This window comes from Plecotus auritus (genome assembly GCF_963455305.1).
Source record: "Plecotus auritus genome assembly, chromosome: 6".
In the NCBI taxonomy this organism is placed as follows: Eukaryota; Metazoa; Chordata; class Mammalia; order Chiroptera; family Vespertilionidae; genus Plecotus; species Plecotus auritus.
Window position 1 is genome coordinate 22,816,079 of NC_137773.1, and position 141,239 is coordinate 22,957,317.

General features: G+C 46.6%; 1 protein-coding gene across 6 annotated transcripts; it reads right to left on the bottom strand.

Moving 5' to 3' along the window:
* Positions 1 to 5,901: 5,901 nt before the first annotated feature.
* Positions 5,902 to 104,970, bottom strand: ABLIM3 (actin binding LIM protein family member 3). Of its 6 annotated transcripts, none has more exons than XR_013960970.1 (23): positions 104,764 to 104,970; positions 104,266 to 104,365; positions 67,903 to 68,040; positions 60,857 to 61,040; positions 58,599 to 58,711; positions 52,749 to 52,875; positions 48,505 to 48,598; positions 42,682 to 42,769; positions 31,062 to 31,120; positions 28,838 to 28,909; positions 24,784 to 24,939; positions 23,225 to 23,254; positions 22,550 to 22,679; positions 21,743 to 21,841; positions 20,341 to 20,388; positions 18,129 to 18,263; positions 16,603 to 16,667; positions 15,343 to 15,490; positions 14,258 to 14,287; positions 13,592 to 13,650; positions 11,825 to 11,885; positions 10,510 to 10,590; positions 5,902 to 8,034 (listed from the first exon to the last, which is right to left on the bottom strand). XR_013960970.1 is itself a non-coding variant. In XM_080675927.1 (23 exons), the coding sequence occupies exons 1-23, from the start codon at positions 104,885 to 104,887 to the stop codon at positions 7,921 to 7,923; spliced, it is 2,163 nt and encodes a 720-aa protein (XP_080532053.1). In that variant the 5' UTR covers positions 104,888 to 104,901; the 3' UTR covers positions 5,904 to 7,920. The 6 variants fall into 6 exon arrangements, 4 of the variants coding, with proteins under 4 accessions (XP_080532053.1, XP_080532052.1, XP_080532050.1 ...); XM_080675927.1 differs by lacking the exon at positions 104,266 to 104,365 and adding an exon at positions 11,128 to 11,135 and having other exon boundaries at positions 5,904 to 8,034; positions 104,764 to 104,901; XM_080675926.1 differs by lacking the exons at positions 5,902 to 8,034; positions 10,510 to 10,590 and adding an exon at positions 10,834 to 11,135 and having other exon boundaries at positions 13,592 to 13,675; positions 104,764 to 104,915.
* Positions 104,971 to 141,239: the final 36,269 nt, after the last annotated feature.

Sequence of the window (141,239 nt, forward strand, 5' to 3'; positions counted from 1 at the left end):
CACTGCAAAAGCCAGTTAAAACACACCTGTGGCTTAATTTGGCCTACAGCCCCCCTGCCCCCCGCCCCCCAATATGGAACTCTGAGGAAAACTGTGGACCCAGGAAGACTTCTGGGAGTCTGTCCAGCTGGGTGCCTCCACCCTGAGGGACGAGATGATGTCCAACAATACAGCACAGACTAGCTCTCCCCCAAAAGGCTGGGCTGCATGCCCATCTTCACCTCTAGGCATCGGGCTGACGCCAGGATGCAGGTCCAAAGTGAATTTCTTAAACCTGAAACTAGAAAAACTTTCGAGCCAAGAGGAGCCTGAGCGATTAGCGAGTCTGGAGCCTTCCTTTGAGGAAATTGAGGCAAGAGAGGAAGAAGTCTTGCCTGAGGTCACATAAGACCTTAGGGGCAGAACCAGAACCAGCAGTGGTACCCAGAGCTCCAGACTCGATGACACCAGAACCACACTCCTCCTGCCCCCACAGTGTCACTCTCTTCAGTCTGTGGGACACAAAGAGCTTGACTTTGCAACGAGGTGGATCTGAGTTTGGTACCCAGTTCAGAGCATGATCTTCAACCTCTCTGAACCCCAGATGCCTCAGCTAAAAATTGGGGCTATTGACACCTCCCCCACAGCGTGGTTGTGGGGCTTAAATCGACCATGTATGTATGTAAAGTGCTTGGTGCCTCACCTGGCATGAAGGAAGTGCTCTCCAAATACCTCTGTTTAGGGAGGACTTGTGCAGTGGCCACGTGCATGGGCTGTGGGGTGAGACATCCCTGAGTTCAAGTTCAGGCTGTGCCACCTACAGCTCTGAAACCTTGGATGAACTTATCAAAGGCTCACTTTCCTCATCTGTGAAATGAGGATAAAAGTAGTGCCTGGAGGATTAAATGAGGCATCTTAAGCACTTAGTGCAGGGCCTGACCCACCGGCGGAAGTGTGAGTTATTACTGTAATCAAGGTGGGTTTCCTCTGACGATGCTTCTGGAAATTGTAAGGATGACTGAAGTCCCAGCCACACACCCAGGCTGCCCCCTGCAGGGTACTTTTTGTAAATCACACCATTAGATTCTGCCAGGTTCCCCCTTCTCTGCAGGAACACCTGATAGTGCTATCATTTTGTCAGAAGGACACATTACTTGGGACAATTTCTCCTGATCCAGGTGGGCAAGACTGTGTGTTAGAGAGGCAGTCACACTTCTTTTGTATCCACACCAGGGTGTTGGGAACAAAAGGGCCCTTGGGTCCAGGTCCTACATGCATCTTTCAGTGACTGACCGAGGAAGATTTCGACCCCTTCATATGTATTCACTTGGCTGCCCTGGCAAGTCTTCCCTCCCATCCCATGATCCCTTGGGGCAGCTGCCTGCACTATTTAAATTGTCATCACTCTCCCTCACACGGACAGTAAAGGCACGCATGCCAGACTCCACTGTCAGTGCTGATTCACTCTGGAAACCAGTGTGTCTTTCAGGACTCCTTTGGTGGCAAGGGATGGAATCACAACTCAAAGCAGCGTAAACAAAAAGGGAACTTATTTGCTCCGAGGGTAACGGGGGAGTTAAAGGGGTGAAGTTGGCTTGAAGGCAAGCTCAGATCCCCAGGAATGCAAACAGAGTAGCTGCTACTTTCTCTCAATCTCCCGCCTTCCTCTCTTCAGTCTTCATCTTTACTTGGTCCCTTCCAACCTGGCTAAGGCCTCACCTCTCCAGGCCCGCACACCTTGGTAGCAGAGGTTCCAGGGGACAAAGGCATGCCCCTCTCCCTGAAGTCCAGCACTGGCCCAGAGGGGGCACTGACAGTCTGGCTAAACAACTTGATCTAAGAACGAGGGAGATGCTGTGGGGTCAGAGGCGCACCTCTCCTGCAGCCAGGTACTGTCCCCGAAGCACATCATTCTGTCCTTACCACCCTATGAAATAAGTGCTCTGATTCCTATTTTGCAGGTCTAATTGCATGTGTTGTATTGATGTGCTAGGGTTGTCATAACAAACTACCACAGACTGGGTGTCTTAAACAATTGAAATTTGTCTTCCGACAGTTCTGGAGGCTGGAAGTACAAGAGCAGGTGTTAGCAGGGTTGGTTTCCTCCAGGACTCTCTCCCTGGCTTGCAGATGGCTGCCCTCTGGGTGCCTCTTCACGTGGTCTTTCCTCGGTGCATGCAACCCTGGTGTCTCTCCCTGTGCCCTGATCTGCTTTTATAGGGACCCCAGTCAGATTGGATTAAGGCCCACCCTAACAGCCTCATTTTTACTTAATCATGTCTTTAAAGGCCCTATTTTCAAATACAGCCACATTCTGAGGTGGGGGTGGGGGAGGAGGGATGGGGCTTCAACATATGGATTATTTTTGGGAGCGGGCACAATTCAGCCTATATAACCTGTGCCTGGTGGTGAGGCTGAGTCCAGTTGCCGTGCTATAATGTCCCTGCCGAAGCTCACGGAGGTGCCCATGGAGGCAAAGGCTTTACCCCCCCGCCCAGAGCAGCAGGGAAGGGCAGTGTATCCAGGGAAAGCCTTAGCAAGGGCCAGGGACTTCCTGTTGGCATGATCCCCCCGACCAACCGGTGGTACATGATGGTCTTGGCTCCCTGAGGTGGGCGGGGTTAACCCAGGCCCTGCGATTGTCAGAATAGCTTGTGTTTTCTTCTCTCTGTGGCACCTTCTGCTAGTTTTCCCTTTGGCTCCCCAAAGACCAGTCGTCATGAGGAATTGAGGGAATACACGTCCTCTCTTCCCAAAGGGTGGAATTCAGACGACTGGTGAAGAAGTGAGATAAACTCAGATGTTACACAGGCCAACATATTTAAAGATTCGATGAAGTTGTCTAAATTTGTATTTAAAACATATAACCAGTCCTTACAAACCCATAATCTCAATGACATTGCTTAAAACCGAAACATCGGGTATGAATTAATTGAAATGAAAACATTACATAAGCAGCACGGACTAAATAAATAATCCTATGAACAGTGTGAAGGTGATGTGTGAGTGACTGCAGTTTGGGAAACACTGGGATAGTTCCCCCTGAGAAGGGAATGCTTTCTGTCATGCGCATAGTTGTCACTTGACTTTTGTGCCCTGATTCATCTGCACATCTGGCCCTCATTTGCCGAGAGGACTAGCCCTGGGGCTGACTGCAGGCCTGGGGTCCCCCTGCCTGTGTCCCTCCCTCTACCGACTGGACCAGGCTCAGTGAAGAAGCCAATGGGCCCTTGGGTGGTAACGAGAGGCTGGCTTCTGGGTTTTATTTATTTAAAAGAGCCTCGCTCCAGGGCTTCCGCACGGTTTGGCAGCGGCTCAGAGCTGTGTATATAAAAGCAGGTGTTTATCACTGTGTAGTCAAGGTTTTTAGCAGCTCAAGGTCTGATGAGGAATGAAGCATGTAAAACTTAGTTCCCCAGGGGCATTAACAGAGCTGGCATCATTTTGCCATGTTAATTGCTATGAACTTCAGTAGTGCTTTGTTCTCTTTAAATGTCAAGCCCGTCTGCTCCACATTCGGCTCTGCTCAGTGGCTAGTGTAGCTGCTGACACCTTCCACAGTCGGTCCCCATGTTTCCATGCCAGGTGCCCAGTGAGGACAGCGGCGCTGGAGGCAGTGGAGCTGCTTAGTCCTGATCTGCTCACTCAGTGTGCCTGTTTCCTTGGCTGCAAAATGTGGACATGACGCTCTAACCTCCTGTCACTTCTGTGCTCTCCTCCCCTCCCCACCCCCACCCCCGCAATTGTGTTCTGGTTTATTAATGTATGAGTGCCCCCCAGTGTCCAAAAAGGTTATATGCATGCAGAAAGGGCTCCTTTCTAGAACTTCATTAAGCCTAGACACAAAATGGTGTTGCGTTTGTCCTAAAAGGATGGTGGTTTAGAATAGTGCTTCTCAAACAGCACTGTGTGTGTGGATCATTAAATTATTAATGATTATTATCTTATTAAAACACAGAGGCGGATTGACTAGGGACACGAGATACAGCATTTCTTACAAACTCCCAAGTGACCCCAATGCTGCTGGTTGGGGAGCACACTTCAATAGCAAGGCTTAGAGCGATTCTCCCTGCATCGGGTATATTAACAACCACCATGCAAGCCAGACAATCTCCACAAAGTTTGAATGAATGAGAGATGTCCTTCTAGACCCTATGCACGTTCTGGTCCCTGCTTGCCTTCCCACCTCTTCTAATCTCACTCCCTCTTCATCTACCTCACTTGCTCTACTCTGTCCTCAGTGGCACTTTTAGTTTCTCAAATATATCAAGCTCTTCACCACCCCAGTGCCTTTGCATATGCTCTTCTTTAAGCCTAGAGTGCCCCCCCCCGCACTTTTCCCTTTTCATCCTTCAGTAAATATGTGAACTGAGTTCCTTTCTGCTTCTCTCTCCAGCGCCCTATTAGTTGTTTCTGTGGCAGTTATCTTCATGCACCATCTCTTTTTTGTTTGTTTGCTTACAGTCTGTTTTCTCCTCTAGACCAGAGCTACACGAGAGCTCACACCTGCCTCGCACATTGCTGGATGCTCAGTGCTCCTGCCTGGCAGCACATGCTCAATGAGTGAATGTTGGTTGGGTGCACGTGTAGGCAGGGAGCAAAGGAACATTCCTGACTATCTTTTTGCACATTTGAGCCACCTGTCTGGAGGGCTGTGGTGGGGATGGTACTTAGAAGAATTACAGAATGAGAGGTCAGGAAAGGAGCCTCTTTTGAGTCACATCTCATCTTCAGAGATGTCAAAACATGAAAAATGTGTGTATCTTAGGATAGATGAAATACAGGAAGTCTAACATCTCTTAATCAGAGTTTCGTCAAAGTAGTTTATGAATTATTGGATTAAACAAAGTTACTATAGTACTTTGCAGACTTTTGCCAATGAGCATTGTGAGTGTCTAAGCAGGGGCGGGCAGTGGCTGTGACTGAGACACTGATTCATTTATCCTGAGGCTATTCCTTGTCTGCCCTGCTTCTCTCCTTTGTCAGCAGGATGCCTGCCTCCCACTATAGAGGCTGAAAATGCCAAATGCTCAGTTTCTGAGCCTTCTTTGCAGCAAGGTCATGGGTCTATTCCCTAGTTCTGGCCAGTGGGACCTGCGGAGCAGTCTCCTGAGGATTTCTGGGAAGGTCTTTTTGATTAGAAGGGACACACAAAGGGAAGTTTCTTTCCTGCTTTTGATGTGGTTGTGTGAGGACATGATGGCTGGAGTCACAGCAGCCTTTCGTAAACATGAGGAGGTCACACCTGAGGACACAAGCCAGTGTGCTGATGGTGAAGAGATGCAAAAACACCTGGGCTTCTGATGGAATCACTGAGCTGCTTAATTGACTAGCCCTGCACCTTGGACGTCCGGTTGTGCAAGACAATGTGTGTTCTCATTGTTCAAGCCATTTCTAAGAAGGCACTCTTTTCTTGGAGCTGAACACATCCTGACTGATAAGAGCGGATAGATAAGCCCATCTCTCCAGTTGGGCAGCTTGGAATTGGTCTCTGACTCTACCAGGGTAATTATGTACCTTCTTCAAAACTGTTTCCTCATCTGTGAGACAGAGATAAGAATAATGGCCACCTCTTGGGTTGTGACAGAGGCTTAAATGAGATGGTAGATGTAAATTCCTCAGCATAGAACCTGGCTCATTGTTGGTACTTAATAATGAGGAACTATTACTATTATAATTATTTGATCACAGAATCTTATTTGTCCTTGGAACATCCTCTACCATCTTGCAGGACCCGTGTTCTGCAGGACCCAACCTGGGTGATGCTTACTTCATCAAATTTTCTTATTTTACAGAAGGAGAAACTAAGGCCAAGGGAGATCTGCTCTCTAGACTCTTATTTTGAAAAAAAATGTGTGTGGTTCAGTCTCTTCCCATGTCACTCATTTCCACTCCCACTACGAACGACAGAAGGACACAGCTCTGGGTTGAAATCATGTGCCTTTATGGGAAACAAAAATATCCAACAACAATAACAAAAGCCCTTCAAATCTTGCCAAGTTCTCAACCAGTGACAATGAGGCAGTTTCAATGATTGCGTCTGGCTGGGGACATTTCTAAGGGGTCAGGACATTTGAAAGATATTGGCCATAAAGAGAAGTAACCGAGAGGGTTGATGTTTTAAATGAGAGCATAATAGACCTCCCTTCCGGTCCCTCATCCTTTCACCCTTTCAAGTTACAGTCTCCTCCCAGTTTACAAAGATGCTTCCCGAACTTTGCTCAAATGCAGTCTCCTCTAGAACGGTCTCCTTCGTCTGTACCAACTGCCATCTGCCTTTTCAGTAATGTCACAAACACTTCCTCATGCCATCTCCCATCACTTTCCGCCTTACACCCATCACATTTGAGTCCATGCCTTGTTAGTAGGCACGTCCCCCAGACCAGGCCCATGCTGATCGTCCCAGCGTCCCACCTCCCTCTCCCGTTCAGTGCTCAGTATACAGCGAGTGCTCAGCATCAGCAGGTGCTCAGTGAGGGTGTGTTGAATTGAAGTCAGTTCTACAGTTGCCATGTCACATCACCAGCCTCTTGAGAGTCAAAATTGTCATTTCCATGCATTCGTCCTTCCTCACAAGACCTCAAAATTGCCTGACTCAAGGCATCTCCAGGAAGGAACAGGCCCCACCAGACATCACCAACTCAGGGTAGAAGGTCTGGAAAGGGAAGGGGAGAAGGCTAAGCATTCACCCCGTTCCAGAAGGCAAGGAGGCAGGAAAAGCAGCCACTTGGGAAATCCAGGAGGATCGTGAATGGTGTGGGCCATTGCTTCATTCTGGAATCTCATGAGCAGCCATTCTTCAGAAAGTTTCCCCTATGATACTTGGCCCACTTTGTAGTGGGATTCAGGTCCTGATTGGGTTGCCCTGCCAGCCCTGGGACCAGCAGGCATAGACCAGGAACCTTTCTTGGGAACATGGCCTTTATTACCTTGAGAGGGGTGATAGAGGTTTTCTGTCTAGTTGGTCAGTTAGAGCTATGGTGGGAACCTTAGCCCTGTGGTGTGTTGAGTTGTCAGGCACATAGATTGTAGTAAGGCTGAAGAATACAGGCTGCAATAATGGGCCTCTCCTCCAAAGGGGGAAGGGGTCAGGAGGTGCTGGGAGCAGTGAGAGGGGGAAGAGGCCCCAAGGGGTCCTGCAGCTCCAGTTCTAACAGGTGCCCTTCTCTATCTCCCACTCCTGCTCCCAGCTCTCAATCCCTCTCTCTGGTTCTCACGGTAGGGGCCAGGTAGAGGGGCCAGTTGGAAGTGGTGGAAGAAAAGGAAGTGCCTTTTCCTTTACCATGAGTCGTAGATTTGAACCAGGGAGAGGTTAGGATCAAGTACAGAAGGAGGAGGATTGAAGAGCCGAGGAGAGGCCAAGTCCCTGGCCACCTCTGTTTACTGCTGTGAGGAGCAGTCCTGAGGCCCACACTTCTAACTGCATCACCCCCAGAGAGCACCGAACTCCTCATTGTGGGTGATGAGAAAATTCTGCAAGGGCTCTCAAAGGTGCTCAGTGACTTTGGGAGATGGCTGTGGATCCACCCATGGGAAGGCCCCTCTGGGGCCAATAAGATGTGAAACAGCATGGTCAGCATCCACACTCAAGACTGGAGAAAAGAGCTAAGAAGCAGAGAGAAGAGACCTCAGGCACCTCCTTTAGGAAGGAGGGTTGGACCTTGGGGGACTCAAGTTAGAACAGATGTTTCAGTATAAAAAGGATCCCTAGTAAAAGGATGGGCGTCCCCTCAAATTCATTCCCTAACCCCATTACATTTAGAAAAGAGAAAGTAAGGAGCATAAAAATATTTTGATGACGTGGGCTTGCCTGACAGCACAGAAAAGCAAGTCTCCTGGCAGGCAGCGTGTCCCATTACACAAGAGGATTATACTGAGCTCCAGTATAGAGACTTTACATATATCTTTATATAAGTGCATATATATTTATAGAGCCTCTGTCTAGAACAGCCGGGCTTGCTTCTTCAGTTCATTCCTCTTCCAGAGGGCCAGCCGGTCAAACTCAGAGATAGTCATGCCGAAGACTTGGTAGAACTCTTCCTGGGACAGGTGGCGCTAAAAGGAAGTGGGAGGGGACAGAGAGGAAACAGCTTGAGGATGTGAGGTGTAGGCTGGAGGTTGGTAGAGGCAGGAGCGGTCACTATATGTTTCCTCTGGGTGCATTGTGCCCAGCATGGTGTCTGACCCACAGAAGGTGTGTGATGAATATGTGTTGAATGGATAAATGTGTGAGTGAATGTTTCATCGGAGGGACCGCGGGGGCTGGTCTGATTGAAGAGGCTGCCCCCACTCAGGATTCAGGTGGGACTCACGCTTCACCTAAGTGCCTCTAGATGCATCCAGGTTAACCTCACCTTTCTACATCCTGCTACACACATTCATTCTGTGTTTAGGAGTGTGTATGGATTAATGCTACTCCTCTGTCCTTTGGGGGAAGATGGGGGCATAGCCAAGATTTAGGGTGTATTTCCTCTTATTAATATTTTTACAAATGATCTAGATGGCTGATCCTCAGGCTAGTCAATGAAAAACACAACTGTTCATATTCATCCACCCACTGAAATGTCCTTTCATCTCATTCTTATATGAAAATAATACGTTGTAAAATAAAACATTGCTTTGCATTCCATGGCAGGACCTCCACCTACCCCTGCTTCCCACCTTCTGACTGCTCTCCCTCCCTCACAAACAGTCTTGAAACTTAATACCTTGCCAAAAGCTTTTAGATTTAGAAATATATGACACTTAAAATGTGGCAAAATATCAATAATTGGTGCATTTAAGTGAAGGGTAGATGGATGTTGATTTTGCTATTCTTGCAACTTTTTGAGTTCTGAAATTTTTCAAAATAAAATTTTAAATTGTGTGTTAAGTGAGAAATATATGGCATATATCCTGCCTGAAAACTTACTGGGATCACCGAGATGACTTGTTGGCAGCAATTATAGTAGTTAATTGACTTAGTTCAGTCCACTTCCTGAACTGGTTCAGGGGGCTAGGGCAGTGTTTATAGCCCAGTGGTCTCAGCTCAGGCAACACGTTAGACATGCCCGTGAGTCTCTGAACACTGAAGCCGGAGTTCCTTCCTGACGGCAGTTTAACTGTTGGAGCCCTGTATTGGTACTTTTAAAAAGCTCCCTGGGTGGTTCTGGTGCTCAGGGAAGGCTGTGCTTCCCTGGTCTGAGCTTCTGGGTGTCCTGGAGGGTGTAGAGGAGCAATTGGTTTTCAGGATGAACATTTCCGTCCCTTAATGCTGGTGCTCACAGAACTGCCCTGGGAGCTGTCCCCTTCAGCACTGGAAGACACTCTCACTGCCAGACAGTGAAAGGAGGCCCTTGGCTGAATCACCTGCTTCTTCGCTGCTACCCCAACATGCTAGGGCTGGAAGGACTCACTCGCATTCCCCTCCGACTGCCCCAGCCCTCTCTCTATTCTGGGTGAATTCCTCGCTGTCAGGTCAAGGTGGTTGATATGCATCTCCTCCCAGTCTAGACCATGTGGTAGACAGCACGCGATCTTGGCAGGCAGAGGAAATGGATCTATATGCTAGACACAGGGCTGGGGGAGACTGGAGGAAGAGGTGGGTGACACATTCTGGGGGAGGCTTGGGGAGATTTGGGGTACAGGCATCACTACAATGCAGCCTTGAGGAGTGAGAAGGCTAGTGAGATGGGAGGGGCAGTCCAGGGAGAGGCAGGAAGAGGGTGGAAAGGACAGAGGGTGCTCCTGCATCAGAAGTGACCAGGGACTGGAACTCCAAGCCCAATGTACTGGGTGGCTCGAAAGCCCAACGCCATGCTCAGGTCACATCAGTGCCTTTATCTATGCTATTTCTATTGCATGATGTTCTCCTCCCTCTCTCTACCCATCCAAACCTGCCCACTTTCAAAGTCCAGCCAAATCCTTCCTCTTGCTGGAAGCCTGGTCCTCCAGCCAAGCCTTAGTGGTCTCTGAATAAGAGCAATCCCACACTGGCGAAGTGCTTGCTTTGCAGGACACTGCCTGACTCAACGCCAAAGGCTTTGTGTATTGTTTCATTGTGTCACTTGGCAACTGGAGGGAAGTATGACAATCACCCTGCCTTACAGAGGAGAGCTAAGGTTTAGAGACATTGTCACTTGGCCAAGCTGCCCACCTAGGGATGGCAAGATCAGGGTTGGAACCTAGGGAGTCTGACTTGAGGCTTCCTTAGGCTTTTACTGTCACAACACTGGTTTTCTCTACAATCCTGCATAAAACCAGGCTGACTTTCTTATCTACCGGACTCTGAGAGCAGGGACCAAATCTAGCTGCTTCTTTCATCTGCAGAATCATCAACTGCAGGTGAGACATGCTGTGCCTGTGTTGCACAGATGCTGAGTGAATTGAGGAGGCAGCACAGAACATCATGGAACAGAGCCTCTACTTTTTCAACAAGCTGTGTGACCTTGAAGCCATTCATTTCCCTGGGCCCTCCTGAGCTGGGTGAGACCAGGCAACTACTAGAATCCCTTTGAACTCAAAGGCTCCTGCTCAGTTTTCTACACTTACCTCTAAACGTGTCCGGTCCACGTCCTTGGGCAGTCGGTTTCTTCCTCTTGTGGTCACCAGCAGCAGTTCATAAGGGTAGATCTAAGGAGAAAGGATGGGGGTAGGAGTTTGCAGATTGGGTGAGGGGGGTGGGCTTGTCCCTTCAGCCACATTTTGTGTCTGGGCTCCCTCCTCTACCCAGAAAGAGCCAGCAGTTAAAGTCTGGAGGGAGGGCTGGGTCTGCCTTCTCTGGGGTTGCCTGGCAGCCTCAAGCCACCCTTTCCCAAAAGGCAAGTGTCCGGAGTCCCCTGATCTACTAGGGATAAGCTTGGTGGCATTTGACATTAATGTGGGCACAAGGCCTCCTGAATGTAAATGGTGATATCTGGTGATTTGGAAGCTTCCAGGCAGTCTCTGAGGTCCACTGGGAGTGGTCTGATTTCAGGAGGCAAGAGTCATAGGGAAGGATTTAGGGAAAGTGGGCCAAGGAACTGGAAATGTTGGTCTTAAGGGTACCCTTGGGGTTATTTATCGAGGCCCCTGCTTTCTGCATAGATAGCACTGTCATTCTCCTGTTGGTCCCCAGTGTAGCAGGTCCTAGTGTCTCAGAGACCTCCCGGGTGTGTGCATCTTCTTTACCTTGTACTCTGTAGAGAGAAAAGACACACAAAATGGAAACACATGGGTCTTTGCTGTGCATACTATACTGGCCTCTGTCTTAGAGGCCTTGTCCTTACTGAATTCATCCCAAATCAAGGCCGGTAGGAGTACCATGGATGGCTGGAGATAAGGGTTGGGCTGATCCAGAGATATGGTTTTAGGGGAAAAATGACTTTTGAGAGATTTAGAAGAGAAATAAGACAAGTCTGAAGCACAGGGAAAGACAACCCCCCCTCCATCGTCTGGGGGCCCTCCAAGTTTTTATATGAGCTGCCCTCCTGCCTGAGCCTGCTTGAGGAGCTGGTGAGGCTGGCGGGAGAGCCTCTGGCAGACTGCCCACAGCTCATGGAAGTTTTGCTGGGAACAGTGTGCATTTGGCTCCGAGTGTTTCCCTACACCCAGTGCTGGCAGCAACTCTAGCTCAGCCGTGTCGGGATAGCAGTGCTCTGGGATGGCTCCGGGAACCCAGATGTGACAGATGGCCTGGAGGTCACCCAAGGCCAGGGATTTGAGAGGATGAGGGGTGAGGAGTGGGAAGGGGAGGGACTGGGAAGTGAAAGGGAGTGGAAACTTGGGGTTTGGACAGAGCCCAGCATGGGGCCCGAGTCTGTAGCAGTCATTTACTAAGGGTCATGTCACAGCTATGAGCAGTGCATCCGAAGTCCCCGTGACTCACCTCGCATGCCCCAGTTGACGGCATTCATGCTGTCGTAGTGGAAGAGGTCCGCACTGGGTGTCTGCAGGGGAGACAGAGCCAGGGCCGGCCTGAGGCAAGCTCACCTTGCCTCCCTGAAGTACTCACCTATTTCCAGAAAATGGACCAGGGCGTGTGGGACATGGGGCTCTCGCAGAAGCCTCAGTCTCCAGTTGGGGTAATTTAACTCACTGCCATATCTCTAGTGCCCAGGCCCAGCACATAATAAGCACTCAGGAAATACTCATTTATTGGTGAATTATATCCCATGCTTTCTTTCATGAGATCTACCCTGGCAACCCTATTTAAAAATGCTTTTGCCCTCTCCCCAAGTCCGTGTTCTCCCTTATCTTGCTCAACATTTCCCCCTTCCCCCCGATAGCACTTACTACCTTCTACATTCCATATAATTTGACTTGTTTACTATTTACTACTTGCTTTCTGTTTGTCCCTACAAGAATGGAAGCTCAGAGGGCAGGGGTTTTTGTCTTGCTTGGTCACTGATGTATTCCAGGCACCCGGAGTGGTGCCTGATGTACATGAAATACTTTAAATAAATAACTGTTGTGTGAGCAAATGTCCAAGCTCTGAGTGCACAGAGGACAGGGCCTGTGTTTCCTTCAGCAGGACAGCTTGATTAACACCAGCCACCATGCTCCAGTGGAGCTCGGATCCCTTTCTTATGCTCGTCCCTAAAGTAGTCTAACAGGTGTACAGCCTCCACTTCTGTCCTTCTGTAGTCTCTAGTCCATACAGCAGGAAGTCATGTCACACAGCACAGTTACTGAAAACCCTCCCAAGTCCTTACCAGCATGCAGGGCCCTACTGACACCCTGTCGGGCTTCATCTCCCGGGTCGGGCTTCATGCTCACTCCATGCCAGCCTTCCCCTCCCCGGGCCTTTGGACACTGTGCGTCCCTCTATCTGGATGGGTCTTGCTGGTCTTCGAGCAGCAAGAACCTTTGTGGCCTCAGGCCTGGCTTAAATCCATCCCTCTCTGACCGCCTTCTCTCCTTACCCCCATGCTTTGAGCTCCATCTTAGCAATTAGGACCACCTGACTGCAGATCCCACCTTTCCTTGCTGGTTGTCTGTCTCCCCAACTAGAACTCAAGCTCCCCGGAAGCAGCCACTTTATTCACTGCGGTACCTCCAGCACCTAGAACAGTGCCTGGCACTTAGTAGGTGCTCAGTTAATAAACATCTATCTCAATGTCCCTGCTTTCCCTATCACCTGTCCATGCACACAGCCTCTCCTCTTGCTAACAAGGCATATTTTTTATTCTCTTTAGGTCCTTAAACCAACTCACCATTTCTGGGAAGGTTTTATGTTGCAGGCCATCAAAGAGCTCAGAGGGCTCCAAGCCATGCCAGGCAAATGGAGCAGGCAGTCGGGTGTGGGCTGTGGGCTTGAGTCCTGGCTCTGCACTTACTGGGTGTGAGAGCCTGAGCAGGTCACCCCCGCCCCTCTGTGCCTCCATAGTAACTACCTCACAGGGTAAAGGAGTTAGTGCTTGTAAAGTGCTTAGCACAGTGCCAGGCATTCGCCAGCCTCTCCCGGGGGGCTCCTTTTCACACACAGTGTGAAAGCAAGCACAGGGAGGAGAGCAAGCATTACCTTTAGGTTCCTTCAGTTGACCCACCTCTAGCCCCAAGGCCTTTGTCCAGGTTCCACCCCTAAGTGATCACCATAAGCTAATGCTGGAATCGCAAACATCGCAGAGGCAATGTCCCCGCATAGCCTTCTTACCCTGTGCAACCCGTTTCTTCTGTAGGCAGGCAGGGAGGCGGACTTGGAGATGAGGGGATCTGAAAAGAAGAAGCAAAACAATTGCTAGGGGGCCAAGCTGGGGGCCCCTCTCCCTGAGCTCATCTGGCTGCAAGTGGCCAATATTACTCCCCAACCCCAATATTACTCTGAAGGGGCCATAGCGGAGGCCAACAGCTCCTCCGACTGCTCTCCAGGCTTGCAGCTGACTAATCTTAGGGGTGCCTCAGTCTGACAGAATTCTAGGCCCACCCAAAGCACCCACTAACACAGTCTTCTGGCCTTGTCCTGCACACATCTAGCTTCTTATGATGGACTCCTGTCCTGGCCACGGAGTGGCTCTGGACAAAGGCCCTGGGATTGGAGGTGAGCTCGGAACCCAGACAGGTAAGCTCTCACATGGGTGGAAGAGGCGCATACTCTTTCTGTCCCTCTGGGAGCTACTGGGCACATCAACCCTCGTTCTAAAACCAAAAATTGAGGCCCACCAGCTGACAAACACAATGGGGTAGAGTAGACTGTTGGAGAGAAGGACTGTGCTGGGACATCCATGTTATATACTCATCACAGCTATGGGGGACCTGCAGCTGACTCAGCTCTGGCCCTCACAGGACACCATGGGCTGAAGGTAGGGCAGGCAGAACATACCACTGTCAGCCAGGTAGTGGGACCTAGGGGCTGCAAGAGAGAAAAGCCACAGGTCAGTGTTCATAGGGACAGACACACAGGAGCTGGAGGGAGAAGAGGTCTCTTTTACTACCTCCTTTCCCACTGGTCAGTTTCCAATTGTTGTACCGCATCCTACCTTCCCTCCCAGCTCCTAGACCAGCACCTGGGGCATAGCAGGTGCTGTGTTTTATTTGCTGCACAGATGCCATTGAATGTGTTGAATTTTGAGCAGCATTGGCGGCATACTGCACAGAGCCCAGAGGCAGAGGGTAAAATTAGTGCCTCTCAGTGGTCAGAGAACTATCCTGGCTCTGCCATTAGTAGATACTTAACTTCTTCAAGTTACTTAATCATGCTTCAATTTTCTCATCTCTTAAATGGGGAGCGAGTGTCTCCTTTACAGGGTGATTGTAAAGAATATATGACATAATACAGAAAGGAACTAGCATAGTGCCTGACACATGCAAAACACTGAATGAAACTGGCTTTATCATCATTACCACCACCATCTCCTTTAATCTCACCTAAAGTCAGGGTGATTATCCTTCATTAGGTTACTACTCATCTAGTATTGACTTGTATCCATCAAGTATTGATATGATGTCAAGATGATTAATCTTGACAAGGTTATTACCCATCAAGTATTGACTTGAGATAGGATTTCCTGGCAGGACTGACTCCCACAGGGGTAAGTAAGAGAGGAGGCAGACAGAGCATGTGTGTGTCCAGGAACAGGGATGGGATTACAGTGACTCTTAGGGCAAACTGCTTGAATCAATTCTCTGCTTTGTGTACCTCCAGTGATAGGAGGCTCACTACTTCAAGAGGGGCTCCTTATATCTTTGAGCCATTCAGACGATTAGAAGATGTTTTTGTTTACATTGAACCTGATTGGAAGTCACTGCTTCAGATGCCCCAAGAAGCGGAGTGACTGCTCACCGCAGCACATGGTCTTACTCAGTGCCCTGCAGAGCCCCTTGCCAAGTTTGTATTCTAGAACCAGTGAGACCATAACAGTGTGGAGGAGAGAGCCCCCACCAGGCAGGCCCCAGAACAGTGCTTACAGCCATTGAGGGACATGTCATAGCCAGCTGTGTGCAGGGCCTCCCTGCTGCTGGTGGAGCTCCTGGGCGGGGTCCAGGGATCTGCATAGGAGCTGGACCGGGCCTTCATCTCCTCTTTCAGAATCAGCCGGCCAATTCCGCTCTGGAGCTGGGGGTGGGGGAGAAACAAGATGGAGTTAGATTCTAACTGTTAGAAGGAAGCAAAGAGCCCTGACATGGAACAGGTTTGGGAGAGGCTGAGTGCCTGGACTCTCTATAGTGAACCTCTGTTATTTTTGCCTTCCCAGTGTCCCTCCCTCCTTGCAGCCCATATTTTCTTCTGGGACTTCATCTCTCCTTCACAAGTGGTCCTGTGGTCTGGGTGAAATTCACATAATATAAATTTAACCATTTTAAAATGAACAATTTAGTGGCATTTAGTACAACCACAACCTCTATCTAGTTTCAAACATTTTTATCACCCCTTAAAAGGACCCTGTACCCATTAGGCAGTCACTCCCTATTACCCTCTCCTCCCAGTCCAGTCCCTGGTAATCACCAATCTATGTTCTGTCTTTATGGATTTCCCTATTCTGGATATTTCATGTAAGTGAGATCGTATAATATATGGGCTTTTGTGTCTGGCTTCTTTCACTAAGCTTAATGTTTTTGAGGTTTATCCACATTGTGGCATGTATCAGTACTTCATTCCTTTTCATGGCTGAATAATATTCCATTGTATGGATATACCACATTTTTAAAATCCATTTGTGAGCTGATGGACATTTGGGTTGCTTCCACCTTTTGGCTACTGTGAATAGTGCTGTTATGAGCACGTGTGTACATATATTTGAGTACCAGTTTTCAGTCCTTCTGGGTATATATCTAGAGGTGAAATTGCTGGGTCACATGGTAGTTCTACACTTAACTTTCTGAGGAACCACCAGTGTCTGCAGTAGTGGCACCACTTTCCATTCCCACCGGCAATGCATGAGAGTTGCTGGCACTCACGTGCCACTACACGAGAAGAACCTGCCTGAGCATGAGGCCAATGCAGAGGCAGTGGCACCAGAGCAGGGGGAGATGACTTCCCTATGACAGTTTTTTGAGCAGCTGCATCTAGTTATACTTGAAGCTAATCCTGCCATTTGACTTTTCAGTTATGCTATTTCTTTTTCCCATCAACAAATGACTTTGAATTTGGTTTCTGTCACTCGCAAGTGAAAACATCCTCAGTAACATACCGTCTAAGCATCTCATTCAGCGGGGTGGCCAGCTCACCTTGTGCATGCTGCGGTCAAAATCGTCCTCCTCTCCTCCAGACGAGAACCTCCTGGCTCGGGGCACTGCCAAAAGACAGCGAGGATCAGCTTCTGCGTGTGCTGCCCACTCAGCCTGCTCTGGGGAGAGGGCGCAGGGGCAGTAGAGCCTAGACAGGTGGGCGTTTCCCTTACGTGCCACCACTTTCAAGCCAAGGGACCCTGCCCAAGTGCACTTGGTGAGCTGCTACTCCACCATGGCCTCCTGTACAGAGATGTCCAGCATCCCTTTCCATTCTTGGGCTCTGAGGTGGGCGTGAAGCTGACTGCCCAAACAGAGCTAGTAAGCCGCTGTGTTGGGACTTTGCTTGGTGGGAGAGAGAAGCCCTTTTTCTGCCCAGAGTAGGAGGTAAGCCTGGACCTGCCGGAGCTCCCGCCGCTATGAAGAGGGCAGAGTCAGCCTGAGAATGGAGCCACCCAACTCGGGGGACAGGATAAGTCCCGATGATGTTCATTCACCTCTAGATCCAGCCGTGCCACAAAACTTTCAGTCATTTGATCCAGGAAATCCCTAATTTGGCCTAAGCCATTTCGAGTTGTTTTTTTTGTTTGTATTTTTGTGATTGAAGCAGTTTCATCTAAGACCCCCCCTCTCCCCGACACCTGCTGGCTGTGCAGCCTCTGAACACTTCTCTCTTATGGACACTGGTCACTGTCCACTTTGGGTCATAGTTGTGCTGGTGTCTTAGCTCCTTTCTAAATGGAGACTTCTTTGAGGGCGAGGAAGGGGTCCTCTCAGCTCCTCAGAAGGTTTGCTTAGAATGGACATTCAGTTAGCCAAGGTGTGTATTGAATCAAAATGGCATGTGATGAGAATTCCTTCCCATACTTGAAGGAAACACTTGGGATGCCAGATTGGTTGGGGTTGCACCTGAGGACCACTAAGACTCTTTGCCAGGTAACTACAAAAGCCGTCCATCCATCCTCCAAACTGTTATCCACCCTACAGCCAAAGTGGTCTCTCACAATATAGATCTGATCATGTCACTCTTAACGGCTTCCTACTGTTTAGGATAAAGACGAAAACCCACAAGGCCGGTGGGATCTGGCTCCTCATCACCTCCCCTCCCCGCTCTGAACTCTGGTTAAGCTGATGGCTGTTTCTTTCCCCCCAACTGCCCTCCCATCTTGGGCTTTGCAGATGAGCTTCTACAAAGCTTCCTCCTCACCCTTCCTGTAGCAGCAGTCTCTGCATCTGAGACGCTTTGTCATCTCCTAGGCTGAACAGCATGCCCCTGTCATCAACTCTCTTACCTCCTGTGTCTCACCTCCGGTATATCACCTCCTGCTCTAGTTAGGTCCACAAGGCCAAGGACATGGTCTGGTTTGCTCCCCAGTATTTCCCTAGGGCCCATGGCTGGTCCTCAATACATGTTTGCCGAATGAATAAGTGAATGGTCATGTGAAGGAGCAGGTGACTATCCTGGCCCTGTGCCCCTGGTGTAGGTGACAGGGCTCTGGCCTTGGTTCCCCTGCGGGGCACACTACCTTTGGGGGAGCCATGGTAGGTCCAGTACTCAGACTCTGAAGCATAGTAGGGGTCTGGAGAGTAGGCTGGACTGTACTTGGAGGCCTGGCTGATGTCTTCACTTGTTTTGCTCTTGGTTGTTGTCGACAAATCACCTGCAAAGGACCCAAAGAGAGAGCTTTAGGGAGGCAGAGTATTCTAGACCAGTGTCATGTACACTGTTTGTCATGTCTCAGCCAGGCTCCAGCCCAGGGGAGTAAGGCCACAATATGGAGCATTGGAGCTGGAAAAGCACTGAGGCCAAGGCCTGCATTTGGGAATCTGAACACCAGAGAGGGGAAGGTGTTTGCTCAGAACCACATAGCAAGTTAGACCAGAACAGGATCACACCTCGCTTAGGGCTCCTTCTACCACATTCCACAGACTCCCAGGTGTGCTCCTGAGTGAACACTAAGGCCGTGGCTCCTCCAGGTGAGATTGGACATGTCCCAGGTGAGCCCTTGCCCTTACCTTCCTTACCTTCTAGCAGTTGACCTTGTTGTGGATTTGAGCCACATTTAGGGTGGGAATTGGCAAGCAAGCCCTGCTGCATGTTGAGTCAGGTCAACCTGCTCAACCTGCGATGCCACGTCCTTCTTGGGGAGACTATATGACCCAAAGGAAGGAGCTCTGGACAGGGAGGGAGTCAGCAATGCTGGGTTCTTCGCCCAGCTCTGCCATTTAACTCAGTTGTAACACTGGGAAAGTCCTTCCCCTCTCTGCCTCAGTTTCCTCATCTGTGGGCATCAGAATTAGTCTTTTGGCTCAGATGCCATCCACATGAATTCCACAGCATGGAGTGACCATCAAAACTATCGCAGCCACAAAACCTTCTGGGGCAGTGACTTTAGCATATCTCAAAGACTGGCAAGAGGCTGGCTAGGGCAGAGAGAAGGCTGGCTTTAGGACAGTTCCTCAGGAGAGAAGCTATAGGGACAAAGTCTACACTCCTGGCAGCCAGGGCAGCAGAAGGTCCTGGGATGGCCCTCAGCCAGCTCCAGGCTGTGCCCCCTCCCCCAGCAGCACTTGCTCCCAAAGCTTCCCAGTTCTCTTTGATGTGGTTCAGTCAGTCCCCAGCCCCTCTCCTTCAGCCCTTTCATCCACCCTCTTATCCACTCAGCCACCTCCACCCCACACTCCCTGCTTTGGTGCTGCCTCCCAGAGCCATCTGCAAAATCCCACAGTCCTGAGGGCTTTGAGATCTGGGGGCCTTTTCCAGATGTAAAGTCAAACTAATTTTGTCAGGGTTGGTGACTTTTTGTGGCCACTTGGGGCACATGGTATGGCCTCTGCAGCCACACACAGACGTGCACATGCTCACAGACTCCCCTCGGCCCCAGCCCAGCCCCTTCCAAAATCCAGGATGTTTGTCTAAATCATCAGGTTGTAAGTACCCAGAGCCACTATTTATACTTGTACTGCCCCTTCCACTAGCTCAGTGAGATCAGAACCTGGCTCAGGGCTGCTTCTGCTGGCTCCATGCTCCACCATCTCTGTTATCCACCTAGACCTGTAGGCATGCGAGGGTGACAGGGTGGCAGCTGTGCCTCCGTATCCTTGGCTAAGAGATGTGCTTACTGCACTGAGGTTCAGTAAGTGCTCCTGCAGGAACCGCCAGGCCTCAGTGATGAATGACTGAGCGTCAGTGCCCTGGGAGTGCCCCTCCCAGAGGTACGCTGACAAGGGTTACTCTGACCATGGAATTTAGGACACCAGACAGTAGGGAAGGGGGATTGGGGAGATGGCGGCAAAGGATGGAGGGGATATGAAGCCTTCCTTGCTCTTTTAAAATGTCACCACAGCCGAAACCGGTTTGGCTCAGTGGATAGAGCGTCAGCCTGCGGACTGAAGGGTCCCGGGTTCGATTCCGGTCAAGGGCATGTACCTTCGTTGCGGGCACATCCCCAGTGGGGGGTGTGCAGGAGGCAGCTGATCGATGTTTCTCTCTCATCGATGTTTCTAGCTCTCTATCCCTCTCCCTTCCTCTCTGTAAAATATCAATAAAATATATTAAAAAAAAATTAAAAAAAATAAAATGTCACCACACTCTTCTCCAGTGTCCCCTGGAGTCAGTAAGGACCGAGGTGCAACCTTGCAGGTGTCCCTCCTGGTGACCTGTGCAGCGCCATTGGCACATGTGTTAACTGCCCCACATCCCTTGCCTGGCCATGTCCGCTCTGCCTCAGACCGTACCATGCCGTTTGTAGATCGGGGGTTTCCGGTAGATGTTACTTTCTCCAGCTGCCAGACAGACCCAGAAGGGACAGTAGGGAGGGAGAGGGAGAGAGGGAGAGGGAAAGGGAGAGGGAGAAGGAGAGGGAGAGGGAGAGAGAGGAGAAAAGGAGAAAACAGTTGGTCAGTTGATCTCAGAAGAGAGAGATGGTCCATAAGTTTTCCCAAGGGTCCACCATCTTTTCCCAGGTGGACTTCTTCTTCCAAAGCTGAGCTTCCAACCTGTACCACTAGGTTCCAGGAAAGGTGAGGGGAGAGGAATGGATGGATTCAGATGGTGCAGAGGAAGGGACTTGGGGCTTGAATGGTAGGCATGCAGGCAAAGGGTGAGCATGTGCTCAGCAGGCCCCATGCAGGACAGGCCCCACTGCCTCCACCCAGCAGCCACGCCTCATTCCATGAGAAAGTGCCCTGAATGCTGCAGCCACGGTTCAGCGTCATCTCCTCCCACTTCCTCAAAACAGACAGGATGGGAAAGGTGTAGATGAAACAGCAGGACAAGCTCCCGGGAAAAGTGAGTGGGGAGTGAGAACCTGCGCTCAGAGTTGGGAGAATAGTCTAGGCTATAACTCAGGGTGAGATCTTGTCTAGATCATACCTACAAGCTCACCTATCGCTATCCCTCAGGCTCGCCACCTCTGGCCACACTGGCCTGTGTCAGGGCCTTTGTACTCGCTCTGCCAGGGTGTTTTCCCCTGGGATCTTCATAAGGATGACTCCTTCTCATCTTTTGGCTTCAATGTTGTCACCACCTCCAAGAAGCCCTTTCTGACCACCTCATCTAGCCCAGCCTCCCGCACCCCATTCATTCTATCTGTTTTATTATATCTACAGCACCTACTGTCACCCGAAATTATCCTTTTACTTATTTGTTTACTCATTTATGATATCTCTCCCCACATTAGAGCATAAACACAATGAAGGCAGGATCTGGGCTAGTTTAAGTTGCAGCCTCAGGGTCCAGAATAGTGCCTGGCTGTACAGAAGGAATAACAGAGGCTCAGAGAAACTAAGTAACTGGTCTGAGGTCACCAGCTTATATATAAGCAGCAGGATCAAGATTTAATCCCCAGTTTTGATGCAAAAGCCCCTGACTTTCAGCCTGATTACTGCTGTGTCTCATCACAGCCTCTCGACATTCGAGGCACTTCCCTGGGCTACTTCCTGGCGGTCCTGACCAAGGTTGATTCTGTCAAGAGAGTAAAAGACTGTGGGTGTATCAGGGCTGGAGGGCAGGTTAGTTCCGGTGATGGTTAGGGAGGGTCCCCAGGAACTGGCTTCTCCTCGGTGCCGGTGCAGGGTGTCCGGCAACCCCATGAAGCATGCATCCGTCCATGCCGGGAGTTCCGGGCTGGCAGCCTACCTGGGATGTGAAAGTGCTTGGGAGCCTGGTAAGAGGTTGGAGTGGAGGACCTCACATCTAACTGGCTATGGTATGGAGAGCTCCGGCCACTCTCGGGCCCTGGAGCACGCAGGCAGTGGTCCCCAGAGAGAACAGAGGCAGAGAAAACAGGCATTAACGCGGTGGCAGTCAAGGCAGCAGTGAAGTGTGGGGAGTAGGGACAGTGGGGAATCAGCTGTGCGCTCATGCACTGTGTCTGCAGAAACAGGCCTGACCCTGTTTTCTTGCTTCACCCCAAAGTCAGGTTTTGTGGGTTGGAAGAATCCACTCCACTAAGCTCAGGAAGGCATTTTTACCCCGCCCTCCCATCCTCCTTCCCCCTCCCTTAATCGCTTTGCTGGCTTCACCCTTAATCTCAGGGCTGGCTGTCAACGACCTGACTGGCCTGGGTGGGGCTGGACTGTGGGTGAAGGCCAGGCCACAGCCCCATTTCGGGTCCTTTGGTTCTATCCTCTGGACCAGGCAGGCGTAAGGCTGAGGACTGAAGTGTCTTCTTCCAGCTAGGGCCTTTGGGCTGCCTGCCACTCCCCTCTCCTAGCCGCTCACCACCCATTCCCCACAGCTGCTCTTCCTCTCCCCTGCCAAGGGCATCTGCAGGGACTCAGTGAGGCCCAGCTGGTCACCTGGGTGGCCACAGGCCTACAGAGGCCATGCTGTAAAACGGAGATCTCAGGAAAGCCCTGTTCTGTCTCCACAGCTGGGAACATCAAACCACTGTGTTGTCCCCCTGGCTCTTCCTGTCCCTTTGGGGGCTTCCCCCTTCCTTACCAGAGCGGTAGTAGTGGTGAGGTGAGCGGGAGAAGGTAGGGGACATGCCCTGCCGGCTGTAGGTGGGGGAATCGATGTATCCCGGGCTGGAGGCCCGTCTCTGCCGGAGGTCCAGGTTTTCATAGATGTCCTGGGGGAGGAAATGGGGCTGTGAGCAAGGCCAGCAACTAGGTGGGCCTATGGCCCAAGGTTCTGGTAGGCATTTGGGGGAGTGACAGAGAATCTGGGATTCTAGGGGCTGAAGCATGGTGCTGCCCTTCTGAATAGAGACCCCTCCGTAGGTTACATGCACAACCCAGGGAAGGGTGCAGAGAATTTCCAGGGCCTTCACCCATCACTCACAGGCCCTTGAATGGAACCTGAGGGTCAGGTCCCTGGAATCCTGGCCAAGGATCACAGAAGCATTGGGGAGGTCTTCTCTGGGTAGAAAGGGTACATCAGGTTTGCCCCCAATCATTTCTACCCTTTATGCCACCACCCCTTCCTCCAGGTCATGCTCCTGTCTCCCTATCACTGCCCTGGTTGGGTCAAGGGCTCGGGCCCCTTGGGAATTCCGGGAGGACCTCACATCTAACTGACTATGGAGGAGTAGAGGACCTCACATCTATCGGGCCTGTTTGCTCAGCATCAAGGGACACAATTATATAAAAGGTCTCCCCAAACCAGATCAATTACCTGGGAATAGGGAGATAACGTTCCCAGCGACTTAGAAGCGAAGAGTTTGAAGGCAGTCATGGAAGGAGAGAAGGGGGTGAGAGAGAGGGACAGAGAGCAGTTAAATGGTTCAGCAAAGAGAGGGCCTCTATTGACCTCGGCCTTCCTGTCCGAATAACCCTCACTTAGAGCTGCAGGATAGCAGTGCTGACAGGTGGTAGACAACCTTGAGGTTATGCCCTCCTTTTTCAAATGGGAAAGCCAAGGCCCAGAGAGAGAACGGGAAGGCTCGGGACCTCTCAGGGAGGAGGCGGCAGGGTCTTCACCTGGACCCAGGCTTCTCCACTGCAAGCTCAGAGTCATTTCATGACCCATCCTTGTCTCTTTACCCATTCACAACCTCTCTGTAGTTCATGAGGACAATGCCTGGGTAGGGGATCCAGAGGTAGGGCCAAGCAAGGGCCAGGCTGGTGCCATCAACACGGGAGTTGGCCAGTGGATGGTGTGGGAAGCTGGAGATGGAACGTCCCCTCCACCGAGGGCTGCTCAGCCCTAGAACATCAGGGCCAGGTTGGGATGTCTGTCCAATGTTAACACAGCTTCTAAAGTTTCTAAGACAAGTCAGAAAGGCAAATTCTTAGTTGAAATCTCCCAATGTTTAAATGTTGAAAACTAATTTACATTTTTAAAAGATATTTTGTGAGTGAAACGAAACAAATTTCAGGGGTGGGTGTGGCTTGTGGGCCATCTCTGCCCTTAGGAAAATCAGCTTCTACCAAACACTTGGTCCCCTTTTCCTGGTCCATTTCAGGGGCCAGAACACAGAGAGTCTCAGCACCAGGCTCTCAAACCAAAACGGAAGCCAGTCCCTCTAGAGAGGAAGGGGACAGTGGTGGAACAGGGACAAGAACCTCAGTCTGTGCCCCCCCTACGCCAGGGGTCCTTCTGCTCCAAATGCTCTCAGCTCAGGAGTCTGGGATGGAGTTAGAAATCTCCTGGGATATCGATGGCCAGGACCTCCCGGGTAGTGGCCACCCTGCCTTCTCCAGAGAACACTTTCTCTTGTCCAGGAACTATTTATTTCAAAAGCCATCTGGTGCTGAGTGTTTATAAGAGTTTCTCTCTTGCTTTGAGTTCAGGGATTTAAGGTCAAGTGCAAAAACCAGAGAACCTACTAACTCAGGATTATAAACCCAAATGGCCATTAATTGTGGCAGGGGATAAGAGCCATGGGCTGTGTATAAAATTTCTCCACTGTAAGAAAACCAGTATTTTAAGTGATAAGTAGTTACAGGTTCTCAGCTTCAATGTTGGGGTTCTCAGGAAGTGGTGGGGACCCAGGAAACCTGCTCCCCATCTCTAAAAGGTGGAAATACTGGTGTAGTGTCAGCTCTAATTTTTCAAGTAAGTCAGATTTTTGGATGAAATCACCTGATTTTAAAATGCTAATTGTAAATTCAATTTTAAAAGAGTCTTTGGGTCAACACTGTGGAGGGCAGTGTCTGTGATGGAGGGGACTGGGGACCCCATGGACCCTCCTCTCTTCCAGCAGCCCCAGAGAGAGGGGCAAGATGCCATACCTCTCCATAGCCACATCTCTCCAGCATCTCATCAGACGTGTATCTGGAATGAGGCTCGTAGGAAATGAGGTCGGGGCGTTGTACCTCGTAGATGGACTTAACCTTGGGGAGAGCTGCCAGGTCTTTGTAATTAAGGATCTCATTATCCACTTTAGCCTGGGGAAGAAGGAAATGGACAGGAAAGAAGCAGAAAGATAAGAGGGAAAGGAGAGAGGCATAGGGAGAATAAGCTTCTCCAGTTTCCACTAGAAACAAAACTTTAGGATGGAAGACTTGCAGAATGTGAGAATAAGACAGGTCTTTGAGGCCATCCATTCCAACGGGGCCAACACTGATTGTGCACATATGATGTGTGAGGCCCTGTGCTTTACAGGACTTATCTCCTCCACATGTCAAGACATCTCTGTGAAGTGTCAGGGTGTTGACTGCATTCTGACCCCACAGAATGAAGATACCCCATTCACAGCATTCTTGAGGATGATGAAGAAGGCAAAGACAGAAATAATCATGGTAGAGATTACTAGCTGACATTTAGTGAGCACTTATTATGAGGCAGACTCTGTTCTGAGTCTCTTATATGGATTAACTCCACAACTCACAACTCTAATAGTAGGTACTAATATTATCCACACCTTTAAATAAGGAAACAGGCACAGAGAAATCAATTGACTTGCCCAAGGTCACATAGCTAATAAGCAGCAAAACCAGAATTCAAAGCCAGCTAGCCTAACCTGAGAGCCTGCCCTCTCCAGTGGCCTCTCCTCGTTCCCTAGGGTGGGGCGTTCACTGGCTTACAGCTGTCAAAGGGCTGCATCAGAAAGCTGCTCCTCACATCGAACTGAACTGAGCCTCTACTACCTGACTTTGCCTAAGTTCAGTTTTCTAGAAATGCATGGATGAGGAGAGAGCTTCCCCTTGCAGGGGACAGCCCATGTCTCGTGGTTTCTGAAGCCATGTTCTTTCCATGTCTGCATCCTCCTTCTGTGACCCGGTTTATGCTCTGGTTAACAGGTTCTGTCCCCTCATAATTACTGTGCTCTCAAGGTGCTGAAGTGAGGTAAATTAAGAGAGTCACTAGATAGGGCATCCAAGGAGACTGTATTATCCTCATAACATCTCCCAGTGCTTTGGGGGCCAGGTAATTCTCAGGGCCACGACTAGTATAAAGAGAACAGCTTTCATAAAGACCTTAAAAGCATTGGTATTTCAAACACTTCCCATGGCCCTTCCACTGTTCCATCCTGTCCCATCCCAGTGCTCTCTGGGCACTGTGCTATTCATCCCCCTTTTCTCCTAGACCCACTGTCCACTCTCCTTGCCCTGACCTAGGCTCCAAGGCCCCATGGACTCTATCATAGGCTCCCTGTCTTTCAGTTGGGTTGGCCAAAGTGGGGGAGGCACCTGCAGAGTGGGAGGAGAGTGAAGAGGCTGTGTACTTGTCCCCGTAGCACCTGTCTTGCCTGGCTGTGGTTGGGCATGGCTCCTGCCTGGGACTGCTCTTCCATAGCTCCAGCTCTTACCATCCTTTCCCTTTAGGCTGAGGGTGGTGACAACTTCCCATTCTTGTAGTCCTGGGATGCTGCACTAAGTGGGTCCCCTAACCCTGCCCACATCTCTGCAAATGCTCTCTTCACAAAACCTGTCTCACTTAAACCCTTTGAGGTATGCCATCTCATTTCTGCCAGACCCTGCCAGGGTCAGACATCCACATCTGTACCAATTTGGCGGTGTGTGGGTAAAGGGTCCTCATTTGGAGAGTCCACTTACTGAAGTAACTGCTGCCTTTCATCCTGGGATATTAGATCTTGACCTTGAGAACTCTTGGCATCTTGCAAACTTGTTTCAACCCATCAATAATCATCTCAGCATTTTTCTCCAAACCTCCGAAACAGTAAATTTATGTTTCTTCCTATCGCTGCCTTGTTCCAGGTTATAAATGAGTTTATAGTGATTGGACAGAGGCATCCTAACATATTTAGCCAGGAAAGAAGGAAGAGACCATGAGGAGCTGATCCAAGTCAAGTCACCTGGAGATGACTGTAGCAGTCAGTGGGGGGATGGAGCAAAGTTTGAAAGGACCTATCATCTCCAGGCACACTAATAATTCTATTTTAATACCAAACCTCAGTATTTATGAAAACTAAACCAATACTCTTTCCTTCCACCTGTTATTGCCTGTCCCAAATGTGGTTGGATGGATTCTTCCCTGACTTTGGAAGCCATATTTGGAACATCTGACTTAAAACATGACTCACAACACGTGTGCCGTCATTCCCCTGAGCAGCTGAAAGTGAGGCGTCATTAAGGGGAGAGTAGGAGGATACAGAAGGGAACACACATGCCTATGCGAGGATGTGGGGGTAACTGATCTCAATGTATAGGGATCAGCTGGAGGGCACAGTGGCATGTATCCCCAGTTGCTGTTGTTCATCTGTAGTCGAGCTGCATCTCACAGGGGCAACTCTACGAGCTGCCTCCAGGGTGAACATCATCAGGGCCTAGCTTATTTCACCAAGGTTAGCAAGGCTCCTCAGAAGCACAGAGGAGGCCAGCCAGGCATTAAGGGCTCTACAGTGCAGCTCTATATATCCTGAGTTCATACACCGTGGTAACACCTTGGAGACAGGCCCACTTTGGTCGATAACCTTCTCACGGTATAGGCCCCGAAACTAAGCTCATTAATCCTGCCGTGGTCTGGCCCCATTCCTTGTTCTGACAGGAATCTTCAGTACGTACAGCCTGTGATCAAAGTCGCTTGTCTTTTGTGGGAGCCGCATGGCAGTATTAACCCATATTGAAGATGCAGTCAATGGTTACTGTTACATCTTTTAAAAATTTAAACAGAGGAAGAAAGGAAAGGAGATAGTCCCATCAATAGGCATAATCCAGCAATCAAGGAGGAAACTGGATGTGGATTTGGAGTAAAATAATGATCAGGCATGATGGGCAGGGCCCACCCAGGGCTGGCAGATTTGAGGACTGTCTCTAGAACTTCTTATTAGGGTTTCCTGCTCTAGACATTACCTCTAGCCCCCATTTCTGGTCTTTTGGGCTCATTTGACTTGAGGAAGGCTGAAATAGTCTGTTCATTGTGGTCCTCTCAGGCTGTGCTTCCCCCACCTCCTTTATCTTACTTCTATTTCTCTCTTAGGTTTGAGCTTAAATGTTTCTTCCTAGGATTCTACTACCAATTGTCCCTAGACCGTCAGGTTAATTTGCAGCATCATCAGAGCACCCTGCACTTTTTCTTCCTAGCACCTATCAGAATTATGTGCTGATTACCCATGGAATTATGTGCTCAACATTATGGATCAGGTTGGTGAGGCACCACCATCTCCCCAGTGCAGAGGACAGCATGTAGTGGAGTAGACATTCAGTATGCATTTGTTGAATGCATGAATAAATTACACATCCAAGGTCATCTATCTCAACTCTTGTCCCTTTTGCCACATCCCTGGCAATGATGAATATCTGTATTTGAATGCCTCTAGGGGTGGGAGCTCAGACACATGCCCAAGGTTTACTCCATCCCTGGACTTCTCACACAGTTAGGAAGCTCTTTTATGTGTTTGCAAATCCTTTATGGCCATGTTTCCACATTCATATGGCTTCTTCCTCCTTTCTGCCTCTTTACCTCACCCACTGTCGCCCCTTTGACATCCCGTTCAATACCCACCCTGAATAGGACTCTAATCCCCAATTTTTCTCTTGCCCTTGTCTCAGTTAAGTAATGGGAAGGGTGGGCATTGCACTGTTTCAGAGCTCGTCCAGGGCTCTTGCTCTTGCTGCACTTTCTTTCTCATGCTCCTCCTGATCGCGATATTATCCCTATAACTGTTTCTAAGCTGTGTGCTCCCCAAGGGCAGGGGCTATGTCCTCCCTGTCCCCACTGTATCCTCAGGACCCAGCACAGCGCCTAGCACATGTTGGCACACTGGACAACAGTGGACACCAGCTGGATGAAAACCTGACAGGTGTCTCTATCCTAAGAACCTCTTTAGATTCCAGGCTCAGGGATAAGAAAGTCCTCTCTGTGCGGAGAAGCGATACATACGCAGATGACTCGGTTGGGTGACCCGATGCTGGATCCAGGGGGTGAGATGGAAGTTTCAGACGTTCGCCTGTGCTGTGCAAGAGACAAAGACAGAAGGGGTGAGAAGCTCACCCCAACTTGGTGGGAAGGGGGAGACGGGGTATAAGAACCCAGCTCTTCAGGGAACATTAGCAATACTATTAAAAGCACTCTCTGGCTATTCTGTACCTACTCTTTACTGCCTTTTAAATCAATGTCTGAGTGTGAATGAAATCTGAAATGTACGGGACTTCAGGCTGTTGGACTAAATATGGATTTGTTTTTACATATTTGTAATTGGCCTTTTAGATAGGAAGTTACTCTTAAAACTTCTTATTTGAGGTAATCCCAGCCAATAATGTATTTACTTTAAATGAATAAAATTGGTTAGCACTATTCCAAATGTAGTTTGCTTATACAAAATATAAAAGTAGGTTAAACTTCACATAATTGCACAATATACCTAGTGTTTATAGTATATCCATTGCAAATTGACATCAACCTAAATGATAAACTTAAAAAAAATCTTTCTCTAAATAATGGCAGTGATGGACTAACGGCTTCCTTAGCAGAACAACACTGTGTCAGTCTCAGTGCATCAGAGAGTGGCAGCATGGTGTGGTTAAAAAGTAAACAGAGTGAGCATTAAGGACCACTAATGAACTATGTGATTTTAGGGATCTTGAATTTCTGATCTGTAGAATGAAGGGGTTGGTTTTAGGGATTGCTAAATTCCCTTTCAGATCTCTCATCCTACAACTTAAAGCATTCTGAGTGGGGCTGTATAGCAGTGTTTTGTGAACAAGTATGGCTCTAGTGGAGATGAATTTAGGTGGAACATTTGGTAATACAGAATCCTAGAATGAGAGAGTAAAATGTTAAGTTCTATTTCAGTCCTCTCAGATCAAGGAGCAAGTCTTAATTTTGTGCTAATACATTTCAACAACTGTCTTGACAATTGCTAATTCCCCAACACCCTCTCCCCTGCCTTTTTAACAAAGAGTGAAGGCAACATGATCCAGCTAGAATTTCCAAGAATTATTCTTGAGAATTGTATTCTTAAGAATTATTTCATGTTCATCTAATTTATTTTACGGTTACCTTCTATTTATAGCAAGTAATACTGGTTTTCCAGATGGTGCTATAACATTTTATTTTAAAATAAGTTTAGTTAAGTAAAAAGTAGTGAGTTTATGTAAAGAAAAAGAAAAATGTTAATTATGTAGTGATACAGGTAGCACACAGATATGGCAAAAAGCATCAGGGTTGTAGGGTGACTGAAATTTGAGAAATGCCACCAAAGAGGCGGACATTGAGGAAGAAAAGGATGATTAGGTCTTCTTACACCTTAAAAGAAAGAGAGAGGCCTTGGAAGAAACAGGAAAAAACCCCCACTCCTGGGTCAAAAAAATTATACATCAATAAACCATCTCTTTCCCCAAACTTACATTAGATGGATGAGATGGCAAAGGACAACATTTCACCAGCTGGTCAGAAATCGTACACATGTGTTTTTACCTGAGACTCTAGCAGGTAACTTTTAACACGGTCCCAAGGGACCAAGTTGATCTGAGGGCCAGAGTGTAGGGGCACTTTGGAGATCATCAAGTGCCCCCAACACACATTCCAGGTATCTCCTGCACAGCATCAAGGACTGAGGAACAGGGCCCCTCTCTGCAGTTCTTGGATCAAGAACCCAGAATCACAGTAATTCAGAGGGACACTGGTCCAGCATGTGCCTGGAGACTGGCTATGCTTCTGCCTGGCTGCATCACTGTGGGCAAATTCCCGCCCTCTTTAGACCTTGGTCTTCTCACAAGCAAAGCAAAGATAAAATTCCTTCCCTACCTGCCCCATAGTTAAATAAATCAAATCAGACCGTGGCTGTGAAGATCTTTTGCAAACTCGCAATCCCTGTGACAATATTAACTATTATTATTAATAAATGACCTTAGATTGGGGCATCTCAGAGAGGTTGCCATCTTGGTAAGCAATGGTTAGGGTATAGCCTCACCCCAGAAACGCTTACAAATTCATATTAAGACGCTGCTGGACAGTTTTTAAAGTGCTCTCACATCCAATGTCTTAATCCCGCCCCGTGAGGTGGGTGTTAGGCACACATTTGGGAGCATGCACACTAAGGAATTACTTTCTATTAAAGCACAATGCTCCCAGCCTGTGGCAAAAAGTAGCTGGGCTTGCTTACCTTTAACTTCTTCTCTGCTCGGGCTGCCTGTTTGCAGATTGGGTGCCAAACCTCAGAACCTGGGGGCCAGGAAAATAACAGAGGCTTAGACCTTTCACACCTACCAGCATTCAAGTCTCTCCCCACCCTCTCCCATCTCCATTTACTCCCTCAACAGCATATGAACCCTACACAGCAGCCAGGAGGACCCTTGCTTTTCCTGGCTCTCTGCTGCTACAGGGATTCAACCAGCCATGCACTCTTTCTGCCTGTCCAAATCCTACCCGTTCCTCAAGGTTAATGCCTGACATGACATCTTCTTGCAAACTTTCTTACCTGCCAGCTGAGAGTGACTTCTTGCTCCTCTGTGATCCATAGTTCTTTGTTTTTCTCTTAGCACATATGGCCTTAAATCATAGTAGCTTGTAGATTTATCACCCCAACTAAATTAAGAGCTCCTTCTGGGCAGGAGCTGGGCTTTATTCATTGCTGGACCTCCCGCAGCATCCAGCATGGGACTTTGCTCTCAGTGGAGTCTCCGTACATGTTTGTGGGGGTGAATAGATGAGTGGACGATTGGCAGTGAGTGACACATAGCAGGTGGTCAATAAACGTATGTTGAATGAATGAATGGCAGTGGAGGTGAAATAAACTGACAGACTGTGGTGAACTCCAGCCTTCCATTCTCTTCAAAGATTGGTGACAGTCTACCAGAGCTATGACATTTAAGGGCAAGAAGTGTCATGATGTATATTCTACTCAAGAGCTTTGACTTGACCTGCTAATTCCTGAAAGACGCCAGACTCTTCAAATTTAGAATATTGCATTTCATTGTGGATGTGAAGCCAGTTGGCCAGCCCCAAACTGAGAGGCCAATTTGGAAAGGCATGAGCAACAGGTGGCTGGTCACATGTTGAGGAGCCCCAAATATTACACATTCCCCAAAGAAGGGACAGATGTCCTGGATTAGAAGAAAAAAATAGGAACATGTTATCCCACTGGTGCCATTCCTCTTGTAACCAGCCCTAAAAGGAAAGGAGCCAGCAAATGGCTGGATTCCTGAGCACCCAGATGGCATTTGTTTGTCTGGCTTTGTTTTTGGGATATACTCGCCATTATGGTTTGTTGCCTGAACTCCGGGACTGGAATACTGGCTAAGTGACAGGAGGTTGATTTAAGGTTGAACAATTAGACCCAAAAGAGTGGTGAAGAGAGGATGGGCCTGGAATAAGGAGCCCTGGGTTCTTGTGTTTGCTCAGCCTCTAACACCTCCTCTTTAAGGCCCCAATTTCCTCATCTGAATAACAAGGAGATGAGGTGTGGGTGGTCTTGGAGATTATTTTTATCTCCAAAATTCTAATTCTAGAGCCATTTTGTCATTTGTGGGATAGATTAGATTCTTGTTTGCTGACAGTCTTGGGTGTTCCTAATGATTCGACACATGTTTAATTCCTTCTCTGTCAAGTGCAATGGCTCTCAGAGCCCAGTAGAGGGACTCTGGGTCTGCAGCTTGATCCAGAAACCTCAGGGTGTGTCTACTGCCAAGTGGTGGGTGGGGATCCTTGCTTGGGGGAGTTAGAGAGAGCATTTCCGGGTCCTCTTTGAGTTGCTGCCCAAGCCACCAGGAGTTGTTTACCACTCTGGCTCTGGAGGAAGCACATGGATGATCACTGTAGGAAATGGATGAGGTGGACACAGATGTCTAAGGTCACGAGATTAAGCAAAAGAGGCACAGGAAAGGTAAAAAGTCAGGCAGAAGTTCTCATGGGGGAAATCATGTGTAAGGGGAGGGTGTCAGATGAGATGGTCTCTCCATGCCACTGACATATCTGTTCTGAAATAAAGCTGAGCCACAGATGGCTTCAGCACTCCGGACACAGGAAAGCAGGTTTATACGATGTGAGGATTGAGAATCAAGGGGAGAAAGAAAATATAACAAAATGAAAAAAACAGTTTGGGAGTTGGCAGAATATTATTCCAATTAAAGAGGGGAGGCATTTGTTGGTAGATAGCAATAAACTTAGATAAGTGAAGGTAAGAAAAGATGATTTGTTCATGAAGACCTCTATGAAATTATGGTCTGGCAAGCTTCTGCTGTGAGTTAATAGCTCTACAATGTGACATTAATAGAACGATAGCATCCAGAGTGAGGAGGGGGGGTTATTGTCTTCTGTGAGCTTTATCCCCAGAGTCTTAAACAGTGCCTGGCTCATGCGAGTTTAATAAAGAAACAGATGAATGACTGGTTGGCTTTCACCTTTGTATTTTTAAAAAAAGACACAGTGATACGCATCCAGAGGGTGATGGTAACCATAACAGAAGGGTGAAAAGGCTTTTTTTAAAATATTTTCATGCTTCTATGTGGGAAGAGGGATAACCTCATTCATCATGTCTTATAAAGGAGAACAAGGACCAAAGGCAAAAGTTTCAGGGAAGGAAAATTTAATGTCTGAAGTTTGAATGGGCTAATTCTGCAAGTAAGTTTCCCGTCCCTGCAAGTATTTAAGCAAACACTGGGTGCGTAGATGCCAAGCAGGGATATTGTTGAGGAGATACGTCATGTGGTAGTGACACTCATGAACATTTACTATCCCGCCCAACCATGGAGATTTTATGTTTCTATCTTAACAGGCTTCTCTGTATGGAAAAATAATTATTTACTCCATCAAATATAAATTCTATAAGAAGCGGGATTCATTTCTGTCCTTTCTACAGATATACCTGCAGGGACAGCAGATCCTTAATTAATACTCACTAAATGAATGAATAAACAAAATAAACATGAAATTCTATTTTAGGCCAGTAAAATTCTCTAAGCAGGCCCAGAGATTTGGACAAGAGGTAGAATCTAGACTCGGATTCAACAGCTATAATTTCAGATTGTCTACAAGAATATTCACTAGATTGGGGTTTGTTGGAGTGTGACTTGTGGGCCACCTGTCCAGCAGCCTAGTAAAACACAGACTCCTGGCCCCCCAGAAGAGCCCCTGAAGTCCGTTTCCTGGAGGTGGGGCCTGGGAATCTGTGATTTTAATAAGCTCCCCAGGTGATTTATGACTAAATTGGAGAACCGCAGGGCTAAATACTGTTTAACACTCCAAATTTGTTCCCCTGGAATGCCATTGGGATAAAGAAATCAATTTTACAAGACGGGACTCTTTAACTTGTAAAAATTCAACGTGTTTTTGCTTGTTACAAGACTCCTGGTTCCACAAGTCACACTTTCATCCTCCGTGACTGTCACCCACAATTCCAAGTTCTGCAGTTAAAACCTCCTGTAAAGGTTATGGAAGTGAAGGATTAGCCATTTCTGTGTCAGCTAAATCAGATAGAGATCTAATTCTCTAAGACTGTCCCTGGGCCAGGTATTAAGGCTGTTTTTAGTCTGTAGCAGAGTCAGCATTCAGTCTTATCTGACTGGTTACAGCACCTGTAACATTTTGGACTTATTTAATGTTTGGGAACCCACTCACCTCTCTGTTGGACCTTGACATTCAATTTGCCAACTCATTTACTTTTTTTGTATTAGTGGATATTTATGCCAAAACTGGAACTGGTGCCACAGTTTTCCGGAATGCCCAGCTGGGGTTACAAATGGAGCAGTGACCGAAGCTGGCCGAGGGAAGGTTCCATTTAGGCAGCACAGTGTTTTCTTAAGTATTTTTGAATATGAATGTGCTAAGGCCCGGCAGGTGGCCCGTGACCCTCCCTGCTGTCTGCCTCCCAGCCCTTCTCACTCATCTAAGCAATTTGAACAGGCGATTGAGTTTTCAACCCTGATCCTAGCCAGCCTGTTCTTCCTCAGCAGGTTTCTTGTTTGGATTTCTCTTGACCATAATAGGGTGGAATTTCTAAGTTTTGCCTTTATGTCGGCAGCACTACCTTTGTGACATAGACTTGCTAGGGCCTTGGAATGGCTCCTTTAAAGTCCCTGCCCAGATAAACAAGTGTGGTGAATCCATAGAATGGAATATTATTCAGCCATAAAAAGGAATGAAGCATTGATACATGCTACAACATGGATGAACGTAGAAAACACTATGCTAAGTGAAAGAAGCCAGACACAAAAGGCCACATATTAGACGATTCCAGCTAAATGAAATATCCAGAATAGGTAAATCTATAGAAACAGAAAGCAGATTGGTGGTTGCCAGGGGTTAGGGGGAAAGGATATGAAGAGCAACTGCTTAAAGGGTACGGTTTCCTTTTGGGGTGACGGCATTTAGTTGCAGAGCATTGTGAATGTACTAAATGCCACTGAATTGTACACTTTAAAGTGGTTAATTTAATGTTATGTGAATTTTACATGGTGGGTATGTATAGGAAAAAAGTTGGCGTACATAGGTTTCGGTACTCTCCGTGGTTTCAGTCATCCACAGGGCATCTTGGAACGTATCCCCTGCAGATAGTGGTGGACCGCTGAACATGCACTTAGAACAGCATCTGCCTTGGAGTAGGCACTATGTAAGCATTAGTTGTTTTTGTTCTTCTTATTATTTTCCCTGCCCTACCAAATAAAAGCTGTCTGCCAGGATCCAGTTTGGGGAAGGGAAAGCAGTAAGGAAACACTTGCAGGGAGTGGGTGGTGTTTACTCCCCCGGGTGAGCAGGTGAGCAAGGGGCTTGCAGCAAGCAGACAACTGGCGGTGCAGGTGGAGTCACTAAGAGAAGCCTGACTTGGCTGCCAGTGTGCCCTTCTGGGAGGTTGGGCTTGTGCCCAGGGACGAGGGCACCTCGGGAGCAGTGGAAAAGACCAGCTTGCCTGGAGCTGACATGATCAAGTGGGCTTGAAGCTTAATGAAGATTGAGGGGCAAACCTGCTTAGCTGCCATGGAGCTGGTTACCATGGAGGACATGAAGTGGGATGAGGAAAGGAGAACGGCAGTACCGAGTAATTCACGGGAAATAATAACTGCTGAAAAGAACAGTTAGGACAGTAATTAAAACGTGCTGAGTGCTTAGTGTGTGTCAGGCACTAAGTATTTTTATTCTTCTTCTTATATTTAGAGAGTGCCTGTGTCAGCTCTTATGCTGTACACTTTATAACAATAGTACTCAACTGAAAGATAATAATGATAACTAATATAATAATGATAATAGAAAATAATCAAGATAAATAATAATGATAACATTTATGAGCCCATATGCTGAGCCTTGTGCTAAGTGTTATTAACAATGATGATACTATTGACAAAAGCCAAAATTATTGGTGCATGGCATCATGGGGAATGGTTATTTCTACATTACTGGGTGTTTATTATGAGCTCACACCGGCAGAGCTGGTGGTGCCGGGCTCTGTACTAAGCCTTTATCATGTATTCACTCCTTTAATCCTCACAGCAGCTTGGTGAGGTGGGGCCTATGGTTATCCCTGTTCTCAGATGGGCAAATTAGGGTTTAGGGAGCTTAGGTGTTTTGTCGACCTGCCAATCACTGTCTCCCCACCCTGGCTAGGTGTGGGCATGTGACCAAAGCCAGGCTTCTGGGAGTCTCTCAGGAACTCCTCTGTTGAACCTTGAAAAGAACTCTGCCCTTCTGCACCCATGGTGTCCAGGGGCTGGCCATGCCACCCCACCCCTCATGGAGGCAGCCAATCTGCAGCAGGAGAGCCGAGGACACACACACACACAAAGCAGCAGGGAGAAGAACAACCTGCTGACACCCAGGGGCCTCTCACCCCAGCTGTGCTGCTCTTCCGTGCTTCTCAGTTATGTGAGCTGTTCAATCCTCTTGTGCCTAATGTCATTTGAGTTGGGTTTCTGCCACCTAAAAAGTCTAGACTAATAAAACATCTCATTGAGCTAAAACGTGAGTATCTGACAAGTTCTTGACTTGCCTGGCAGGCAATTTTGTTTCCCAGAAAATAGAGGAAGCAACCAGGGAAATTGCTACTCTGGACCTAATTTCGACCAACATGGACAGATTGGCTGGTGAAGTGGATGTGACATGTAACTGGTGAGAAAATGGCCACATTGTCCCGAGTCGATGGCACCTGAGAGGAGCAAGTTGGAAACAAACTTTAAAATACAAACTTAAAACAACCACACTATAGGATTTGAGATGTTTGGTAACCCTAAAAATAATAAAATTGCAGCTCCTCAAAAATTAAAATGTACTCTATTTAAAATGAAATATACTTAGTAGAGTCAGACTTTAGGAAATATCAATTTAGCACAGTAGCAGGATATGTTTGAAGAGTCTAAAATTATGTAGCAGGATTGGGAAAACATAAGATTTAAAGTTTTTAAGCATAACTCCTACAACCTAAGCTGTCAGGAGAGAGATCCAATTTAAAATAACAATGCTAAACTACTAAGTTATAGCAGCCACTATTACGTTAGTGCCCTTTAAAGTGTGGTTTGATGAGATGTGTAGGTTAGTCTGAGGGCTGGCATTCCATAAGCCGTAACAACAGACAACACTCTCCTAGACATCTATTGCTCAGCAAACTACTTCTAGGGTACTTGTCAGAGGACAATGAGGCCTCCACTCAATATCAATCCAGCTGTGCAGACAGACACACTTCCTGGTACCAGGCCCTGGTATTATCTGAACTAAAAAAAAAAAAGAAAAGTGATTTGAAATAGACTCAGTTATATAAGAGAAGGGTATGGTGTGATTATCAAAGAAAACTTCCAGGGCACTGATTTGGATTTGCATTACCACAGAACCCAGGCTCTTCACTTTATTTTGGGCCATGGATACCTGGCAATTTGATGAAAGCTACAGACCCTTTCCTTAAAGAAACACCTACATGCAACTTTGGCAAGTGATTTCAGGGGATTCACTGAATTCAGGAGGCCAACTATGAACCACAGGTTAAGAATTCTAATAATAAATGAAAGAAAATGGACTTAAACCCTAGCAAAAGACACTAGCTAACCTTGGCCCAGGGACATAACCTCTCTAAACTTTTTTATTCTCTAAAATGCAGATATTAATGGCTTTTGGTTCATAGGGTTGTAATGATAAAATGGTATATTGCAGTTAAAACAGTGTTTGGCACATACTAGGTACTCAACAAATATAAGGCATTTTATTTATCTATTATTACTATTATTATTATCAGGACGTATAATTTGTTATAATATATTCCTCAGCAGAGCAGAGTTTGTCCTAGGATTTCATAAATGACTTCCTACCTGGTGGGTTTAATTAAATATACAAATGATAACAGGGACGTGTTTAAAAATGTGCAGCTGAACTCCTGTTTCCAATGTTATTCTGAGAACATGGGGGTATTTAGTGTAGACAGAGGCAGAGAGAAAAGTCTATCTTTCCTTTTTCCGAGGTATAGGCACATTTAGAACAAGAACAGTATTTATCTCATGAGCCACATTTTGGGTTTAGGAAAACTCCCACTGGCGTAGCAACTGTAGCCTTTGTGATTTCAGTGTAAGTTTTGCCCTGACCCTGCAGCATTTTGGCTATTATTTTTGCTGCAAAAAATCAGTGATCTAATTCTCTGGTGAAGCCCAAATGAAGGGTTTAGACACAAACAGATGAGAAATTTGGCATCTTTACAAAAACAGTTGCAAGACTGAATGCACAGCAGAATTTAAATAAAAGAAAACTTACTCTTGTCTCCTGGGACCTTAGAAGTTCTCACCCAGACAGATGTCAGACTTCCCCCAATTAGAGCCCATCAGAAAGCCATCACACAGCAATTATAACACAAATAAACTGCCCAAAAGAACCTCCCCGCCCCGTTGCCAGCACCGTGCATTCTTTGTCTGGCTATGGAACGGACAAGGCTGGGTGTATGCACTTCGCAGGCTCCCAAACACTGTCTCCCCTGTATGCTGCTTTGTGGGGCACTTTGCAGCCTCACATCCATCTCCTGAATATTCATGAGGACTTTGTGGAGTGTGCTTGTTCTCAGAGCACTGGCCATGTGGGCTTGCCTCAGTTTCTCCACTATGCAATGCTTCCTCCCAGCGTGGGCCTTTGTACCTGCTGTTCTCTCTGCCTCCACAATCTTCTTTCCCCTCTTCAACTTCCCACCTCCTACTCACTTTCAAGATCTTGACTAGATCAGGAGCCTTAAAACATCTCCATTGTTCCCAAATTCCCCCTTCACAGCACTTATCACACAGCTTGTCATTGAATATTTGCACTTCTGTTTGAGTAAAGTCTGTCTTCCCTTCCTAATAGTGTACACTCCACTCGGAGCAGGTACACCTGCCTCGTTCATCTCTGAGCAGCCAGCACTTCACAGAGAGCCTGCCGCATAGCATGACCTCAGTAGGAATGAAAGACAGTGTAATTATCTTCATTTTATAGGTGAAGGAAGAGACCCAGAGAAAGAAGTAATTTCTTAAGGTCACAGCCCATTAATGGAAGTGCTGACCTTTGAACCCAGGAATCCCTGCTCTAAGCCAATTCTCACCACTCCTGTGCTGCCTGGGAGGAAGTTTTCTTGCTATTTCAGGGGAATATCATCCCACCCAGGGAGGATGTCCAAGGCAATCACAGGCCAAGCTCTCAGTAGTAGCAGAACCTCCCTCCAGCCCCCACTCCCCCATGGCTGACATCCTCCCCAAACGCCCACAGCCCAAGTCAGCGTGACTCTAGCATTGGATGGCCTGGTCCCCCTCATTCCAGGATCACTCAGCATCTCTCAAGGCAGGTCCTTGAAGGCCCTGCAATTACTCCCACTCTCTCAAGAGCCAGGAGGGTGGGGAAGGGGATAATTAAGGAGGAGGGTAACAGGCCCTTCTTCATCACCAAGAATATCTCCTACCTCCTGGAGGCACTTGCACCCTAGGTTTGATTGTACATTCTCTCTCATGATCACAAAGCTGTTCACTTCATCACTTAACTCTTTCAGCATTCTGTGGAGTTCTGGTCAGAAGCAGAGCTTAGAAGGTAGTGATACATGAGGATGGGCGCTCCATGAGTGCAGGGAACTTGTCTGACTTGCTCACTGCCATGTCTCCAGTTGTTAGGGCAGTCCCGGGCACTCAGATGATGCTCAATAGATATTTGTTAAATGAATGAGCTAAGAGGTTACCACGTGTCAGGAACCTAGCATACTTCTATATATAGGGACTGTTAAAAGCTGATTTGACAGGCTAGGCAACTGAGGTTCAGAGTGTTAAGAGACTCACTCAAGGTAAAATCTTAGGAAGCAGTGGAGCCAGGATTGAAAGCACCACATGGGGAAAGATTAGGATTGAGAATTCAGGCAGAAAGGTAAAGGTGTTGATTGCTCTACTGATGTGAATGTGGGGGCAGTTTTAATGCTAGGAAATGTGTTAGCCAGGGAATAGGGTGGGGAATACCATGCAACAAATTTTTAAACCAAGTGCAAAGTCCAGATTCCCAAGGCAGTCAGGGTCCATAAAGACATCGTGCAGGTTCTGCTGCTACTCAGGTGGGCTTTATAGCATGTAGCACATGGACCTAGGCCCTGAAGGGGCAGTTTAGTCCTTGCAGGGACCTGAGTAAGCAGGCAGGACCTGGGTCCCCGGTCCTGGATCCCAGGAGGTGAGGTGCAGAGAGTCCTGGAGTGGGAGTTACAAGGCCAGTCCTGTTCTGCCCCCTTCACATTCTGGTTCACATGAAAGTCTCTGCCTCTCTCTGGGTCTCACTATTCCCATCTATATAATGGGGGTTGTTACTTTAAAGTCTCCAGTGACCTCTGGGATCCTCCCACCTCTAACACCTGTGTGACTGTACATACAAGCAAGTAGTTGTGGAGTCACAGCATCCAACCCAGGAATTTCTGCTCCAACATTCGAGCAGATGATAAGAGATTTTGTTGAATAGCTCTAGGTTTATAGTTCTTCATCAAGGACGATTTTGCCTCTAAGAGAAACTTAGCAATGCCTGAGATATTTTTGGTTGTCACAGTAGGAAGAGGGTATGTTATTGGCATCTTGTTGGTAGGGGCCAGGGATGCTAGTAAATACCTTGCAATATGAAGGACAGTTCCTGTTCCAAAGACTTATCTGGCCCCACATGTCAGCAGTGCCATGGTTGAGAAAACCTGCTCTAGGCAGAGACTCATTTGATCTTGCAGGAACTCCTGGACCTGGGCATTTGTGGCTATGACAGGTTCACAGGAAGTCACATTCTGTGTAACTGCCACCCTGGCCTTAGATCTGCACTGTAGGGAAACTGTAGGGAAACCCACAACTTAACACACTCACTACTCCCTAAGAGATATGAACACATCTGGGGATGGCTAATCACAGCAGTTCAGCCAACAGTGATCACTTGTAGAGTGAGTACTTGTGGGGCTCTCAGGAAGCTGGCCCAGACTCTAATGCAAACTGGAGGGGACCAAGTGTAGACAAAGGGATATAGGGTCTCAGGGAGAAGGGTGTGTGTTAAATTGTGGGTGGGGTCAGGGGCATCTGGGGGGTTTATGAAGTGGGTAGTGACTAAACTGGGCCCAGAATGATAGGATTTTCAAAGGAGGGCAGGGGAAGACAAGTGTCTTTGTTGAGGACACGGCATGCAAACAAAACCAGAGGCATGGGGGCCATGTTCATTTGAGGGGCTGAACACCATCCTAGCCACAAAGACAGGCCTGGCCCATCTCTGCCAACCTACCTCTGTACCTCGGCCACACAGGCTCCCCTAGGTTTCCAACACTTGCCATTTCTTTACTCACCTCAGAGCCTGGCAGATTCTGTCCCCTCAGGTTGGTGCACCCCCCCCTCTCCCCTCTTTGCCAAGCTAACACCCACCTATCCTCTTTCTCTGGGAATCTTCCCTGATGCCTCTCGCCACCCTGTTATGTGCTCTCATAGTCCCATACGTCTCCTCTTCACAGAACTTATCCTGGTTGACAGTTATTTGTGTGATTATGGACTACTATCTATCTCCCCCACTGGACTGTAGGGAAATGGGTGTAGGGCTGTGGTTGGGACTCATGGACCCCGGTGGAAAGCCTTGCACATAGTAGGAGCTCAAAAAATAGTTGTTGAATGGATGAAGAAACAATTGAAATTTGGCAGCTTAAGTGTTGGGTTGGTTCAAGGATAGACAGGCAGTTTGAGACCTCTTGAGAGGGTTCTAAATGCTAGGTCAAACTGGTGGGTAAGGAGGGGCCCCACAGACCTCTTCACAGGGCTGTGCCAAGAACACCGTGATGCCCTCGAATGATGGACTGAGAAGAGGATGGAGGATTGAACCTGCTGGACCCTGGGAAGCAGGCCTGATTTGCTTCTAAGAGAGTGCTGATTCCATCCCCTTCCTTTTTGTGCCTCCCGAAAGTCCATTGGAAGACCCAAGAAGCAGCCTGGTGTGATACTCTGAGATGTGGGGAGAAAGGAGGAGAGATGCTGCAGATACTCTGCAACTCAGGCATCCCTCTGAGGTTTTCTGACCCCGTGGCCTTGTTCAGCTCCACTTCCCACCCCCAGGCAGAGCCAGGGGAGTCTGCTCAGAGCACTGCCAGGGAAGCAGGCCAGCCAAGCAGCCGGTGGAGGCGTAAAGGGATGGAAGGCAGATTACATGTCACTTCATATTAGCCACACCGGCAACTTTCCCAAACCACCCAGAGAGGGGCGAGTTAATTACAAACCTGAAGATAAGCCAAAAGCAAGATAACACTGAAATAAAAGGCAATTTTATCTCCTTTCCAGTCATGAGTGGATTGGAATGCCTTACAGGGGGTCTGATTTGCTTACCTGTGAGGTACATCTCCTCCCCTTCAGTGAACATCTGGTGGCAGCGTACACATCTGGCACATGTTGGGTGGTAGTGCTTCCCTCCTGCCTATGGAAATAAAAAGGAGAAATAGGAGACAACAGACCTGGGGCTGTTGTCGTGGGGGTGGGGGGGGCGCATGTTGGGTTTGAACATTTCCTGGGTGTGTTAGTTTTGCTGGCATCTTCGTGGCCCTGAGGTTGGATGGGAGTCTACACAGGAGAGTCCAGAACTATCTAAAAGTCTGTCTAGGAAGCTCAGTAATTACACTGCATGGGTCCCTGATGGCAGTTTGGGGGATTTCTCCGGACACCCACACTTCTGTTCTTGCAGTAGAAGGGCCACCAGTACCACCTCATTTCCAGATGAGGAACCAGGCTTGTTTTGAGGACATCCCAGCATGTCCCCGAGGATGGGGCCCTCACCACTGATAGAGCAGCAGATGCTTTTATAGGGTACGTGGGCGCAGGAGGTAATAACATTGGATCAGTGGGGGAAAAAATGTTCTCCTTTTCAATCCTCTATCAATTCTTCTGATTTATTTTCAATGAGAAAGTGCCAGTTTGGTGCAGTATGCCTTTAACATCTATCCCAAACTTACTAACCTACCTTTTTAAGAATAAGAGCAGGAGCCTCCACAAGCAGTAAAATCTAGCTAGAACTATACTTATTTTTTGGTTATGAGCAATAGCGCAAGTGATCCTGGCTTTCCTGTTATCTATATATATAAAAGCCTAAGCGACCATTATGACCAAATGACCAAACGACCTGTCAACTAGTTGCTATGATGTGCACTGACCACCAGGGGGCAGACTCTCAATGCAGGAGCTGCCCCCTGGTGGTCAGTGTGCTCCCACAGCCACCCTCCTACAGTGGACCAACCTCCTGTGGTTCCCCTGCTCCCCGCAACTGGGCGAGACTGCCCTGATCGGCCCGGATCGCCGGCCAGGCTGAGGGACCCCATCCGTGCACGAATTCGTGCACCGGACCTCTAGTTATATATACTTTCTTATATGTAAGCAAGCCAACTTAAAGACAATTTAAAGTATTAGTTAAGAAAGAGTACACGAGGTTCACAGACATGGCAAATATTGTGAGAGTGGCAATGGAAGGACAGACTCTTAGTACACAGGAGACAAACAAAGGGATCCATAAAACCAGAACCTGTTGTCAAGCCTCTGATCCCCAGGCCACTCCTGTGATTGTTGTATCTCGGTGCCTCCACCCCTATCTCCAGCTCACCCCAGTCTGGTGAGCCCCCTTCCCTACTCCCACTTTCCTTCCCTATCATTATTTTAAGGAAAAATGAAAATGACTTGCAGCTGCAAATTTTTTGAGCTTCAGAGAAGGTCTGACTCAGGTCTCCCTGAAGCCAGGAGCAATGCTGGAGCTGGACTCCTGAGGGCTCGTCACCAGCCCCTCACTCTCCTCCACGCTGACCACTCTGGTACTATAATCCCAGCCAAGAGGACTTGGTGTGCGGAGCCCTTCAGTGGCAACTCCGGGATTCCCACATGGGAGGAGCTTGGTGCACTGGTTGGGCTAGAACAGCCTTGGGCAAACTACGGCCCGCGGCCGGATCCGGCTGTTCTATCCGGTTCTCTTGCTCTCCCCCCTGCTCCTTTACTTTGAATTTATATTAGTTCACACAAACACTCCATCCATGCTTTTGTTCCAGCCCTCCGGTCCAGTTTAAGAACCCATTGTGGCCCTCGAGTCAAAAAGTTTGTTCACCCCTGGGCTAGAAGGTGGGGCTTATTTTGAAGGTGCATTTTGCATGTTAGGGCAAAGTTTTTTGGGGGATATGTCTGGAGGAAGTTGATGGATATTGGGAGGGGTTGTTAAAGCACCTCCCTAATCCCCAAGCCATCACTTGGTCTGATGCTAACAAGTTCCATCCAATTCAAAAATTATCATTGTGTAACACTGAAGGCCCGTTTCCAAATAATTTATTTTGGGTGCTCGGTATAGGCTTGCTTATTCCAGAAATACTTGATTTAGTCTAAAAACTTAGCAAAAATGTGAAAAGGACAGATTTTTTTAAAAAGGAAAATAAAACAACCCCGTCACTATTCCTTGTTTTACTCTGCATTGTTTGCGTGGTTCTCACCAATGATAAAATGTCCTTATTGTCATCAAAGCAGTTCAAACTCTGGAAGAAGCTTGCTGTTTTCCCAAGCTGAGATGTCATGGCACTGATTCCCCCACACCATGGCAGGGATAATTGGTTTAATTAGTAGCCTCTTCCAACTTTGTGTCTCTTTTTTATTTGAATTATAGACCTGTTTTTCCAGGGTGGCAATAGCATGTTGGCAAAACGAAAGCTTGGCATCTTCCTAAATGTCATGCCCCACCACACAGCCTCAGCCGAAAGAGGCTACATGCCCGCTTCAGCACCCTGGCCATGGATGGCGTGGAAAATAACTTGAGGGAGGGAAGAAAAAAGGGAGGGAGGCTGCCAGAGCAGCTGGCACCAGCATAAGGGAAACCAAGTCAGTGAGATAAGATGAGATATTCTGTTTGGTAACAAAGTGAAGTCATGAAAATAGTGAATAAATATGGTGAAGATCTATTACCTGAAAAAGGGGGCCATATTGGAGAGCACCACACACAAGGGTAGGAAAAGCACATGGGCAATAGGTTGTGGTTCTCCTTGGCCAGGACACGGACTAGGAAGGAAGGAGTATGGCTGGTGCTCAGCATACTCAGCTCTGTCACTGAGGAAAGGATTGTGGGGTGGCCTGGGGAGGGGATGGGAAGGGGAAACGGAATCTAATTAAGTGCCTATTGTGTACCTGGCAATGTGCTGAGCCCTGTAGTGGGCAACTGTTGTTTTTGCCTGGCCAACATCCTTCCTCCTTCTTCCAGAAATAGCATCAAGTCTTTCCTGGGTGGGACTTCCCATTCCCCACGTCAGTCCATGTGGTTAAGTTAAGTAGGGCTGACACCACCAATAAGTGTATTCCAGCTCTGGTCCAGATACTGGTTCAGAGATGAGCCCGAGATTGTCTAGTGAGAGGCTGTCCCAGGATATTTGTTGAGTTATCAGAAAAGAGAAATTCTCCTTCCATTGGGAATGCTGGGTGATAGGACGAATAAGCTTGGAGTCACTGGGGTCCAATTTCCCCATCCTGAAGGAGAGCCTTCCTGAGAATAAAGTCAACAGAAGAAAGTGGAACCAAGATGGCGAGGTATTCCAGATGCATTTGTTTGAGCACTTGATCCAGTTGTGCCTGAAGCCAGAACTACTCCCGGGCTCTTTATTATTAGTGTGAAATAATGGAAAAATATATGTTTCCTTTAGGAGTGAAATAACAGTAGTATTCTCCATTGGTAGATAAAGACTCTAAGACTCAGGGAAAGTGACTTGCTTAAGGTTTCATGGCTAGATGTGGTAAAATTGGGATCCAAGTCTGTTTTACTCCAGCCATGTATTTTTCATGACATAACCTTACTTCAGAAACCCCTGAGTGCTGAGAGCTGTGGGCAGCAGTGTGGGATAAAGGGGCCTGGCTCTCTCTCTGCCAGAAATATTGTGTGTGACCTTGGAAAAGCATCACATGTGTTGGGGCTCACTATTCTCATCTGTAAAGTGAGGAGGGTGAACTAGTTGACTCCTAAAAGTGTCTTCCAGCTCTAAGAAAAAAATCAATATGTCCAAGATGCTAATGGAGCCTTGTACGAATGGAATCAATTGAAATGCAGTCACAACAGCTTCCCTAGGAAAGGAGGCTCCCAGGACGCGAAAAGAGAGTAACAGGCAGGGAAAGTCAGCCACCACTGGCAATTTCAGAGCAGCCTGGAAAGGCTGGGACAGTTCCCATTTGCAGCCCTGCGTGTAATCCAAGTTCTTTCCCTTCTTGAAGGAAAAGTCTGCTTTTATGATCTCCCATCCCACCGACCTTTTATCCCACTACACTCTGGATGCTCCTCCCATACAATCCTGCAAATCCAGCAAATGGCTCCCTGCAGGTGACTTGCTCCACACTCCAGTCTTTTCTCAGCCCTTAACTGCCCTGCAGAATCTGACCACCACTTTGACTGACCTCGCCATCTTTCTGAAGGTCTGGCCTCTCACTGCCCCTCCCCTGTTCACCACCTCCCCGGACTGCTCTTCCTCTTTCTCTGATAACTCCTCAGCCTCCACCTGCCACCTGTAAGCTGCTAACCCCCAAGGTTGCCTTCAGTGCGCGCTCTCTACCTCTCACTTTCTCAAATCCCGACGACTCCCATGGTGCTATTATTCAAATCCTAGCACTTTTTAGGTCCCTCCAGGACCGACCGTTGTCTCTGGGCTCTGATCCACATTTGACTGCCCTCTTGAAACCACCCTGGAATTTCAGTGACAACCTGTCCCAGAGGAACTCACTGTGTGTCTGCCCAGCTCTGCAGAAGGCAACACCAGCCTTCCTCTCACCCAGGCTTGACACTTTGGTTCAACTATTGGCCGCTTCTCTTTCAGTCTTCGTGTCCACTAGTTGCCTCACAGTTGCAAAACTATTGGAATTCCACTTCCATGATCTCGGAGACAGGGTGGTTGCTGTTCCCACAGCCACTGTACCTCCTGAGTCCTTCCTGTGGGGTCATGGCCTCCTCGCTGGTCTCCCACTTCCAGTTTCTTTCCTTCAAATCTGGCCCATGTACATCCGGCTATCCTCTCTAAGGTGCGGCTCTAAGCAGGTCACTTCTGCTAGGTCCTTCCACAAGCCCCCGCTGCCCAGTGAATTACATACAAACTCTTCACCCTGGTAATCAGGCCCTTGGAAACCTGGGCCTAATACCCTCCCTGCCTGTGCTCCTGTTTTAGGCCCTATCTTCCACATTGCACGCCTATGCTCCCTGGAAATGCTTAATAGTTTATCAACTCTGCACTTGCTTAGCGTATTCTCTCTGACTCCCTACAATTTCTTAAAAAAATCTTTCTGGGTCCGTTCTCCTGCTGAGCCTAGATGTAGCTGCAGAATCCTTCTTAACATAGTGCTGACTCCAGAGAACCACAACCAACTGACCAGATTTGTTAGAATGAGTGATTCTGCTCCAGCCATCCTCAGCCACTGTCAGATAGGAAAACAGGGGTCTAGAAAGGCAAAGATACTCGCCTCCAATCTGAGCATGAGTTAGCAGTTGAGTGAATATTAGAACCCAATTGTTCCTGCTCTTAGGCTATTGTTTTTCCTTCACACCAAACTCTTTCCTGTTCCTAATATTTCAAGGTAGGGGGTCCCAAAGCTATGATGGTTTTCTGGGCTCACAGGTGTGGGGAGGAAGGCCAGGAAGGCAAGTGGATGGAGGCTCAGGCAGGGGCTCAGCAAGGGTGCTGCAGGTTGTCTCTCACTGGCAGAGCAAGCTGTGCACTGGAGGCGGAGGAAAGCTGTTGCCATGGTGATGGACCAGCCAGAGAAGGGCTTAGGGAGCAGGCTGCTAGACAAGCTGGTTCTTAAATCAGCACATTTACCAAATGCTTAAAAAATAAAAAAACAGTTTCCATTCTTTAGTAGGGTTGGGAAAGAAATCATAATTGTTACTCACTAGCAATCTACCTGGGTCTGTTAGGTTACTGATATTCCCATCACAGCATTTTTGAACCAGAAATAATTTTGTTCAGCTTCTCATTTTGAGGGTACCCAGAGAGGCAAGGTTATCTGCTCAAGGTCAATTAGTAAGCTAAGCTGTAGCAGAGGAAGTGGGGGAGGGGAAGGCTGTGGAAGAAGGGCGTAGGGTGACTTCTCTATCTTCAGTGATGACTTTTGGGAGTCACAGGCCTTCCTGCTTAAACATCTTCACAGTTACCTGTACCCACTCACCTCCAAGACCCTGCCGCTGATGTATCGGTCACAGGTCTCGCACTTAATGCCAAACTGGGAGTGGTAGTCAGATTCGCAGTACGGAACGCCATCCCTGCAAGAGGAAATCCACACAGGAAGAGGAAGTTGGAGGTTCTGTGGTGGGGGGTGAGGGGGGATGGGATGGTGGTGGTGGTGTCTGTGGAAGTTCCAGGACCTGCAGTTGATGGGGACTGGGCCAAGATTAGGAGCACTGGGGGAGCTCATTGAAAATCCAAACTCCCCAGACACCCCTCAGATCTATGGACTCAGAGAACCCCTGGGGGCCTGGGAATCTGTGTCTTGACAAACTCCCTAAGCATGTCTGGGAACCACTGGTCTGCTGCTGGTCCGGTGTTCCTTTTTCACTCCCCTTCTTCCCCCTCCCCACACATTCTCCAGTCCCATGCTCTGAAGACCCTTTACCCCAAAGGGCTCTTTTAAAAAATATTTAAACTTTATTAGGAGTTATTGTATTGAGCATAGATAATATTTGCCCTTGGCACATTACAAAGGCATAAAGGGAAAAGTCTTTACCCTCCTACCAGCCCCTCCCAGTTTCTCTTCCAGGAAAACCAGGAGGTAATCAATCTGATCAATTTTTTGTGTATCCTTAAGGGCTCCTCTTCTAATTAAAAATTTCACCTGTGGTGAAAGAGTCTCCTGACGGTGCTCCTGGATAACCAGATACCAGGAACCTATCCCGACTACCTCCTCTGTGCTCCATTCTTGCCCAGTGCTTATAACTTACCAAGCAGTAATAAGATAGTTGTTAATTATTCTTATACTACCCCCTACTACTAATAGCCAATGACATTTATTGCTTGTTGTGCGGCAGGGCCTTTGATGGTGTTTTACATAGATTATTCCATTTAATCCTTAAGGCAGACATATGAAGTCGGAACTGTGTGGATGAGAAAAGCCAACTTGTTGGGCCTAGAGTTAGATTTATACCCAGTCAGTCTGGTTTCTCACCCAGATTTTCGTGAGGATTGAAGGACGTGTGCCGGCCTCTAGTGAGCACCTGGCAAGTGGCAGACAGAGGAACCCCCGTGATTGATGAGAAGGGTATTCAAGGAGGATATGTGGGGCTCAGCTATCAAGGATCAATTGGAGACAGTTGGGAACTTCAGAGCGTTTAGTTCAGTTCTGGGCCCTGCGTAGCTCTAAGGACTGGATCTGGTGACATCTCACTGAGTGCTGATGTTGTTTGTGAGAAGAGAGGAACATTTCCCCCACTTTTGGGTGTGACAGAACTGGCTCACACACAGAAGGACTAAGGGACAGGCATGTCATTGTTTCATCTCCAAGTTGTTGCCATGCTGGGATTGCTGGGAGCCCACCCTGGGCAGCAGGGCAGTCACTGTTTTCCTGAAGGAGAGGCAGCAGTGAGGACCGATGCCCAGCAAAGTCTGGAGGTGAGACTGTTGTCTGTGGGTCCATGAGACAAGCCCCCCTCCCTCTACGGGTGTGGGAGGGTGACTCAGCAGGGGATAAAGTCATTTGTCAGGACGTAGGGACAACGAGCCAGCAAAATTTGGGTATAAATGCTAACACCACTGCATTTGGACCCATGGGTTGGTAAGGCCTTGGGGAATTTAAAATATATATGATTAAAAAGAGAAGAGAGCCCTAGTTGGTTTGGCTCAGTGGATAGAGCGTCAGCCTGCGTACTGAAAGGTCCCAGGTTTGATTCTGGTAAAGGGCACCTGCCTGGGTTGCGGGCTTGATCCCCAGTAGGGGGCGTGCAGGAAGCAGCTGATCAATGATTCTCATCATTGATATTTCTATCTTTCTCTCCCTCTCCCTTCCTCCCTGAAATCAATAAAAATATATATTTTTTAAAAAAGAAGCAAAAGTAAAATTAATACTAGCTAGGTACTTATTAGGTACGAAGCACAGATCTCTGAGCCTTTACACAACACAACCCTATGAGGTAGGTCAATTTCTTATCCCCATTTTTATAAAAGGAAACTTAAACTCAAAGAAATGAAGTGTCTTGCCAAGGTCATGTGGGCTGGGTTTCTAACCTAGGCATCAATGCCAGAGCCAGTGCCTCTGAGCACCTGCCATTCTGCTGCCAGACAGAGGAAGAGCCCAGAGCCAGGCTGCAGAGGCCCAAGGTGTGGTGGGCAGTCTAGGGTGGGCCTCCTTGAGAGGAGCTCTGAGCAAACCCTTACTCCCCAGAGAACTCTGACTTAGGCTCCCAGACTCACTAAGGGCACTCCTTCTTTGGCAAGCACAGAGGAGAATGCTAAGTCCCACAAACATGGCACTCAGTATGGTCTCAGTGATGCGAACTCAGTTCGCCTCTGCAGCCTTGGACCCTGCTGCACCTGTGCACACGTCGGAGCTCCAGGCAACAGACGGATGTGCCCCACACCTCCCTACCCTTGCCCAGGGTGGGCATTCTGCCTAGAAGCTTTCCTTCATTGTATTTTCAAATTTCATCCCTTTCTAAGGTTCAGCTCAAATACCACCATCTTTCATGAAGCTCTCACAGATTCCAGATTCCACTTCCTGCTGGTTAGAAGAGATCCCTCCTCTCCCCAAATATTCCAAGCCCTCGCTTGGGCCTCTGACACAGACCAGTGCTGCCTGGCCAGCATCTGTCTCCCCTTTTGCCAGTATCAGTGCCTCATCACACCTCCCCATTGCAGTTACTGTGGGCCACAGAGGGCCGCTCTCTGTCTCTAGGGGTCACATCCTCCTGGCCAGTGATTGGTCAGAAATGGGCATGAGACCCAAGGGTGGCCAAATCAGAGCAGCCATGGGATTTTTACTGGAGTTCTTGGGAAAGAGGCCTCGCTCTCTGCTGTGCTAAGCTGACAGAAAGAAAGCTTAGAGTTGCTGATGCTCATCTTACCACTTGGGGAGGGTGTACTTGAGAATGAATTCAATACAGTGTAAAGCAGAGGGGAGAGGGAGATAGAGATAGAGATAGAGATAGAGATAGAGATAGAGATAGAGATAGAGATAGAGATAGATAGATAAAGAGAGAGAGAGAGAGAGAGAGAGAGAGAGAGAGAGAGACTTCTAAAGTGCTAGACATCTCAGTAAGCCCCTGGATTCACCACGCTGGAAGCTAGTATGCCTCTGGCCTTCCTGTTCCTATGAGTCAGTGAACTTCCATTTTTTGCTTTTAAGTGAGCTTGAGTTTGGTTTTCTGTCACTTATGATAAAAACAGGTTTTAAGGAATAAAACTTCTCCTGAGCTCCCTATCACATATTCCCTGGGGTTATAATTCTTTATGTATATAGCTTCTCTCCCTTATTAGGCTATAACTTTCCTGACAGCAGAAACTATGTATGCTGTACTTTACATGCTCACTAGGTCCCAGTGTCGGGCCAGAGAGTGGTACTAGGACGTGTTCAGGTCACAAAGTGTCAAAGCTGTGAGCGTCTGTGGCCATAATTTCTTTTAGGTACTCGAGTATAAATGTGTCACTAGGTGGCTTGTCAGGTGCTGTAGTGTGAGGCCCCTAGAAGCTGGGCCCTCTCTCCTGACGGCTTTGTGTGCCCATCAATCATCTCCTCTCATCTCAATTGAACTCATTCAACAAGTAGATTATTGACTGTGGGTTGGGCACTGTGCTGAAGGCAGCAGTGGATAAAAAGTCCCCACCCTGGTGAGGACAGACATGAAATATTACTGCTAGAGCAAGTTACTCACTCCCCTGAGCCTCAGTTTCCACAGTTTTTAAAATGGGGATAAATACCTCATGATGGTAGTTATGGGGTTTAATGGAATAATCCATATACAGCAGTTAATATGTTCCTTGTACATAATAAAAACTCAATTAATGATAGCAAGTATAACTACCATTACTGAAAAGTTAACAACATGGATAAGTATATAATGGCAAATGGTGTTAGCCTGGGTGAAGGAAACAAACAGGGCACTATGAGGGCCAGTAGGGGAGGACCAGGGGTGGTAAGAGATGGTATGAGGACAGGGTGGCACCTGTGACCAGAGGGAAGGGAAGGAGCATGTGAAGAAGGGAGAAGAGTATCTCAGGCAAAGGAAACACAGTGGAGGCCCAAGGTGGGTGAGATGCTGTTTGAGGCTGTAATGTGGTAGAAATGAAGGGAGATGATGCAAGAGATGCAGGCCAGGGCCGATGGAAATGAAGGGAGATGATGCTAGAGATGCAGGCCAGGGCCGATGGGGCAGCCTGGTAGGATGCCCAGGCCCAGGAAGCCAGTGGGAAGGGAGAGAGACCCACTTGCTAATGTACTCCCCGGTGAGGATGACGCTGCAGGTCTGGCACTTGAAACAGCTGACGTGCCACTGCTTGTCCAGTGCCAGGAGTGACTGGCCATGCTTGATCTCCTCCTTGCATCCGGCACAGTCTGCAAACACAAGAGGACGTTGCTGAGGAAAGCATCCCGGGCCCCTTGAGCACTGCCATCATCTCAGCCCAGGCCAAGGACACCTCTGTGAACACGTTTTCCCACAACAGCTCCCATCCTGGCCCTGGCACCGTCCAGAGCTCCACTCGGGGAGAGAAAAGGCCACTGGAGCCCTGGCTTCTCGACACTAGTGTGAGCAAGAAAGAAAGACTTCCCAGGGTTCCTCCAGAAAGTTTCTGCTTGTCGTCCTGACCACAGTTCATCCAGAGCGGACCCTGTGCTGCTTCTGGCCTGCTCTCAGGTAGCTAGCAAGCCCATGCTACTCTCTATGACCTGGACCTGCAGCATCAGCACCACTGGGAGCGGCACACAGGCAGCAGCGAAGGCCCCACCCAGACTACTGCATTTTATCAAGATCTCGGCTCACAGTGAAGTCTGAGAGGCACTGCTCCAGGGGATAAGCTTAGAACCTATTTTTTCTCACCCTTAGGCTGTACGCTCAATGGCAATGTTTTGTGGTTAAATCTCTTCTCTCGCCTAGCACCATGCTCAGCATGAATATGAATGAGCGGGCCTTAAAGCATCCAGGCAAGGATAGCATTTACCATGCCTGGCCCCTCCCCAGTGTGCTTCTGTACCAAACGTATGCCTCCCCAAGCGGCAAGGATCACAAAGTCTAATGAGACTGTCCCAAACCAGAAAGGTGCCCTCACTCTCCATTCCTGTCACCCTGAAACGTGCACTGGGGCCACAGAATATGGGCGGCCGGGCAGCTGCCTATTGCTCAACCAATGTCTGGGGAGGGGCAGGAAATGGAGCCAGTGTCCAAGGTACTTGGGAGATGCTGGGAACTGGGGCCTAGCCAACCGGATGGCCCACTCTGGAGGAGGAAAGGGTCATGAGGCAAAGTTTACTAGAGGACAAGCCTCCCTTTTGGCTCCATAAGACAAATGCACCTCGGAGTAGTGGGGAGAAAGACACTGCACACCACGTTGGGAGAGCCTGGCTGGAGGCCCGCACATCCAGCTGGGAGCCAGTCCTGGGAGAGAAGATGATGAGTCTGCAAGTCCAGGAAGGGGGTGAGCCCCTGCAAGCTGTGGGAGGTCGGGGCCCTGATGAAGTGTTGTAGGAGGCGGTTCCCATAGTACCCGCCTCACGGCTATCAGCATCTTTCTAACATCACTTAGCACAGGCTAGGGGCAGGAACATTTCTGATTGCAAGATGCTTGAAGACACAGGCTTTCAGATGGGGTCTGGGAAAATATCCTGGGGTTTATTTTTTTTCCTTCTTGTTCTCCTGGGATAAACTATCCCCAAACCCCCATTACAGTAACCCCATGTTTAGAACGTAATAGTTTAGAGAGGCTAGGCACCCCCTCCCCTTTTACAGACAGACAGGAGTCTGAAGTGATTTGCCCATGCTTGGCATAGAAGAACCTGAAGGTCCAGGTGTCTGGTCTAGCTTTCTAGGCCACAAAGACTGCACCTGTGTCTCCAGGAGGGTAAAAAATTCCAGAGGGGCTCAGAGATCACAGAGCATTTGGTTCCAGTTTCACCCAATACAGGAATCTACAGCATTCTTGACAGTTGGGCACCATTCTCTGCTTAACCACCTCTAGGGGTGGGCAGCTCACCCCTTTTGAGGAAGTCGACTTTCCTTTGGACAAGCAAGATGGTCAGTACTGCCTTCTTTATATGGAGCCAAGACCCAACTCCTGTGACAGCCCTATTTTATGAAACCAGGAATAATCTACCTCTCTCCCCATATGACACTGCCTTCAAATATTTAAAGGCAACTACAGTTTTTGTCTTATTCTTCATTTCTTACACTTCACTTTTTCTTGCTTGAAATGGTCACCCACTGGTCAAATTCACTTGTGGATTCCATGGACCCAGGCATGTTATTGGCCAACAACACAATTCTCTACCTCTCCAGTAAGCTTATTTGAAGAGCTGCATTCTTTCATGGACACTTTCTAGTAATGAGTCCCATCTCTCTAAGTTGTAGTGATCTACCTGGGATGAACTGAGCACCTTGTGTTAAAATTTAGGAGGTGGTAGTATAGTGGTTAGAGGTTGGGTTGAGAGTTTAGAGTGAGGAGTAAGAGGCTGGTGGAGGGGAGAATCCCAGCTCTCCCACTTAATAGTTGTGTGACTGCTAGGCCCCAGCTTCTTCATCTCAATATTTTCCTTATAACTTTGGTGTGAAGATGAACTGAAACCAGGCCTATGAGGACTTAGCACAATGCTTAGCACCTATGTGCCCAATATGTGATTGCTGATTATTATTTCACATTCTCATGTTTTTAACCTATATTCTCTGCATTCTCCAATCTCTGATCTGAGGCCAGAAGCAATATCCCTATTGTAGGGAAGGCCTATTGACCCTGAGAACTCTAGGATACCTTTTCCACGTGGTTTTTATTTTCATGTTAAACTGCTGGTCCTCCATTGTTCTGGCTTCATATTTATCAGAACGGTTTTTGCCTTTCTCCTTTCATTCAGGCACCCAATCCAGGAGCCCACAAGTCTCATTTCGTAACCACACCCTGTTCCTAGTTGGTTTCTGCAAGCCAGCTGTCCACTGCTCATATGTTCCTCTCTATTCCAAAATTACAACCTTCAGCTGGCAGAAGGTATGATGCCTCCACCTGTTCCTCCCAGATTCCTCAGTTTATTGAGGTTTCAAAAGACCCCCAGATAGCCATTTTTTTAACTGCTCCATTCATTTCACTTAGATCAGCAAAAATGAGTGGGTTTTGTGAGTCATAGCAAGCTCCCCACCTTGTTTTAGGTAACTAATCCAGGCACAGACCCCCTTCCTAATTAGCAAATCATGTCTAGGCTCCAGGGCCAGACTCACATCTCTGGGCTCACATCCCAGTTCCATTACTTACTATCTGTGTGATTTTGGGCAAGTTATTTATGCTCTTTGAGTCTCATTTTTGTCATCAATTACTCTTATCTCCCTCACAGAGTTGTAATGATTAAATGAAATATTATATATAGAAACCTTAGTGTAGCCTAGCTGGTGTGGCTCAGTGGTTGAGCATCGATGGTGAACCAGGAGGTCACGGGTTTGATTCCTGGTCAGGGCACATACCAGGGTTGCGGGCCCGATCCCCAGTAGGGGACGTGCAGGAGGCAGTCGATCAATGATTCTCTCTCATCATTGGTGTTTCTATCTTTCTTCCCTTCTCCCTTTCTCTCTCTGAAATCAATAAAAACATTAAAAAAATAAAGAAATCTTAGTGTATTGCTGGACAATAGTAACAATCAATGTTAGCAGTGGTGATGGATGGTGGTGGTGATGGTGTTGATAGTTATAGTGGTGATGATTGTGGTAGATAATGATGGCTGTGATGGTGATGGTGGGGGTGAAGGTGATGGTGGTAGTGATGGTGTTGGTAGTTATGGTGGTGATGGTTGTGCTGGTGATGTGGTGATGATGGTAATGCCACTACTGCTGCTGATTCCTGTCAGTGAATTCTGTGAGGGAACATTGCTTCTTCCTTTGGAAAGTTACATGATTTTTTTTCCTCTTAACAGTTCCTGAGTATCCTTCTTGACCTATTTTGATTAGATATAACTCCTGCTTTTCCAGAAAGTCTTTATTCACCCTCCAGATAAAACTCACATTCCTTTAGATAAAAAAGACACCACATTTTTTTCTCCTTTTTCTTTTTCCATGATACCTTCCTCATCTTAGCGCTCTCTAGAATTTGGTTTTGGTTCCCTCTTTCTTTGGGAACTCAGCAGAACTTCCAACATTCCCTCTAGTCATTTGCAGCAGTGACAGGGACGACCTTCGGGCAGAAAACATTTTTATGACACGTGTTCTGTCGATGCACAGATTGATGTCTTTGTAAGTAATAAGATGAGCCATAGTCCTGGGTATTCCCCCCGGAGTTCTGCCCATATGCTCACTTGCTTCCCATTATCCATTCTTCCTCTACCTCCTGATCTGCAGAATTATGGTGGAGACATTGAGTAGCCTCTCCTTGAGGACGCATTCACATGCAAGAATCCCACACTCAGCTGAGGAGCCTCCCACCTGTCCGAGATCCGATGCACGCAGTAACACACAACACAAGCTGAGAGAAATAACGATAGATTCAGGAATCTTCTTCTCCATTCACCTTTGACGTGCTTTCTAGATTAAACCTCCAAGTGGACAACATACTTCGCATTATATTAGAGAGCACTTTACGCACTATGATGCATGTTAGTCTGATTCCTGTACATTAATACATTTGCATTCTACAAAGCTGGGTAAACTAAGCACCAGGGAGGCTACATAACTGCTTTGCATCACGCAGAAGGCTGGCAGGAGGCATTTGATCAATGACTCCCAGCTCCCTTCTCTCTACTGCCTCACAAGTGGTTCCACTGGCCTCCAGGTGCTTCAGCAGCATCAGTCACAGGGTCATGGTCCTGCATCCCAGCATCTTGGCCTTGCTGCTATTCTGCATGATGCTTTCAAAGAGTTATGAAAGATCACAGTGTGTGCACTCAGCCACCTTGAGATGGTAGAAACCTGCTCAGAGCAGCAAACTGTTCTTGGGAAGGGCTGTTCATCCTACAAACAGATCCAATTTGACTGAAAGGAAGGAAAGGTGAGGGAGGGAGCCTTCCCATGGTCTTTCTCTCCAGCTCACTACCTTGGGAGGACTCTAATGGAGCCCCTGGGAGCCGACCCTGCTGACTCGGTGTTGTGTGCTAACCCACCTCAGCAGGATGTAGCCCTAGCATGCTGACTCTGCTGCTGCCATGGTTGACAGACCCCCGCACCAGCACAGTGATGCAGCACAGGAAGCTAATGGGTTTTCATTGATTCTGCCGACAAGGCCAGTGAGTGTCACGTAGCATGAAGGAATACTGGAGCCTGGTGTGGTTTACTGAGACCCAGGGGGCCGGGTCCCTGTGTATATGTCAGCAGCCTGACAAGGGTGTCTGGGAACAGTGAGTTAGACATCTTACTGCCAGACACACTTGAGTGGAATGGACATTCCACAAATTAGAATGACTGTTCTAAGGTATACTCTTGATCCTTAGTTCCCCTCCCCCCAATCTGTGGGTTAGTGATAAAATATGATGTTTGCTATAGCATGGCAAATGTCCTCCTCATCCCTAGATGGTGATCCTTAATCTTATAAACAGAGAATGAATCACCCAGGATGCTTATTAAGAATGAAGATTTCTAAGTTCCTTCCCATAAGTCCAAAGTGGGCCTGGAACTGTGTTTGTCCCAGTTCTGCAGTGGTACTGATGCAGCGGTGCACAGAACACATTCTAGGAGACACTAGCACAGCCCTGTGGTTCACTCCCACATGTTCTCTTTTGTAAGACATGTCTGAGAATTCCCTTTTGGTGGGGCTTGTAAAAATGGAGAACCACTGGCAGCAAAATCTTGGTCAGCTCCATTGGGGTGCCCTTGGGAGGTGGATGCAGAGGGGAGATAAGATCAGGGGCCCAGCTCATCCCAGAAAAGCCCACCCGATGGCACAGGCCATCACTGTTTATAGTCAGGCAGCTGCTCTCCCTGCATTTGTGCTTAGGGAAGCTTGTCAGTCTGGGCCACATGCCAACTGGGTCATGATTCAGAAGTCCTCCAGGGTGGGAACCTCCTGCACTTCTCTCTAGGCCTGCAGAAGCCATAAATGGAGCTGAGACAGGGGAGCCCTGGGAGACAGGGAGGTAGGTGCCCAGTGGGGAGGACTCACGGCTTGGTCCGCGGATCTTGATGGGTTTACTGCTGGTCATGGACTGGGAGCACGTCTGACACACACACTCCTTCCCGCTGAAGGTCACTTTGTCTCCAATGGGGAAAGGCTTCCTGCAAGGGGGCGAGGGAGAGAGTCAGTACCTCTTCTATGGAGGGATTCTGTGCCTACTGGTGCTCTGACAGCACACGTCCTCAGAGCTCTTTGGTAACACACACAGCTTGCATTCTAGAGCACCAGATAAATTCAAGCACCGTTCATAGGGTCAGGCTGACTAAACCACTCAGTTAGGGCCAGGGCCAGAACTGGAAGCCCACTTGGGCTAGTTACATGATTTCAACACGGGGAGAGTCATGACACTTAGTTAAGCATACATTTCTTATCAGGTGAATGAAGTGGTTAGTAACTCCTCCTCGAGTTTGTTCTTTCTGGAAGGACTGTTTGCATCCCAACCTGATTTATCCCTGCACATCTAAGAGAACTCATTAAGCTGCTGAACTTACCATCCAGGACCTTTAGAAGTCCACAAACAACCTCTTCCTCCCGCAGCTTGAGTTCTCATCTATGCAGTTTGAGTCCCGCAGCTCCAAGTTCTCAAGCTCGTACATGGCCGTCCTCCCTAACTAAGTATACACTGCATCCAGTACCCCACACTGTCCATCCCACCACCCATCTCCTCTTGCACCTGGTTTTGGACACTCGTCAATACAGACTCTGAGCATAGCCCCTTACATAGGCTGCCAGTGGCTCCACTGCCCTTGTGTTAGCAGTGTAGGATGATGGAGGGTGTCCCGGGGGCAAGAGTTGGGGAGCAGCATTTGCATAGTTAAAGCATTGACTTGTGGTAAAGGGACATGGCATTACCTTGGGGAGGTACCACATCTCTATGGTGCTTGACAAAATTTTATACTGTATGGACCCTACTGTGCTAACCTCTGGTGGGTCTGGGAATCCAGAACCCAGGGCCCAGGTTTTAAGAGATAGAGGATGAATGAATTCCACATCTTTCACACTGTCATTGGTCTCAATAAAAAAAACCCTTATCAGTAACTAACAAGTGGTTATTTTATGCAAAGGATAATCCTATATAATAAGAGAAGAATATGCTAATTATCCATTACACTGTGAGGCATAACAACTGACCGTGTAATGACCAGATCATGGATCTTCAGGAGGGTGGGGCATCGAACTACAAGCGGGCGGTGGAGAGCTACAGGAGGGGGCAGGGCAGCAAGCTATGAGGGTGGGACATGGTGGGGAGGGGGCAGGGGGAGCTACAGGAGGGCAGGGCAACGGGTGGAGAACTACAGGAGGGCAGCAGCGACCTACTGGCGCACAGATTCGTGCTCAGGGCTACTAGTTAATCTATAAACTCCTTTCCCAGTTTAAAAATGCATACACACACACACACACACACACACACACACACATACACACATATATATGTTTTACTTATAACTTAATCAGAACAGTCCATTATAACGTATTTGTGGGCAGGGTTGAGGTTTTGTTTATTTTTTATCTCCTTATGTGGTACTTGGCATACAATGGACCCTTAATGTACACTTACTAAATTAACAAGTGATTGGGATGCTGGGAGTGGGAAGGAGAGAAGGAGTGAGATTTCCTTCACCTATCAGATACCCTGAGAGGCTAGATGATTATCATTATGATAATGAAAATAATAATAATAATAAAAGCGGACACAATTATGTATCAGTCACTGAGCTAAGGTCTTTGGGTGCCTCATCTCATTGATCTTCATGAAAACCCACCGAGGTTGGAATGGTTTTGATGCCCATTTTACTGATGGAGAAGCTGAGGCTTAGGGAGTGGGGTCACTTGCCAGGATCCTGGAGGAAGGCTATACACAGATATCCCTGTAGCACAGGTAGCTGAGTGTGGGAGTGTGGCCAGATGCATGGCTTCCAAACTGAGTACTGGGGCTAAGGAACTCAGTGGTTCCTTTGGGCCCTTTGATGGGAAATGAGAGGCTGAGTGTGAGGGCTCAGGTCTTCACTATGCCTTCATTGCAGGACAAAGTAGCGTTTTACATTAGATCACATTTGACAGAAAGGGTTCAGCTGTTAAAAGGTTTGAAAACCACTTGGCTATCGGATCCTTCCACGCCTGAGATTCTAGAAACCAAAGTGTCCAGCCTAAAGCCCAGGAAGCCCCAGAACTGCCCAGGAAAGACCGTTTCTTCCCTTCCCTGGGGGCTCAGCAGAGGATCCGGCCTCCACTGGCCACCCGCTCACCTGCACAAGCTACACACGAAGCACTTGGGGTGGTAGGTGCGGCCCAGGGCGGAGATGACCTCGCCGGTGATGAAGTCCCGGCAGCTGTCGCAGCGGGTGCCATAGAGTTGCTGGTAGTCCTGGGTGCAGATGTACTCCTGGTTCTTGAAGAAGAAGCCCGACTGGGCCAGGCCGCAGCCACACACTTGAGGAAACGAGGAGGGAAAGAAGAGCAGATTGAATCCAGGGAAGGTCTGCAAGCATGAGGGTGTTGTTGGAGACAAGGCCAGTATCTGATTTGGTCATGAGTGACCAAAGAATGGTGGCACATCGGACTCATGGGTCTTTGGGGCCAGTTTTCCTTAAAGTATGGGCTGAAGACCACTCACATCAGGATCACCTGTTGGGCTTCTTAAAATGCAGATGCTTGAGCTTGAATCAGACTCCCTAGGGCTGGGCCTGGGATCTGCATTTTAACACACTCCCCAGCTGATCTGGTGCATGCTGACTGAGACCACCGATGTTATACAATCCTCTCAACAGTGAATGAAAATTTAAGGCCATGTGGCTCACACTATGCTACATGCTGATGTATCATGAATTTGATAAAGAATCATTCAGTTATAAATTTCTGGGGCACTTATAAGCATGACTCTGGGCTAGGTGTTTTAGGTATGGGGACCATGCACTCCGAATCCCAAAATGGACTCAATTTACAATGGCAGTGGGATGGATGATTTGAAGATTATAATCTGTCCTTATCATAGCCAAAAAGGGTGCATCTGTTTCCAGGCATGAATGATAAACACAATCCCCAAACTGTGAAGAGCTCATAATGTGTGTAGAGGAAGATCATACTGAACATAAATCATGATGACAGGCCATGCATAGGCTGGTGCAGGTAGAACATTCTGTGAGTGGGAGGAAAAGGGAGCACAATCAGTGGGGGAGGCTTCTTGGAGGAGGCAGCTCTTAAGTTGAACTTTGAAGAACAGAATAAGCTGAAGCATAGAGGCAGGAAGTTGCAAGTGATATTTGTGTGGAGATAGGGCTGGGGAAGGAGTGGTGTTTTCAGGGATTGGAGGGCAGTACTACATGGAAATATTGACAGGCCACTTTGGAGGAGGGCCCAGGTCTAGCTTTGTGCTATACTAAGAAGCTAGGAATGGTTTTTCCTTTAGTTTTTAAAAACATAAAGAAGTTATTTCAAAAAACATAGACATTTACAAAAGTAGAGAGAAGATGTTAATGATTCTCCATTACTGAGTTGCAAAAATGATCAATTGTCTTGGTAGCTTTTGAATAGAGAGGCAACATGATTTTATGAGGCATTTCATTAGGTTTTGGGGATGTCCTTTTGGACAACATGAAGATGTATACAACAGAGAATAGAAGAGTAGGTGGATATAATCATAGGTGTCTGAACAACTGAATCACATGTGACTCTCTTCCTCGAAAGAACTTAGAAAGGTGGGAAATGAGATTTCCTTGAGAGTGGAATTATGAAATCAACACATAATGGGCGGAGCAGAAAGAGGCAAAGTTTCTTCTAAGAGATCAAATGGCTCTCAGGGCCACCAGAACTTCAGAGTGTATTGATCCAGCTAAAGCAAGGATGGGCCCTGGCTGGTTTGGCTCAGTGGATAGAACATCGGCCTGCAGACTGAAGGTTCCCCGGTTCTATTCCAGTCAAGGGCACATGCCTAGGTTGCAGGCTCAGTCCCCACCCAGTGGGGCGTGTGCGGGGGGCATCCAATCAGTGATTCTCTCTTATCATTGATGTTTCTGTCTCTTTCTCCCTCTCCCTTCCTCTCTGAGATCAATAAAAATATATTTAAAAAATAATAAAGCAAGGATGGGCCAGCCAGAAAGGGGCTGGTCGGCAATCAGAGGCCTCTGGAGAGTCCCTTCAAACCCTCAGACCAGCTCCCTTGTTCTGAGTACATTCACCAAGCAGCTGTCTGATCATTTGACTCTCTACATAGATTGCCTTTGGGAGAGAAGTGGCTGGTTAGAGTAACATGCACTCGAACAGTGGTCAGCAAACTCATTAGTCAACAGAGCCAAATATCAACAGTACAACAATTGAAATTTCTTTTGAGAGCCAAAATTTTTAAACTTAAACTTCTTCTAACGCCACTTCTTCAAAATAGACTCGCCCAGGCTGTGGTATTTTGTGGAAGAGCCACATTCAAGGGGCCAAAGAGCAGCATGTGGCTCGCGAGCCACAGTTTGCTGACCACTGCACTAGAACAATGGGGAGTTACAGCTCTTGTTTACATTAATAAACAGGCACTCTGGTTTTCTACATTGGTTTCCTGAGGACTTTATTAGCATGAGTCAACTTTCTCAAGCGTGGCCAATAGTGGGGAAACCAATGAGACAGAGTTTCCAAGTCTGTAAGTGTGAGGACCTGGCTTGGACAGGGTGACATCACCCCAGTAAATACCATCCCATCTTTTTTTTAAAATTAATTTCTTTATTGATTAAGGTATCAAATATTTGTCCTCATCCCCCCATTGCCATCCCAAACCCCTCCCCATGCATGCCCCCACCCCCCTGTTGTCCGTGACCACTGGTTAGGCTTATATGCATGCATACAAGTCCTTTGGTTGATCTCTCCTCCTTACCCCCACCCTCCCCTACCTTCTCTCTGAGGTTTGACAGTCTGATCAATGCTTCCCTGTCTCCGGGTCTGTTTTTATTCATCAGTTTATGTTGTTCATTATTTCCCCTAGATGAGTGAGATCATGTGATACTAGAAATACACTTATAAGAACCGAAAATGAGACAAGCAATAATGGTTATGCTGAGAGGCAAATGAATCAGTCTGTAGTGAGTTTCTTTCTGGGCCAACAGTTCTTTTGAATCCCAATTTCAATGTCAAACAGTTCCTTATGTGTACATGTCAGCAATGATATTTCAGTTCTGGATGGTGGACAAATGGTGGTAATGCAGGTCCGACCCTCTCTGGTTTGGTCCTGGGCAACCTGCAGTGACGCACAGCAATACCACCCCATCTTGAATAAGGAAAGTTGTTCTGCAAAAGCAGCCAGGTTAAAATAGGAACGAATTCCAGGTGGATGCCAGAAATATTTCGCAAGTGTTTGTTCACCTTGCAGGCCAGAGGCAGGCTTACAGGGCCATGGCGAGTGAGGAGGGCAGCCCCAGATGTCACGGCACCAGGGTGCCAGTGCAGCACAGCAGGAACATAGTGGTCTGGGAGTCAGGCCCCTGGGCTTTGGTCTTGTCCTGCCACTAACTCTCTGGGTGACAATGAACTTGGCCCTCTCTTATCTGGGGCCTCAGTTTACTTATATGTAAAATGACCTGAGCTTTTCTTTGACTACCATCCTGTGAGTCCAGGGAGAAGGAGAGCTTCCTTCAGGGCTCACGATCAGCCTAAACATTTTAAACTCAGGGTGAGGTAGAGCTGGAGGCCCTGAAGCCCACCCCTGTGGAGAAGCAGGGTGAGTGGGTGGAAGTGGTGGTAAAGGTGAGAGGTGGGGAAGGGTTCTTCTTCCATCAGGCTTCATGAAAATTCATCACATCAAACAATGCCGGGCCTGGAGGGCAGGCAAGGCCAGAGTACAGGCTGTTCTGAGGTATGCAGGTGGCCGATCAATTGACTTCATGGCTGTGGAATTAGTTAGGTCATGGCTTACGACCTCATTGGAAACAGCTCCTGTTTTTTCCCTTCTTTTCTCTCTTTTGTTTCCCCTGTCAACTCCACCCCCGGAGTCACCTCTCCCAGTGGAGAAAGCCAGGAGGCCACAAGAAAATTTAGAACAATGAGTTCCTTCTTTTCCCCCAAGGAGCTAAAGGAGGAAGTTTTTGGTAGAAAGGATGCTAAGGCTGATAAGAATCTCAGGGGCTCCTGGAAGTACAGTGGGGAGCATGGGGATGGAAGGCGAGCTGGCCCACGACAGGTGTCTCTGGGGAGGCCCCACAGAGGGTCTGTAGTGCAGAACTGATGTGGAATCAGCATACCCAGGAAAGTCATTATTATTCCGGGAATCAAAAATATAAAATCTTGCCCTGGCCCATTTGGCTCAGTGGATAGAGCGTCAGCCTGTGGACTGAAGAGTCCCAGGTTCGATTCCGGTCAAGGGCACATGCCTGGGTTGTGGGCCGATCCCCAGTGTGGGGCCTGCAGGAGGCATCCAATCAGTGATTCTCTCTCATCATTGATGTTTCTATCCCTCTCTCCCTCTCCCTTCCTCTCTGAAATCAATAAAAATATATTTTAAAAAAATATATATAAAATCTTAATTTTAAAGAGAAGCAGCTCAAATGCTTTGACAATGGACAGAATTTGAAAAGTTAGAAGTGCTTTGAGAAAATTGAGAATGAATGGTCTCTGTGAATACAGAGCCTAGAAGGAGGACTTGCACACAGCCTGGGCACGTTTCAGTGGAAAATGTACTGTTTCGTGGGTCACTGCCCATGTTCCTATTCTACCACTCATATGTGACTTTGAAAAAGCCTCACCTCTCTGGAGCTCAGTTGCCTCATTTGTAAAATGAGGTGATTAGGTGGTAACTGAGGACACATCCAGATCTGAGAGTCCAGGATTCTGGCATATAATTCTGTTGATTTTCAACTTTTCAAACAAGACTGTGTTTTATGAAGTTTCAAAATCAAAGCATTAGAATGGCCCCTGAATGCTCATTACTTAAAATATTTAAATTATGAAATACATTATGCATGCAGAAAATGTATAAAATATGTATGTACATTTAAAGAAAAAAATAAAATTCACTCCTAGGTATCTGCTGCCAAGTTGACGAAATAGAGCATTACCAGCACCTTGGGAGCCTATTTGCCTCTCCCTAAAGCATCCCTTTCCCACATTATCCCAAAATGCATGTTGTTGTTCCCTTGCTTTTCTTTAGTTTCACCACCTGTGATGTATCCACAAACAATATGGGGTGGATTATGGATAGACATTTTGATACAAGTTTTATTCTCTTCTACCCAGTGCCAAAGTTGGTACAGCTGTGTCTCAGTACTGTCTCCTTCTCCACAGCCAGTTTATTTCTCATCCATCTAGACCTTGAGAGTAAGACCTTTGGAAGGGGAAATCTCAGGCCTCCTATTAGATTCCTGCTTTGGCCAGGCTCCAGGCTTCGCCTCCTGCTCTCCATGATCCACATAGCCATCAAGGTAAAAGGTCAAGGTCTCCCAGGTTTAGCATAAACCGTCAGGATTAAATCTGGCATTGGCAGTCCCAGCAGGATTTCTGCTTTTATTTTTGCTTTTCACCTTTTCCTTTCATGTCAGCACAGTAGTGTGTATTAAAAAAGTTGTAAAAGAAATTCATAGAGATTTTAGATTTTTTCAAATGAGAAGGTTATTTAGTGTAACTAATCCCTGGAAACAAAATCCTCTCATTTGTTTCATCTCTAACTAAGCAAGTTGACATTGAAAATAATACTCTTTTTTTCCTCATTAAAAAAGATTCTACTACCTCCCTGTGATAGACGTCAAAATGGCCAAATTCTTCCCTTCTCTGCATTCACACTCTAGAACTCTGACCTGCAGATCCACCCAGAAAAGGCAATGTTTATTTCTCAGTGATCTTTTTTTTTTTTTACAGATTTACTTATGTATTATTATTGTTTTCCTACTAGTTAACAAAATTATACAGGTTTCAGGTGCACAATTCTACAACACATCATCTGTACATTGTATTGTGTGTTTACCACCCCAAGTCAATTCTCTGTTCATTACCATTTAGTTCCCCCACCCCCTGCCCCAACCTTATCCACCTCCCTTTTCCCCTCCCCCCAGTATTTCTCCATAATCTTGAATCTGGGTTGGCCATTTGACTTGCTTTAGCCAATGGGACATTAAAAAGTGTGACAGAAGCTGAGGCTTGAAAAGGTCTTGCTGATTGCACTTGAATTCTGAGACCACCATGCAAATGAGTCCAAGCCAAGCGGCTGGAGGATGAGGAGCCATATGGAGCCACTCAGGTCAACAGCCCGCCAAACACAGCCAGCTGACCCACCACGTCATCATGATGAGGACATCATCATGAAGAGGCAAGTAGAGCCAGCTCAGACTGAAAGAGCTGCCCAGTTAACCCAGAGAATCATGAGCTAAAAGATTGTTTTAAACGATTGAATTTTGGCATAAATAAAAGACAGCAGATACATTCTCTTAAGACTATAATTGCAGAGTCATAGCTCAAACCTCCTTATAACAATTCTATTATCTTTGTCCTACCTCAATTTCTGGTGATATAAAAATGGTCACTCACCAAGATACTCTTGCAGGTCAACTTGCATTAAAGGGGTTTGCAAATTCTCAATATAAAATTTAAATCACATCAATTAAAATACATCCTATGTATGCTTCCATAAACAAATTGGGGAATATTTAATTAGTTTGCTCAGTGCTGAATTCAGTTAGATCCCAAGGAAAGAAATCCAGGATTTTCCTCAGTGGCAGGGGAAGTCAGTCTCAGATACATGAGGCTGAGGTTGGAAGCAGTTACCAGAATGAAAAGATCTGGAGGTTTTAATTGACCTTAAATTCAATATACATCAATGGTGTGGCGTGGCTCCTCAGGAAGTATCAGTCACGTTAATGCAGTTCTTCACACTGTCATAGAATAAATGTTCACCTCAGAGCCATGTTGAATTTTAGCTAGGACAGCTTGCTTTTTCATTCACTCTCAAATGGATTTTTAGGCACAGGGCAGGACTTTTTTTTAACAGGTGTAAGGTAAGCTTGCAGGATTGCCTTTTTCCTTCTGGGTCAGCACTATCATTCTGGGATCACCAGGCTCCCTCTCTCTCCCCATATCCCAGCACTTCCCACCCCCTACCCTCCCTCTTCACTCCATACTGCTTAAGGGAAAATTATCATAACAGGCTTGAGGGAAGTCTCTTTAGGTCTTTATCTCTCTCTCTCTCTCTCTCTCTCTCTCTCTCTCTCTCTCTCTCTCTCTCTCTCTCTCTCTCTCTCCTGTGTTTGTTTTACCTACCTCTGTGGCATGTCCCTGGGATGGGAGCAGGGCCAGGAATCTGAGAAGGAAGCTGGGAAATTGGGCCTCCTACCTTGACAGGTGAAGCATCTGATGTGGAAGTGGTTATTGTGGACTCGAACCACTTCCCCTTTGCAGGTGTCTCCACATCGGTAGCACTGGATGGCATTGGAGCTGCCCCGGGGATTGTAAGGATTCTGTTGATAAGGAACTGTGGGAAGAAACAAAGTGATCACCATCCATAAGGCTCTCATTCTTTACAAAGTCTGTCATAAGACATCATTATAATCTTAACTGGAAGAAAAAGCAGAAAGGGTGCAAATGCTGAGCAAAGTACCTTCAATACATCATCAGGCTGAATATGCCATCTCAGGCATCATTAGAAGGGGAGTGGCATTAAGATGGGAGTCCATAAATCTCCTTAGGCAGGCAAAGACTCAGGCATGAGTGAGCATAAACTTTTCTTGCAATGAAAGAGGCCAAATTCACAAATGAAGAAAAATAAAAGAGGAAGTAGAGTATTTTAAGTTAAATAATCCAGAAATACCATTTTTAGGGTGATCTCCGGATCAAAGCCGGGCTCCAAACTTCTCAAAGGGAATTTAGGGCTTGCAGTTGACTCAAGGGTCACAAAACACACATTGTCACAAGATGGCTGGCAGGGGAGGGCAGTTGGGGGTGACCAGGCCTAAAGGGGAGGACAGTTGGGGAGGACCAGGCCTGCAGGAGAGGGCAGTTGGGGGTGATCGGGCCAGCAGGGGAGGGCAGTTGGGGGCAACCAGGCCTGCAGGGGAGGGCAGTTGGGGGGGACCAGGCCTGCAGGGGAGGGCAGTTGGGGGTGATTGGGCCAGCAGGGGAGTGGTTAGGTGTCAATCAGGCCGGCAGAGGAGTGGTTAGGGGGCTATCAGGTTGGCAGGAGAGTGGTTAGGGGCAATCAGGCAGCCAGGCAGGTGAGTGGTTAGGAGTCAGCAGTCCTGGATTGTGAGAGGGATGTCCCCCGAGGGGTCCCAGATTGGAGAGGGTGCAGGCTGGGCTGAAGGACACCCCTTCCCGCCCATTGCACGAATTTCTTGCACCGGGCTTCTAATATACTTATATATATATAACCCATGGACATGGGTAATAGGGTAGTGAAGACCTGGGTGGGGAGGTAGAGACTGGGTGGAGGGGAGGAAGGGGAGGAAATGGGAGATATCTGTAATACTATCAACAATCAAAATATATTAAAAATAAAATAAAAATAAAAATAGATAAGTAAAGATAACATCACCCATTTATAAATTCATATGCAACACATTTCTAGTGTTTCCTGATCAGCATAAGGTATTTGTCAATCTTACCTGAATTTTACTAGTGTTTTTAATAATAAATACCTATGTACAAACAAACAAAAATTGATTCTGGCTCTGTGAGTCCTTTTCTGTGCTTCTTTCTCTCCATCCACACACTCTTCTTATCACTAACTGGTCTCACTTTTAAACTGTGTTGTATGTTATCAGATTTATTAGTCACTTTTAAAAGCAGATAATGGCATGCTTCCTCTCTCATAAAAACATGACCTAAGTTACGTTCTCTTTACTGATGTGATGCCTGCACAATACTTTTCCTCCCCGGAGGGTCACTTGACCTTGTAGATAAAAGTGTTCCCACATTCTAATAGAGTCATCTTTAAAATAGTCTTTAAAAGGTAGAAACACCTATATTATGCTGGGGTATAATTAAAAGAGTGACAAAACTGACTTGGAGACAGTATAACAACTGTGAATAATTGGCTGGAAGTGTAATAAAAACTGTGGGGCTTCTGGTTGAACCGTGAAATATCAAGCAGAGAATGAACCGATTCAGCAATGAGCTCGCAGCCGCCGGGGGCCCAGGAAAACAAGTGGGTGCAGTAGCTGTCACGTCAGCTTCCCCACCACTTCATTAGAGCCCAAGTAGCCTGGGTGTGTTCACAGGGATGTGATAAACACGGGGAGGAGGAGACCCCAGTATGGATCGAGGCACCTCACAGGTAGAAAGCTGTCTGCCTGAAGGTTAGGGTGGGGTCTGTACATAAGAGGATGTGGTAGTTACCAATAGGGACCTTGTGTTTGATTTTGGAGTTGAATCATGGCCATGACACTGGTCCTGTTTGCTGGGATAAGACCGCAGAGATGTGGGACCCTGCACTGAAAGCGGAGAGAAGCACAGGCACTGAGGTTAATGGTGTGGAGGCTGGAGTCAGGAGCGCTGGGTTTGTGTTCCCCTCCTGCCCCTTGCTGGTCACGTGACCTTGAGCAAGTTAAATGTGTGGCACCCATCTCAGTTCACTCACGTCTAGAGTGGGAATAACTCAGACCATTCGTGAGTATTACATGACTTAGATTACATAAAAGTGCTTAGTACACTACTTGGCATGTAGCTTGGGCTTAAATATTAGCAATGATTAAGTGAAAGGATCTCTGAAGCTGTGCATTCCTACTTGTAATCCAGTATAGGAATTTTTTCTAAATGATCCCCATCACTTGCCACTGAGCTTGGCTCGAACGTTGTCAAATCCAGTTTTGAAGCAGTCCAACTTGGGCAAAGGTTTTCTGGTTTTCCCACCTTGGTGATTGTCGAGAAAAAAACAACCCTTGGCTGCAGCCCATTCGCCACCTTAAGTAACCTCTGCTTTCTTCCCCATCTCTGAGTGCTTTCTGTTTATGGGTTTCTCTAGGCCGCAGAGGTGGGTGGCTGACATGCTTCTGATGTATCCTGCAGAGGAATGTGTGAATTGGGTGTTTCCTGTTGTGGGAATGAGAGGCTATGATTTATGTTACCCTGGGGCGGAGTATTTTGGGCACATCTGCTGTTTCCAGGAGGACATGTTCGAGTGTTTGTTGTGTGTGCTTACTTATGCTAAGTGAGCAATCTGTTTTCTGAAAACTCCGATGGGGTGTCTGTGAGAGCTGCTTTTGGTAACCCCTAAGGGTCATGCACGTGTCATTTTGTGTCATTACATCTATGTTCATACAGTGAATACCTGGAAACCAGACTTTTAGAGCAGTGGGGGACTGGGAGGTTATCTATACACTAGACTGTGATCAACACGAGGGCAGGAACCATTTCTGTCATGTTTGCTACCAGGCATAGAATAAGTGTTCAATAAATAACAGGATAAATAACAGAATGAATAAAATTAGTCCAATGGTTTCAATTCACAAATGAGACAGCTGAGGCCCAGAAGAGAGAAGGGATTCATCTGAGCTCACACAGCAATTTCTGCTTCCCTCAGTGCAGGGGGGTACCCTTTCTGGGACAACAGAATGAAAGACAAGGCAAACCTAGAGGGTGAGCTGGGCTGGTACAGAGCCCCAGGGTCATGGAAAGGTGGGGAGAGAATTCATAAAAGATGACATCACCATGGGGGAGCCATGCTGAGGTTTAGCATTAAAATAGCTGGGGTTCAGGATTCAGGATTCAGAAGTATAGCAGCGTTTAAGGAGAATAAGAAATAAGGGGGGAAATGCATAAGGAAAGGTCTGGCAGGATAAGACATAGTATTTAGAACAGGGGTGGGCAAACTTTTTGACTCGAGGGCCACAATGGGTTCTTAAACTGGACCGGAGGGCCGGAACAAAAGCATGGATGGAGTGTTTGTGTGAACTAATATAAATTCAAAGTAAAGGAGCGGAGGGGAGAGCAAGAGAACCGGATAGAACAGCCGGATCCGGCCCGCGGGCCGTAGTTTGCCCACGGCTGATTTAGAGTGTGGTTACTCCGTCAGGAACTGTGCTAAGCAATTTACATATGTCATCTCATTGAATTTTCATAACTCATGAGGGGATATTATTATTTCCCTCTTTTTATAGATGAGGAAACTAAGGCCCAGCAAGCTGAGGTCACTTGTCCAAGGTCACAGTTAGTCAATGGCAGAGGTAGGATCTGAACCCAGGCAGCCTGACTCTGGAACCTGTGTTCTCCCCACTAAGCTCTACTGCCTGCCACACAAAATTGCCAACAGTGGTTACAAGGAAGGAAGGGGGAGGAAGTGGGCTTGGGGAGGCTAAAAGGGTATCTAATTTTTCTGCCAACAGTAATCATCCATCCATTATCCAGCTGATTACAAAGATGTGTATACATATATTTCACAAAGACATAAGAACAACAGTGGAGGGTACTAGAGTCCAGACCAGGTAACAGCATCTATGGCAGATGATGAAGAAGCAGGGATGGCTGCCCCCCAGGCCCAGCCTTGAGCAGCTTCCCTGGCTCCGGCAGGTACAGCCCGACAGGTGTGTGTGCCTGGCCCCTGGGAGGCAGGCTCTGCAGGTGCTGGCAGCTGCAGCAAAGCAGAGGTCGGAACACCCTAGGAATCCCCAGGTCCTTGCACAGATGGTCCCAGCCTGGCCACAGTTTCCCGTGTCAGCAGGTCAGTAACACAGTCTGTCACCCCAAGACGGTATTGTGAAACCTTTGCTGCAACAGAAACTCCTCCACAGCCTCTCTGCCAGGCTCATCCGCCTGTTCCACGGTCATGGCGTGTGGTTGGCAACATGGCTCACGCTGCCTTCTCCAGAAATGTGTTGTCAGGACATGTGTCAGAGCCGCACGCTCTTGGCCAGGCTGGCTGCTCCTGCCTGACAGCCAGCTGCCACGCTACAGCTCTAGCAGGAAAGATCTGGGCCAGACCCAACGGGCCCTCTCCACAGCAGTGTCACAGGCGAGGAAGCCCGAGGTGTCTCCCGTGACAGCAGTGACGTACCTTCACACCTGATAAAATGGGACCTGCATTTTGTCATTCCTTTTGCAAATTTAGAAAGTTGTCCAGATATACTGTCCCAGAGTTAACTTTGAACTTATTTCTGTATTAATCTCCTGATTGTAAAAGAAAAACCCCAAACCTCATTTTTTTCTTATAACTCAATTAGGTTTCTATTTCAAGACAAGCAGAAACACTGTTTCAGCCAGTTCCCCCACCCCCACCCCGCCCCACCCCTCTGCTGCTCGCTGGGGTTGTGTTGGCACAGGGCCTCTTTCTCAGGACTCCAAAGATCTGAGTCTCATTTCTTCCCCAAGGCTCTCCTCCCCACCTCTGGGCCAGGAATCATTCTGTTAGATGGGGAGAAGGAGCCTTTCTGCCTCCTCTAACTGAGGCTGTCTCTAGAATATTTAGCTTTGTAATAAATCCTTCCTGTTCTGAGGGCACAGACTTTTGAAACTCAAAAGCCAGGAAGCGACTCCTCTTGTCTCTGGCTTCTGCTGCCCATCCCGGCCCCGAGGCCTTGCTCACTGAATAGAGGGAAGGCGGCAACAGGGGTGGGCAAGGGAAATGCCAGTTACCAGTGAGCATCTCAAAAATATCATCTCGCCACGCTTGGTCAAGGGTTTTAAAAGTAAGATATGCAAGAGTGCTGTGCAAGAGTGGCTGAGGGATAGACAAGATCTGGTGGAGAAGGGGAAATCCCCAGGGCATTCTCTTGTCACTCTATGTCCCTCACTGCCTTCCCCAAGTCCCCACTCAGGGACACTGAGGAGCTGTAAAAATAGCTCAAAACAGCTAACGTGAATTGGGCAATGACTACGTGCCAGGCCCTGTGCTAAGTGCTTCGTACCTATCTCCTCATTTAATTCTTACAACAACTCCACGAGACAGAGACTATATGATCCCTACTTTAAAGATGGAACAGCTGAGCCACAGAGAGGTTAGTTCGTTTGCCTGAAGTCACACACGTGTAAATGCTAGGGCCAGGGTTCAGACGGGCATCAGTGGGTCTAGGAGAGGCTCAGTTCTCTCTCCTCCCTCTCCTCTCCTCGGGGGGCCTTCCCAGGAGAGCCTGCTCCTGCCCAGTGTGGCTGAGGGGAAAGGGGGACCTGCCCATGCACCCCCAGCAGGGAGACTACGGCTGCCTTGCACTGGAGCCTTGTGGCACCCTTCCCAGCATCTCTATAGCTTATCTGAAAAATACTATTTGGGTTTCGTCTGAGGTCCTGGAAACCATGTTGGAAATAGAGGAACTCCAGGAAGCTAGCGATTGTCTTCGTGCTATGAGTGACTCAGCCCCTTGGCCTCTGAGCCAGAGGTTTTAATACTTACACAATGTTTGCTTCCTGAGGCCCTGGCAGGCCATCAATCCCTGATATATTGTGGGAAATCCAAGATCATCAGCTGCCACTGGGCTCCCCTTGACTTACAGGTTTTCAGTATCAGAATGGAGGGCATATAGCAAACATCTCGTCTGGAGGTTTCCACTTTTTTTTTTTTTTTTTTTTGAGCTATGAACCCTTTCTTGAAATGAAGACGTGGCCCCTAGGTTATATTGATTCCACTGCAAACTCTGCATGGAATGCACACATGATGACCTGGTGCTCATTCAGGGAAATCCCCTTGACCGGGGCTGCTTCCATTGGATGTGGCTCCCAGACATGCTTTATTTGGGCGGCCTGGTGTTTGTTTTTAAACCCTTCCAGATCACCATGGTTCCTACCTCTTCCTTTGGCCTCACCCCTGGCTGGCTTCCCTCCTGCACTGCCAGGTGCTTGCAGGCACTGGCGTTGTGATCCCGCCTAGAGCTGAAGAGCAGCTGTGACTGCAGTGGGTAGGGCCCGGCATGTCACCTACTTGTGACTCCCTCGTTCCCTCAGGTAGTGATCAAGGCACCTTCTGCCCCTTGTCATCCACATTCCTGCCTTTACAGATGCAGCCCATAGGCTCGGTGAGGGGAGGCACTTTCTCAGGGTCCCCATCATGCTGGCCACACCAAGACCAACAGGAAAATACCTTCTTTTCCATCAGGGATAGTGTGCCTAAGGACAGGCTAAAGTGAGGTGTAGGTCACACATGTCAGGGAATTCTCAAAGCCATCCTAAGCAACCACAGTTCTCAGAGGGCAGAGGTTTCCTGGAAGTGTCCTCTCTGGTGTATGAAGTGCTTATCCCATTGCTCAAAGTTCTACAAGGGCTTTTTTTGATGGCCTCTGCAGTCATCCTCTCACCAGACGCTCCTACAGTGTGACTACAGCACACTGGAGGCTCCCCTCATAGAAATCTGACCCGATAGCCAGGCCCAGGGCTGATGGGATAGCTTGCCATCATTCCACTGCATACCATCTTTCCCTCCCTCCCTCCCTCCCTCCCTCCCTTAATTCTTCCCTCTCTTTTTCCCTTCCTACCCATTTTGGAGTCACTGTGATATCTCAATTTCCTTTCCAATCCAACATTCTATGCATTTTAAGCACAGTTGCAATACAAAATACTTTCAGGGGCCAGGCAGGTAACGTCAGTGGAAAATCGACCCACAGGGACCAAACTGGCAGGACTGGCCTACTTAAAGGAGAAGAAGCTCCTGGGTCCCAGAGGATTATTACACATCAGGGTCACAAAGAGAGCTCTGTGTGTGTGTGTGGGGGGGGGGGGGGGGTGTGGGGTGGGCTGGATTCTGCCCATGGGCCACCAGTTTGGGATTGCTGCATCCAGACAGATAGATGACCACAAAGTCACTTCCAATTACCATCTGCAAGAAGTCGCATGTTCACCACATGCCTGTAGGACCTGGAAGAACAGAATACTCCCGAAATGCGGCCATGCAGAGCCCCAGGCTGGAGAAGAGAGCACTCTATAAACAGGTCACTCTCAAGGTCTCAGTAACATTACTCAGGGACAAGCAGAGGTTTTCAAACTTTTTGGGGGACTATAACTCACCAGAAGAAATCAATTTTGCCAAATGACCTAGCACACAAATATGTGCAACAAAAGTTTCACAAACAAAACTTATTCTAAGCACACATGATATGTTCTGATAGTTTTTCTATTCCATTTCATTGCAATACTTTATGCCATTTCTTAAAAAAATGTTGTATACAACCCAATCTATCTATATATAAAAGCCTAATAGGCAAAGTGTCCCCTCGGGAGTTCAACTGACCAGGAGTTCGATCGCTCGCTATGACATGCGCTGACCACCAGGGGGCGGCACAGAATGAAGGAAGGCCCCAGCTGTCAGCTGGGGAAGGGAGGCTGTTAGGGACCCTATCCGTGCATAAATTTCATGCACTGGGCCTCTAGTAATATGTATAAGATCAGAGGTGAAAAGAATGATAAAGGTTATTCTAGGTTTGCACTGTCCAATATGGTAGCTATTAGTTATATATGGCTATTCAAGTTAAAATAAATTAACATTAAAATTCAGTTCCTCAGGCATACCAGCCACATTTCAAGTACTCAGTAGGCACATGTGACTAGTGGCAGCTGTCCTGGATAGCACGGAAATGGAACATTTTCATCACTGTAAAAAGTTCTACTAGACATCCCTGATCTACAGTGTTGCCAATAAAGAAACAAAGGTCTAAGGCCTCTCAAAAAAGATGTATTTGAAATTATGACTGTATGGATTGGGGATGAATGGATGTAACCTCAAAGATGTCTGCCAGAGGTCACAAGAGGAATAAAGACAAATATGGTTCATTTCAGATGTATCCTCACTACAGGATTCACAAGTCAAAGTCTATATCCTGCACACCAAATGCAAGGTGGTGGATCAACCTTCACAGAAAAACAGAAGCAAATTTTAATTGCTCCACAGGGTAGTTATGGAGTAGTTCCTGTGGGCTGGAGAGAGAATAGGCTATGGAACCTATTAGATCTGGGTTTAAATCCAGTCTCTTCCTCTCACAGGCTTTAGAAGATTGAGCAAGGTGCTATGTCACCAATCCTTACCTTCCTCATAGGTAAAATAGTATCAATAGTATTTACCTTTCAGAACTTTTGAAAGGATCGGAAATAATGTACATAAATCACCTACCACATTATCTGGTATATTTCAAGTGCTGTGCCAAAGCTTGCTATAATAAAGATAATTATAACAACAATAATAAAATGAAGCTAAATATTATGGAGATGTAAAGATAAAGTAAACACAGCTCCTACTTCAAAGAAATTCCAGATGGTGAAGGGGAGATTATTTTTTATTGTTTATCTAATGCTGAACCCAGTACCTGGTACTAGCAGGCAATCAATTCATATTTTCCAAATATATGAATGATGAATATATATATCCCTAAATGCTACAGTCTAAAGTAGAGTTTGGTAAAGGAATCAAAGAAGTCCAGACATGGATTGCTACGATATTTATGAATTATTTCTGATTGTGTAGGGGAAAAGAGAGAAAGAAATAAAAATTAGGGAAGGCACCATGGACAGATGGCATTTTAATATTTTTTAGTAGGCTGTTGATACATGATATGTAGAACAAAAAAGTCAAGACATGATAAGTATCCAAGAAAAAAGAATAAAAAGACTGAAAGATAATAGGAGGAAAGATGAAGAATACTTCCTTTTGAAATAAAAGATTTTTATAAAAACAAAGGTCCTCCCCACAAAATCAAAGGACAAAAGTTGCTTTTTCATCTTTAGGAAACAAAGCATCATTCTGTTTCACATTTAATTTGTATAGTCTGGGGGAGTAGGGAAAAATGTTTACTCTCTTGTTTGGCCCATGTATAAGGCCCTGCAAACAGCTTTTTTTATACATAAAATGTAGTGGACATCTGTTGTTTTGCTTGTTCAGCATCTGCTCTCTGCTTCTTCTGGCAAAATAACCTCTGTTTCCCCAGGGAAACCCATTCCATGGGGTTTAGGTGGGCTGACCCTATTCCAACACAGGACTGGAAAGTAGCCCACGCCTAGCCAATCAGAGAACCCCAATCCTCTTTCCACGTGATTGGAAGACATATGACTTATCCCTCTCTGGGATTTTTCTACAGGAGCTCTCGTAGAAGCCATCTGGGTTGCTAAGCCAGAAGGAGGTAGTCTGGGGTGCCTGGTGCCATCTTGCCGCCCCCACCCCTCACCCCCCCGCCCCACGGTGAGAGAGCCTACTCGAGATGGAAAGAATGAACAGGTTCCCGAATACAAACACTTTACTCTCTGGATCCAGATGGGCCTGAAGCCCCATTATACTAACCAATATTGTATAGTCCCTTTCTAAAATAATGAGTTAGTTTGAGTTGGGGTTTTGTCACTTGCAACCAAGTACTTATATCCTAATTAATCACAGTTTTCTATCTAAGTCACAATCTATAAATTAAATTAAACAAATATTCCTGGACCACTTCATACTGGACCTCATGTATCTAAAATGACCCACAGCTTCTAGCTGAGGACACAATGATGGATGAGATGAACAGGTCCCTGCCTTCATGTGACTCACACTCCAGCTGTGGAAATGGTGGGAAAAGTGCTAGGAGAGAGGAAGGGGAGAATGGTAGGGGACACTATTGTTTCTTTCCCAACAGACATTCATCTCCTCATCTGCTAACCTCTCTCTCTTGGGGGGAACTCATTATTGTTTATCCTTTCCTGAGCAGCCATATCTTTCAGGAAAGGTCGTGACCCCCTCCCAGTCTTGGGGAGGGAATCTTGATTGGTGAAACTGATTCTGATAATCTCATTCTTTGACAACTGATTGACTTAGGCAAAGACATGTGATATACCTCTGGCCAGTGAGACACAGGGGAGGTCAGGTGGAAATGAGAGGTTTTCTTAGCTCTTTTTGACTTCTGGAGGTGGGTGTTCATCTGGGGTGCTGGAATGCAGCCTTAATGCCCATGATGAACTCTGAGGGGAGCCACTTAAAGTGGAAAGAATCCAGTGCTTGTGAATGATGCTGAGCCTCTGAATTAACCGGCCTTAGATCTGCCCCTCTTTGGACTTCCTATTCTGTAAACTGGATGTGTGTAGATGTTTAAGCCACTCTTAGTCACTTGTTGCTGCAGGCACTCTATGGAACCAAGGATGCTATGCTATGGGAGCATCCAAGCAGTCAGGGAAAGTTTCCTGCAGCCACTCTGGAGACGAGCAAAGACACACAGAGGTAGGTGAGAGCAATGCTGATTAGCAGAAGTCAGTGGTGGAAGTGAAATAGGAACAAATTTCTCCATGGAGGTGCTTTTTGCTGCATGAGTGTTTGTCAGAGTCATCAGCGAACTGCCTGTTTCAGAATCACCTGGGGAGGAGGTGTGGATTGTCAAAGTGCAGATTCCTGGGCCCTACCCCAGACCTACTGAATCAGACTTTACATTTCAAACAAGCTCCTATGGAGGGTCTTTTCTTCACTGAAGGCTGGGAACCCTTGGTTTAGTGATCAGGAAACTCACACAATCTTTGGCACTGAGATGAGAATTTTAGAAATCTTGATATCTGATACTAATGCATATTAAAGGGCTGTTAGAAAACATGCCAAATATCCTTTGGGTATTACACAGTATATTTTCACTGATGTGTTTGCCAACCTTCACATATGTTTAAAAAAATTGACTGGCAATGAAATGATGTTCTAATAAGGTAGATTAAACACACATTTAATTCACTCAATCCCGGCAGATGGTTTTTGTTTTTAAAAATTTAGCCTTTCCATCTCCACCAGCTCTGTCCCAGCCACAAGCATCTCTCACATCACCATAGCCTTTCTACCACACATCTTTCCTAGATCAGTGGTTCTTAGCTAGGGGCAATTTTCCAACCCCCCTGACCCCTCCCACCAGAGGTCATTTGACAATGCCTGGGGATATCTGGTTATCATAACGCAGGCGTGTGTGATAAGTGTGTGTATGTGTTATTGGCACTAGTGAATAGAGGCCAGGGATGCTACTAAACATCTTTAAAATGCACAAAATAGCTTCTCCCCACTCCCAGCAAAGAATGATCTGGTCCAAGATGTCAGTAGTGCCAAGGGTGAGAAATTCTGCATTAGACAGATCCTCAACATCACACAGATCTTAGGTCAAAGGCCCCTCACTGACTCCCCTACTGTTTTTGGTTCTCACCATCCTGGGTACCGTCCCTTGATTACATTTTCAGTTATAGAGTGATATCATTAGTCGTGATTATCTGCTGAATCTCTTTTTCCTTCATTAGACTCTAAGGTTGACGAAGGCAGGGACAGTATCTATTGAGCTCACTTCTCTAGTCCTAATGCCAAGCACAATATCTGGCCCACAGCACATTTACCACAAACATTTTTAAAGTAAATGAAACTACGTTGTGCAAATTCCTGTGCAATCATAAAACACACTAGTTAGCATAGCTTCTATCTACAAGAAAATGACATTCCTGCAGGGACTATCTGAAAAATCCATATCACAACATAAGCATTTTGTAGTAAAAGAAAAGCACAGCAGCAGCAGTTCTAAAACTGTCTGGTCTCAGGACTCCTCTACATACTTAAAATTTATTGTGAACCTCAAAGAGTTTTGGTTTGGTGAGTTGCATCTATTGGTATTTATTGTATTAGAAATCATATCTGAGAATTTTTAAAAAACAAAATAACCCAGATGCATGCATTCCCTTAGCAGTCAGAGTGATGACTTCATCATACTTCACCTCTGGAAGACCCCACTCTGTCCTCATGAGAGAATGAGAGTGAAAAAAGCAAAACACTTCGTAGGGTTGTCACAAAAACAGTGTTGATCCTGTGGACCATGCAAAGGGTCTCAGGCATTTTCAGGGTTTCTGGAACAACTTTGAAAACTTTGTGCTAAAGGAATACTAATACCATAGAGATAACTTCCTGCATAGGAATCAGGGCAGCTACTTGGAAATGCCACACCTGAGCTGGCCCTTGCAAGATGGGTGGCATCTAGACATCCCACATAGACATACACCTCTTCTGCTGGCCCACTACATGGTTCTATATCAAGAGTAGGCAAACTATGTATGGAGAAGCAATTCTGGTCCACTGTCTGTCTTTGTAAATAAAGTTTTATTGGAAAATAGCCATGCCCACTCATTCACGTGTTGTCTATGACTACTTTCATGTTAAAATGGCAGAGTTGAATAGTTGACCTGCAAAGCCTCTAACTGGCCCTTCCCATAAAAATTTTGCCAACCCCCATTCTTTAGAATATTTATACATGTAAACATATAAATAAACTTGATGTTGAATGACATTTTTTAAAAAATGCACATCCCCACCCCTATATTGGAATTGAGGTTAGTGAGTGGGCAAAGAGGTGGGAAAGAAATACCTCCATCAGGTGGGTAAAAATACTATTAGCTTGGTCAGTCATACTGACACCTTTGATTTCTAGTCTTCCAACACAGTGGAAGACTTGGGGCAGATCACTTACCCATTTTGGGATGCCAAGGAGGATGGATTATACAGGGAAAACTTTACCAACAGTCAGAACTGTCCAGAGATTAAATAGGCTGCCTTTCTAGGTTGCGAGCTTCCCACATGTGGGAAGCTGGTTGGGGCTGCATGACCATCAGGCTCAACAGACAGGAATCAAATCTTTGGGAATCAGATGGATAACTACTAAATTAGGGAGCACAAACTCAGTGCTTAAGGGGGTAGATAGGTCATGCTAATGAGTGAGTGGGCTGGGGTAAGATGAAGGGAGTGAGAGATGTGTCCAAACAGGCATGGGTGGCCCCGACTTGGTTTCATTGGTTTCCTGCCATGTGGGGACATGAGCTCAGTGAAAGCAGAAATCTGGATTTTAAAGTAAAATCTCCCAGTTTTAGCATGGCTCAAATATTAAACAAAAAGCATGCTATGTGAGTCAAATAAAACACATTAATGCATCATTTTGTCACCCAGACCACCAGAATAAGGTGAACTTTTGTGCCTTTTCCAGCTTAAATATGCCTTGATTCTAAAATAAAAGCAATCCCTTATAATCATTGAGGGCTTTTGGATTTTCAGTGTCTTGACATCTTATCTCTTGTTTTTGTATTTAATGAGGACTAGAACCCAGGACTTCCTATGCCAAGTCTAGTGTTCATGTTATGGTGGCAGGACCCACCATACCAGAAAAATGATCTGAACTTAGCAGAGTGGACAGGGTGGAATAAAATGGAGATGGGCAGTGAAGGCAGAGAGTTCATCAGATTGAGTGGACAGGAGGAGAGCTCAGAAACAGGAGGTGGGTAGACATTACCGACTAGAACAGCACACATAGAGAAGACAGTCCATCTGGGTCTCAAGAGGAGCTGCTCCACCCAGACTTTCCTTGGCTTCAAAGGTCCAGAAGCCAATAGATTCCTGTTTAACTTGAGTAGTTTGAATTGAGTTTTGGTCACTTGCAATTTAAGAGTTTCTACAAAGTCTTAAGGCGGGGATTAAAATGTTCTATGGTAGTACAAACACAGCCATAGACAATATGAAAATGAATGGGCATGATTGTGTTCCAATATAACTTTATTTACAAAGATAGGCAGTGGGCCAGAACTGGCCTTTGAGACATAATTTGCCCACATGTGCTATAGAATTATTCACCGTGGAGCAGAAGTATGTGTCTATGCTGAGTGTCCTGATGCCACCCAGCTTTCAAGGCCAGCTCAGGCATCATGTGGCTGGGTTATTAGACTAGATATCCCTACCCACTATGACATTCAAGGATGCTTTGGCCTGATTTGTCTCAGGATACAGAGGTAGAATCTCCATCGTCCAATTCAAGCAATGTTTTGAGGGAAAGTATTCACCAACAAAATGCCTCCAACCATAAATACCAGTTCTATAACTGAGCATATGTTGGTGGAAGCCTCAACTCACACTGAGCCAGTTAAAATGCAAAGAAGGACAGCTAGCAGATCTTTCAAGTTAGAGTCCAGGCTGTTAATTACGTCTGCAAAAGCAATACATAAACATGCAGATGGCAACTGTAGTAAATATGATCATCTATATATAAACATCAAAATCCAACCCACTCCTCAAGGCCTATCTTGTATGAAACATACTTCTAGAAATATATCCGGGTCTCTCCCCTCACTCCCCTCCACATATGAGCTCTCTTTCTTTTTAAAACGTCAGGACATGTACTTCTTATGACTAAGCAGTGGCTCTCAAACTTGAGCATGCATCAGAATCCCAGGATGTCAAAACACAGATTGCTAGGCTCCCCCCCTCCCCTGAGTTCCTGATTCAGTAGGTCTGAGTGGGGCTGAGTTCCCAGGTGATACTAATGCAGCTGGTCTGGATACCACGTTTTGAAAGCCACACTGACCTAGAGTATAGTGTAATAATATCGTCACTTTTGTGCTTACTTTATTTCCCTAGCAGATTGTAAATTACTTGAGGAGGGATGCTACTCATGTTTACGTACCCTGGAGTATTCTTGTGGGCATTAAACAAACATTTAGACACACTCATGGGATGAAATGAGGAGTTAAGTTTTTGGTCAGGATAACTTGACAGCTGTTTCCTACAACAGGTATTTCTTGTGCCCACAAGGAAGGCAAATGAAATAGACTTGCTCCCAAGAAGTAACCAGTACAGGAAATTTCTGTGGCTAAACCACACTGAAATAGAAATCACAACACAGTCAAGTGTCAAGTTCAACATCTGGTGGAAGACCAAAACCAAAATGAAATTCATCAAATGGTTATGCAACTTTTCCTATTCATAATGTGGTTACTAGGTGTATGTGTGGAGAGGGTGGGGGTGGACAATAACAAATTGTGGTTGGAGCATTGTCCCATATACCAAAAGATTGTGGGCATGTGCCTAGGCTGTGGGTTTGTTCCTTGAACGGGGCGCATATGGGAGGCAACCAATCTCTCTCTCTCCTTCACCCTTCCTCTCTATCTAAAAGAATCAATAAAAACATATCCTCAGGCAAGGATTAAAAGAAAAGAAAAAAATGCTGAAGGTTATCTAAATACCCTTTATAGAATATCCAAGAAAAAAAGTATGCTGGGAATCAGAATGTGACTGTATTTGGAGACAGGGTTTTTAAAGAGATGACTAAATTAAAATGAGGACATTAAGGTGAGCTGCTATCCAATAAGACTGCTGTCATTATAAGGAGAGGAGATCAGGACACAGACATGCACAGAGGGAAGGCCACATGAAGACATAGGGAGAAGATGATCATCTAGAAGCCAAGGAGAGAGGCCTCAGAAAAAACCAGCCCTGCTGACACCTTGATCTCAGACTTTTAGCCTCAAGAACTATCATAAAATAAATTTCGGTTGCTTAAGCCACCCATGAGTGGTATTTTGTGTGGCAGTCCTAGCAAACTAACATAGATGCCAGATCATTATTATTTTTTAAAATATATTTTATTGATTTTTTACAGAGAGGAAGGGAGAGGGATAGAGAGTTAGAAACATTGATGAGAGAGAAATATCAATCAGCTGCCTCCTGCACACCCCCTACTGGGGATGTGCCTGCAACCAAGGTACATGCCCTTGACCGGAATCGAACCTGGGACCCTTCAGTCCGCAGGCCTATGCTCTATGCACTGAGTCAAACTGGTCAGGGAGATCATTATTTTAAGTAGTACAAAGGGTATAAGAGCTGCAGGGAATCAATACCATGCAATACCCCTCAAGCAGAAGATGTCCTGTACCACCTACCCCTAGTCTCAGTCTTATCATCTTATGCCTGGGGGATCCCAACAGGTCCTAACTGGCCTCCTTTTCCCTCTCTTTCTCCACACAGTAACCAGAGTGATGCTTCCAAAATGCAAAGCTGATGATGCAAATCCGATGATGCTTGATCCTGATCCCACCTCCTCCAGAGGCATTTAACACCATTCAGTGGTTTCACTTTGCTCTTGGGACAAAGCCAGACTCCTTGTCATGGTCTCTGAGGCCCTGCATGGCCTCTCCCAGACAACCCCCCACCCCAACTCATCTCAGACCCACCTCCCTACCAGCAGTAGATGACAGCCACAGTGGCTTTCTTTCTTTTCCCTCAAACACACCCTGCTCCCTCTCAACACTGGGAGATTCCCATTTCACACAGACATGCCAGAGGCCCTTCTACGTTCAGATGTGTTACCTGTCCTGGAAAATGCATGCTGAGGCAGACGGCTTTCCCCAGGAAGAAGTCCCGACTACTCAGGCCCCACTGCCTTCCTCTCGTTAGTCATTGGTAGAAACTGTCTAAGGAGCAGCTGAAAAGTGTCAGAGCATTGACCGAGCTGTCTGCAGGGTGTTCTTCCCAAACTAGACCTGGCGGATCCTGGTGACAGGCACCATTCACCTGGGAATTGTAAAAGGAGCTGAAGGGTGAAATTCTGGACCTGTCGGCCAAAACACGTCACCTGCTCTGATGGGCATGATGAAAGGATTCTTTCTTTTTCGTCTGGGTTGCTCACTGTCCTTCCAGACACAAAGAGAGGAGCAAATCCTCTGTCCTATGCTCACTGTTCTGTATATCTTTTTATCACCATTTAATTATAGAGAGCACACTTTCTGAATGAGATACTAAAATGCATGGTTGGACACATGACCTAACAATGGATCGAAGTACTTGAAATCAGGACAACTTAACCAAAGGATACTAGATTCATGATGAACTGACTCTTTCTACCTTGCCCCATTTACCTATAACCCAAATAAAGCTGGATTTGCCTTGTGCTCAATTTCTGTGTAGAATTATATTAAATTTTAATGAAGAGACATAGGCAGCAACCAGAAGTAATAAAAAACACACAATTCAAATATATGCTTCTCTCTCAAAGAATAGCCAAGAGAAGAAGGCATCTACTTAAAACTGGCAGAACAGAGGCCAATTCAAAGGCTTTTTCATTCATTGCCTGATTTAATTGACATTAAACATCTGAGTCAGGCCAGATGACACTCTTCCTGTTTTACAGATGACAAAACTGAGGGTTAGGGAACTGAAGAGGTGCCCGACTCCAACACACCCCTTCTCACACCTAGTTCAGGGAACTTTCTTTTCTCCGCTAACACACACCACTAGACATCCTTGCCGCCATTTTGCATCCTGAAATATTATTATTATTTCCTGGGACTAATGTCAGCAAAAAATGATTATTGCCGATATGAGTTCACAGTATCCCAAGAGATTCATTACCATTTGATTTTCAAGCCCCAGTTAAGAGCTCAGACAAGAGGGAGCAAACATCAATGAAGCATACAAGCATTTTCACTCTCACAGCCTCTCTAAGCTAGATTAATGCTTTTAAAAAAAATCCTACCAGAATACCTCTCTTCTAGCCAAAGAAGCATTCTGTCCCCAGTCGACTCTGGGAACCCTGGTACAATAATTAACACGTGGGCCAGAGGCCCAAACTCATTGGCACAGGACAGATTCTCGGATGAGAAACAGTAGCCCCAAATCCTACTCACATAAAGGGCTTATTGACATTATCTGTTGAAAGGAATATGGATTTCAAGGGAGACAGCAAGGTAGAGAGAAAACATAATTTTGGCTTTGGAAGATGTAGGTGAGGGGAGGGACACACATCTTCCCTATTTCAAAGCCCCTTACATTTTCACCAGAGCATTCCCTAAGTTCATACCCTCAGTGGACTTTGCTGCTGCCAAAGAGCACTTCCCCATAGCACTGACGTCATGAAGCCAAAATAATCCAGTTCAGCCAACACATTCCAGTTCTAAAACAGAAGGTTTCAGAGTTCTTGCAGATAGGATTAGCTGTGGGTGATGCCAGGTGCCCTGGGCTCAGGAGTGGTTGCTTGGCCTGGGGCTGACTCCATGGCGAGAAATGGCCTCACTGAGGGTGTTCAGATCCAGAACCCCTTCCTGCCAAAAAGGGGGTTTGATTATTAGAGGGAGAGAGAGGAAGGGGATTAGGCCGAAAAGCTCCCCAAAATGGGTCAGAGGTCTGAAAAGTGCCGAATAAGTTGATGGATGTAGACACAGGCATTCATTACACTTGCTCTTGGGCCCTGTGCTGAGCATGGATGTGGAGGGCCCTAGAGATGGAGGACAAGTCCTGTGTGTTAGGTAGTTAGACTGTTTGTGCTTCAGCTTCTTCTTAACCTAGAGAAAGATGCAGAACCCCCAGGCTACATCCCAACAGAGGGACCATAAAGCATAGCTACACATAGAAGGTGTCCCAGCCTTCCTAAGGACAGGATATCCTAAAGTTGCCCTGAGTCCCTTGACACAGAAAGCTTTTCCTGAGTGAGCACGCTACAGTGGCACCAACATTATTCTGGTGTCACTTTTCTAGCACCCAGCAAGCCCCAGGGAAGATCTGCTCCAAGCAGAAAGTGCCAAGTCAGCACAAACAGATAGAGTTTATGCACTAAAGCTCAAGTTCATTGGCGCAGTTATCTATTTGGCAATATTTACTGGCTGATTTCTATGTGCTAAGGACTGGGGGGTACATTGGTAAATAAAAAAAAAAGAAGCATTTTCTGCTCATTTGGTAGTTTACAATTCTGTGGGAAAGATACGTAGTAAGTAAATAAATAAAAAAAATAAACAGATAATAAAACTGTGACAAGTAGAATGAAGGAACAGAATAAGGGGTGGGGACAGACAATCTGAAAGTAAAACATTTCATCTGAAACTACAAAAAGGAAAGGAAGACAGTCATGGAAGACCAGAGGCAAGAGCAGTGTAGGTGGAGAAACAGCATGTACAAGGGCCTTGAGGCTAGAAAGCCTATGGTGAGCTCAAGGAGGCTAGTGTAGCTGCAATATCAAGGCCAGGGAGAGACCTGAACGAAATAAGTTGGAGAGGAGGCTTTTGAAATGTACAATGCTCAAACGTTTACCAAGCACGTTCCCAGGTGTTGTTATAGTTGAAACAGCCCTTTGAGGTAAGCAAGGCTGACAGGATGCACCCATTGAATTGATGAGGATACTAGCAGATATCACAGAGTTAGTAGGAGAGCTGTGATTTGGAGTCAATCTTCTGTTTCTAAGCCTAGGAATCTTTTATTTATTTTTTTATTATTTATTTAATTTAATAAATTTTTATTGTTCAGATTATTACATTTGTTCCTCTTTCCCCCCCCCCCATAGCTCCCCTCCATCCAGTTCCCACCCCACCCTCTGCCCTTACCTCCCCTGCACTGTCCTCATCCATAGGTATACGATTTTTGTCCAGCCTCTTCCCGCACCCCCCACAACCCTTTCCCCTGGAGAATTGTCAGTCCACTCCCTTTCTATGCCCCTGATTCTATTATATTCACCAGTTTATTCTGTTCATCAGATTTTTTATTCACTTGATTTTTAGATTCACTTGTTGATAGATATATATTTGTTGTACATAATTTTTATCTTTACCTTTTTCTTCTTCTTCCTCTTCTTAAAGAATACCTTTCAGCATTTCATATAATACTGGTTTGGTGGTGATGAACTCCTTTAGCTTTTTCTTATCTGTGAAGTTCTTTATCTGACCTTCAATTCTGAATGATAGCTTTGCTGGGTAGAGTAATCTTGGTTGTAGGTTCTTGCTATTCATCACTTTGAATATTTCTTGCCACTCCTGTCTGGCCTGCATAGTTTCTGTTGAGAAAACAGCTGACAATCGTATGGGTGCTCCCTTGTAGGTAATTAACTGTTTTTCTCTTGCTGCTTTTAATATTCTCCCTTTGTCTTTTGCTCTTGGCATTTTAATTATGATGTGTCTTGGTGTGGTCCTCTTTGGATTCCTTTTGTTTGGGGTTCTCTGTGCTTCCTGGACTTGTAAGTCTATTTCTTTCACCAGGTAGGGGAAGTTTTCTGTCATTATTTCTTCAAATAGGTTTTCAGTATCTTACTCTCTCTCTTCTTCTGGCACCCCCATAATTTGGATGTTGGTATGTTTGAGGTTGTCCCAGAGGCTCCTTACACTATCTTCAAATTTTTGGATTCTTTTTTCTTTTTGCTTTTCTGGTTGAGTGTTTTTTGCTTCTTTGTATTTCAAATCTTTGACTTGATTCTTGCAATCCTCTAGTCTGCTGTTAGATCTCTGTATAATATTTTTTTATTTCAGTCAGTGTATGTTTAATTTCTAGTTGGTCTTTTTTCATATCCTCGAGGGTCTTGCTAAATTTATTGGCCTTTTCTAGGAAATTCTTGAAAAACCTTATAACCATGGTTTTGAACTCTATATCCAGTCGTTTGCTTTCCTCCATTTCTTTCATTTGTGATTTGTTTCTTTGTCTCCACATTTTTGCTGCTTCCCTGAGTTGGTAGAGTAGCTTTGTGTGCTAGGTGTCCTAAGGGCCCAGTGGCTCAGCCTCCCCAGTTACTTGAGGTGGACACTCTTGGTGCACCCCTTTGTGGACTGTGTGCACAGCCTTGTTGTAGTTAAGTCTTGATTGTTGTTGGTATCACTGGGAGGAATTGATCTCCAGGCCAATTGGCTGTGAGGATCAGCTGTGTCTATGCTGGGAGAACTGTGCTGGAGACATCCTTTTGAGACAAGACTTGCAAAATTACAAAAGCCTCTGTGCTCAGCTTGGATGGGGTGAAGTCTCAGGGCAGAGCATACAGCCTTGGCTTCCTGTCAGCCCTGCCCTATGAGGCCTCTGGGTCTCAGTGTCCCTCGGTTATCGCTGCAAGCACCTCTGAGAGAAAGCTGCCCTCAAATTTCACCTGCTGCCAGACAGTCCAGTTTCTCCCAGAATGAGTCTGGGTTTCCAGAGTCTCGCCTGGAACTGGAGTTCAGTGCAGTTGGGAGCTTCTGTCTCCCTCCCGCTTGAGAAAGCCAGCCGCGCACTCAGCAGTCAGTCCTCTCCGTGCGCGTCTCCATACCTCAGCCTTTTGCAACTCCTCTGAGTCTCTGTGTGCTTTTCTCTTTCCTTCTAGTTGTAGAATTCCACTCAGCCAGCTTTCCTGTGGTTCTGGATGATGTCCATTTGGTCTTTTAGTTGTAGTTTTGAAATTGTTGTGCGAGGCAGCAGTTTAGGTGTTTACCTATGCTGCCATCTTGGTTTCTCCTCAGTCTAGGAATCTTTTAAAGGGTCTTTCTCTCTCTCCCTCTTTCTAATGAATAATGAAATATATAGATTATAATTACAATGAGTTTAGACAAATATATAAACCCATGTAAACAACATCTCAATCAAGATAGGGTACATTTCCATCACTCCGGATAATTTGCTGCCACCTTTTGCAATCAATCACAGCTCCCCACAACCAGAGGCAAACTCTGTTATGGTTTCCATCCATATAGATTAGTTTTGTCTGTTCTTGAACTTCATATAATGGAATCATACAGTATGCTCTTGTTTGTCTGGCTTCTTTCACCCAGCATGCTTTTGAGATTCATTCATGCTGTGGCATGTACCAACATTTGGTTCATTTGTTTGCTCAGTAGTATTCCATTGTGTAAATGTACCACACTTTGTTTATGCATTTGTCTATAGATGAACATCTGGTTGTTTCCAGCTTTGGGATGTTATGAAGTAAGCTGCCAGGAACATTCTTGCACAAATCTTTTTGCAAGATATACGTTTTCATCTCTCAAGGGTAAATACCTAGAAGAGTTGCTGGATCCTAGGTAGGTGATTGATGAGTTGTTAAGAAACTCACAGTTTTCCAAAGTTGTACCATTTTACATTCCCACCACAATGTATGAGGAATTTTAGCCATTTTGGTGGGAGTAAAAAGGTGGTTTTGATTTGCAATTCCCTGATGACTAATGACTTTGAGCACTTTTTGTGTGCTTATTGACCATTTGCATATGTTCTTTTGTGAAGTATCTGTTAGAACTTCTTGCCCATTTTTGCTGCTTTGAGTGTTCTAAGAAGTCATTGCCTCTCTCACGGTCATGAGATATTCTCCTGTATTTTCTCTTAGAAGCTTTAGTTTATTTAGGTCTATGTTCTATCTAAAATTAATTTCTGTGTGTTGATTAGTGATGAATGGACTTGTCAAGTATGAGGACTCCTTTATTTTTATTTTAGATTTTACTTTTTATTGTGGCATAACTTGCATAGAGACAAGTACCCAAATTTTAAGGGTAAAGCTCAGATACTTTATATATGTAAACATCCATGTAGCCACATTCAGATCATTTGAAGACTCCTTTTTAATGTCGAGGATATTTGTTAACCTCTCTATATCGGCATTGCATTTAAGTAATAGTTATGGCAGCTTCTTGCCATATTGATTTTTCCCAAACCCATGCATTTGACAGAATGTTATGCATTTGAAGCTTGGTGCACACATGGATTTGTAAGCTTCAGCAATAATCCTCTGGTTCCCCAGTGGTTTGTGGCTTGCAGTTGGGGAGCAAATATACTATGCTCTACAAGAGGAGTGCTAGGAAATGCACATGAATAAACCATGTTGACTTATAGCAAATGAGCGGAAGCATAAGAATGTTTTAAACAAGGGCCAGGGACTTCAGAAGAGGTCATACAATCACTTCAGGGGTGGATCTGAGAAAGCTGGAGTGGAAGTGTCTTTTAGCCTAAAGATGGCTAGGATTCTGATAGATGTGGGTGGTTGTAGGAGGTAATTGCCAATGTCAAGAACAGCTAAAAAATGTACCTTAGTTAGAATCCAACTGAAACCAGTGTAAGCAAAAAGGGAAGGTTTTTGTTGTTCTTACAACCAGGATGTCTGGGGTGGGGATGGTGGGTAGCCTCTGGCCTCAAGTCTGGCTGGATGCAGGGGCTTTATACTACATGGCCAGAGAGCTGACTTTCTCTATTTTCAGACAGCTTCTTCTAGACAAGGATGGCCACCAGTATCCCCCACCCTCATCTCCTCAGCTCAGCAACCTCAGTCGAATGAGTACTTCTCCTTCCCAGTATCTTCTTACCCAATTTCAGGAAACACTCTGGCAGGTGTCTCTTGGGTTAGTGTCTACTGATGAACTAATCGTTGTGGTTAAGGTAGATAGGAAACTCTGGTTGGCTAGTCTAGGTCATATGCCATCCCTGGGGGAGGTGGAGAACATCACAATGGACAGCCCATTAGTAATACAAGGAATTGAGAGGAGTTCTTGCAAAGAATCAGAAGGAGGGATGATAAAACATAATGGACAGACAACACAGCACTGTATTGCATTATAAGGGAATGTGGGCCTTGAGTAGGAAATGTGAATGGGGAGCAAAGCAGGAGGAGGCTTTGCTCTGGGCATTGAAGCGCTAGCCTGGAATGTCTGTATTTGCCCAGCGGGGAGAGTCTCTGGCCTGAGTGTCATTCTCTGCAGCCCAGGAGCTGGCTACTGAACAGATTCCAGGGCAGTCTGTGCAGCTGGCATTTGGTGGCCACTTGAGAAAAGTCATACAACACCAGAGTGTGAATTACGGGGTGTGCCAAATATGAAGGCAGCAAACAGAAAAGAGACAGCTTTAGACAGTCCTTTCTGCGTCTGTACTTCCAGTGCATCTTCTCTATTATATTTGAGGTAAACTCCCCTTGTAGTTACAAAGATGAACTAAATAAGGATTAGGCATTTTTGTGCCATCATTTTGCATTGGAATGTCAAAATTGGAAGATATCTTGGAGGTCATGTAGTATAGGGGTCAGCAAACTTGGGCCCATGGACCAAATCACTCTCTTTCTTTCTTTTTGTAAGTAAATTCTGATTAGATCGCAGCCCCGTCCATTTGAGGACACACCATCTGGGACTGCTTTCATTGCTATGGAGACTGTATGGGCTACAAAGCTCAAAATATTTACTATCTGGCCCTTTACAGAAAAAAGTGTGTCAATCCTGGTCTAGTCTGACATGCTTTCTACTCAATTAAGAATGTTCTCTACGACATTAATTTCACCTCTGATTCATGCCTATGATCAAAAGAAACAACTCATGGAAAGTTTAGAATACAGTCTGATGTAAAAGAAGCACTCCTTAAATGCTAGCTAAAAGAAGTCCTGGGCTATCAATACATAGTCCCCTCTCCCAATGGAATATCAAGAAGTGCCTCTATCATAACAGTACCAGGTGTTGATTAATTTGTATATGTAAAGGGGGTTTTCCCAGCACAAATGTATTTCATTACTTTACCACTATTAAACATTATTGTTTTCTATGTGCCAAGCACTGTGCTAAGCATTTTGTGTCCAACCCCTCACTCAGTGCTCCCCAAATATTCCCGTCTTGAGAGGAAATGAGAGCTTTGGGGGTAAAGCGAGTCTCTGGAGGCTGCGCAGCTAGTAAGTGGCTGAGCTGGAATTTGAACCCAGGCAGTCTGACTCCACAGCTCCAGTGCTTATCTAATACACTATCTAAGCATCTCAATTTGGTCAGTAACCTAGTTTTCAAAGTATCAGTTCTCACAGCCCCAGAAATCAGAATCAGATAACAGGTTCACCTGTGGGCATAAGGGTGGCAATGCCGACATGAATGCACAGTGGGCTATGGAACCACTGCCATCCTTTCGGCAGCCCACGCCTCCCCTCTCCCACGGGCACCACTGCACTTAGCCTGCCCTTCCCTGCCTCTGGGCTCTCGGATCCAGCAGGTATGTGTTGCCGGGGAGATGGTCCTAAATAATGCACAGCTCTGGTCAGGTTCTCATTGGCCATAGACTGTAACAAATACTCTCCAGCCTGGCATTTAAAACTCTCAAAGATCTGATCCTCACCAACTCCCCAGCCTTATTTCCTCACTTTCCACCTACTCAGCCGCTACAGAGTGTAGACAAGCTGGACTTCCTGACATGTCCCCAAACACTCTGTATCTGTTTATTTAGCCCTCTACCCCACCCAAGAGCCCAGGATGCAGACGTTGTGCAACAAGGCTTTGTGGAATGCTTGCCTGGGAGAAGAGTGAATAAGCCCATCTGGAATGCCCCTTCCTGCCCTTCTGCTCCACCTAACAGAAGTTTATTCATTCCTCAAGGTCTTCTCCATGCAGTATCCCCCAGGTTTTCCAAAGGCATTTGGCCTGTCTTCCTCTTCACTTTTCCCTCAACACCCATGATGGCTTCCTCTGTTCCTCGGTGATGCTGGAAGGAGGCAGTCGGAGGTCATGCTCCCTGTCCTGTGCATCTCTTATCTCACAGTGCCTGGCACATCGCCACCATACACAGCACGGGGATTTGTGTCATTGCCCCAGTGAATGGGAAAGCAGGGCTGGGACATCCAACAGGATGACCTTTATCACAGTAAAATGGGGAGAGACAGTGAAAAGGAGGAAGAAGGAAGGGGTGAAGGGAGGCCTCAGAATAGGATAGACATGATTGCAAACACCTGCCCCCACCACTTTCTAGCTCGAGTGACCGTGGCCAGGTGACTTTGCCTTTGAAGCTCATTTCCCTTTTATGCAAAATGGAATATAATGTTCCTCCTTAAATTCATCTATTCACCTATTTATTAGGCTTTGTTACCTATTAAATGTGAGATTTGGGATTAATGACTTCTCTGAGCCTCAGTTTCCTCCTTTGTAAAAATGAGGATATTAGTGTCTACCTCCTAGGACTTTGCAGGGTCAAGTGAGTTTATGTCTGCGAAAAGCTTAGCGCTGTGCCAGGTACACAGTAAATGTTCAGCAAATGTAAACTGTTATTAGCAATCATCACTCTGTGTGAAGCACTAGGATGTGTTTGGAGGACTCAGCAGTGAACAAAAAAGACAGGTCTGTCACAGAGCCATCATGTGGCTTATTGTCAGAAGGGGATAATAGACAGAAATGAAGAAAACAAGCTATTGGATAAAACAGTTACCAACTGTGGCAAGTTCTATGAAGAATGGTGTGAACCAACATAACATGGGGACCTTCCTTAGATGCAGAATGCAGGCAACGCCCAGGTAGGATTGTTGCAAGGATTAAAAAATAATACACGTAAAACATTTACACTCAGATAGGCTATACTTGGAAAAGAATGTCTCTTGATTAGGAGGAGGAAAAAAATTGATCTGAGGCTAAGGCATCTCAGATGTGGGTTGGGCTTCTCTTTGTTCCAAAAATGCTCCCTCCCACGTCCCTTCTCCCTACATGTCATGGGCCCAGGCTCTGTCTCTCTCCTTTGAAAGAGGGATTTATGGTCATTTGAGGTTCCTGTATCATATAATCCTGGCATGATAGGCAATTCTCCTTCCAAAATAGCACACGCTGACTGTGAAAATATCTAATTTTTTGGTTGCCTTATATCATCCTTGGACAGGCAGGATCCAGATCTCTGGGCTGTTTTCCCGGATTTTACAAAGCAGGGACAGACCTCCAGCTGCCCCACCCCTGCACACCGACAGCAGCATGCTGTGGGAAGACTGGCACTTGTTGGAGGGTACTTCAGGTGCTTAAAATAGATCAATTGTGCCGTTTGACTATTGCAACGCAGTTGTTTCATTGGCCTTGATGGTGCTGGTGAGGGCAAGAGATAACAGCCCACGGAGAAAGACCTGTGCTTTGCACAAAATTAAGCAGATGCGAGGAAGAAGCTTTGGAAATGATACAGGCAGTGGAGCGTGGAATTCTGCCAGGAGAGGGGGTGGGGCTATTGCAGGAGAACATAGCAGCAAGCACAGCACTGGGAGCAACAGGGCGGCAAAGTGGAGGCTGTCTGGACCCCTTGTCTGCTTGGTGACACACTTAGGAAAGAGGCTAGAGACTTCTGTGTTCCAGGAGGCAATCCAATAGCATCGTGTGAAATTGTCAAGGGACCACCCGTACTCCGAGGCGAACACAAAACCAAGGTGAGGGGCTGGCTCTGGCATCTCCCTACTGCCCCTTCAATGCCCTGTCCCTGGCATGTTCGAGTTCTTCCACTGTTGTGGCTGCTCTTTCCCAGGCATGCTCCCCATGATCCCTGTCCACCCTTGAACACAATGCTTCAGACACAGCCTAATCAGGGTTCTGTGGAGCAGTGCTACCTCTTCCTGCCCATGCAGCCTGGAATCACATTGTCCAGCAGCCCACATGGCTCCATTCCTTCCTGCCAAACTTGAGATCCACCCACCCCTCCCCCACCCAACTCTCACTCCAGTGGCTGTGCCTGTTGTCAACAACACTGGGAAGTCGTGGCAGCTGAGGAGGGGACGATTTCAGGTCATTTTGGAGAGGTATAATGACCAGATGTGGTCACAGACTGAACGTGGGAGAGTGAGAGAAGGGAATGCACAAGGCCTACTTTCTAATTACTAATTTAGGTGAGTGGGTGGATGGAGGTTCTAGCAATCAACTGGAACCAAAAAGTTGAAGCAGTTTTCCCCCTTTATTCTCTTTAAAGAGTAAGTTTATTAAACTGTAGGTTTATGTAAGTTTATTAAAATTTAGGCTGAAATACATTGGAATACCCAGGTGGGCAACTTAGCAGATAGTCAGGAGGATGAGTCTAGAGCTAGAGAAGTCTTCATTGTAAAGAAAAAGAGAGCAAGCTTTGCATGAATAAATTAATTCATCAACTATCTTTTGAGCACCTACTACTTGCCAGGCATGGTGCTCTGCTTTCTATGAATTATTTGCTACCCTGAAGAAAATCAGCCCTCAACTGAAGAAATGAGGTTGGCATTATCTACTTTCTCACCTTTCTTTCTCAAGCAGGAGAACGCCAATTTGACAGAGGAGAGGTTTTGAGTAGCCATATGGGGGTCAGTGAGTGGCCTTTCAGTAACCACTCCTTAGCTGGGTGGGTGTATAAACTGCCCTTACTGTTACGGAGCTCCAGCTGTTGACTTGATGTCCTCAGCTGCACCAAGCATGTCCTCTATGCCCGAACAGCCTCTGGAACAGTTCAGCCGCCCAGGGCACCTTCCTTTGGGCTGGAAAAGGTGCCCAGAGCTGGAACCAATTATCCAGAATTTCCTTCCTTCGGTCTGTGCCTCAACCCCTACTACTAGGTTCCCCTGGAAACAAAACTGACCTCTGGGAGATGGGGCGGGACGTTGTTTGCCCAACTGTATCCAACAGGATATGATATCTCCCTCCTGGGAATAGCTCAGCTGGGGAAATAAGGACATGCAGTAGGGTTTTGCTCACTTCAAGAGGACCTTAATAGCATGGCAGTGTTAATCAATTGCTAACTCCAGACAGGACTTCCTTTCATAATAATTAACAGATATGCTGCAGTTTCCACATCTCTGTGTGAAGATACACTTCTCCGTGTTTGATGTTACATGGATCTCTACTAGACAGGGTTTAACAATTCAAATGCTTACAGCAGCAAGGTAACATAAAAACATTCAGCTGCTCTTGTGCAAGTTAACAGGAAGTGGTGGCAATGGTGGCACACTGGAGACCAGTACCCGCACCACTGAAAACAGCAATCCGACTGACTGACTATTGTCACACAGGAAAAAGGAGCCAGGGATGCAAGACCTTCCAGTTGTTTCTTTCAGAGAAGCTATAAATCCTAATTTTGATTTCCCAGTGTTGGTAGATGATTCAAATTCATTGAAAACCGGGTGTAGGGCAATTACAACATGTCCTATCATGCTGGTCACCAGCTGGCCCTGTTTGATCTGTGAAGGCAAGGGCCATGTCTGTTATGTTTACTGCTGTGTGCCCAGCATCAGGCCCAGTGCAGAGGTTGGCCAGTAAATATTTGTTGAGTGAACAAATGAGTAAACCAATTCTTATTCCCCGTATTGGACATTCCCAGAAACTAGGCAGATTGAAAATCAGTACCATGACTGTTCATTCCGTTACATTATGAGATGTGACAGTTGTGCATAATGATCTGAACGGAGGGTCAGGTGGGGAGTGTGTGTTTTCTGCAGACAGACCAACTGGGGACTACCAAGCCACTGGGGACCTCCTACATGTGAACTCTTCCCTTCAGGTTCCCAGAGGTGGTGAAATTAGGGTTTAAACATCAAGAGTAGGCAGATAACCTTTGTGACATGCGTTTTTATAATAAACTATCACTAGCCCTGGGGAATAGCCGATATTCAGGGGAAACCAATCCACAACAAAATCTTATCCTGGGGGGTCATTTACTTAACAAATACTATGTTATGGCTAGAATTGTGTACCCTAAATTTATATTTTGGAGTCCTAATCCATAGAACCCCCAAATGTGACCTTATTTGGAAATAGGGTCTTTACAAAGGTAAGCAAGTTAAAACAAAGTCATTAGGGTGGGCCCTAATCCAATACCACTGGTATCCTTATCAAAAGGGGAAATATGGACACAGAAACACACATAATGGGAAAATAATGTGAAGAGAGAAAGGGACAAGACCAAAGAAGGGGCCTGAGGACAGGAGGAAGCTGATGAAATGAGAGAGGATGGATCTTGGCCCATTGTACATGGTACGCATGATGTTTCAACCTCAAGGATGAGCCAGCCCTGGGTTTTGTGCCTAGGAAAGCAATACCTTTCAGGAGCTCTGGGTGTTCCGACTATGTGAGAAGCACAGCATTTATTGGACACAGAATCGGCTTTGATGCTCAGGGCCTCTGGCACCCTGGGGTCACCTGCATTTCCCATAGACCAAGGAGAGAGGCCTGGAACAGAATTTTTCTCCTGGCCCTCAGAGAGAACCAACCCTGCTGAAACCTTGCTTTTGGACTTTTAGCTTCCAGAACTGTGAGGTAATACATTTCTGTTTTTTAAGCCTCCCAGTTTGCAGTACTTTGTTTTGGCAGCTCTAGAAAATTAATATACACTATTTTTATTTGTTTTATAGACACTTGTTATATGCCAGGCACTGTTTTAAGCAATTCACAACTATTAACTTATTTATTCTTTATAACAACTCTGTGAGAGAGGTACTATTATTATATTCCCTGTGATTATCATTAGAGATGAAGAGCTGAGGTACAGAGGAGGTAAGTGACTTGCCCAAGGTCACACAGCAAGTAAAGGGCAGAACTGGAATATGAATCCAGCTATTTAGTTCCATTCTGTGCCCTTAAGAGCTACAGGAGAACAATTTAATTGGCAAAGATGCTTATATACTTCTAGTTGTTTTCTGTTCTTTTACAATGGTATCTGGCTAATGTTGGGTATCAGCCAGTTGTTGACCATTCACCACGGCAGATGTTATCTCAGCAAGATAAAGCTTTTGCCAGATAGGAAAGCTGGAGTTCAGAATTGATATCACTTCCTTTATGCAATACAACTACTCTTAAAATCACATTGTGATTTGCAGAGATGTGTTATAGTCATCATATTGTTGTATGGTTTTTCAATTGTTCCTTACATTATTCCTCTCACCCCCCTTAGCCTCAAGTAATCATTTGTCAACTATGGTTTCATTTGGGAAGCACTGTTGTTGTGTTTTTAAAGTCTCTGTCCTTATAAAGCATACAGTCATCCATATTTTATCTGTTTTGCAAATATAGACTTTTTTTAGAGGGCATCCTATGTGCTTGTATTTGTGAAAGCACATTTTCTCAAGGAATTCTTAGAGTTCCTGACATGGTCAAGACATCAGCAGAGGAAGGTCATCATGCTCCTTGTGCTGCATAACTTTAGTTCTGAACTCCCTGCCTCTCCATATTCACTCTGCTCCCTTCTCTCCCCTGCAGTGTACCGTGGGAGGCTGCCATGATGTGCCCTTCAACTGCCTTCCTTGCTCTCTGGCTCTTGGTTGGATTGAGCCAATGGGGAGCACTGTAGGAGATCCGTGGGTTGCCATGCATGGACTGGCTGCCTTTTGGGAGCCAGGGGCCACAGCTCCTGCCAGGCAGTTCTTACCCTATAGTGTGCTGGGTCTCTGGGTTCCTTTATTTGTTATTTTTTGCCCATCAGGCCTGGGGACAGTTGTGATATGAGTGGTAATGAGCTGCTGTTACTATCCTCCTGGTACTGGACCATCCTTGCTTCTCCTCATTTATTTCTCTACACCCTTCTTGCACACTTGCAAAGACACCTTCTATTTAGCTCCCTTCAAATTGCCCATCTGTTCCCTGCCAGGACCCTAACAGATAGACTCTTCTTCTCCTTCATCCTATTAACTCAATCGGGTGTTATACCACACAGGCTTTATTTTCTAAAGGATCTTTCCCCTTATTTCTATACTTACAGCCATCAAAATCTTGGCCCTCAGACTTTTTCTGAACTAGTGTAATTATCTCTCACCTAGGATCCTAACTTCCTGCATTGCCCTTTACAACCATGCCATATACAACAGCAGGTTAATAATCCTCCTGAAAGCTATGGCTTTCCTATGGACAGAACCTGGTGGTGGCTACAACACTCCCAGCAAAACAGGCTAATTTTCAACCAGAGGGGGGTTGGCTCTGATGGTATCATCATTACAGAACTTTGCTCTACTCAGCAGCCAACTCAATTTCGGGTTCAGTTCCTTCCCTGAGACTCAGTGCCAATGCGTTTCTCATGTTATTTCACTTAATCCTCACAACAACCCTGTACATTGGCATCACTGCTCACATTTTACATACGATAAAATCCAGGCTCAGAGACAAGATCTATCCTGCCCAAGATCACAGAGAGAGCACACCAAAGGTTTTGCATTTGAACTTGGGAATCTATAATTCAGAGCTCAGGTTCTTACCACCCCAAGATGGTGTTGCTTATCCCATGACATCTTTGTGAGGGTTGTATGACCCCTCAATACTCTCTCTTCAACAAAACTTGTTGACATGCCAGTCCATGATAGAGACCCAGGAAGAGGTCTGAGGGCAGGAGGAAGGTGATGATGGCTCTAGGCACCCTTGTATATGGTGTGCATGATGCTTCAACTCAAGGACGAGCCAGCGCTGGGTTTTGTACCAAGGAAAGCCATAGATTTCAGGAGCTCTGGGAGTTCCAACCCAAGTAAAGAACACAGCATTTTATGGGACACAAAAATGACTCTGGTGCTCGGGCCTCTGGCATTCTGGGGTCAACAGTCTCCCCTCGCTTTGGACCTAGAGGCTTTGGAAATCCTGGGCTAACATGGGAATGGGAGACACTGACAGGGGATAACCAAAAACTTACTGTTGCCTAAGAATATGCACTTCAGATGGTGGTGCTCACATGGCTCTAGAGTTTTGTGAGAGCAAGGGATCTGGGGTCAGCTCCCTCCTTGCTGTGTGGTTCAGGAAAATGACCTGGATGAGTGTGTGATGACATACTCAAGGCTCTGAAGGAATAGGACCGAAGTGCATGGAGAGTGCACATCAGGGGGATGCTAGCTGGGCTGGGGAGTTGGGAGGGCTTCCGCAGCTCAGGATGGTGAGGAGACCAGCTGGGGTGAGGGGGGAGTGGACAGAGGAGCAGGCGCTAGAGGGAACAGAAGGAGGTATATGGGATGGGAACATGGAGACTGGTGCAGTGTGGATGAGACAGGCTGTGAGCAAGGCCGGGCCAGGCCACTTGGGACCTGCAGGTCTCACTGAGGGGTTTCCTCTCACATCTTAAGAGCAATGAGCATTTGTAAAAAATTAATTTTAGAGATGGAGGAGGGAGAGAGAGAGAAACATCAATGTGAGAGAGACACATTGATTGGTTGCCTCCAGTTCGCGCCCCGAACCCAAAACCTAGGTATGTGCCCTGACCAGGAATCTAACCTGAGACCTCCTGGTGCACAGGATGAAGCTCCAACCAACTGAGCCACACCAGCCAGGGCAGGATCAGAATTTTAAGCAGTGTGTGATGTAGAGGGTGGATGGGGAGAATGGAAGGGGCTGGAGTGGATGACGGGAAACCAGTTAGTGGGCTGCCTCAGTAGGTCAGGGACAAATGACAGATCATTGGAATTAAGTTGGGCACAGGCCAGGGCAAGGAAAGGCTGGAGATAGACCCAACAGAGGCCAAGGTAGAGGCAATTGCTGTTTTCCCTTTCCTTCCACTGAAGCTCTTTGAGTGTGCTGTCTCAGTGTTAGCTCAGGGTTCCTGAGCCCTGCATGTCCTGCTCATGCCTTTGCTGTCTTCTCCCTGCAGGGAGCTCTCCTTTCCCTCCCTATTGGCTCTGAGGGCCAAACCCCACCTGTTACATTCTGCGGGTCTGAACCACCACCCACTCCATCATCTCCAAAATTACCCCTTTCTCTCAAATTCCTGTCCTGAAGCTCAGCTGGATTTCAGAAGAAAGGAAAATGCACAAAAATGAAGCAAGAATGCACACTAAGGTGTCGCTGAGTGAACACTCCCCCGTTTTGCCACCTAAGACATGTGTTTCTTATTGATAAAAACAATATACATATGTTTGCAAAGCATTTTTCTCATAATCCAGTGTAATCCTGAAAATCACACTTCTGGGACTCCTGTCAATTTAGGATGACGGTATAACGTCCGAGAGGTTGAGTGATCATATTGTCATAATGCTTGCTAATGTCATAAAGCCAACAGTGGCAACTGCCAAAACAGCCACTGCAGTGACGACAACAGGCTGACCACCATCACTGACATGATGCCAGCCATGCCCAAGGCTCCACATTCTGAATTTTACACAACACATTAACGTGTATCTCCATTCCACACCGAGGGAGGGCCTGTCATTCCCATTTTGTGGATGGGACAACCATGCTGTGGATCACAGCTAATAAATGAAAAAGGAGAACTGGAACCCAGGACCACCCGATTCCAGGGACCAAGCTCTGTCAGCTCTTACACACTGTCCCAAGACTGCAGCCCCTCCTCTTCCCCAGATGAAGTGATTAGGACTCAATAATATGCTCATGCTTTGCTCCCACTTCGGTGGTGACCTTGAACCATGGATTAGGAACAGTATGCACTGTCAAACTATCATGCATCCAAGAACCGTTCATAATCCAACTATTAATTCCATGACTTGAAGAAGATATTGTAAACCTTTAGAAGATTTCACCTATAAGATGGGAGTAATAATGCAATCCCACGGGTTGGGTGTGAGAGTTTGGGGTGCTTGTGCAGGTGAAATGCTTAGCACAATGGCTGGGGGAGAGTGAAGACCCAGGAAACGGAAGTGAAAGAAAAGCTGAGTTTCTCTCAGGCTTAATTTCAGGCATGAGGATTAAGTTAAGAATGTCACATCGCAAAGGGGAGAGCATTTTTGCTTAGATCAGGTTGCCCCAGAGATGTCCTGTCCACACCCTGTTCTGTGTCCTTAGGACCCTGCCACACCTTCACTCCAGAGAGGTCTGATTTCTGCTCTCTCCACCTGCAGGCTCAGGGCTGGGAGGAGCCTCAGAGATGATGGAGCCCAGCCCCTGAGCCTTGAGCCAGTCTCTCTACAGTGCTGCCCAGGGAGCACTTCCTCTTATGGGGACTTCAGAGACCTCTAGGCTGCCCAAATCACTCTGCTCTGTTTATTTTCCACTAATCTCCTGACTTAGAAAAAGTGTCTAGAATGACATTTTTGTCAGTCCTCATCTTCTGCAGTTTCAACTCTATTTGTCATTATCTCTTTTTCTTTTTTCTTTTTTTTAAGTAAAATCTCTGTTTCATTCCTTCAAGAATACCCAGTGTTGCTAACAGGACAAGAATTCCTTACAATTCCAGAGAGAGAGAAAAGGGCAGGGTCAGTGGCTTATTTTACCTTATTTCTTAGCTCCTTGAAAAAAAAGGTGAGCCCTCTTTCTGTTCGTCATTTAGTGAGAAAGGACTCTGATAAATACAGTTTTTGCTAGAGACAGTGGTAAGTGACAGGCTGTTCACATCTTTATTTGCCTGAAAGCACCAGATGCAGACATGTGGCCCACTAAGTGATCGGGTCTACAGAATTTTGCCCTTTCCCTGAGCCTGGTGTGAAGCCAAAGCACCGTTCCAGGCTGGCAAAACCAAGAGGCACATTCTTTGGCTGAAAGAGGCAAAGCGAGTCCAGCCTCGCTCGCTTGCTTCGCGCAGCCATGTAACACACAATGGGAGGCAGCAGAGAGAAGTCATACAAACACATAGTAAAGAAATATTTCATTTCCATCACAGTGGTTTTCGCTCTTTTCCGTTCCTCCTTGCCAACAGCCTGGAAATGGAGGGAAGGTGAGGGAACAGTGGGTTTGATCTGGACACAGTCTCAGAAGGTTCTGATTTTCCTGGTATTGCTGCTCAGCTCTAGCTTTTTTAGAAGAAACTTGTAGATTCTTATATTTGAAGGGTCTCTAATTCAACCCCTCTCCTTTTACAGACAATCTGGGATCCAGAAAGGAGACTGATGGGCAAGTCAGAGACCCAAGGAAGTGAATGTTCCTAGGGGTCCCCCGGTTAATAACCCCACCTGCTGCTGGAATGACCCAGCAAGCTCAGCTGATGAGGGAGCAGGAGGGGGACTTGACCCAGCCCTCCCCTTCAGGGTGGTGCCACAGCGGGTGCCCATGGTCTAAGGGACTACAGTGATAAGAAATGGACTGGGCCTCTTTGTATTTCTGGCTGCATTTCTCAACAACTGGGGCCCAGCCTAGTAGCAAAATGTCTGGTCCTGGCTCTGCAAAGCAGTTGTTGCCTCTGGCATGTTAGAGGCCTTGGCCAAAGGGCTTGTCTCTTTCTCTCCTTCTGGGCATGGCTAAACAGCCTACAGCTAGGTGGAGAAAGCAGCTCCGGGCCCACGGGGCTGCAGGCACTCAGGAGAGGGATATTTTACAATCCCCAGACCCACCCACTGAGGGCCAGCCTCCCTGCTCCTCCCAGCTCCAGGACCAGCCGAGCTCTCCCCTGGCTTTCCAGCTGTGTGGAGAGAGGTCTCCTCAGAGCCCCCACAGTCAGACAATGGCCACACGACTGCTTCGGAGGCCTTCCCAGGCATTGCTAGAAGGAGACAGGCAGCCTTCCTTGCAGAGGCAAGTGGCGCTGCCTGCAGCTAAAACATTGGCAAAATGATCACGGAAAACCAGACCCCGTTTCTCTGCGGGAGAGCACAGAAAGGACCACGAAGGAGTCTGGGGGCCATGTGTCCACCCAGATGCCAGGTTTCCTTCCTCCTTCCAGGCAGCCCTGGCGCAGGCTCCTGCACCTCCCGCCCCCACCCTGTTCCCATGGCAAAGGAGAGGAGGACCCACTTACTGCTCGTGTTCATGGTGATGCCTTTGCACTGGGTCTTTCATTCAGTACGGAGGCCCTGGTTGCTTTTAAAATCTTCCGATCTTCCGACCTCACTCATCACCTGGGGGTGAAAAGGCAGTCCAGTGCCAGCTCTGTATCCTCAGGTGCTCTCTCTCCCTCTGCTGTCCCCTCTCAGTCTGCGCTGTAACCCCTGGCCTTGAAGGCGAGTGGACTAAGAGGCGCAGGTGAGAGCAGGGAGGAAGAGGAGGCGAGCAGAAGACGGGTGCCCGGGTCTTGGTGTCCCGCTCTTGCTGCCCTCGGACCCGAATCAGAGGCAGAAGCAGGGCTGGCGGCGCCTGATCGCACGCACCCCCAACTACTCCAGCCCAGCAGCTCGGGAGCCCAAAGGGGGTGTGGACCACAGGGAGGCAGGGCGGGGGCAGCGCGCGGAGAGCCGGCTCCTCTGGGCAGTGCGTCCCCGCCCGGCTTCGGAGAGCAGTGACCCGCCCCCGGACCCACCTTTCGGCCAGCGTCGGGAGCCAGAGGCCCCTGCCCGGGCCCCTGCGACCGGTTCATGAATCCTGTTTCTCGTCTGGGGTCTCGAATTCCAAGGCGAGCAAAGCGAAATAGGAGAGCTCAACATCCATGATGCGGGCTCGCGGGGTGGCAGTGCAGGGGGCGCGGCCGCTCGCTGCTGCCACCTGCTGGACACGCCGACCCGTATTCAGGCCCCGCCCCACCTGGGCTTCTCTCAGGGTCCTGGGGTGTAATGGGATGACTAAGGGGACCCTTGTGCCTTGGGGCCAACAAGGGAGTGCTTGAGCTCTTGTTTCCCTCCCTGGGTCTTAGGGCTAGATGACCGGGAAATAAAGTAATATTGGGAGAGGCTGTGAAGAAGAGATTGGCTTTGTAGGAAGACCGGTTTCACTTCCAACTCTGCTTCAGTCCAGCTTGGTCTTGACCGGGTCACTGCTGTCTCTGGCTGGTCCTCCTCCTGTGTGGAAGGGAGCAGCTGGACAAGCAAATGAGACATTGTGGGATTCTCCCAGCCTCCTAACTTATGTTACTATCTCCCTCTTAATGCCCCATGTCTCTGGTTCATTTGTTACAATTGTTTATTCTCTCTCTTCCCCACTAAAATATTAGCACCATGAAAGTATGGGTCTTGTCAGGAGGGTTTCCTATGGGACCCTCAATACCTAGAACAGTGCCTAGCACACAGTAGGTATCAATAAGTATTTGTTGACAGACACTCCAGGGCTCTTCTAGATCTAATATTGTGCAGCCCTCAGAGTGGAAGTTCTAGGAACCCCCACCTTGAAACACTTCCCTGTCTGAGGCAAACAGCTGGTATGTGGCCACATGACTCAATCTCACAGGTCCACCCAGTTATTGTATGGCCAACTAGCTCTTATCCAAAGAGTTTTTGTTTAGTTTAGTTTTTGTAATTAGTTCACCTGGGTGTTTATTAGAGAAACCTATATTCTGATTTTTTGGGGTCATGAGTAATTCAGTGGGGTGGGGTTCTTTACATTCCTTGTTATTTCCTGAATGGAATTCATGACCACAGAAGCATGACTTTTGAGTGTAGAAAAACAAGACCGAGAAGACACATGATCCCTGTCTATGGAATGACTCCAGTTAGATCATGTGTTGAATCAAAAAGCTGTGAACACTCACACCCCAACTTATAGACAAGGAAACAGTGGGTCAGAAAGGCTGAGCTACCTGCCAGAGGACGCATAGCGACTGGTGGCAGAACTGGACAGGGTCTTCTCCTTTCTAGCTTGGTCCCATGTGAGAATGACTCATTGCACCAGAGTCTGGGATGACAGGGGGTAGGTAGCCACCCTCTTAAAACTTGGAAAGAATACCATTTAGGTAAATACCACATGGTGAAAAAAACACCAAGATGTGATAGCAATTAAAGTATCTTCAGAGAAATTGAAGGGTCAGTAGATTTGAAACACATTTTGGTAGCTTAATAGGATTTGTTTTCAATGCGGGGGGGGGGGGGGGGGGAAGAAGATAACCCTAAACCTACTCACAGTGGTTCTCAGAGTTTTGTTAGTGTAACAACTACACGAGATATCTGTAAAAATGCAGATTCTCAAGCTTCTGAGTAGTTGCTCTGCATTTTAAACAAGTGTCCCAGATGATTCACAGACTACTGTTTGCTACTGAAAAGGGCAGAGGCCTAGAATTGCTGTGAAAATATAGTAAGTGATTAATAAATATTTAAATCATTCCAAAAATTGGGCTTCCTTATTTGATTCTCCTGTTGTGTTCAACTTGCTAGGTGCCAATGCTTGGTAAAAGGTATATTTTTTCTGGGAGAAAGTTTAGGTAAGTTAAATATAAATATGTAAAATGAACAAGACTGTTCAGTGAACATATGTAGTTATCATCCAAAGCTTTAGTGTTCAGAAATTTTCCAATTATAAGACAAAGTCAAATAAAAGGTTAGTATTCATTCATTCATCCAGCAATCATTTATTGAATATTTGCTTTGTGCTAAGCCCTATTCTAGCTACTGGGGATATAGTGGTGAATGGGACAGACAAGGACCAGGCCCTCCTGGAGCATAAGTTTTATTTTGGAGGGGGCAGGGGATAGACAATAATTGACCAAGTAAAGCAAGAATATTAGGTAAATCCAATGATGGCCTGGTTCAGAGGCTAGGAACGGCTTCCAGCACATTCAGAAACTGGGATTTTCAGTCCCAGTTTCATCACTAACTAGCTGTGTAACCTTGGACAAGATACTCAGCCTCAATGAACCTCAAATTCTTCATTTGTAAAATGGGGAAAATATGATACCTACCTCATGAAATGTTGGGTGTATTAAAGTTGTTGGGTATAGTGATGAATGTAATTATTAGTATCCCTCTCTTATACCTACCCTCAGAGATGGTCCTGTCATTTTTCACTTATGTAGACCTATGGGCCTTTCCATAGAGTGAGTGGTGGCCATGAAAATATGCCTTAGAATTTTCCAACTACAGGGGGCTTAATTGACTAGTTCTTTTTGTCTAGGGTTCTTTTAAAATAATAAAATCAGCTGGCTACTGATGAATTCAGGTCTTTGGAGAGACCATTGAGCTTTGGACTACTCTAAAAGCCCCGAATTGCTTCTGTTGGGGAAACAATCTGAAACATTATAAGGCTAGGAAGAAAAGGGTTAAAAGAAGCTAAAAAAGCTACAGCCTTGAGGATGTCCACAACAATCGGAGAGGCGGGAAAGACGCAGGAGGAAGCGAGGGTGGGATTCTCGGTGGAATGGGCTGTGAAAGTCATCAGGAAAGCAGAATCTTGGCTCTGTCCTTGCAGAAGAATGGGGCTGACAAGCACAAAGCAGAGGGGCCCTTTGTTTGGGTTTGTTTTGAACTTTGAGACTCCAGAATGGAGATAAACAAGTCTCACTTGGAAACAGGCAAATGCTCCTGGACGTTAGAAAACCAGGTGGCAAAACCATTGGGAGGCAAATCTGCCGCCGTCTTCAAGTGGAAAGAGGAAACTTTGGGGCCAGCTGAGCCCGGCTGCTCTGGGCTGCTGCCCTGATGCGTCTCTTCTTTGGTTATGTGGGTTCAACAATACCACCTGGGCAAGTACAAGATGTGAGAGATTTTGGCAGACATTTTATTTGAAGAAGAATTCAGGTTTTTTAGTTCATTCTTTCATTGACCCATCTTTCCTGACTTCCTGTCCCTAATTGGGATCGTCTCTAGCTCCCCTCCCCACATTCTGCCCCCTCATTGCTATGATTTACTAACACAGGCCTAGGTCCCCAACTTTCCTTTCTTCTTGCCTTTCTCGTGTTCCTATCCAGCTCCTTTCTACAGTCTGTCGTCCACATCACTGCTCCCGCCTCACCCCACTCCTGTGCTGCTCCTCTTCATTCACAAATACACTCTCATTCATCCTCACCTTGAATACAAAATCCTTCTGGCCTATGAAGTGTGGGAATGGTGGGAAGAGGGGCCTGCATCCCCACAGTTCCTACTTGCCATCCCTAGACTATTGAATATCCCATCAAAAGTGAGTACTTTTATTTTTGAAAAGTGATATGTAGTTGTTAACAATATGAGATAAATCTACATGTGTGTGTGTGTGTGGGGGGGGAGGGGGGGGATTTTCCTGGTATGAAATTAAACAGGAAAAGAAAATTCCAGAAAAATATATATAGTATGTTCTTCTTAAGGATCATGTATATTTATGGGCATATGTATTTATGCAACACAATCCATATAATATATAATTTATAGAACACATAGAATGCACACAATATTATATAAAAGTTAAATCTTTTTTTTTTTTTTTTTTAACAAATGGGACCCCATATATAGGTACTACATATACATATAACTATAATGCTTAGCAAAAGACCTGGAAGGACACACTCCTAGTTACCTCGCTCAAGATAAACTTTTGGATTATGTGAGTTTAACAAAATCACTTGGACAAGAACAAGATGTGAGAGATTTTGGCAGACATTTTATTTGAAGAAGAATTAAGGTTTTTTAGTTCATTCTTTCATTGACCCATTTATTGAATGACTTCTAATGGAGTGTTTATTCTGTGCCAAGCACAGTGCCTGACAGAGACATGGGGGAGGAGACAACACAGAAATAAACACATAGATGTATGCTTACAAGCTGAGAGGGCAATAATAGACACTAACAGAAGGATGTCTCATTCAACAGGTGACATTTGAGCTAAGGCTGAAGAAGAAGGAACAAGTCTGAGTTGGGGCGGGACGAGGGGGATGGAGGGAAGAAGGGGGAGTGGAACTAAGCTGAAAAAGAGGGAATCACAGGTGTGAGGGCAGGCAAGACCGGCTGCTGGTGATAGGTCTCAGGGCTTCTTTGTGGAAGAGCTCAGTGGGGTTCAGATGACCAAGATCATGTTCAGTCTTAATGGGCCCAGGATGGAAGTGGCTCTACTGCGCTGAGAGGTCAGAGGTCCTGCTTATAGTCCTGATGCAGCAGAATGTGAAGAAGCCCAGGAGCAGTGGGATAAAATGGTCTGGATTAGAGACTTGGCTCTACTCTTCATAACTGTGTGACCTTAGGCAAGTGACATAACCTCTCTGGGCCATAGATTTCTCATATAAAGCAGGGATCATAGCAGTACCTACCTCACTGTGTGTGTCAATAAACAACTTAGCTCCGTATCAGGCACCTAGTAAGTGCTCATACATAGTTATGATGTGCCTTGGAACAACCTGACTGACTTGTCAGGTGACCTCCTCTGCGCCTGAGGTTCCACATTGATAATGGAGGGTTAGACTAGATGACTCTCGAGGTTCCTTTCACTGTAATGTTCTTGGTTCTCAGTGTCCTGCGGTTGGAGTTTGGCAGAAGGTCTCAGCACATGCTAGGCTGCTGCAGGGTCCTTTGGTCCCCCAAGGGCACCACTGGTTTGTGCTGAGACCCAGGTCCTGAGCAAATAGTGGACTTTCTACCAGGAGAGGGAGCCTCACATGGTGCTCCCTCCACATCTGCGCCCCCGTCCTCCCTGGAAAACCCTGAAGCCTAGGTGGAGTTAGCAGGACACAGGCCTGTTTTTCTAACTAACAGCTTTGTGCTGGGGCCATGCTTTTCCTCTTGTTCCTCACATTGTTGCATGGAGAAATGTTTCTTAAAATCAAAGGGGTATGCATATATGCATAACCCATGGATACAGACAATAGTATGGTGAAGGCCTGGGGCGGGGGCGGGGCAGGCTAGGAGGGGTCAATGGGAAAAGAAAGGGGATGTATGTAATACTTTTGACAATAAAGATTTTTAAAAAATCAAAGGGGTTCCTGAGGTCTTTGGGAAGCTTCTGTGGGGCGGGGGGGGGGGGGGGGGGGGGGGAAGAGGGAGAGGAAACAAAGGAACTGGCTTTGAGATCAGAGTGTTGGGGGCTGCAAGGGAGCTCCAGGCAGACGGTCCCACCGGGGGGAGGTTCTGCTGGGGCTTTGCACTCACATCCGACCACAGTCCCAGCCTCCTTCCTGGCAGAAGCAAGAAGCTGGGGCGGAGCCAGCTCCGGATGGGAATCTGGAGATCTGAGAGCTGAACTCAGCCCTGCCATTCCCTTGGCCAAGCTGCTCTTGGCTCACTTTCCAAATTTGTATCTAAAAGTGACCTCAGTGAGCCTTCTGTCCTGGTCTTCCATTTTGCAGATTAAGAGAGGGAGTCTTACTCATTATTCACCAATAATTTCTCTTCTGCCTACAGTTCTGTTGGCCGTGCCCTCCTCTGCTGTGCTTCCCTTGAATAAAGCCATCATTTCCAGTCAACTTCTCAAGATTCCTCAAGTCCCATCCTCTCCTGGGAGCTGTCCTCTGCGCTCCTCTAGCACCTGCCCCGGTCAGTCATTGGGGGCCCACCGGATCTCATGCTCCTTCTCCCCTTGCTCCCTGCACAGAGGGATTTCATGGCTTCCCAGTGAGTTTGCTCATCTTGGGAACTTTACACACTGTTCCCCACACCTGATTTCTCTTCCCCTGTTCCTTTGCAAAGCTGGAATCCCCTCTCCTCCAGGTCTTAGCTTAATTGCCAGCTCCCTAGAGAGGCCTTTCGTGACCAGCTAACTCATGTGTACCAGAGAGCATATTTAATTAATGGGTGGAGTAAAAGCCTTTCAGACACCATGGATTTATTCATCTCTTCTTAGAGTTCAGTTACATTAACTCCCATGTCGTCTTCCCCCCAAACTTGGCTCTCTTCCCTCTTTATTCACGTAGCTTTTTTAAGACCTAAATTTTATCTCTGCACATGTTCTTCCACCAAAGCCTTTAGAATCTGCTGAGAACTCTTGTCTTGCTTAGTTATTAAGCCCCACAGCTGGGAAGTCCAGTGTTGCCTTGCGCAAGAGGAAAGGATGGAGTCAGAAGGCCGGTTTCTGGGTTTAATCTCACTTCCTAGCTACGTGACCTTAGGCGACCAATGAATTCTTGCGTGTCAGTCTACTGTGATGTAATGAATAACAGTATCCATTAAACATCAGTGTGATATGTATTGCAATGATCCCTTTCCTGTGTGTGTCTTGGGGTTATTCTAGGAACAAAATGAGAAACTGTGTGCTTTGTAAAACTAAAGTCTATGCAAAGTAGGTGGTGATTATTTTTGTCCTCATCTAACTATAAATTAGAGATTGAAACTCAGGCATTTTCACAGAACTTGCAGAAGGTGACGTCATAGCCCCTGATATCCAAGAAGGCCATGGAAAAGGGCGGTATGTGGCGCTAGTCATTTCCTCAGGAATGCCAGGGAAGCGCGCTCCATGCTTGGAGTGATGCACTGCAGTCCAGGGGTCCCCCTGCAAGTGCCTTGTAACCTCTGAGAGGGAATCGAACCTCTGCTTGTGAGGGAACCCTGCAAGTCCACTCCCTGGGATCACAGAGTTCTAGGTGGCCATCACTGGGAGAGTTCATCAAATGCGCCCCTCCCTCTATCAAGTCCCAGAGGCATTGGGAATTGAGTAACGCCACGCAGTGAGTTCACGGTGAGGGCAGGGATGAAAAGGACAGGTCTCTGGGGTCTAGATGGCCACGAGGTGCTTAGGAATTCCCCCGGCTGATTCCCTTTTGGGAACTTCATCTAAGAGTCTCGTCCTCCGTCTGCCTTAGGGGGACACTCACAACGTGGACGGAGAAGAGCTTTCCTGGAGTGTTATTTAGTAATGCAGAGAGGATTGGAAACACTTGAAATTACAGTTCACAGGGAGATAAACTGGGGCCCATCTTTCCAAGGAACATTACACAGCAAATAGCAAAATGAGGTGAGTGTTTGTGTCGTGACCTGGAAAGCTCCTTACAATCTACTGTCTGATCGGGGTAAAGAGAAGTTGCAGCCATTACATGCAGTATGCTACAGTTTGTGGAAAAAAACCATAAAAACCTCCCCGTCTCCTTTTGGGCATACATACATACGCATTTTAAGGCATAAGAAACAGTCGGGAACACTATTCACTTAATTGATAATAGTTTTTAGCTCTAACTGGGATAGAAGTGGGGGGACTGACGAGATGTCAGGATTGGAGGAGACGAGTCTATGCCTTAGGGACCATATTTTATTTCATTTCATCTCTTTCCTTCTTTTTTATTTAAATACGGAAAATGTATCCATCAGTTCTTGTGTAATTAAAAATTAATAATAATTTAAAAATCTGCCTTCGCCTCTGTTGAGGCCTTCCTCTGTGCTGGCAGGGCTGATTCATGACCCTTGTCTGTGTCACAGTGACTAAAGGGAAGGGAAGTCCACTTTCCATTTTGATGCCGTCCAGCCACTCTGCTCCTCGGGGCTCCTTTGGCCTTTGGAGGCCTGTCCTTGTAGGTCCTGAGTGGGAGCACAGTGTGGCCAAGGCCCGGTGTGGCAGGGCCCTCCTGTAACTACCCTGGTGAGCCCACATGCTGGAAGGGCCTGCGCAGCACAGGTGACACAGAACCATAAAAACGGTGAGCTTGGAGTTCCCAGTTTGAATCTCAGTCCCGTTTCCATCTTCCAGGAGGACCGTGGGCAGGTGCCTGTAGCCCCAGCCTGCTGCCTTGTCCACGGCTACCACCTCCTCTCCTGGCATCTGCCCTTGCCCACTCTCTTCCAGCCTCACAGACTTCTTTTCTGTTCCCTCTGCCTCCCACACTTGCCTGGGGTGGCTGCTCCTTCTGACTTGACCCCACTTTCCTCTGACTTCCATGTGACTGGCTCCTTCTCATGGTTCAGATCTCATCTCCAGTGAATGTTGTCTTGCAGTGAGTCCTGCTAAGCTGTCCTCCCCGTCCCCCACCGGTCCCTCTCTGCCACAGTGTATTGTTTATTTCCCCCAGGGCATGGAACACCCCAGAAGTGATATTGTACAATTCATTTGTGCACTTTTATGGGCTGTGTTGTCAACTGGAAGGTATGTGCATTAGAAGCAGACACCTGGTCTGCCCAAGGACCAAGAATGGCATCTGGCCCATAGTCCATGCTCAGGAAAGATCACTTGGATGAATGCGTGAATTGCACTTGGAGAAGGCCTCCACGCTTCCTGCCAGTCCTTACAGTCAGGGGTCAAATCCCTGAGGCAGGCAGGATTGGACCAGGAAACAAGCCCATGGCTTCTCTTCCCAAGTCGGGCACCATGAGGCTGAAGGCGTGGGGCCTGTTGCTTGATGCCCAGGGGCTCCAGTTTTCTCATCTCAAAGGTGAAAGGGTTGGACAAGATGCTCCTTTTCAGCTCCAAGCTCTCACTAGCTATAAAATATAAATGGCTTTGGTCCACGTGCTCAGTCAAGATATATGCTTGAATACACTTTCTTTACTATGCTCCTAACGTCAGTCCTCCCCCCACCTTTTCCTCCGACTCATAAAAAATGGAATACAGAGCGTGTGGCAGTTTGTTTTCTGGTCCTCTGTGATACGGGCCTTTATGCAAAATTCATTATTGAATCAGAGGCTGCACTTTTCTCTCCTCATTTGTTTCTTTGCTCTCCAAACAATTTCCAGTGTTGACATCTTTATTGGTGTCTTTGGGCCCTTTAGCAGAATGAAAATGCCGTGCATCCAGTCACCGGGGCTGTGTTCGGAGTGTGACTAAGTGGGCACGTGGAACAGGATGGAATGCCCGTCCCAGCGCTGCTCCTTCAGGCACATGGAGCAGGGGGAGAGGGGCAGGCTCCTGATTTGCCACTCAGCAGAAGGGAGCCTGCTCAGCGTGGTCTCTGGGGCCAGGTTCTGATTTCTGCACTGCGTCTCCTCTTCTTTTTGTGGCGGTAACAGAGCAGGTGCCCTTGATTTGGAGGCCTGAGGCCAAAAGCATAACAAAGCCTCTTTCTTGGGAGCTGGCTGTGTGCTGTGCACCAGGCACTGTGCTAAGGACTTTGCATCCATTATCTAATTTAACTTGAATTTTTCTAAGAAGCCTGTGAGATAGGAATTGTTATTACCCCTGTTTTCCAAATGAAGAAGCGGAGGCTTAGAGAGAGAGTAAATAGAACATCTAAGCTCATGTAGTGGTGGAGCTAAGATTTGAAGCCCGGTGGTCTGATGCTAGAACCTACAGTTTTCCCCACAATCAATACTGTACACGTGTAGCAAAGGACAGTATACATACCCCAGAGTGCTGGTTGGCTCTGCCAGGACAAGGTACAGCTAATAATAGTAATCCCTAACATTCAAGTCTCTAATCAAGAATTTAAAATAGCAACCTACATCAGAATAAATAAATGATTGTTATAAGGAAGTAAGGTCCCATTTATTTCTTCCATAAACATATAACCACTTACTATGTGCCAGGAGAATGTATATACTTTGCTGCCCCAAGTAGAGATGGCTCCTGTCCTCATGGGGCTTATGGTCATTTGATGTCTGAGAGATTTGTATAACGTGTCCAATTTGTCCAGCTTTCTGGCATCAGAACTGGCATTCAAACCCAACCACTGGACCCTTCAGCCACTAAACTTCCCTGCCCAATGGGAAGGTGTCTAATTTGAGTGGCTGCCTATATTATTGGCCTTTCCCCTGATCTGTGGAAATACTCAAATAATCATTCAATAAGTTGCCAAAGATTTGGATCAGTATGAGTGGTACAGAGCAGGATTTCTTGACAGTAGCACCACTGAAATGTGGGCTGGATAATTCTTTGTTGTGTGGGCTGTCCTATGCATTGTAGGGTGTTGAGCAGCATCTCTGGCCTCTACACACTAGGTAGTAGCCAGTTGTGACAACCAAAAATGTCGCCAGATATTGTCAAATGTTTCCATGGAGGCAACATTGCCCCTGGTTGAAACAAAGGCACCTGAGTAATGAAAAAATCAAAACACTCATACAAAATTTCCCTTTACTCTAAGCCAATATAGTTTTGCATACATGGGACTTATGTCATGTTGGAGGTTAGACCTCAAAATCTCACTCAGTTAAAATCATTCTTGGAATGATGTGAAAGCCGGGAGCTATGGTATGAGATCATAGTTTCCTCAGGTGAGTTTGAGGTTAATTGATGGGCTTAGTTTGACCATGTATGATCAATATATGTCTTTAAACACTAGAGTGGCTCTCAGTGGGGAGAGATGCTCACACAGTGAAAGACAAGGATTGAAGCAGGTAGCAGTTCCATTGCTCCCACCTTGTCCTAATTGAGGTCTCCATCCATGGAAAGGAGTGGCAGTGGGTGACATAGGCCACTACTTCTTAAAGTGTGGTCTGTGGATCAGCAGCTACTGTATCACCTGGAAGCTTGATGGAAAATGCAAAAGTCAGGCCCTGCCTCAGTTTTACAAAATCAGAATCTGTATTTTGATAAGATTGCCAGGTGGGCCCAGCCGGTGTGACTCAGTGGTTGAGCATCAACTTATGAACCAGGAGCTCATGGTTCGATTCCTGGTCAGGGCACATGCGTGGATTATAGGCTCAATCCCCAGTGTGGGGCGTGCAGGAGGCAGCCAGCCAATTGATGATTCTCTCTCATCATTGATGTTTCTATCTCTTTCTCCCTCTCTCTTCCTCTGTGAAGTAGTAATCTATGGTATTCAAATACACTTGAAGAATTTAGAACCAGCCTATGATTTAAATTGTTTTCTCTTATTCACTCTTACTTTTGTTGACTGTGCATACATAAGTATGTGGATAAGTTTGTTCATCTTGTTCGTTTGACAGCTATAGGAATGTGGTTTGTGTAGGTGAGAAGCATCTGGACTTTATTTTTGGCAGAATTGGTGAAGGTGGAGCTGAGGTTTGGGAATGAAGGTTGTGCTGTGTGTGTGTTTCTGGTACATGTTCTCTTAAAAGTTAAACTTTAAAAAAAATTATTTTAATGAGAGAGAGAGAGAGAGAGAGAGAGAGAGAGAGAGAGAGAGAGAGAGATTTGTTGTCCTGTTTACTTAGGCACTCATTGGTTGATTCTTGTATGTGTCCTGAGTGGAGATCGAACCTGCAACCTCGGAGAACCGTACGAGGCGCTAACCAACTGAGCTACCCGGCCAGGGCCTCTTATAAGTTTTAAAGGGTGAACCTACTGTAGATGATTCCTTCCCTCTCATCCCCCTTTTCTCCCAACGAATGTGTGGAAAAACCTACCCTTACCAATGGTTAGAAATATGACCTTAGAGAAGTCACCTGACTTCTCACACAAAGGCCTGCTGCTTCACAGGTATGCAACAAGAGTTTAAGGAGTCAATGACTTTGGAGGAGCTTCCTAAACCGGGGCCTCCTGTACAATTATTGGTTGTTGTGATCACTGTATGCAGATTATTTTCTCTGCAGCTCAAATGCCCTGCCCGTGCTGCCCCCTGCTGGTGAAGGCTTTAAATTAATTTTGGTGTGGATCAAATTAAGAAAGGAGGATCCTTGAAGTCTATACACCTGCCCCTCTTTCCCGTGAAAGGAACCCCTGGGGCAGCATTTGCCAACATTTCAACTAATCAGAATCACCTAGGAGGTGTATAAAACATTTCCAGGGTCCCTCTTTCAGGGGCTTCAATGATTCACCGGATGGGACAAGGTCTGGGAACCTGCATTTTGATGAATCTGTCCGAGTCAGAAGTGCAGACAGGTGTGCAACCTGTTTCAGAAGCACTGGTCTGTGGCATGTTTCTCAAGGTGTGATATTAGAGCTGTCTCCTGAGTAAATGTGGGCTACACTAGAAGGATAGTGAGTGAAATGAGGGAGGGGCCAGCGCCCCCACGCTGTGTATTGGGCAGGACACCTGGGGACTCACTTGGGCATGCCTTTTCCTTTGGACTTGGCCAAAGTCCCAAGGAGCAAGATTGGCACAGTGTGGGGACTCAGCTATGTCATGTAGGGAAGAGGGGAAGGGACAGAAAAGGACATGTTTGACTTGCTCAAGGTCACTCAGGAAAAGAATGAGACAGAGCCACTTATATTTTCCTCATCACTAAAATAGATCCATTAGACTATGAAGCCAAAAATCATAGCTGAGTCCCCACACCTTGTAGGTGAATGAATGGACCCCCATCATCAGGCTGATGTGGTCCTCTTTCTACACATCCGAAGTCACATACGTGGTGTAATTTTGTACATCAATGTGACCATAGTGTGTGCAGGTCTCTTCAGTTTTTGCTTTGTAATGTGTATTAAAGATCCTTCCTAGACTCCATATCTAGACCGGCTTCATTCTTTTTCACTGCTGACTAAATACACCATCATTACTTGACCCCTCCCATATTGATGGGCGTTTAAGTTCCTTCCATTTCTCAGGACTTCCTGCCATGCGGCCTGCCCAGGCCTCTGGTTGCCCAGGCGAGAGGAAAGCAGCTGAGGTGAACTGGCTGGGTGGGTAGAAGGGCTCCTCCTTCCTACCCCACTCACTGGGTCAGATGCCTGAAAACCTGAATTTCCCAGATAGATAAGCTGGGCTGAGAGAAATTCCTTTCCCTGGGAGTGGTGGGGAGAGTCAGTCCTGGCTTGTATTTTGCGCTTGACACACACACACACACACACACACACAAACACACACACACGGTCCCAGCCTCTCCCCATGGAACTTAATTGTAGAACCTGAACTGATTAGTGTTGGCATGTTTTGTGGAAGCACACGGAACTGAGAGTCCTGAGTTCTGAGTTTTAATATAGGCTTTGCCACAAAATTGCCTGAAAGTATTGAATGAATGACTTCGTCTTTATGAGACTCAGTTTCTTTACCTTTAAAATGGGTTGAGACAAGAACAATGCATAGAGGAGTGGAGAGATCACTGTTTAAGGACACATTCCCTGCTAACCTTCCAGGCTGAGGCTTTGGTTGCCTGCTCTTGACCCCGGGTTTGCTGTGGGAGCCAAGAAACAGGAAACTGCCTTTTGGGAAAGAGCCGTCAGCTGTTCTGGGCGAGGTCAGAGCCAGCAGCTTGGTGACCTGTTCCTGGTTCAGCAGGTCAGCAGCCCCACCTCCTGCCCTGAGCTGCAGGACCTATTTCTCAGCTGACCCTGGGCAAGGGCACATTTCCCCTCCTTCGCAGAGGAAAGTCTGGGGAGCACCTCGCTCATAGCCTGATCACCTGCGCCTTCTGATGGCTGCCGGGCCCCTCCACCACAGACCTGCATGGGTCTTCCTGACAGCATCAGGAACTAACCACCGTGGCGAGGACCATGTCAAATCAAATCTAGCAATATATAAAAAGAATAACACATAATGAACAAGTGGGTTTATTCTGGGAATGCAAAATTAGTTCAATATTTAAAAAATCAATTAATGTAATTAATTATATAAACAGAAAAGGTAAGGAAAAAACACTCATGATTATCTCAATACTAGAGGCCTGGTGCATGAAAATTCATGCACTGGAGGGGGTGGTCCCTCAGCCTGGCCTGCCGCCTCTCTCAGTCTGGGAGCCCTGAGGGGCGGGAAGCAACCTGTCGATCAGGGGAAGGCGACGCCCCATCACACCTCTGCTGCTGCCACTGCCGGCAGCGCAAGCCTCAGCTGGCCCTGGTTACCTAAGTCTAGGACAGCCCTGGGTGGCTGGGGGGCTGAGGGGACTGGGGGATTCTGGAGGCAAGCGTGCAGACGGGCTGTGCACCTGCTGTCCCGGAGGGGCTAAGGGGACTGGGCGCCACCATCTTGTGGCTGTGGGCACTGCCATCTTTGAGGGCGGGGCAGTCAATTGGCATATTCCCTCCTTATTGGCAGTGGGCGCCACCATCTTTGAGGGCGGGGCCGTCAATTAGCATATTCCCTCCTTATTGGCTGTGGGTGCCGCCATCTTTGCGACAGTGTGAGGGTCAATTAGCACATTCCCTCTTTATTAGATAGGATATGTAGAAAAAGCATTTTAGCAAAATTCAATATCTGTTAATAATAAAATCTCTCAAGAAACTAGAAACAATAGGGAGCTTCTTTACCCTAATAAAGGTCAAGTATGAAAATACTTAATGTTGAGAGACTACTTTATCCCTAAGATTAGAAACAAGACAAGGATATCCATTGTTCAAAATTATATTGAAGAAAAGAACAGGAAATAAAATGGTGTACAGCTTGGAAAGGAAAAAAAATGTCTTTATTTGCAGATGACACGATTACCTATATAGGAAATCCTAAAGAATCTACAAACAATACTAGTACATTACAATAGCACCAAAAAACATAGAGATACGTTTAACAAAATCCATGCCAGAATTCTATGCTCACATTTACAAAACATTGACAAGAGCAATCAAACTAGACCTAAATATATGGAGAGACATACTGTGTTCATGGATTGGAAGGCTCAATGTTGTCAAGATATCAGTTCTCTCCAAAATAATCTATAGGTTCAATGAAATCCTAATCAAAGTACCAGCACCTGGATGTGAGCTGGCGACTGCTGTGGGCACTCTTGACTACTCTGGTGAGGCCAGCGTTAGTCCATCCTCAACACTGGAGACGTCCTCTCAGGATGTAAACCAGACCAGGCTGCGTTCTCCTTACAACGCTCATAGGCTTCCACTTAGCTTTGAGGATCAAGCTCAGTCTCCAAGTAGCCGGAAACACAGGCCCTGGATTTCATGACCTGGCCCTGACTTCTCTTGGCCTTCATCTGCTTATTCTCCCCCAGGGAGGCCCCAGGCTGGCTGAGACTTCTATTTTGGGACACATTCATTTAGAAAATGCTTTCTGTCACTGAGTGGAAATTTTTGTTCCTGTAACACCCACCGTGGATGAGACTCCCACAGACGACAAAAGTACAATCTCTCACCTTCAAAAGAGCCTTTAAACACTTAAATGTGACTATTCCTTTTGAGTTTTTTTTTTTTTTTACCTGTTTGCTAAATGTCTTCTGTTAACGTAGATATTTCTTCAAGTGCTAACTTCCTTTACTGTTTCATTAGTTGCCCTTTTCTCAGTGAGTTTTGGTCAATAAATGTCTATTTTAATATCTGTCACCTAGAGCTGAATGTGTGGTCTCAGCAGCTGGCCCTGAGGACAGCAGGATTTTCCATTTGCCACTTTGTTTACTTTTACAGTGATTCTCCTCCGGGGGCCTACCCTGCATCAGTGTGTGGTACCCTCATTTATGCATCCTTCACACTTAGAGCTTGAAAGACTCTGAAGTGTTTCTTATGTTTTATTTTTAGCCATTTCCCTCACTTGTACTTGTGTCATTGTATTTTTGAGTGTATTTTGAGTTAAGAGTTTTGCATTTATTTAATTTGCTTGTGACATTTCCTCCAAACATTTTGAGATAATGGTGAATTCAAATTCCATTTTCCTGTGTACCCTTTTTCCTCCCTCACCAATGACTTTGACCAATTTGTGTCCAGGAGTCCCTCACCAAGCCCCCTGAACATCCCTTGATACTCTTCACTTTGCTCTCTCTGCAGTGCCACAGCCTAGTTTGAGCTGCCTTCATCCAAAAAAAAAGGAATGCTCATCTTAGCTGGTCCCCTACATCTACTCCTGCCCCCTCCAGTATTTTCACTACACAGGAGCGAAGCTAATCTCTACAAAACAGAGAGATCTGTTAGCAGCATCCCATTGCCTAAAACTCTTCAAAATTTCTGTTGTTAATATTCCTATGTACTCTATTAGCTTCAGATACCAGCATTTGTTCATTCATTCATTCAATATTTCTGAATATCTACTATGTGTTAGGCACAGTTCTAGCAACTGGGGATACAGCTGTGAGCAAAGTAATAAAAATTATCTGCCCTCATGGAGCTTACATTTTGGCAGATAAATACAGCTCCTAATTGCTTCCTGCACCCACTGCCCTTTATTTGCTCTCACTAGGCATAGTCCCTCCTAGCGCAGGGCCTCTGAGGGACATGCTGGTCTCTGGGATACTTGTCCCTCCTATCTTTGTCTATGTAACTCTTATCTTTCAGAGATTAGCTTAAGAGTCACTTCTGTAGGGAAGCCTTTCCTGATTTCCCCGCCTAGCTGAAACCCCTCTTTTACATGCTCTTATAGTACTTACTTTCCTCCCTGTAGTAGCCCTTACTGCACAATCATTTGATTGCACCTAACTTCCCTATAGATTGTGGGTTCTGTGATAGCAGGCGCTCTATTTGAAACTTTGATTGACACCTAATTTCCCAATGGATTGTGGGTTCTGTGATGGCAGGGGCTCTGATTTCATTCATAGTGTTACTAGTGCTCACTACAGAGTAGGTGCTCATTCATATTACTTAAAGGAGTGAATTTGTGACTTCATCCAAGACTTTAATAAATTTTGGCCTGAACTGCAATGAGAGCTGAGACTAAGAACCTCCTCAGAAAATAGCATCCAAGGAAGTGTTAAGTAGCATATTGGTAGTCAATTTCAGTCATCACTCTGTCTAACCTTATGCATTCAGCCCATGTTTGCTCCATCCCCTTAGTGAAATCTCATGGGAGGGAGGCTTTCCTCAAGGTTAGCTCACTATGTTGGCTGTAGTCCCCTGCTCTGCTGACTATCCAAAACGAAAAAGAGGTTGGTCTGTGTGACCAGTTTTTGGTGTATGCTTGTGGCCTTAATTAGACCCGGTCCTCCATCCTCTCACCTGTAAGACCAAATGTGAATCAAACTCCTGTGAGTCAGTCCTCTTTCTGATGAGGCCCTGACCGTGGTCTCTGTCCATGGTGTACTCAGTCCAGTTTTAGCAAGAATAGTGATGAGTCAGCTTAGCTAACATTCTCCACTCAGCATCTGATCTGATCATCTCAACATCTGATCAAACTCCTCATCCCCTATCTGTAATATCTGATCATCCTCGCCCTACCTAGTTTGGCTCAGTGGGTAGAGCGTTGGCCTGCAGACTGAAGGTCCCAGGTTTGATTCCGGTCAAGGGCACAATGCCCAGGTTTCGGGTTCGTTCCCCAGTAGGGGGCATGCGGGAGGCAACTGATCAATGATTCTCTCTCATTGTTGATGTTTTTAGCTTTCTCTCTCTCTCCCTTCCTCTCTGAAATCAATAAAAATATGTATTTAAAAAATATCTGATCATCCTTGCTTGCCTTCAGCAAGAACCCTTTTAAGTAGGTCTAACAAGAATCCTACTATCCCTGAAGTTTCCTCTTAGTAATTTTCCATTTACTGACCCCACCCTTCTCCTTGGCTAGAAATCACCACTTGTCCTTGTGTTTGGAGTTGAGCATGATCACTCTTCCCTATTAAAAACCCCCATAGCAGTAGTCTCTACTTGAATAAAGCCTCAACATCATAAGTGTCATGAGTAATTTTTCTTTAAAAATATCAATTTCAAATACCTTTGACTTCTCATCATAAACCATGAGGGCCAGAAGACTATAAAACCACACTTTGATTAAAAGAGAGAGATTGTCAGAATTGATTTTTTAAAATAATGAGGCCCAATTATATGCTATTCATCAGGTATATACTTTAAAGATAGGTTGAAAGAAAATGAGTTGAAAAAGATATTGTGAAAGATATTGCACAAGAAGGCTGGGGTGGCTGTAGTAGAACACAAAAAGACATACAATCATTAATGTGTGTGCTAAATAATAGATCTTTAAATAGACAAAGAACCACTTGAAACAATTGAAAGGAGAAACAAATTCTACAATTAAAGCTGGGGATTTTAACACTCTCACTCAATAATTAAAAGAACAAAAAATCACACACAATTGAAAGAACACAAAAAGTCAGTAAAAATAAAGATGATCTGAAAACACTGAACCAGCTTGATGTAATTGCTATTTATAGAACACTATGTCCTATAATTATAGAGTAGACAGTTTTTTTTTCTATGCATGTAGTACATTTTCCAAGATGGTCTAAATTTATGGAAGAATATGACCCATGCTCAAACTCATACGTCATCTACAGATCATCTAGACACCACAACCAAATACATTGCAAGGGTATTCACTTTATCTCTGACATTTACTTGCTGACAAGTCTTCTATCACTCTCCATTTCCTGCGAGGTTAATTTAAATCCCTTCAGGCTGACATAAACATGCTTCAGAATTTGGCTGCCATTTTCACCCCCCCACCCCCACTCCACATCATCATGACTCACAGTACTCCATTCCATGTAATTGGGGGCAGGGGAATAGTGGATATGACTTTGTATTATCTCCAACTGCCAAGTCTTCATCCATTTCTTTCCCACTACTTTTATGCCTTCCATCCAATCTTCACTCAAGATCTTTTGCATCCTCCATGGTTCACCTCAGTTCTTTCCCTTCATGGTATCTCTCTCTCTCTCTCTCTCTCTCTCTCTCTCTCTCTCTCTCTCTCTCTCTCTCCTGAGCTCCACTGAATTATGCTCCCATGTCACTGATCACATGCTGATTCTTGATGGAATGATCTGGCCTTGAGGAGAAAGGACAATTGGACCATGGCTAATTACAGTCAAAAGCAGAAGTTCGGAAAAGCATGGAACATACAGGCAAAGAGACAACCGCTTCCCAGCTCAGGTAATCTGTAACACTTGACATGAAGGATTTAATCTGGCTCTAAAAATTGCGAGAAGTAAATCCCCAAAGAGGATGTGGATGGATGGCTTTTGAAATATCTCAAATTACCTATAAATAAATCTAAAGCAAATGTTAACCGTTCCTGTGAAATGCCATGTGAAAAATTTGGCTTCTTCATCTCCAAGGAGACCCTTCTTTATTAGAAAACCAAACAAAACTGGCAAACAATTATTGATTACCTACCAAATGCAAGGTACTGAAATAGATGTATAATTGATAGATTTTTAAAATTAAGGAACTAGTCCAGAAAAAGAGCAAAGAAGCTGTTCACAATATAAAAGTTCCAGATGCTCTAGGCCCGTGGTCGGCAAACTCGTTAGTCAACAGAGCCAAATATCAACAGTACGATTGAAATTTCTTTTGAGAGCCAAATTTTTTAAACTTAAACTATATAGGTAGGTACATTGTTATTAACTTAATTAGGGTACTCCTAAGCTGGCCTTTGCTAAAAACTCAAGGGGCCAAAGAGCCGCATGTGGCTCGCGAGCCGCAGTTTGCCGACCCCTGCTCTAGGCCATAGCTTTGGGAAAGAGATGGGGGAATGATCTGTGTACAGCAGGCTCAGGTTGCTGGGTTTATCTATAGGGGTGGTGGGGCATGCACTGTGTCCACAGCACAGGACTACTCTGGTGGGAGATGGTTTGCCTTCTTTCTCCAGGGAGAACAATGTATCAATTGCCTAAATTAACTAAATTAATTTTCCCATTTTAGCTGCTCAGTTGTCGGGGATACACTCTCACCCTGGAGAACATTAGCCCCTGTACCGCAGTGGTGGCATGAGACCTTCTTATTTCCACAGTGTCCTCTGTTGTCCTGCACCTGGGCACCTGTGAGACCCAATGCTGCAGAGACTGCACACGTGGTAGGGAAAGGGGAAGTGAGCCAGGAGACAGGGAGGGGTGCAAGGAGGGGAGGAGAGAGGGACTGGCTCATTGCATCCCCACAAGGCACTCTCTAGATTGCAGACCTCCCTGAAGCAGCAGTCAGGGAGACCCCACAAACGTCTTGGACACAGCAGCAGCCAGGGACTGGAAGTCCTGGGAATCATTCCTGTGGGTTGGGCTGGTGGTTGGCCACTGGGTGTCACTCTTAGCCCATGTTTGTTTGGTATCAGATTTCTGAAGATGGTCCAGCATTTGCTGAAGTCCCCATCCTCTTCCTACTCCCTGTCTGGGATATCTCCCTTGGAAGGCTCTACTGACCACATACATAGGAAGTGTACTAGCATAAAATCACCCCAGGAGCAGACTTCTGACTTGCACATGGAAAGTGGCCTATTTGTCATGGAAACGAGCAGAGGCCAGCATTAGTAACTGATTCTATAGCAGTGGCTCAAAAATAAGCTCTTAAAACATACAGATGTTTCATTAATTTTTCCATTCAGCACTATTTCCTTCTTTCTATAGTCTTAGTTTTATATTCTTTAAATTTATGTTCTTAATTTTTATTTAATTCTTTCATTCTACAAAACTAAACATTTAGATGAAATAGAAATTAAACTCAGAAAGGATTAGGAGAAAAACCTGAACAGACAAAACCATTAAAGAAATACAAATCATATTTAAAAAAATCTATTATTTTTATTTATTTTCCTCAGAACTTGGTGTGCTTTTTAAATCTGAATATACATGTCTTCAATTCTGGAATATTCTCAGTCATTTCCCTGTGACTAGTGACTCAGTGTCTCTTTCTAGAAGCTCTGTTAGATTATGTGGGGCATCTCATTCTATCTCCCTTCTTGGGTAATTCTTTCATAGTTTCTACCTTGTTTTTCTATGCTGCATTTTGTGTGATTCCTGCAGATCTGTGTTCAGGTTCCCTATTTTTTCCCTCTGCTCTGTTGAATCCTTACCCAGTGTGGTAACCTATCCAGTGAGTCCTTAACTGCAATGCCTTTTTTTTTTTTTTTTTTTTTTTTTATGGAGTTTTATTTGGCTACTTATCAAATTTGTCTGTTCCTTTTTTTCATAATACTATATTCCTTCATTATGGTTCCCCATTTTTAAATTCTTTTATATCGCACTAGAGGCCCAGTACACAGATTCATGTACCAATGGGGTCCCTTGGCCTGGCCTGTGGAGATCGGGCTGAAACTGGCTCTCTGACATCCCCCAAGGGGTCCTGGATTGTGAGAGGGCACAGGCCAGGCTGAGGGACCCTTCCGGTGCATGATCGGGGCTGGGGAGGTGCTGTGGGAGGGCTCCAGGGCATGTCCAACCTGTCTCGCCCAGTCCTGATCAGCCGGACCCCAGAACCTACCCGTCGGAGCGTCTGCCCCCTGATGGTCAGTGTGCTTCATAGTGACTGGTTGAACAGTCAAACAAACGGTCGGACACAGCATATTAGGCTTTTATTATATAGGATTCCCTTGCTTATTCTAGACCTATTTCATTTTCAGCTCTTTTATTTCCCATCCTCACCATGCTAATTCACTGGCTGGTGGCATCTGCCAGTTTTCTCTTTCAGTAATTAATTTTGTTGGGTGATTTGTATCTCTTTAACTATAAACTACTCAGAACTGCTCTTTAACATTTAAAAAACGGGCCTCTCATGGCATCACACTGTGAAGGGAACCTTCATAGAGTAGTTTTTGCAGTTGTTTCTGTTCTTTGCCTAGATAATTGACACCACGAACTCCCCTGACTGGAGAGTGCATAGTAAATTCAGATCCTGTACCTTCTCAAGGAGCAGGCCTGGGTGTTGGATTTTTGCAAACAAGGCTTCAGACAGATGTGTGGCTTCTTCAGGGTGTCCTTGGAAGGTGGGAGGAAGTTTTCTGATTCTTTTTTGATAGAATAAGCTGCACTTCGAGACTTCAGGCTTTATGCAGGGAGCAACGTTGCTGCTCCGCTGCTTCCCGGAGGCCCAGGTCATGTCTAGTAAGGGGGTGGGCATTTGAGAGCCAGCCCCAGACTGGGGACCGTGTCCTGGCTGACCCTACAGGCTCCCCATGGCATCTGCTCCCACTTGCCCATAGGACTTTGATTTTCATGCTTGTATCTGGACCCCAGACATATCCTGTTCTTTCTTTAAAGCTAAATATGTATTATGGTTTTTATCTTTGCCTACCTTGGCATTGAGTGATTCAGTTTATCTTCTGGTTTTCTTATGAGTTTTTCAAACAGGGGTCATCTGAGGTGTTGGGGAGAAGGACAAGTGACAGGGCTCCTGGCCCTTCCCCACGCTATACCCTGCCCTCCACCGGGCTTTAAACGGGGAAGGGAGGAGCGCTTTGGCCTGCTCTGCAGCGGCAAGTGCTTCATCTCCACCTGTAAAAAGGGAATAATAATAGTGCTGCCTCATACCAATGCTTTGCAATTAAATGAGATAGTGTGCACGAAGCACCCAGGTCAGTGCCTTTTTCAGAATATACACTCAGGAAGTGATCCTTGTTAATTATTGAACTCCAAGTTATATTTATATTTATTTATATTTTAATGTAATTTAATATTTATTTATTTATTATTATTATTTTTTTTACTTTTATTTTATTTTATTTTTTTTACATTTTTTTAATTGTTTGAAGTATTAAAAATAGTAGTACATATGTCTCTTTTTTCCCCCCATTGACCTCCCCCCACCCTCCCCTTCCCCCCAGTACATGCCTTTACCTGCCCCCCTAATATTTATTTTTTTAAAAATGGTTCAGAATGCGGGCTTTATCTAGATACAGTCTAGACTATATGCTTTCTAAAAGAACTTCTGGTTAGAAAATTCTTTGCTTCCATATCAAGTCTGCAGTAGGAAAGTTAGCTTTAGCCAAGCTTGGCTTATCCCTAGCAGGATAGGCATAAAGATCTCTATTGTTTACACTCCTTTTCCTCAGCCCCTGACATTCCTTCAACCCCACGTCCCATCCCTTAGCAATTCTATTCTTTTCTTAGTGATTCACAAGGGACTTGTTGTCACAGTTGGAGAAGCCTCCTTCTGACTAGAGTCAGCCTTGCTTCATGATTTCTCAATGTTGTCACCTCTCCCTAGGTATTTTTGCTGAAATCTCCTAACCATAAAGAAATTTTATTTAATGGTTCCTCTCTAACTCTTACACTATGGTATCCTCTTCTCCATTTCCCATGAAAACGGGGGCCATGTTGTCTCAAGGAAAGGATGGGGTTAAGGGAAGGGCTTTGCTTCTCATGAGAGAAGGTGCTACGGGGAGGGGCATTTTCATTCCCACTTTGTTCAGCCTAGTTCTGTGCAGATGAGCTGGTGACAGCTCTTCTTACTTGGGAGCAGGCTACATGATGAACCAATGAGATGATGAGTCAGGATTTGGCCATGAGCAACCAGGGTCTGTGGTCTCCTACCACATCCCAGGGTGCAGTGCGGAAGGTGGCAGGTCAGAGATCCGGCACTGACTGTGTATTCATAGTATCTTCTGAAGGATCTGAGTGAATGTTCTTCTGAAGCAGCACAAATTCACACACGAAGGTGACAGGGTCTTGAATCCCTTCTCTTGATTTCTGGTTGAGATCAGTTTTTCTTTCTAAGACCAAACATTTTTCCCATTTGTGTAGACTCAGTTTAACGAAACACACCCAGTGCCTCTCAGCAATGTTCTTCCAGGGATATTTTAAGCGCCCCCCACTCCCCCCCACCCCACCAGCCACTCTGGGAAGCCTACAGGCAGTGGCTGCATTCCCATGTGATGCTGATGAGTCCTGCTCTTGGACCAGCTGCTCAGCCGCTTGGCCTCACACTGAGGCAGGGGCAGCATCGGGCTCCAATGTGGGGCCCCTCACCTCTCTTTGTCTAGGATCCTTGTCACCTTCCTGCTGCAAGCTGATGCATTAGGCTCTTAGGAGAGACATGGGACCTTGGGCCATTTGAAAGCCCCAAATAACTTCTTTTGGGAAAATAATTTTCTTTTCCCTGCACAATTATGAGGACATGAAGAAAGGGGCCAGTAGAAATAAAACGCTACCCACAGGAGGATGTCCATAACAATTGGTGGCCACCAGGAAAGTGCAAGAGGAAGCCTGGGGTGGGATTCTGTGGGGCTCGGCTGCTAAAGTCGTCAGGATCCTAGCATCTTGGCTCGTTCCTCTCCAGGGAGTGGAGTCGAGACCTAGGAGCAGAGTGCCCCTTTGTTCAGAAGTTTGTTTTGAACTTTATTTAGACTCCAGGAAGGAAGATTAACAACTCTCACCCAGAAACAGGAAAACATTTCTAGATGTTGGAAAACCACGTGGCAAAGCCTTCGGGCCACACTTGCTCTGCCTTTGTCCAGGGGAAGGAGGAGAGGTTTCTGGGCCAGCATCACCCATGGCAGTGGCCTCACCCTCACAGGCTATGGCCTGGGCTGCCCTCACCGAGGCTCCCTTCTCCACAAGAGCCCCGCCTTTCTCACTTGGAGATGGAGTCACAAGTCCAGTGAAACCATCCAAGTTGGAGCTGTCAGTCTCACACTGTGGGCAATTCTGGTGCCAGGAGTAAGGCAGTGAGAGCGTTACTATATAGAATATGATCCTATTTAGAAATATGTACAGGGTGGGCAAAAGTAGGTTTGCAGTTGTTTGTATGGAAAATAATACAACAATTAATAAATAATAATACAAGAATAAACTCTGTGTTTTGTGCACTCACAACTGTAAAGCTGCTTTTCCCACCCATGTTTATATACACTGAGTGGCCAGATTATTATGCCTACCTGAAGTTTGTAGGCAAATTAGCTGTACACTGCATTGTATGGGATATGGAAGCCGAAGGCCTGTTCAAACACCTTTGCTGTCTGCAGTTACCAAGATAAAACATCTTCAGTTCACACAGGAACACAAGGATTGGACAGGTGAGCATTGGACAAAAGTCATGTGGTCCGATGAATCACGTTTCCAGTTGCATCATGCAGATGGCAGAGTGAGAATTTCGCGGAAACAGCTTGAAAGCATGCACCCCACATGTATGAGTACAACCCATAAAGCTGGTGGGGGCAGTGTTATGGTTTGGTACATGTTTTCCTGGCATGATTTGGGCCCTTTAATTCGTGTGGAACAATGTCTGAATAGTATAACATACCTAAGTATCGTTGCTGATCACATTCATCCTATCATGTTGATGGCATATCCCAGTGGAGATGGCTTCTTCCAACAAGACAATGCGCCATGCCATGGTGCTCGTATTGTGCAGGAGTGGTTTCAAGAACATGAGGGAGACTTTACCTTGCTTAGGTGGCCCCCACAATCACCAGATCTCAATCCAATTGAGCATTTGTGGGACGAAGTTAAAAGAGCCATCAGGCAGCTGGTTCCACAACCATCAAATCTCACAGAACTGGACAGTGCTATTCATCAGGCATGGTGTCAGATTCCTCGCATCACCTTTCAACATCTCGTGGAGTCAATGCCAAGAAGAATGGCCACAGTATTGAAGGCAAAAGGTGGCCCAACGAAGTACTGATGGGGTGGTCATAATAATCTGGCCACTCAGTGTATATACTAGTATGTAATGCATGTATTTAACACACACACACACACACACACACACACACACACACGTATATATGTAAATTCTTTTTGGTACAGAAATGGGGTCCCAAATATGTTGTCTGGAATGCAGTCAGCGTTCTAGAAGAATACTCTAGGTTGCCTATGGTTGCCTTTGGAGAGGGAACTGAGCTTTGGTTAGAGGTAAAGTGGTTTGCAAGTCAGCTTGCATTTTTATTCAATATATGGTTAGAACTCTTTCATGCATTTATCACTACTATAATGTCACAACTTTAAACAGAACACCTGCTTTCTTGAAGGATAGTACTTCCCTCTTGACCCTCCTCTTCATCCTCCATCATATAAACACGATCCCTGAAAGTCCCCTCTGTACCCTCTACCTGCTCTCCCACTCTCCAAACCCTCTTGAATCTGCTGGACATTCTTCTCATGACCTCATGTCAAGGTCTGTCTCTCTTCTCACGTCCTTTCCCACCCCCTTGGCCTCCTCATCCAGCTTGAGTCTGAGGTCACCCATTTCAGTGACTCTCTCACCAGCCCCAGATTCCCTCATCCCGTGTCCCCTGCCACACTTGCGTTGTCAGCTCTGAGCTGTCCCTGCTCCATTCCAGGTTCCTGCAGAAAGACATAGACTCCCGTGACTGGGCCCTGGCCAACTCCAATGCCAGCCCAGCCTGCCCTTCGCTGTGCCCAGCAATGTTCTTATTCCTTTTTTACTTGGCTTCTTATCATGCTGTCCTGTGTACCCTTTCCCCCTTTCCTTGTTTATATTGTAGCCTTCACCCGTGAACTGACCGAAACGCACACCTCATTCCTCCATGCTATCGACACTTCCATGCATCACATTCTCCTGAGGCCCTATCTCAGAAGAACCTTGTTTCCAAGTCATGCTGTCTGTGCACCCTCAAGTCCATCTCAGTTTTCTTCCTTCTGGACTCTTCTACCTCAGCATCCTTCTCTCTCTCTCTCTTTAAAAAAATATTTTTGTTGATTTCAGAGAGGAAGGGAGAGGGAGAAAAAGACAGAGATATCAATGATGAGAGAGAATCATTGATGGGCTGCCTCCTGCACGCCCCACTGGGGATCGAGCCTGCAACCTAGGCCCTAACTGGGAATTGAGCTGTGATCTTATGCTTCGTAGGTCAATGCTCAACCACTGTGTCACGCCAGCCAGGCAGCATTTTTCTCTCTTGCATCTTTAGTCTATTCCACCCCACTTCATATTGGTGTGACACAGAGCTCCATCCTGGGCTTAGTCTGATTTAATAGTTTCTTTTCCCCAGTGACTAAGGAAACCAAAGGCATGCTTGGAGCCTGCCTAGATTCCCACCTACCATGACTGGCCCACTCCTTCTCCCAGCGGCTGGAAACTTTCAAGGTTGACATCTCTCAGCTGAGTCCTTCTCCGGGGCTTGCCGAGAACTGCCGTCCCCAAGTCATGCTCTCTTTTGGGCCAGTCTGCCCTCCAGGACTGGCCATTACACAGCTGTAACCAGTCCAGTGACTGGTTGTTATCTGTGCCCTTGGGCGGGGACAACTCTGAAGGGCCATGCCTACTCTGAGCTCCCTGTAGGAACCAGCTGAGAACTCTGTTGGGTCTGCATTGCAGCCCACTCCTCCCTCTGCCCACTCTTGTTTCCCTCACTCCCCACCTGAGTGGACCCTGTGAGCATGTCCTCATAGGCTTCCTGCCTGCAAATCTTCAACTCAGAGTCTCCTTCTTGGGAACCCACCTGCTTCAGCAGGCTTTTCAGATTTGGGGAGAGATCTTGAACATGGATGGGAAAGATCAATATTCAGGCTGATTTCATCTGCTTGGAATGTAGACCCAGTCTGAGAGAATAAAGCTCCTTGGATCAGTGTAAACTTTTGGATTATGTAGCTTTAAAGAAATTCAATTTTACAAATACAAGATGTGAGAGACTTTGGCAGACATTTTTTGAAAAAGAACTAAAGGATTCCTTACTTTTTAAGTTCATTTATTCACATAGGAGTGCCCATTCTGTGCCAGGGGTGGGGCAGCAGAAACATGAGGAGAAGGGTGGTAAACGAACACCCTGACGTACGATTATAATCCGTGAAGTAAAACAGGGGGCAGAAATAGGGAATAAAAGGGGTACCTCTCAGAATAGGTGATTTGAGAGTAAGACTGATGAGAGATCTGCACCATTATTAGTGGGACGGTTGCGTGGGTACAGTCAGAGGAAGGGAACCCCACGGTCTGCAGGTCATGCGCCCACCTCATGCTAACTCCCATGCTAACCGGAGGCCTCCAGACGTTGAGGCCTCAGGGAGTTGCTGATGGCCTTCACGCTCAGAGTGTGGTTCCAAGACAGCACACAGGCAACACCGGCAAGCTCCCATCAGAGCTCTCACCACTAATCTTGGACCCAGATGAGGGTCTGTGTCTTACTGGTTCCCAGGTATATCTGTTCCTTGTGGCTGCTGTAACACATTACACACTTCCTGGCTTGAAACAACACAAATGCATTATTTTATAGTTCTGGATGTCAGAGTCTGAAGTGATTCTTACTGGGTCAAGGCCAACGTATTGGCAAGGCTGTAGCCTTTTGGAAGTTCCAGGGGAGAATCGATTCCTTCCTTTTTCTGACTTTAGAGGCTTCCTGTGTTCCTTGGCTCATGGTCCCTTTTTCCATCTAAAGCCAACATTGCAGTAGCATCTTCAGATCTCTTTCTCTGATCTGCCCTCTTCTAGGTTTGTCATCACATCTTCTGACTCTAACCCTCCTACCTCCCATTTATAAGGACCCTAGTGATTATATCTGGGTAATCCCCCAAATCTCCCCTTCTCAAATTTCTTAATTATATCAACAAAGTCCCCATAGCCACATAAAGTAACATGTTCATAGATTCTAAGGATTGGGGCATACTTGGGGAGGCCATATTCTGCCTACCACACCAGGTAACTCAGATCCATATCACAGGTTGAAAGCCCTGGCACCCTGTATTTAAATGACATTTCTTTCCTACTTTCCCCAGGTGCTCATGCATTGCTGAAACCTCTTAAATGCTTTGTTTTGCTTATTTGCTTGACTCCTGCACATATGTGGTCACGTGTCATTTTAAATAATTCTGATTTTTTAAAAATATATTTTTTAATATTTTATTGATTTTTTTACAGAGAGGAAGGGAGAGGGATAGAGAGTTAGAAACATCGATGAGAGAGAAACATCTATCAGCTGCCTCCTGCACACCCCTACTGGGGATATGCCCACAACCAAGGTACATGCCTTTGACTGGAATCGAACCTGGGACCTTTCAGTCCACAGGCCGACGCTCTATTCGCTGAGCCAAACCAGTCAGGGCAATAATTCTGATTTTTGTTATTAGACAAATGCTGCTTGAGGAAGGAGCCGGGGGTTGGGGCGCCATGTGTATGTGTCTGGTTCATGTTCTCCTGGATGTCTTAAGTGGTGAAAGCTACTGTACGTGCTGGCGCAGGCTTGAATGTTCAAGAAAATCTATCTCTACCAATAACCAGCAAACTAGGCCTTAGAGAAGTCACCTGACTTCTCTCAGACAACCCTTTTATCACTTCCTACATGGCAGGTTCAACCCCTATGTCATGGGTATGGTGTGAGGATGTAGTGAGATGAAGGGTTTCATCAATAGGGAACTTCCATATAATTATAAATTGTCATTTCATTATTGGTGGACGAGTGAAAGGGAACCTCTCAGATTCTTTTCACTGAGGTGGACTGTCCCCAAATGTGCTGCCCCTCTCCGCCCTCGCCCCCAACCCCCACCATGGTTAAGGTTTTTAATTACCTTTGGCATGGGTCAGAAGATTAAGAAGGGTGTGCTGGGCATTTAGACCCCTGAAATCTACATTTGGGCCTGTCCCTCATCCCTGTGAAGGAACCGCTGGGACATTTGCCAAAATCTGTATGCATATTAGACTCACCTAGAATGGCTCTAAAAGAAAACCTCCAAGGAGCCTGCCTCCGGAGATTCTGATTTGTTGGGGCTGAAAAAGATCAAGGCATCTGAATTTTGATAAATCTCTCCAAGTGAATGGAATATGAGCTATCTCCTGACTCAGCAGTCTGTGATGTAAGCTTGGGGTCTATTAATAGAAGTACAGTAAGTGGAACAAAGGAGGGGACAGTGTTTCAGAGCTGTGAACAAATTACAGAGTTGTATTGGACGGCTGGATGGAGATCTGGGTACCCCACTCTCAGAGGGACTAGGACAGAATCATCATAGGAGCAAGACCCGGTGGTGTGGGGACTCAAAGGAAGAGGGGAAAGCACTGAAGGGGAAATGGCTGGCTTGCCCAAGGTCACCCCATGAAATTTGTCAATGACAACACCTAGAAAAGAAGACACGATTCCTTTTGCTTTAAACAGCTTTATTAGATCACAAAGTCAAATACTATAGCAGTGGAAATAGTTGAACATGAGATTTCATCTTTCTTTCTTAAGTAAACAGCTTGTAAAACTCATGTCTTTGAAACTGCTCACCAGGTGAGGAGTGAGGACAGAAATGCAGGTAGGGTGGTCTAGACCGCATGCCTCCGTCCCAGGTAGCCTAAAGAAATCTTTCTGATTATCTCTGAGGACAGGTGGATCTGGTTTTACTTGGACGCATTTCCTTGTAGGCTTTCTGTTTGGGACTGAGATTTGGTCTCTGTCACAGCTGACAGGCACATTCTGTTTGCCTGGGCTGCCCTTTCCCCTCAAAATCCTGTCAGCTCCAGGCACATCTAGGAGATGAGAACAGTGATTGTGCACATATGCACACACACAAACACACACACACACAAGGTTTGCACAAGTGAAAGACAGACACCTATAAACACTTTTAAATTGAAATCTATATAATTTTATTAACCAATGGCCGCCCAATAAATTCAATAAAAAATATTAAAAAACTTTTAAAGTCCTCACAACCATTTTGTGAAGTAGAACTTTTTTGTTATCTTCACTTTATTATTATTGTTGTTATTTATGAAGGAGGAAGTATGTGGAAGAGCATACCAGTTGAAAATGGCAGAACTGGGATTTGAACTCTGGTCTTCTGATCACAAATCTCTGCCCAAATGGACACCAAGAGGCAGAAGCACATCAAAGTGCTGGTAAGGTTTCTGGTACCCCACTGGCCAATAGCTTGTCTGGTTCATATTTTTGTCCAGAGAAGACAGAAGACGAACCCAAAGACTGGGAGGTGCTAGGGTGGGAAAGGGTGTGTCTGTCCTTTCATGCAATCCATGTAACTGTGCAATCTGCTCAGGGTTAGACTGCCTGGGCAGAGAGGTGGCACCTTTAAGAAGAAAAGAGGCTTCCTCTGTTACCACCCAGGTTCCCAGCTAGAGCGAGGGCCCTCAGAACAGGCTGCTGGTCAGACAGAGGCACTTGACAGGGCAGGAGGGTATAAAGGTCATGTTTAGAAGACTACTTTCATAGAAGACAGTGCAGCTATATTCATGGCATCGGCTCCAGAAGATGACCCTGCTATTCAAAGGTTGCCTCCTCTGGAACCGTAGCGGCTGCAGACAGTGCTCTCTGAGGGCCATCAGGAAACTGCAGGGAGGTGTGGGACCTTTGTCACTGGAATATGCTTTCTTCCATCTATGATGCTGTGGACACTGTGCCTGACGTTCTCTACTTGGTATCATCCTTCTGGGATGCTCGGTACTAGAGACCATCCTCCAGTAAGGTCAAGAGTAACAGCTTGAAAGACAACCCAGGAGCCCTCCCATGAGCAGCCCTGGCATACTATGTTGACATGTGCATTCTTCCTCCTTCTACTACCTTCTTCTCTTTGATCATATAGTTTTGTATTTATTATGTCATCGTCATGCAACACTCTAGCTGGAAAACTTGCCATAACACAGAAGTACATAAAATATAAGGACATCATGTCCCTTCCCCCTTTCCTATCCTCCATCCCTCCTTTACCCGCTACAGAAACTCTGATTTGTTGTCTGCTCTGCTCTCTGTGGATCCCCCTCACCCAGCCCAAGACCCGCAGCCCGATTGTGGAGTGAATAGATGGATCCCCATCATCAGGCTGATGTGGTCCTCTTTACACACATCCGAAGTCACATACGTGGTGTAATTTTATACAACAATGTGACTATACTGTGTGCAGGTCTCTTCAGTTTTTGCTTTGTAATGTGTATTAAAGATCCTTCCTAGACTCCATATCTAGACCGGCTTCATTCTTTTTCACTGCTGACTAAATACACCATCATTACTTGACCCCTCCCATATTGATGGGCGTTTAAGTTCCTTCCATTTCTCAGGACTTCCTGCCATGTGGCCTGCCCAGGCCTCTGGTTGCCCAGGCGAGAGGAAAGCAGCTGAGGTGAACTGGCTGGGTGGGTAGAAGGGCTCCTCCTTCCTACCCCACTCACTGGGTCAGATGCCTGAAAACCTGAATTTCCCAGAAAGATAAGCTGGGCTGAGAGAAATTCCTTTCCCTGCGAGTGGTGGGGAGAGTCAGTCCTGGCTTGTATTTTGTACTTGATACACACACACCCTGTCCTAGCCTCTCCCCACGGAACTTAATTTTAGAACATGAACTGATTAGTGTTGGCATGTTTTGTGGAAGCACATGGACTGAGAGTTCTGAGTTTTATTATAGGCTTTGCCACAAAATTGCCTGAAAGTGTTGAATGAATGATTTCATCTTTATGAGACTCGGTTTCCTTACCTTTAAAATGGGAGGGTATGACAGGAACAGTAATCTAATTCCTGACATTAAACTCTCTGATGAAAAATAATGGGTTGGGAATGAGAACAACGCTTAGAGGAGCGGACATTTTCACTGCAGATTTTCCAGGCTGAGGCTTTGGTTGCCTGCTCTTGACCCTGGGTTTGCTGAGGAAGCTAAGAAACAGGAAACTGCCTTTTGGGAAAGAGCCGTCAGCTGTTCTGGGTGAGGTCAGAGCCAGCAACTTGGTGACCTGTTCCTGGTTCAGCAGGTCAGCAGCCCCACCTCCTACCCTGAGCTGCAGGACCTGTTCCTTAGCTGACCCTGGGCAAGGGCACATTTCCCCTCCTTCGCAGAGGAAAGTCTGGAGAGCACCTCGTCTGTAACCTGGTCACCTCGCCTTCTGATGGCTGCCGGGCCCCTCCACCACAGACCTGCATGGGTCTCCCTGACACTCGTCAGGCAGTAACTAGAGTGGTGAGGGCTATGGCCCTGCAGTCACAGGGCTGGCCCCAAACCCTGGCTCTGCTGTGCCTGTCAGCTGAATGAGCTGGGCAAGTCGCTCAGACTTAGGTAGGTAGGTGAAGATTAAAGGTGGACTTTTCACATGAGCATATAATAAAAGCTCAGTAAGCCTGTATTATTATTACTAGAGGCCCAGTGCATGGATTCATGCACTGGTGGGGGTCACGGCCTCCAGGGATTGGCCCACTGTGGGAGCGCTGCTCATCCTGGTCAGCCAAGCGGCTGTGGACCCACCCTCTGAGCGGCTGCTGAATGAGGAAATTAGTCTGAGCTGATATTTCTGGGTAATGTCTTGGGTAAAGGCATGTTCTATGTCCTGGAGGGACCTGGAGGAGAGCTTTGCACCCCAAAGCCACTCAGTGAATGTCCTTGATGTGTGATGCCAGGTCGGTGACACCACCAGGGATGTTCAGGGCAGCCGTACTCCAGGATCCTTAGCCATTAGGGCAGCCTCCCCGGGGGGTCCACAGTCACATCCCCTCTTGCCATCTGCCTATGCCAACTCCCCGCCCTCTTTCTAGAACACACCTTAGAGGGCCTGTATTAGCTGGAGGGGTCAGGCAGAGTCTGGATTGTCTCAGGTATTTGATAGGTGCAGAGACTCAGCCTCACCCTGGGCCTGCGAGCAGCGCTTCCACTGTGGGAGTGCACTGACCACCAGGGGGCAGCTCCTGCGTTGAGTGTCTGCCTCCTGTGGTCAGTGCGTGTCATAGTGACTGGTCGACCAGTCGTTCTGGTCGTTCTGCCATTCGGTCCCTGGGCTTTTATACATATAGATTATTTTATTATTAATGCTTTAGGAAAAATAGACAAATGAATGAACGAGAAGATGCAATATTATTCCGCATTAATTCACATGGAATTACTTTCCCCTAAACTTGTCTCCAATGCAATCATAGCACATTTGTGAATGGGTTTTCCTCAATCTGGGATGCTCTTCCCACCTCCTGTCAAAATCCCTTGCTTCAAAACCCCCAGTCACATGCCACCTCCTCCATGAAGATTTCTTTGCTTTTCCCTTTGGGATGTGCTAACTTTCTGCTCATGTCAACAATATTGTCTCTGTATACTAATGATTCCCAAGTTCATGTTTCCAGTAGAGAGTGAATAGGTGATATGGTGTGCTTATTGCTCATGTGGTCTGTATTGGTTTCCTAGGGCTGCCCTTACAAACTACCACAAACTCGGTGGCTGAAGACAACAGACATTTATGGTGTCATGATTCTGGAAGCTAGAAGTCCAAAATCAAGGTGCGTCTGCATGGCTGTGCTCCCTATGACACCTAGGGAGAAGCCTCCCTTGCCTCTTCCTGGTTTCTGGTGGTTTGCTGGTGGTCCTTGGCTCGTAGCCGTATCGCTCTAATCTCCCTCCCTTCATGGTCAGCTCCTGTGTGTCTCTATCTCTTCACAGGGTGTTTGCTTGTTTGTTTTTTATTAAGGACACAAGTCGTATTGGATTAGGAGCTTACCCTACTCCAGAATCATGAAGTATGAATTTATGAAGTTATGAATTCATTTTAACTTAAATAATTACATCTACAACAATCCTATTTCCAAATAAAGTCACATTCTAAGGTAATGGGTATTAAGTCTTCAATATATTATTTTTTGGGAGGCTCAGTTCCACCCACCACATGGTCTTTTAGTTTTTCTCTTAAACTATAGCACTTAAGAGCATATCTTATTATCTCAACTAGATGGCAAAATTTTCCAAGGAAAATGATTCAGTTTTGCATCTGAAGGGGCAAACAGGCTGCTCTTGGGCTGTATTTGATTGGCAGACATGTTTGTCGGCCCTGAAGTATTGGCCCAACACAGTGCTTGGGAAGAGATTCTGAATTAGTCTGAAAGTCTGGATGTCTGGTTTCCATGACAAACCAGAATGTCTAGCCACACACCAGGGAGCATTGCACCGTGACCCTCACTGCCTGAAGCCTCGCAGGGGCTTCTCCTGAGACTGAGCAGTGCCCTCCTGGCACCACAGGTACTATATATTCTACTGGATCTGTTTCTCTGGAGAACCTTGACTGATATACTTTTCATTGAAAAACATGTCAAACACCTAAGCCCCTGTCACCGCTTCCACTAACTTCACTCTTATTCAAGCCATCATCATCTCTCCCCCGGACGTTACAATTGCTGCATACCTGGAATGCCAGCTGAGCCTATTTTCCAAGGAGCAGCCAGGGTGACCCTTTAAAACACTAAGTCAATTATAAGACTCCTCTATTTAGTGTCCTCTGTTGGCTCCCATCTCACCCAGAGTAAAAGCTAAAGTCCTTAGATGGCTTTCTAGGTCCTACGCATTCTGACCTCCTGCTGCTTTCTCTGACCTCATCTCTGTACCCTCCCCTGCCTCACTGGACTCCAATCACACATGCTTTTCCTTTAACATGCCACACAGGGTCCAGCCTCAGGACCTTTGCACTTGCTACTCTCTCTGCCTGGAAAGCTCTTTGTTCTGGTTAATTCATCTGAGCTAGCCAGAGCAGAATAGCACTAGTTTCTTGTATCTCAAGAGAAGCAATGACTTTATCCAAAATGAATCATTCATTTCAGATTTGCCAAAATGTGTGTCTCAGTCTACTGCTTCAGGGTGTCTGTCATCTATGACAGATGACCTTCCCTTGGCTGATCTGAATCGTTTACCATTTCTGATCTCTATCACTGTGCCTGTATGAGAATGGTGTGCAGGCAAGTCAAGGAGAAATGACAAGTCTGAGCATTTGCTGCCATGTGCAAATAGACCATGGTTTCTCATCACTGTCTGATTCTCACATACCTCCTCACATTTCTAGTGGCTGCTTTCTAAAGAAGCCCTTGCCCTTTTATCTTGGGCCCAAGAAAACATCCTAATTCATACTTCAACACAATCCCTTGAGAGGTGTGGGACACATTATGGGAAGTGGATGCTTTAAACATCCTGCATGTGGTGCTGTGATCAGAGAGATCCTGTTATCCTTGCTTCTACCCCCGTCCTCTGTGCCCCCCTCCGCCCCCCTCTCCCCCCACCGCCTCACCTCAGCCTAATCTTTCCTCAGTGAAGTCAGAAAAAGAGCCCATAATCAGAAGAGTGAAGCCCTGGGTTGTGGAAGCAAGGAGACCTGGCTCAAGTCCTGAATCTGACACCATACATGGCAGGGCCTTAGACAAGTTGCACACCCCCCTCCATTAGTTTCTCACTCACGAATAGAGGTGATAATGCCTACCTTATGGGATTTAAGTGAAGTGATATATAATGAGCACCTGGTCCGTAGTAAACTGGGAGTCAAGATGGGTCAGGTTTGAAAAGGAAGCCAGACTTCAGAGACACAGTCAACATGCTGTCACCTGGGGTTGAGCTGGTGTGTGCGGTGGACACTCCCGACCACTCCAGTGAGACGGACCCCTGGGCCATCCTTCCCATTGTCACCCCAGCACTCCTTCCAGAATTGAACTTGACCAGGCCACCTCCCTGCTTAAAGTGCTTGCGAGAGGGACCTCAAGTCCATCCTCCAAGTAGCCCACAAGGCCAGCTGTCAGGACCCTGCTTTCTCTCGGCCCACACCTCCTCACTCTTGGACCACTCACCACTGACCTTTGCTCTTGGCATTAAAGAAACATTAAGTAACGAGTGATGCTTGGGCGTGGTTGTTCGATCACCTGTGCCTATGTCTAACCTTGTTGGCATCCAGCCATATTTCTTCCATCCCTTTGGGAGATGTCACGAGAGGTTTTCTGAGATTCAACCACGCTGTGTCAATTGCATTCCCCTGCTCTGCTGACTATCCAAAATGGAAAAGAGGTTGGTCCGTGTGACCAGTATTTTTGTGCATACTGTAGCCTTAACAATGCCCTGTCCTCCACCCTCTCACCTGTAAGATGCTGGGCTACATCAGGCGATTTCCCGGATTCCTTCTGACCAGGACCTTGGGAGCCCGGGCTGGGGCGTTGCACCTTCACCAGCAGGCAGTTGGCTCACTGATGCT

Coding starts and splice junctions, on each gene's coding strand:
- ABLIM3 (XM_080675927.1), bottom strand. CDS start 104,887: ATGTTGAGCTCTCCTATTTCGCTTTGCTCGCCTTGGAATTCGAGACCC. Junction 58,712..60,856: donor TTCGTGTGTAGCTTGTGCAG/GTGAGCGGGTGG, acceptor GCCCCCTTGCAG/GAAGCCTTTCCCCATTGGAG. Junction 11,886..13,591: donor GAAGAAACGGGTTGCACAGG/GTAAGAAGGCTA, acceptor TCTCCCCTGCAG/ACACCCAGTGCGGACCTCTT.